The 116,467-nt window shown below is 39.0% G+C and overlaps 1 protein-coding gene across 2 annotated transcripts; it reads left to right on the top strand.

Moving 5' to 3' along the window:
* Positions 1-18,826: 18,826 nt before the first annotated feature.
* Positions 18,827-112,652, top strand: hdac7a (histone deacetylase 7a). Of its 2 annotated transcripts, none has more exons than XM_056270711.1 (26): positions 18,827-19,142; positions 43,125-43,193; positions 70,843-71,021; positions 71,493-71,580; positions 76,915-77,035; positions 77,114-77,217; positions 80,352-80,474; positions 81,371-81,480; positions 83,213-83,314; positions 84,687-84,849; positions 87,036-87,208; positions 88,301-88,483; positions 89,595-89,811; positions 89,899-90,032; positions 94,139-94,259; positions 94,490-94,539; positions 99,500-99,607; positions 101,461-101,516; positions 103,102-103,189; positions 104,048-104,167; positions 104,416-104,513; positions 108,314-108,432; positions 108,527-108,660; positions 108,871-108,952; positions 110,392-110,530; positions 111,793-112,652. In XM_056270711.1, the coding sequence occupies exons 1-26, from the start codon at positions 19,124-19,126 to the stop codon at positions 111,836-111,838; spliced, it is 2,946 nt and encodes a 981-aa protein (XP_056126686.1). In that variant the 5' UTR covers positions 18,827-19,123; the 3' UTR covers positions 111,839-112,652. The 2 variants fall into 2 exon arrangements, with proteins under 2 accessions (XP_056126686.1, XP_056126687.1); XM_056270712.1 differs by lacking the exon at positions 18,827-19,142 and adding an exon at positions 42,214-42,414.
* The last annotated feature ends 3,815 nt before the right edge of the window (positions 112,653-116,467 follow it).

Raw genomic sequence — 116,467 nt, 5'->3', positions numbered from 1 at the left:
TAGTAAACTACTTTTATCATTTGTAACAACAGATACAACAGATATCTTGGATGTCTGTTGCGCAACTTTGTTAATGTTACAGCATTTTTTTAAGATGCTAGCTGTGTGTGTGTGTGTGTGTGTGTGTGTGTGTGTGTGTGTGTGTGTGTGTGTGTGTGTGTGTGTGTGTGTGTGTGTGTGTGTGTGTGTGTGTGTGTGTGTGTGTGTGTGTGTGTGTGTGTGTGTGTGTGTGTGTGTGTGTGTGTGTGTGTGTGGTTTGTACACACAGGTGTGCAGCATTGCTCTCTGCTGTTTGCAGGCGACATGAAAGTGTGTATGATCACTTTGATAAACAGCCAAAAAGATTCTTTGTGCAAATCATACTTTATTTACACACAAACAGCTTTCAGCTGTTGTTAAATAAATTGGGTTACACTTTATTTTAAGGTGTCATTGTTACAGTGTAATTAAACAAATAAGTACTCTGAAATATTAATTAACATGTAATTACGATATGACTAGGGTTAGTTGCCTGTAACCTGTAATTAGTGTTACCTGTAATTGTTTAAAATGAAAAATTCCCTACAATGTACTTTTTTGTTGTATTGTATAACACTTGTGCTGCTATTGAGGTGGGATACAGGTAAGGTTCAGAATAAGAATCAGCTCATTTAAGTCAGTTTTTTTTTTTAAGTCAGTAATTTAAGTTAAAATGACTTAAACATACAAACTGATTGTACTTAAAAATTTAAGACAGCAACTTTCTTTAGTGTGTAATGTTGCTGTTTGAGCATGAAAAAGCTCTGCAAAGTTACAAAGTCCCTCCAGTGGGAGTTATTCTCTATATCAGTCTCAGTGTTTCTGAACTCCCTGAAACGCCTCCATTGTAGTCTTGAGTTTTCTTCCGCGAACGAACATGTCACAATATTCCTCATTTAAATAATTCCCGCCAAAGGCAAACGCAAAATAAAGGGGGTGGGGCCTGATTGAGTTATTTAGTAGTGTGTTGAAACTCACAGTTATGGTAAGGGGCGGGACATTCCTCAGCGGTTGACCAATCGCAACACACTGATCCAGCCGACCAATCAGAGCACAGTGTGCTTTTCAGAAGGAGGGGCTTCATAGAGACAGGAACTAAACAGAGTGATACATATAGACATAATAAATACATAGACGCCCTATTGGCCACTTTGGAACGTTGCTGTGATACGTCAACGGGTCCGCCATTTTGCAGAGGGCAAGACTGCGCTGTAACAAAGAGTATAGAAGAATATACGTTCTTTGACTGTAATCAAATGTAAGTAAACGGGTGAGCTGCGTTTTTTCTGAATAAAAACAAACTGTTTTTACATTTATCAACCGATTTCAGTGGTTTGTATGTGGTGTACAAAAAGTTCCATCTCTAGTTATTTAAAATCTCGATAGTTAGACTTGTAAAATATGTTTTTTTTAATAAAGAATGGTCAAAGCTCAGGCTTGTCATGTATTTGGCTTTTTATTCTTGGATAAGAATGGTGAAGACCCCCATACTGAGATATAATTTAAGTTTTCTTATTGTGGAAAAAGCATTTTCTGTGATTGATCAGATTTTAGCAATAACAAAGATAACTGATGGATCCTGTATGATAATATGTTACGGTACAACTATAGTGCAATGCAAATAGTAAATATAACATAGTGAGAAGTAATAATAAATAGTTTAGTCAATAAAATAAACAAATAGTATACAGCAAATAAAATAGTAATAGTAATAGTAAAAATAGCCTAAATATAAAGTTATGAAACTTCACTTTGCCCTCAGCCAAAACGATTTACCAGGGAACCATTTATAGATTAATGAGACCAAAGATCGCCCGTTAGATATACACAAGACGAATTATATCTCATGTTTAACCACTAGACTACAGACATCCGAGTCACTTCAGAAGCACTGGCCGAGGTTCGGCTGTTCCAGGCGGGGTGGACGAGCGCTGAGCGCATCTTACAACTCCGAAAGCGTCAGCTCAAATTTTTAAATAGGCGCTATCTTTATAAACAAACCACAGATTTGAGCTTTAAACAACTACATTGTCGACTGAAAAACTATTAAAACTACATTTCGTGACACAATAACAGTAGTATTTTTAAATGTAACTTCTGAACGTTACTATTACTAATTAAATCATGACCAAATACAACCAAAAACAAACGTTCAGTCTTGCTTGTGAAAGGTAATTCCTCGAAAGCTGTTTTCAATTGTGTGGCGATGTGTACAGCCCCAAACAGCGCACAAAACATGCATTTTTCTCAATTCCCGGTATGAGAGGTATGGGAAAGTTGCCATCCCCAACATGGCGGCGCCGTTGACGTACGCTCCAGCGGCCAATAGGGCGTCTATGTGTTTATTATGTCTATGGTGATACTGACAGACTGGGAAGAGAGGAGCTGCAACAATGACAAATCTATGAAAAATAATAATTTTTGAACATTCAAGCATGAAAACCTATTCTAGTAAAGTCCAAAAACAAAATCAAGACTTTGTAAAAGGGCATAACATGGCCTCTTTAAAAAAAATATATATATATATATATATATATATATATATATATAATATATATATATATATATATATATAACGAATCAGCATGCAAAACGTGTGGTTAATACAAAGATTTCATAAAAGGTAAAAAAAAAAATTGACTTCATGCCTAAAAAAGCTTGAATGTAACTCTACACCCCTTGCCTCATTTAGTATACGCGGTTCTATGAATATGCAAATGAGCCCCGCCTCCACTCACTCACACCAGCTCAGAGATCCACTCGTTGACGATCACACGTAGTTTGTGACGTCAGAAACACCAGCAATTTCAAACCGTGTTTTTGAGACTGTCTTTGGTTCACTGCAGTTTTAAGGAGAAAATATTCAGCAATGCTGTCGACTAATGAATTTGCACATGGTTTGTCTTAAAGCATATTAAAAACACCACATAGACATAAACTACATTAAAAGCTGGATTTTCACCACAGGGGGACTTTAAAAAAAAATTCTAAAGATTACTCGTCACCTTCAAGTTTCCGGGTTCTCGGGAGGCACGCCGAGACCAGACGAGGGTGAACTGAAGAGTGAATGCTTATATGTGTGTCTTGAGGAGGTGATAGTCAGTGGCAGGTGTGATGATGGCTGACTGAGTGCAGGGGGACCAGAAGGGATGCTGGGAAATGCAGTTCTGTGGCGACTGGGCTGGTGACTACTGACAAAGTTTCTCCATTATTTACTGATAAATGAGACTCTCAACTTCTGACATTTCTTTTCAACCCAGTCATTCTAAAGCAGTTCTAAAGATTGTAAAGTTGTACATACATATACATGTTTGTGTTTAGCTGGTGTCAGCACCTTCATAAATGTTTCATTGTTTATTTATACAACACTAATGAGGTTGACCAGACAGTTGATGTTTTTCTAGTCCTTTTGGTTTGGACAGGTTTGAGGCTTCAAGTTAATTTTAGACTGGGCTCTTCCATCTTTATTTATGAGGACAGGGGGCAGTTGTCAAAGTGCACATGTGCTTCTCTCTCGTGTGTTTGGGACTAAAAATAGAGAGGGATAAAAAAGAAGTATAAAGAAACAAGGGCCCCAGAGAGGAAAGGGACAAATGTTGTAAGAGGGAGAAAGAAATGATGCCTGTGTTTTGAGGAGGGAATGTGTTCACACAGCTGTTGCACGTCCAACGGTTCTGACACGAGAAGGGAAAGTGGAGAGTGTGTTGATGTGTCCTGACTGTGATTCTGCAGCACAAACACACTCCATACAGATATACAGGTCCTTCTAAAAAAAATTGGATATTGTGATAAAGTTAATTATTTTCCATAATGTAATGATAAAAATTAAACTTTCATATATTTTAGATTCATTGCACACCAACTGAAATATTTCAGGTCTTTTATTTTTTAATACTGATGATTTTGGCATACAGCTCATGAAAACCCCAAATTCCTGTCTCAAAAAATTAGCATATTTCATCCGACCAATAAAATAAGTGTTATAATAAAAAAATAATACAAAAAGTTTTTAAAAAAAAAACTTTCTTTCTTTTTTAAGAAAGTTTCCCTTTCTTTATTTCCAAGTTTAATGTGATTTTGAATACCAGTGGTGAGTTGTATGAACATAGCCGCTAATTCAAAACCGTGGCTTGTTCAAGAACTAGTCTGACCAATGATTAGTTAGGGCTCAGTTCTACTTTTCAGATTCAAACTACACCAAACTACCTTTTTATGTAACTAACTTAAAGTAATGACTAATCTGTTAATTTCAACATTTACTAATATATTAAAATCTTGTTAGCATTATTAGCACATGTTGCACTGTGAACTAACATGAACAAACAACGAACAGCTGTATTTATATTAACTAACATTAACAAAGATAAACAAATACAGTACCACACGTATTGCTCATGGTTAGATCATGCTAGTTAATACATTAATGTTAACTAATGAACCTTATTGTAAAGTGTTGCCAGAAAAACATTAGATGACTAACTTGTAAGACTAGGAGCAGTTCGTGCAACCGGACGCAGATGTTTAATGGTCTAAGAATTTTGTCATATGTGTTATGTTTAGGTTTTTTTCATAGAAATGTTTCCTTGGCAACTAGCTGACATAAAAGTAGAGTTACAATATAAGATTCAATTTGTTAACATTTATTAATTACATTAGTTAAAATGAACTATTAAAAATAAAATGTATTAATCTTAGTTAATGCTAATGTCAACATTTACTATTATTAAAATCAAAAGCTGTTCATGTTTTTAATGGACCTGAGCAAACATGAACTAAAAATGTTTGAACTAAAAACCATTACTGTAACAAATGTGTTCATCAGAATTAGTCAAAGCATTAAGTAACGTTAACTAATGGGATTATAATGTAAAGTGTTACTGTTTATTTTATTTCAAGCAACAAAAATAATAACAACTAAATAATAACTTTAATAACCCTGATTTCAATTTCAATTTAAGCAATTATCCATTATTATCCTCATTGCAGCTCTTTGGGCTTCAATAAACACAAGATACAGAAACGTTGCATTTGCTTAATTATTTAAACAAGGGACAACATATCATATGTACTAACTCTATTTAGAAAAAAGAAAAAACACTTTAAAACAAGGTATCATTTGTAAACAATGCATTAGCTAACCTGAAGTAATAATGAGCAATTTATCTCTAAAAGCATTTATTAATCTTATTAGAATACAGGCCTATATGTGACATGAAGGAAAATCCAAAAATACACACACAGATAGTCAGTAGTTGGCGGACAGTCAGTGTAAATTTATTTTTTTGGGGTTCATTATGAGTAATTATGAGGGAGAATCTCTCTCAAACGCACACATCCCATCGTATTCACACTACACACCCTCACAGATGAAGAGAGAAGGAGAAAGAAAAGCAAACATATGAGTGAGGGTGAGTGAAAAGAGGCATGGTGGAGAAAGAGAGAGAGAGAGAGAGAGAGAGAGAGAGAGAGAGAGAGAGAGAGAGAGAGAGAGAGAGAGAGAGAGAGAGAGAGAGAGAGAGAGAGAGAGAGAGAGAGAGAGAGAGAGAGAGAGAGAAACTTTGGCAAAGCAGGTTTTGAGAGGAATTTAAGAACATGAGTAAGAGAAGCAGCTGCAGAAGTCTGACAGGATGAGAGAGTGTGTGTGTGTGTGTGTGTGTGTGTGTGTGTGTGTGTGTGTGTGTGTGTGTGTGTGTTCATTTAAGTATTGAGTGTGTATTAAGGACCCTCCACAAGAGGATGTTTATTTGTGTGTGGGTGTGTGTGTGTGTGGTGGGGGGGCAAATCCTTGTCACTTTGTGGTCCCCATCAAGAAAACAGCTTATAAATCATACTAAGTGATGTTTTTAGAAAATGTGAAAGTGCTGAAAGTTTTGGTGTGCTGTGATGGGTATGTTTAGGGGTAGAGTTAGTGTAAGGGGAGTTTATACAGTATACAAATCATTATGTCTATGGAAAGTCCCCATAAAACATGACAACAAGCATTCATCACTGTGTAACTCCATGTTGTTCTGGAAGATTTTCACATTTACTGCAAGTTTGAGGCATGTTTAGGTTTAGGACCATCAAGATGTTTTACTCCCATTAATCTCAATGGTTTTTTTAATAAGATGCTTGTTAATGTTTTACTATAACTACGTACTTCATTGCTAACAAATATAATATGTAAATGTAATATTTTAATAAATTAATTTATTTTATTAAATACACATTTTTTATGCAGTGGATATTAAAACAGTTGCCTTTTGTGATGTAAATAAACTGAAACAAACATAAATCATATCAGAACTTTTGCACAATTAATGTAAAAATTACAACCTATGCAATGCCACTGAAACCCAATTAGTGGGTCACCTGAGTCACATTTCAGACAGATTAATGTTTATATTCACTGTATATGTTTAAAAATAGTACACACACACACACACACTGTATATATATACTGTAATGAGAATGTTTGGAGGATTTGGAGGAAAGATGTCTTTAATTATCATGAAAACATTTATCTATATATTTTATTTAAGTAAAATAAATTATATTTGTTGTTGTTTTCTTATAATGTTGGGCTGAAATATGTCCAATGGTGTATGTTATTGCAGGTTTTGTGATGTTCACCTTATTACAGACTTATAAGGCATAGGCCTACAAGAAACTCAATGAAGACATATTACACAGGCATATGAGAGCGTGTGTGTGTGTGTGTGTGTCAGAGAGAGAGAGAGAGAGAGAGAGAGGGTTAGCATGTGGTGTAGTTTAGTAGTACTCAGAGGAGAATAAAGCAACATGACCTCTGTGCTGCTCTGCTCAGGTCAAAGTCAGTACTCGACCTCTGAGACCAGCCAATAGGGAACCATTCATCAGAGACAGAACGAGTGACCCCGAGAGAGAGAGAGAGAGAGAGAGAGAGAGAGAGAGAGAGAGAGAGAGAGAGAGAGAGAGAGAGAGAGAGAGAGAGAGAGAGAGAGAGAGAGAGAGAGAGAGAGAGAGAGAGAGAGAGAGAGAGACTAAAAAATCATTTGAGTGGCTATTCATGGTTGAAAGTTTCCAAAAACAGAACAAACTCTTCTGGATCTGGAAAAGTGCCATACAAGAAGTGTGATATGCTGTGTCAAGAGTTTTCAAAGAAATAGTTCACTCTGACATTATTTACTCATCTTCATATTGTTACAAACCCATTTGACTTACTTTTTTTCTGTGAAACTCAAACAGAGAGTGAGTAAAAAAGTTTTATTTTGGGGGTGAACCATTTCTTAATGTGTGGTGTGTTCAGCCTCGGCGTGGATTGAAACGTCTGAACGCATTGAGCTAAAAAAGGTCAACATGAGTTCTTCAGTCTGTCCTGCAGAGTTTAAATAGCCTGGCCCTTGAAGACAAAGAAAACATCATCAGAGGGCACCACTTCCGTTCAGTCATCCATATTAAGCAAGGAAATATTTAGAGAGCTTGCAGCACCGATAAACATCCTGAAGCAATAAGTACCTGGAGAGTAATGAGGAAATGAAGGTATGTGTGGCTTCCAGCTGAAACCAGTGACAGACCCGTGTCTGAAGCCGAGCGTGAGAATTAGAAACACTCTCACCACTTCCTCCGTTAGTTAGCCCCTAATTAGTTCCCTATTTACAAATGACGGCGTATGTTTATTTACCATGGATTCCCCATAGTCAAATGAGCTCATTTCCATTGGTCGGGTTAAACGCAGAGCTCTAATTGGCCGTCCTTCTGATTGGGAATGTGTTCAGAATGAAACACTGCGTACTTTGTATACTGCATACTAATTTATACAAAATAGGACGTGAAACCAAATGCCATATTTAGTGCAACACTTGGCATGAGTAACATAAGTAAAAATCCCATTAGTTTCTTCTCAGGGAAATTGATTTTTACTAGTAACTTATAAACCTTTAAAGACAAATCTTCTTTGATCTACAGGATTGTTAATCAATAGCATATGCTTTTGTCGAAGCCATTAGCCCACATTATTTAAAAATATAATTTTTTTTGATATAATTGAGTTTAATAGCAGAATTCCTGGTGAAAAACTACATTACCCATGATGCTGTGATTCAGCAGATAAATTTCCACCAATTAGAGAATTTCAACAAGTGGCAATCATGCCAAAACAACTCTCAGCAACCGCACACTTCCATGAAGTACTGCGATACTTACATAATAGATTATATAGTTAATCTTTTCCTCATTGAATATATGTTCTTTCCCTCATTAAAGATGCAGAGTGCTATACATCTCTGCAGAGATTACTTTGTGCATCCGCCATTGTCCCCGCATATTAAAGTTCAATATTACTCTTTTTCAAGAAATCGTGGAAGGCTAAACGCGAAAGGGGGAAAAGGAAGATTTACATCAGATCTACATCTGAAGAGTCACCTGAGGCTTCCCGTTTCCAGGACACACATGTCATCACTGGACTGTAGTGAGACTCACACGACACACATCGACACAATGCCAAATGTCCAGCCCGTTCTCATCCTTTGGCTTCATATAGGTGACGCCATATGACATTTCGTCGAAATCCGACACACATGGCATCCTTTAGCGTCAATATGAGACGCAGAACCCAAGGCGTCATAACCGTACCCCTACCCCCCCCAGACCTAAACCTACCCATAGCAGTGCGTGTTATATTGACGCTAAAGGATGCCATGTGCGTAAGATTTCACCTAAATGACGCCAAAGGATGAGAATGTGTTGAAATGTCTCATTATAACAGCAGAAACTACTTAAAATACTAAAATACTAAATACATACAGATAAGAGCAAGACATTTGATTCAGGATGCCGCTTTCCGCCGTCCCGGTTCCCTTTCCGTGAAGTTTGTGGAGCGCGTCACAAATATGAATCTAAACTCGGCGTATCGGCTACTAGCAAGCTCTTGAGTGCATCTGAACTCTTGCTTTGGGTCGGTGCGTAGATCGTCTCTTCTTCTGCTGCTCTTTTTCGGGTTGTGGCGGTTAGCGAACAGCGTTGCATTACCGTGAGCGCCCCCTTCTGGACTGGAGTGTGTATCGCCTGTGACTCTATTCATCGTCTGACTGAACGCACCGAACCATGAAGTCCGTACCGTGACGGTACGGTACCAATACATGTACCGTTACACCCCTATACTTTAATAAGATATTCTGAGCAGCCACATTGAAGAAAAAAAATTGGTGGGGGGGCGGTGTAGTAAACTTTACTTAAATTACTGTATACATTCAATTTATTTGTCCAATTTGTACATTTCAGTTGACACAATTAAAAAAGTCATTTGCAAGCTTTTCTTTAGAAGTAAGTAAAACTCAAAAAAGCCCTTGCAAAAAAGAAAAAAGAAATCAAAGTTGAGTATTGTGTCCTGATTAGGAAATGGCCTACTCCTACTAGCATTTTTACATATTCTAAAAATGCACAAAATAAAAATAATAAATACACACGAGTACTGCGCTGCAGGAGAGCTTCTGAAGAGACGGGGTGGACGCTGACACGATAGGAGGCAGTACTTTAGTCACATGACACATTTCCCCATTGATAAGTGACATCTGTGCAAAAGCAGCAGCTGTTATCAATACATGGAAACCTACAGGATAAAACAGTCCTGTAAGTGTGTATCACAGATTCGCTGGTGCTCGCTGCGAGAAAACAGCCCAGAATGCAACAAAAGGTGTGTCTTTATTTAAAATAGGTCACAACGAAAAACATTTCCGTAAAGTACATGACGTAATGGTGACCTACAAAAAAACAAAAAAAAAACAGACTTGTTTAACTTGGGTTCTCAATGAGCTGCATGTTCCCTGCAGACGCCCACTGCGCGCAAACTCACACTGTCAAAGATTTCTGCTTCTTCTCTCCAGTTTATTTATTTTTGCTCCGTGGCCCTGCCAAAACTGGGTGGGGGAATGGGTTCTCCATATATTCCCAATCTGCAATACGGTTAGATGATGATACAGGAATATGTGACCAATCACAGCCCCTCTTTTCCTTTCTTTATATGAACATTAGCTAGAAAGCTGCGGTTGAACACCCTGGTTCAGTGTGAAATTATTCTGGTTATTTGCTGATAGTTGTTTTAGCACTGGAAGGGTCAAAATAATATTTAAGGGTCAAGTCATTTGTATGCATGTTGTTTTGAAAAAAAAGTGTGTCCCAGAAGTCTCCACATCATCGTAGTTACCCAAACTCTGCAGCACAATGGAGGGAATTCATGAAAAATGAACTGCCCACACTGAAAGCATTGTTTATTTGGTGCAAATGTGCTCATAAAGTCAATGGTTCGAATGCAATATGAACGCAACACGGACCAAAGACATGTAAACAAACCAAAAACGGGACATGATGTCACAAGATGCGACCCTAAATGAATGAAAGAGTGCTCAATACCTGTTTATTCTCATCATAGTCGTGATGTTGGCCATCACAGTTCAGTACAGGACCAGAACCGCGTCTCACAGCAGATCTTCATGTGTGTGACGGAGGGATTCCTGACGCTGTTTTCACTCCTTTACACATTTGAGAAGCTCTTCACGAGTTCTCAGCGGGTCAAAACACCACCACATGTATCTACACACACACACAACGAGCGCATTTATCCCAGAACACAGCATAGTTTTGGATGTTCGGTAAGTTCCACCGCGAAATATATGCAATGAAAGCCGACCAAATTGGAGTTTTCCACGCAAAACAAAGACAAATCTAAATGTGAAATTTATTATAATGGGTTTATGTGATGATGGGTTTATTAAAACTTGTTAGAGGCTTAATATTGATCATGTTTATGATCTATGGCTTTCAAATATAATGCCTAATGGCTAAACGTTACATTGTAATTAATTTAAGAAAGAGGTACTGATATTATTATCAATATCAGTGATGCTGGCTTTGGAAATACTATCATGCTATTAAAAAAAGGTTTTATTTTTACCTCAATATAAAAAAAAAAAAAATTGGGGTCAGCAAGATTTTTCCATGCTGGCATTTATACGGTAATTTTTTTTTATGAAGTTGTAAATAAAACAAATATCACTATCACAAGAAAATAAGATGCGATTTTTTTTTTACTTAAAATTTTCACTTTTAATTCAATGCGTTACTTGTCATTTTTGGATCGAAAATACAATAGAAACAGTAATATTGTGAAATATTATTTCAATTTAAAATTGCTGTTTTCTATTGTAATATATTGTAAAATGTAATTTATTGCTGTCGTCAAAGCTGAATTTTCAGCATTATAAATGTCTTTATCATTTGATCTACTCAATATATCCGTGCTAAATAAAAGTGTACATTTCTTAAAAATTAAAAAAAAATTAAAAAATTATTGTAACCCCAAAATATTGACCGATACTGTAATTGCTTTATTTTGATTATAGATTAATTTGGGGACTCAGTGTGTAAATATTTTCAGTATTATTGCAGTTTATTTTATTATACGAGATCACTTATGATTATTTAGTAACTCTGTGGATCAAATGTTCATCTTAGGGTCCATTCACACGACACCGTTTTCAACTAAAAACAGAACACTTTTGATGTGTTTTGGACCGTTCATTTTACGGCCACAACGGTGTTTTGGGAATTTGTGCAAACGGTGAAGTCATGCGCATGTGTATTACGTGTTCAGTCTACAGGCGTGTAGTGTTTCTTTACAAAGTGACGTCGCCAACTACTGGCCTGGCATGAATAGTCCAACGATTTTAGTCGTTTTCGTGGATCCGTGTGAACGGGGATCATTTGACAACGTTTGTATGTGGAAAAACACACAGTTTTTGCTTCACCATTGTCGCGTAAACGTACCCCTGACCGAACACAAATTATTTAGCTATTCAGAAAATGGTGTCCATTATTAACTCCTTTGTTTTCCTTGATGTTTAGTAGTCCTGGTGGAAATAGTTGAAACGGAGCCCAGCTGAGCATCTGCACCGAGAGTCTCTGTCCTCCCCTGAGAGACGGCTGGCCGGCCACTTTGAGCATCTGCTTGTCTCTCTCATTGTGCCTGTGTGTGTGTGTGTGTGTTTAGTTGAAAGATTACGTTACAGTTGTGCTAGATCTGCCATTCAGCAGAACGGAGTCAGTTGCTTGTCAGAACTGCCCCAAAAACCGGACCACACAGACAGAGAGGCAGCTTGGGTCTCCAATGTTCATCCAATCTCTCTTTACTCTTTCTTGCCCTTTAGTTTGTGCTTCTTAGCATCACCTACCGTGTTAACCATTTTCACCACAAACACTAGAGACATTAAAAAAAACTAATGAAAAACCTTGTTTGAACGGGAACCTTCCTGTATTTTGCCAGACACTGTGATTACCATGGTAAATGTTTATAAGGGACGTAGTCTCTGATGTTGTGTATGAATTGCATTGTTTTTCTTCTATTCCTGACTGTCCGTTCATCTCTGTTCTCTCATTGTTGAACATGCTTGGATGAATTGTCGGAAAGGGAAGCATCTGAGATTATATACAAACAAAACAAAATGGGTATAAAACGGTTGGTCGTAGGATGCACATCGACCCAGAAAAAAGCCCCAGCATTGTTTGCATGCCGCTGCACTATTTTAACCTCTTGGCCACTTGTCCAAAAAGTTACAGGTATAGTTCACCCAAAAATTATAATTCCGTCATTATTTACACACTCTGATGTCGTTTCAATGATGTTCTTATTTATGCAATGCAATGAAATGAGTTTATTTCACGAGTTATTCTTAAATGCACAATGGAATAAGTTAGATATTGATGTAATTTTTTTCTTTTGGAGCACAGATCTTTTTCTTACAATGACAGTTTAGTGAATTTTGCTCATAAAGACAAAATCTGCACAATAAACATATATTCCATACGACTTGTGACCAGAGCTTGACATTAACACCCGCCAAAAGCGTGTGTATTTCAGTGTTTGCTCCGTGTTACGCACACTGTAAAAAATAAAATGCCATTTTTACGGTAAAATACTGGCAGCTGTGGTTGCCAGAACTTTACCGTCAAAAATATGGTACAGACATTTTTGGTTTTACAGACTTAACTTAAAATTTACAGTAATAAACCGTATTTCATTATCTGATATAATGTTAATTTACCAACCTATTTATGTATTAATATCTGTTTTGTACCATTGTAATATACTGACAACCATCAATCATCACAGCAGAGATGAAAGTCACATGATAAATCAAAGCTCATCACAAGCAGTCTTCCACAAGAAAGCTAATACTAATATATAGAAGCTGCACAGTGTCATTCGCACAAACACTAAACAGCATCATGGTAACACATGAAATTTTAAAAATGCAATAAACATTAATTTAACAACATTAAATGTAACATAAAACTCTACTGTACATAACTGATAAGAAAAGAACTAAGAAAACTAAGAAACATAGTTATTTCATAGTAAGTGTCACGCAGGGAATTGTGGGAATGTCAATTTACGGTTTTTCACTGTAAATTATACAATGAGTTGTTCTTTTTCACTTTCAAAAACTGTAAATTTAATGGTATTTTACAGTAAAATTACATTAAATGTACCGTTAGATCTTTCACAGTTATTTACCGTATATAGTAAGGAAACTTTCTGTTAACCAATTAACAGTTTTTTACTGTAGCATTTTTGCAGTCTTTTACCGTGAAAATCACGATAATTTTTTACATGGCGGGTTGAATTTTTGTAGTCTTTTCTGAAATGTTTCCACAGAATAGATACCGGAGACCAGCAGCTCTCTCTATCTCTCTCTTCTCTCCGGCAGCGAGTGACACACAAACCCGCCTCCACTCACTCACTCGTTTTATTTGATCCGGATGAATATTGCTGATGTTACAGGGCTTGAATTTCGGTGTGGGATTGCAAATTTTTTACATAATTTTACTCATTCCCGCAGATTTTGCACTCACACCCGAACTGTGGCACATAAAGCCGCCTCTCAGCACTAAATTGAGTTGTTGTTTTTTTGCCGCTTAAACAGTCAAATACACACAAAATAATGTCAAAATGCCCGTCTTTGCGAGTATTCATGTGTAAACATGTTTTAAGTGAACGTAAAGGAAAGAAAACTAATGTGTAACAGAATAATGGATCCGTGCGTCAGGTCTTAAAGTGACAGCAGCCTAATAAACCTGCTGACAAATTATGAGATAATATTAAAAATATCTATATGGCAGTTTTTCCCCATGGTATCGACGTCAAAACTTTGGACAACCACTAGACACAGTGGCTGGTGAGCAAAAAAAAAGCAGTGTGCATAACATAACATAAACGAGCAACAACCAAAGACTGAGATAATGAAATGATAACAAACAGGTGTGATGATTAGATGAGTGTGTGCAGGTGTGAGCCAAGAGGGATTATGGGAAATGTAGTGCGACATGACTGGTCTGGTGACTGAGATCGTGACACTTGTGACATATGATAGTCCTTTATAGTCATACAATAGTTTTGTGTGATGAACAGATCAAAATTTAAGCCAGTATTAATGTCAAATATTAAATATGTTTCGTAATAAGTACGTTTTCAAATTTGTGAATAAAACGAAGACGATTGGAGTATGTTTTACAAGACAATACTATTTCAGTCTTTCATTTCTTTATGATTATATGTGGAATTTAGCAATTTCTGAGTACCAAATATTTTTGAGAGCCTGTGCTCACCATTATAAAATTAATCTATCAATTCATGATGATTTAACAATATATTTCTATAAAAAGTTTCACACACACACTCACACACAAAAAAACTGTATTGAGGTCCAACATGATGGTGAGTGAATGTTATTAATGATTTTGGTTTGGTGATTGTTTTAAATGTTTGTCACCAGCGAGCTTGGGAACACGACCCAGATCTGAATTATTTGCGACAGTTAGCGCAAATACAGAACTGTAGTCGTTTTTAGTTACACCTTATTTTGATGGTCCACTTGAGACATTCTACAAATTATAAGTAACTTTGCAACTTCATGTCAACTAACTGTAACGTTTTAGGGGCGTTTTGTCCGTTCATTTTACACGACGATGGCGTTTGGGGAGCCTGAAAATGCAAACTTTTGAAAACGGGTTTTAAAGCGCATTTTTGAAAACGGTCTGTGTGTAAACAACAAAAAAAACGTGAATCTCTGAAGACAATGACGCCATACACATGCGTATTACATGTTCAGTCTACAGTGTTTCATCGCCATCTAATGGCCTGGCAGCAGAATACAGCGCTTTTAGTCGTTTTCTCAGATCCGTGTGAATGGGGATCGTTTTGACAATAGTGTCGTCTGTACGCGGAAGACTAAAAGGAAAAACGTATCCGCTTTAAGCATATCGTTGTTGTGTAAACGTACCCTAAGATCAGGAGTAAAAAATTCATGGGACTTGTTTTGATAATGGTGTGGTCTGACCGTCCGTACACAGGAGACTATAAACTGTCAACGTACCCTTAGGTTTGTTTTCACTCTGTTTGCTCTGTTCCCGTTCTCCTTCGTTCCCTAGTTAGTCTCCTTGTCTGTTAATTAGTTCTATCACACGTTCTGTTTCACGCTAATTACTCCCCAGGTATTTAAGCCCTGACTTTTCCTTAGTTTTTTGTTCGTTATCGTTTGTGTTGGAAATGGTTGTGCTTGATTCGTGTTGATTTTGGATTTATGAAGGATTGCGTTTTGTTCCTACTCCAACTCTCATTGGAGAACTAGTAGACTGTAGTAGACTGTTAGGGTTCAGGTTAGTAGAATAAGTGGACATGTAGTTGCAAAGTTACCTATAGTGATTAGAATGTCAAAAGTGGACCATCGAAATAAAGTAAAAACCTAGTTGTTGTTGTTTTTTTTACATTTGAAACGTTGGATTTAAACACTGTTATTTGAATTGAGGCCTAGTGGTTAGTACATGTGCTTCAGACACATTGAGCTGCTTATGGTGATAATGCAGGAGAATGAGAAAGTTTTTCCTGCAATGTGTTTTGCTTCAGATCATCAGATGCATTTAGAGCATAACCAAATTGCAAATATTATTTAATATGGCATAAAAATGTGTTATGTAAAAGCATTGTAATGAGGAAAGGGTTGTTAGATTTGTAAAACTGATTTCAGACTGTGATATGGATGTTTTCACTGATCTAACTGCATTGCATTGTAATCAAAGCATTGTGTGTATGATATCAGCGAATATCATAACAGCAAGACTCTCTAATACACTTAGGGGAAGCATCTAAAAAATGTCCACCTCAAAACGTGTGTGTAAGTATCTGTCTGTCCTCTTTTTGTGGCTTCGTGTGAGTGTATGTGTGTATCCTGTCCTCTGGAGGACACTCATCTATGTGTTTAGTCATTTTAATGATAACCACATTCTCTCTGCTTGCCATGCTGTTCATAATGACGCATGTTGTTGTTTTCAATGACCAAAATGAAACTCATATGCTTTCTGAGGCCCCCCTTGAATTTATACAATATTTAACAGCTGTGCGTTCAGATAAACCTCTTTTAAAACTCCCCATGGACTCATGTGTGTTGACATGACTATTAATCGTGTTATTGCAATGTAATAAATGCATTTATAACAACACATGGAACAATTCTGTCTATATAACGTTAATTATAGAATAACTGCATCAGTGTTACAAGATAAACGTGACACGATATATCTAGATTCCTGCATATGTAGTCTATTACCCTATTTCATCAAAGGTCACAGTTATCTCTGTGACTGTCTATGACTAATGTTTGTGTCAGATGTTTAATTTTTTTTTTATTAAAAGCAGGAGCATTTGAATGATTAAAAGCTACAGAAATATCTAAATATAAACAAGAATTCTTGGTATTTTTAAAAGAAAATGTATCTGCAACCTTCTTACAAGTATAATTGAAGCAGAAGTTAGTGGCCGTACTGTATAGACAGTCTGTTGAAAATCTAGGTTAACTGGGTTAAATAAGTAAAACAAGATTATGGATATATTTAATGTTATTAGCCTAATCACTGAAATGAAACTTAAGGGATCACCTAGCAATCATTAGTAAAAAATATGGCAGAACTTTTCCATATAATTTTCCAATCATGTACTTTTTCCTTTCCATCTCTGTGAAAGCATCAGTTGAGTCCCAATGTATTCACACAGAAATTGAATTAAGAGTGGTAAAATCCGTCTCGATGTGTGTGCAATCAGACCGCTTTATAATGACATCTTTTGTAGTGTAATGCTCTGACCGAAAGACCTCATTACAGGGAAGTTTGCCTTTATTGTTATTGTGTGTGTACAGAAACATGCACAGATACAAAATGAACAGACAGAGATGCACATTCTTCGTTGGTAAAATATTTGTCGTTCTGGAATAGCTCACAGTGAACTAAATCTAATCAACATTAACTGAACAAAATTTGTGCTGTACAAGCATTATGTTGGACTAAATGCCTATTTACACCATGTTCATGTCAATCCAAAATGATCCCACTGTAACACTGTTTTTGGTTCACTGCAGTTTTAAGGAGAAAAGCAATAGTGTTGACTTATTTTACACATGGTTTGTCTTAAAGCTGCCGTCGGCAACATTTTTTTGATCATATTCAGTGAAATCGACACTACAATCTGACAGAACAACATAAATAAAGTGGTTTTAGAAAAAACCCGAGCTTCTAACTCCACCTGGAGCGTGTTATTTGTTTTGCAAAAATCCACAGCTCCCGGATCATCGGGTCCAATCAGCGCAGGTGGGTGTGAGATCTGACTGTCAATCACAGATCGGGCACACGCCACCCCTCGCGCACGTTACAATCACATGCACACGCCTGAAGTTTGTGCAGTAACGAAGAGTGATGGCGGAAAATCAAGTAAGCTCATTTAGAGTATAAATGACGTTAGCAATTGCAATCTATCGGTAGATTAGCCAGGACAGCATACCTCCAAATACTCCATGGTGTTGATGGATGCGGATGAGACGGGCGCGTTCACAGATAACCTGGTGCACACGCACTGACGAGCACGAACTGGGTGGGAGGGTATCCGTTTAAAGTGGGGGAGGGGCATGAGAGTTGTAAACATTCAAAATTTTGCCTAAATCCACTCAATCTGCCAGACTTGCCGACTGCAGCTTTAAAGCATATTAAAAACACCACATAGACATATAAACTACATTAAAAGCTGGATTTTCACCACAGGGGGATTTTAAGGTAAATCCTGATATAAACTTCCATATAAACTGAAATACACGTGCATCATTACAAAATGTATGACCAAAATTTTGCTGATAAAATTTCATACTGATGCAAGTTTGGGTCGTGTGCGGGATTTATACGTTTTTTGTTGTTGTTTATTTGGACTTTTATCCGTCGCACCTATGAATGATTTGTGTGTGAGAGGCACTATATTTTCTAAGTCTTCTGAAGTGAAATGGTGCTGAAATTTAAGTCATTAGGAAACTTTCCCTTCCACTGCAGCTCTCCAACAAAAACTGTTTACGACGCTAGCAAGAACACATGCAGCTTTGCCATCAAAGTCACATGTCACAATTATGAATGAGAAATCAGAGCTTCAGCTGTAAATTATATTCTTTGGAAAAATTCTATTTTATTTCATTTTATTTTCGTCCTTTTGGGGGGCTTTCAATGTAAAAAAAAAATCCTTTAACTCTAAAAGGGGTTTCAATGTCTAAATCTCCCAAAACAAGTGCAAAAACAACATTCGTTCTGTTGTTATTTCATTGCTTATTGTTGTTATTAGTACTTTCGAATAATCGCACTGGTGCTTTTTAGCGTCTGATGTTCATTTTCCTGCTATTGTCTGGCATAGATGGCCCCGGCCTCCTTAGAGTGCGTCCCTCCCACCTCCCCAAACCCCCCAGCCCTCCCTTCAGCACCAAACACACACACACACACTCTCTCTTTCCTCTCCTTTTCGTCCACCGCTTGCAGCTTCAGACATTTGGGGAATCCTGAAACGAGTTGTTCCCGCAAAGAGGCATTGCCAACTTAGTGTAGGTTCAATCTGAATGAACAGAGGAAACAGAAAGAGGCAGTTTCACTAAGAGCGCTGATATTCCTGCCCTCCCGCGTTCGCTCCTTCATGTCTTTTGTTGTGGACACTGGCTGCGCTGGTTGGACACCGTGAGACCCTCTCAGAGGCTTCTTGATTATGGACATAGAGACACTGTAGAGCCCTTTACACTGCATGTACTCTCGACTTGCTGGTAAGTGTCTGTTTTAAGATCTCTCTCTCTCTCTTTCTCCTTCTCTTTATCTTCAGCTGCTGTTTAATTTGACAGAAAGCCTCATCAAGAGCTCGCCTCAGGTCTCTAGAACTTTTCCCCCCAAGTTTCGTCAAGTTTTGTGACATCTCAGTCCCGTGCAAGCCTTTCCTGTCAGGGTTTCTCAGGCTTCTTCTTCCCCCGCTCCCTGGGATCTTTCGGAGTGCCTCGACTCGGATTACTGGCTTCCTCCTGTTGTTTGCGGGTGCAGGTTTTCTCCTCCGAGCTCCGGCTCCGCGCTCCCACGCTCTAGCGCAGAGGGGAAGGAAAGCGCTGATAAGAGTTTCGGAGTCTCAGGGAGAGTGGCTTTTGTTAGCTGCCTCGATGTGTGTGTGTGCGTGCATCTTTATAAGGAGGGGAACTTTTAGCGGTGTGCGAGCCGTTTTCTTCACTTGTTTTGTTGTTTTTGGAGGTAACTTCTATTTTTATGGGTGGAGGGGTGCGAAAATTGGAAACAGACCCACCCAGAGCCGAAGTGAGTCAGACGGCATATGTGCATCTGTGTCAGTCTAGGGCAAATAACAACCCCACGACTTAGAAAAGGGAAAACGAGAGATGTTTCTTAATCTTAGGCAAGGCAATTCTCTGGAGATTTTAAAGGGCTTGGACTTGATGGAGCACATGGTTTTGCATTCGGGAAGAGGAAAGGGGGGAAGAAGTGATGGGGAGGGATGGTGCGTGTGTGTTCTGGGTGGGTGGAATAAGATTAGATGTCTGCTGCCTTGTAGATTCTTAAAAATAAAGGTTCTTCCTTAGTTTCTTCTTATCAAGGATTATTTCTCAAGGGTCCTTGAGTTGACTGTAAGGGTCATTACAGGTTCTTCAGATGGGTGTATTGGTTTTTGGTTTCTTTAGCACCAGTAGAAGTTTTCTGAAGTCAAAGTAGAACTTTTAAAAAAGGTATTCAATGTGATTAGGCTGTTTAGCCAGGGTTTACCTACCAAAAGGGAACTAAACTGGAATGAGTGATTGAATAGTCAAAATTTGCCATAGTAGTTTTGCCTTGTCACGGACTTGGTAACAAGAAGTTTCTTCTCTGAAACTGAAAGATGGATTCATTGAGAGTTGTCTCAAGGATTTGATAGTTTTGTGGACAAGGCAAGGCTAATGTCGGAGACTTGAGAGGAAATGCCCTCTTCTCACATCCATGAGGAAGTGGCCTTGTGGCCAGCCTTGTGATGCATTAATCCCACAGACTGATGCAGACGTCGGTTTCCCCAAAATCTCATGGCTGCTCGCTTTTGTCAAGTGATATGCCCATTTTAACATCGAAATTGGGAAGTAAACATGTAATATGTTGAAGTATTTAGTTTTGAACTTTAAAGAGAGAAGCTCTGGTTATTCATACTGCCGTTTAAAAAAATATAATAATAATTTGCTGAAGTAGTCAATGAAGAACATGTCATAAGCCCTGAAGACCATTGTGAGATAGCCAGTAGCTTTTGAACTAATATGAAACTCAAGTCAGATTTTCTCTTTGTCCGGTCTGTTTTTTTAGAGCATTCAAGCTTCTCTCGAGAGGCCTGAGATTCCCAGTTTTGAGGGGTATTCATTTACACAGGGATTTAAAACCTTCTTCCTCTCATTATCCGCTCTCTGCTGCACGCCTGTCTCCCAGGAGCGCCTGTGCTATTAGTGATAAGGCTGTGTAGCGGTAGCTTTTCCTGTCCTGAGCAGGAAGAGTCACTCTCTGTTCAGCCACTGACTTGTCCTGTATCCATCCTCTCATCCACTGGGAATATCACTGTACTCTTGAGGGCTGCCCTCGGATCATCCAGCTGCTGGCAACTGCCAGTCCATCTGGACCTCCACATGCTGCAAACTGATATCGCCCCTGTTATTGACCTATCAAAGATACATTCAGCTTATATGTTCATGGCGGGTTACTTTTAAAAACTATAAAGTGGCTCCAAACTGTTTATTTTGGAATACCTTCCATAAAATGTCCCCACTTCCTGACAGAAACTGTATTCTGTAAACAGCAAAAAAGTATCTGACATACACGTTAGCCAATCAGAAAACTCAGAGGCGGTTAAGTTTGAGGGTGGGACTACCGGTTTGTGCAAACAATAATAAACAATGATTTTTAAGGTATTCTGTGTGAGTGCTGGTGGGTTGCTAGTTGCTAGAGTATTCTAAGTGGTTTTCAAGTCATTGCTAAGGGGTTGCTAAGGTGTTCAGGATGGTTTATAGTGTGTTGCTAAGTGGTTGTCAGGATGTTAAGATGTTGCTAGGGGTTATGGGTTGTTAGGACATTGCTAAGTGGTTGTTAGGGCATTTCTGAGTGATGCTAGGCTCTTGATAAATGGTTACATTGCTTTTCTAGATGTTTGCTAGGTGCTCTGTTTGGATACTAAGGTGTTGCTAAATGGTTTCTGTGGTTTTCTGGGTGGTTACTTTGTTTTTGGCAAATGGTTGGTAGGCAGTTCAGGGTTGCTAAGGCATTGTGAAGAGTTGCTAGGTGGTTGATAGAGTGTTGCTAAGCAGTTGGTAACTAGCTGTTTGGCTGTTTTAGACGTTTGCTAAAGTGTTCATGGTGGTTGCTAGAATGTTCCGGGTGGTTGAACAGTGTTTATGGGTGGTTGTTAAGGCATTGATAACTAGTTGCTATGAAGTTAAGAGTGGGTGCCATGTTTTCTAGTTGGATGCTAAAATTTTGCCAAGTGGTCACTAGGGTATTGCCAAGTGGTTGCTAGTGCATTTTTAAGTGGTTGCTAGGGTATTTCTAACTGGCTGCTAGGCAGTTCTAGATGCTTGCTAGGTGTTCTGGGTATTTTCTATGGTGTTACTAAGTGGTTATTAGAGTGTTTTTGGTGGCTTTAAGTGGTTGTTAGTGTGTTCTTAGTGGTTGCTAGGGGGTCTAGGTGGGTTTTACAGATGCTTGCTTTGGCAAGAGCACTAATTAATATGGTCAACCCTGGAAATGTGTGACAGGAAATCTGATCTCCAAGCAGCACTCAGCAACATGTTCTCCCAGAGGTCTGCGGTCAAGAGGGGTGAAGGGGTCGCCTCACTGCACATCCCTTCGGACAAAGATTGATCTTTAAACCTCTCCATTCCCAGACACGCCACATGTCCACACCATCAGAGTTAACAGCCCAGAAGATCCTGCCTGCATGATCCTATAAACAAATATTTGAAGAGTCTTGAAGTGGACTGATACTATTTTCTTGCAATGTCAGATGGGATTTTATTTCATGAAGCCATTTATATGGAATGTAAAGGCATCAGTAGGTGGCACAGAAAAGTGTGTAACGTTTTAGAGCGCTTGGAATCCATCAGCTGTAATCACTTACACAAGCTGCTTGAGACGTGGAAAATATCTTCCATGCATGGCATGATAGTGCAGCTCCATACTGAGCAGGATATGAGAAAACTATTTTTGTCCTCAACAATTTTGGGATTATCCACATGAGTACTTTGTTTATAGAGTCGCAGCGAAGGTTCCTCTCAGATGTGGTCATGTGTTTGATGCCCTCCTCTGGTGACTTCAGTGTATTGAATAAATAGGAAATGTCTATAATAAGTGGATGGAAAAGCCTCTTGCATGTGTTATGCTTTCAAACCACAAAATCAGACACTCCGTTTACATGAAATACGTGTCAAGTATGTGGTGGTTTGCCTTCGATCAGTTTCCTGTTGAGAATTAGGTATACGTTTCCATTTTATCTTTCAGAATATATTGTCACCACAGGAAGTATGCTAAATAATTATGTGTATTATGATTGTCGGTTTATCCAGTGACCTTTTGTGATGCATTAGTGTTGTTTTATTCTTTATATAGTGTGCACATGGCTTACATATCAATGTATTTGTTATGTTATGCATGTATTTCTCCTCTTGATTTCCCAAGATATCAAAACAAAAGTCAATATGAATATGAATAATTTCAATAAAGTCAAAACAGTTTCAAAGCACTGTATTTGAGTTGTATACTTGATATGTTAAATTCTTCTAAGGACATTTTGGAGAAGCATTTGAAACGATGTATTATCTAGATCTCAGAAGCAATTACATTTCTCATAAGCGCAAACAAGCTTGTCCAGTAAACATCTCGGTTGTCAACATCATCTCGCTCGCTATCTCTCAATTAGAGGAGGTTATTATGTTTTGCGCTTCCTTATCAGTCGCTAAACAAATGTCTATTAAAGTAGGGGAAAACCTGCTGATGGCAGTCCAAACATTTCCTGGAAAAACACATAGAATGGCCAGTTATTAATATATTATTTCCAGTGAACTCCTTACTGTAGCTGATTCATGTTTGCAGCTAAACATGCATTTGTTGCACCAACAGTTTTGTAACGTTCAAGCTATAAGCTTGTTTGGGGTTAATAAAAAAATATGAATACTTTTTTATAAATACTAAACAAATGACCTTTTTTTAACAGAACTGTGAGGATTTGTGCTTCAGGGTCACTGGCTGGAGAATCAAGGAAGTGAACAAAGTGAATGCTTTAGGTTTGGACCTCTATCACTTGCCTCACACCATTTCTGCTTCTTCTGGTCCACTGGTAGTATTAATGAATTTGACCTGTCCATGTGTTTAGCTGTTATTGTTTATCATTGATCTCTGTGTTGGAGGGCTGTTTCCATACGTTCCTGGATGTGACTCAGAGTATGACAGGAACTCTCTTGCGTTACTCATGCACTTCGAGGGTCTTCAGCGTTTCATCACTGTCTCGCACAAAAAACTACTGAAACTGACGTGTAAAGCCATCGAGGTTTCCATGGTGTCACATCTTGACCGCTGTTTTCCATGTTGGTCGATCTGCATTCAACTGCACGTCTCTATTTCTTCTGCATCCTCATGCGTAAAGACATCATGAGAGTATTTTCATGTTGGAAAACATTCAATACTGGACTGAAAGTCCCCTGACATACTTTTGCAAAAAAAAGAAGTAAAACGTATGAAAAGCTTTCACATGCCTGGTGGTAAATAGTTGTAGTAGCTACATAATCACATATCTTCACTGTCGGGCGGAAACCTTTATATTTCGTCTTTTATTTTCATAAATCATTATTGGTCACCCTTTACGAAATATTTCACCAATGAAAAGTTTTAAAAAGAGTTTGTGACTTATCCTCATAACTCCATTGGCTCCTTAAACTGTCACAGTTTGGACCGTCTCTGCTTGTTTGCAATGCAAGGGTAAATAAAGAACTGGTTATTTACATAAGTACAGCATTTTCTTTACTCAAGGAACACTATATATTTAAAGGCTATGCGATATGTATTTTAAGAGCGGAGTAGAGTGTCTTAGCATTTGTCATCGAGTCATAGCCAGTACTGCCTAAAATAGCCTGAGGTAGCACTTCATCTTCAATAACATCAGATTTGGGCCAAATGACAGAAAAAAATACTAACATACATATAGTAAAGCCGCGTGTCCACCAAAGCGTTTTTTAGCCAGCTGAAAACGCTAGACTGTTTGCGCTTGAGAGCGTCTTGTTTTTTGTCTTCAGTTGAGACACTTTGCTTGCTATGATGCGGAATATATACGCGTTACTAGTATCTCATTTTACAGATAGTTTGTTTCTGTATTGACGAAAAAATGTAAAGTATTTGCTCTGGCTCTTGTTTTAAATCATTTTGTTCCGTCATTATGCTTCTTGTTGGTATCATCTGTTTACGTTGTACAAGCAGAATGTGACGGTGGTATCTGTCCCACCCCTCCTCCTCTCTGATTGGACGGCTGGATAAAAAGTGTCAGTTGCGCTGCGTTTTACCCTGAGGCCGTGTGTCCACCAAAGCGTTTTTCCACCCGCCTGGCATATGTTTTCAATTGTTTTCAATGGGAGCGCCGCGATTTTTAAACACCATGAGCGTAACAAGGCGCTGAGCGTTTTTTTCACGCTGAAGCACCCGGCATTTTTTACTGGTCGCCGAGAGTTGCAAAATTTTCAACTTTGGGTAAAACGCAGCGCTCCTCACTGTCACTTTTTACCCAGCCGTCCAATCACAGTGGAGGAGGGGCGGGACTAATACCACACGACCAACTGTCACAACATTCTTTCTGTACAACGACATCAACCAGCAGAGCTAACCGAACAAAATGGATGAAAAAAATTTTTTTTGTATGAAACTAATTATCTGCGAAATCAGTTACAAGTAAACTGTGCTACGGATATTCTGTATCATAGCAACGAAACGTCTCACCGGAAAAAACGCTGCGCTGCCAAAACGCTCTCATGCGCCCACAGGCGTTTTCAGCAGAGCGTCTAGCATTTTCAGCTGGCTAAAAACGCTTTGGTGGACACACAGCCTAAGACTGTAGAATAACATAAGACTCGTCACTCATATTGTTTTCAATGGGGAAAAGTACAACACTCCATATGGCGGAATAAGTCCCACCTTTTAAATAAGAGCCAATCACCAATTGGTAAAGTCGTCGTGTCACTGCAGCCGTTAGAAGCTCCGGTTCCCATAGAAACAGTCAGACACACTTCCACTGCGCATTAGCATTAGCTTGATCCAGCCTGAAAAATGTCGTTTTCTGTCATGATTAGAGCGTTTAGAAACAAAATTTCTGAGACAGTTGTTGTCCGATTTCATTGGTGATTTCAAATATGATATTTAATCGTAAGCTCGGCGAACAGTTCTGGAGAATTTTATGTTTACCCATTCAAAGAGACAGGAGCTGCACTTGCTGCCCGAGAGGCGTTTCAAAGATGGCCGCCGAGTGAAATGACTGGTCTTAAAGGGACTTTGGTTTTACCCAAAGTTGAACATTCTTCAACTCTTGGCGACCGGTAAAAACGCAGAGCACTCAGCGTGAAAAATAGATGCTCAGCGCCTCGTTACACTCATGACATTTTACAAACACAGCGCTCCAATTGAAAACAATTTAAAAAATACGCAAGCCACGGGGAAAAACACTTTGGTGGACACACGGCATAAACTTTAGAACCTGTAAGTTGATGAAAACGTAACGTTACTGCCTCAGATGTGGCCGTGCTAATGACGGACAAAACACAGCCTATGTCCGACTCTATGTTCAAAATTCGCTGGTAAAAAACTTTGTAACTTGATTTTCGGTAAAATGTTAATTATATAATGTCACATCACATGCAAGTGTCTGCCCATATATAATGCCATTAAATAAACTTTGACAGCGTGTTTACTTATTTAAAAAATACAGTGTTTTCTTATTCCATTTCCTGAAAAGTAATACGTGCTGAAATTACAATATGTCAATATGCTCTCAGTTCTGTTTCACTCAACGGAAGTCAAATGGGTCACTTAACTTTTAAAATAAAAAAATAAAGATTACAGTTAAAACACATTAGGTTTTTACTGTCAGGGGCCGTCGGAGAAAGCTGTTAAGTTCTACAAACAGTTATTGTCTAATTAAAAATCCTCTATGTCCAGCAAAATATCAGTAACTAAAACAATAAGAAAATGTGTTCATTACTTTAAATAAACATGAACTGAAATAAAATATAAATAATCTCAGCTAGCTGCTAAGGCAACATTTTCAAGCCATTTAGTACTAAAATAAACGAAATGTCCTGGTTTCACATACAGGGCTTAAGGGCGACCTTTGACTGATCTTTTGTTGTTTGTTGGGCTTGACTAATGAATTCAAGCTTGGTCTCTCAGTGCAGCAGCTATAGGTGTTTTCCTGGGTGTGACAGATTTTAGTAGTGAAATACGACAGGGACGACTTCACACAGTCTAACCACTGAAAGGAACGGGTGAACGTTAGCGAGAGAGGACGAACGAGAGCGAAGACGAGTAGAGACACAGCCCGGGTTTATTTTTAGCACCTTCCACTCTTCCACCCACCTTTTCAGGATTGTTGTTGTTGAAAAAGGTGGGCCCGCTGTCAATTGATGCCGAATGTTGTCAGTGGCGGTACATCACGTCCACCTCAAAGCTTGCTGGGAATTACCCAGTGTCGATTTGAGCTCTTTCGCCGTCCATATCGCTCTGCAAACTGAAATCTCATTACAGTTTCCACTCAGGAAATTCTGTGCCTCATATAACCATATGAATGCGTTTATGGTGGCAATTTTTTTCCATCATACTTGCTTTTATTTGACCAGTTTTATTAGGGCGAAAAGTGAATTATACCTGTGTCGTCTTTCAGTGTGTTTTCATATTCCAATGATTTATGGACTCGTTTTGCTGTAAATCCAGTTACCACACTTTATTTAAGAAAATCACTGTCGTTTCCCTGAATTTGGTCTTTTTGTGGAGTTCCTCATTCTAACCTACTGTAGAGGTTCCTATATTTATATCTGTCTCAAAGCTTTCTGTAAATCTGTCTAGAGATGATTTTAGGGAATTAAAGAAGCTGCATCAAAGAAAGAAATAATACTTCTTTACTTCCTCAAACCATATCTGGCAGTTAGAAATGAACATAGAAATGTCCAGGGTTCAATACAAGTTAAGTGCAAGTATTATTGGTTTTAAAGTCTTTTGGTTATAATTGCCAAAGTGAGTGTATTTTAACATGTGTGTTGGTTCATTGATCCAATTCCTTATAGACTTTCATTTTAATTCCATTACTGTGAATGTTTTTTTTTTTTTTACACGGACGATTAACCCTGTAAACCTGCAATCCTTATCTTAAAGAGCTATTTCTAACTGATTTAACCCATAAAAATGAGTATTGTTGTAAACTAATGCACGTATACAGGTGGGTTCAGTGATGTTAAATATTTGTATAATATATGTAACAATGTATGATATTAAAACTATAATAAATCAAATATTAAAAACGTAATATAACATAAACTTCAACATTAAACTCCGTAGACAACATACACCATACTTCACAAGCTTGTGATTCGATCCAGATTCAATTCGATTTCGATTAGCCTATTTTGTATGAGGTACAGTACATGGCAAATTTTCTCAAGGAAAAAAATCTCTCAATGCTGTAAACTATAGGCTGCATGGGAGTCTATAGCCTATTGATGGTTAAAATAACTGATTAGTATACAAACACTTAACTTAAATTAAAATAAAACATTTTAGAAAAATATAATTCACAATTTTTGAAATATAAACATTTAAATGGTGGCTGTCAACTTGACAGATTTAGCTATTCAAACATGCAAGTATAGGCTATATGAAGAACATTTAAAAAAAAATATTACTAGGCTATATGTAATATGGTGCATATATTTAGCAAAATGCTCCTCTCTAAAATTCATTTTTCTAGCTGACTAAAGGAGTTTATGGTCACTTATGGACACGTTTTTTTTGTTAGTTTTTTTAGTTAAATGTATTAATACGTGACATTGTTTACCAGCTGTTTTAATGACGTCTTTACGCTTTTGAAACACGGATTGAGTGATTAGACATGATACAGATTTCGGTAAGTTGTAGGCCCTACTGTGTCTTTTAACATACCTTCAGATGTTCATTCATGATTATTTGTTGCTGTAACTGGTATTAAAGCGATCAGTTCAGGCGCTAATGCTTCTCTTGGACTGAGATCTATCACGCCACATTAAACGGCGCCAAAACGGTATTGATTTCTTTTTATTTTCGTAGTTAAACGGACAGAATCAGCTTCCACGCACGTCTTTCAAAATAAAAGTCCCGTTACACAAAACAAAACAAAACGTTGTTTGACTGCAAACTCAAAGAAACACTGAGAAACACTGATTTAGACAACTTTACTGCTCAAGTAACACATTTTTGCGAAAAGTGTAATATAAACACTTTAACACAATTTGCTTTAAAGCCCCCATGAATTCAAAATTGACCATACTTACTTTGTTTGCCTAAATTGATCGTTTTGTGGTGAACAATTAAGTCAATCCACACAAAAAAAATTTTTGGCTTCGTAATCTTTAATCAAAATCTGAAATTTCCTCTCCCCTCTGCATTGGAGGACCTTCCCTGATGATGTAGGTTTGACGGTTTGGGTGTCTGCTTAACATCCGTAACCACGCCCCTCCAACTGACAGTAGACCGGCTGAATCATAGACATAATAAATACATAGACGCCCTATTGGCCGCTGGAGCGTACGTCAACGGCGCCGCCATGTTGGGGATGGCAACTTTCCCATACCTCTCATACCGGGAATTGAGAAAAATGCATGTTTTGTGCGCTGTTTGGGGCTGTACACATCGCCACACAATTGAAAACAGCTTTCGAGGAATTACCTTTCACAAGCAAGACTGAACGTTTGTTTTTGGTTGTATTTGGTCATGATTTAATTAGTAATAGTAACGTTCAGAGGATGCATTTAAAAATACTACTGTTATTGTGTCACGAAATGTAGTTTAAATAGTTTTTCAGTCGACAATGTAGTTGTTTAAAGCTCAAATATGTGGTTTGTTTATAAAGATAGCGCCTATTTAAAATTTTGATCTGACGTTTTCGGAGTTGTAAGATGCGCTCAGCGCTCGTCTACCCCGCCTGGAACAGCCGTCCCTCGGCCAGTGCTTCTGAAGTTTTGCCGCTGACTCGGATGTCTGTAGTCTAGTGGTTAAACATGAGATATAATTCGTCTTGTGTATATCTAACGGGCGATCTTTGGTCTCATTAATCTATAAATGGTTCCCTGGAAAATCGTTTTGGCTGAGGGCAAAGTGAAGTTTCATAACTTTATATTTAGGCTATTTTAACTTTGTATCCTGCTGTATGTTTGACTGAAGCTACTTCTGTTATACTGATCAATAAAACTGAAATTTAACAAAAAGAGTTAAATATTAAAGTCACTATTTAACTTATTTTTTATTGTGTATAATCTGTAATTGATATTTCTTATTCTATTGCTATTATTATAGTATTATTAATAAACTGCTATTATCAATATTTTTATGATTGTATTATTGTACTTTTATTATATAATTATACTAATCATTACTATTTTATTTGCTGTATACTATTTGTTTATTTTATTGACTAAACTATTTACTATTACTTCTCACTTTATGTTATATTTACTATTTGCATTGCACTGTAGTTGTACCATAACGTATTATTATAAAGGATCCATCAGTTATCTTTGTTATTGCTAAAATCTGGTCAATAACAGAAAATGCTTTTTCCACAATAAGAAAACTTAAATTATATCTCAGTATGGGGACTCTTCACCATTCTTATCCAAGAATAAAAAGCCAGATACATGACAAGCCTGAGCTTAATTGACCATTCTTTATTAAAAAAAATATTTTACAAGTCTAACTATCGAGATTTTAAATAACTAGAGATGGAACTTTTTGTACACCACATACAAACCACTGAAATCGGTTGATAAATGTAAAAACAGTTTGTTTTTATCCAGGAAAAAACGCAGCTCCCCGTTTACTTACATTTGTTCACAGCGCAGACTTGCCCTCCGCAAAATGGCGGACCCGTTGACGTATCGCAGCAACGTTCCAAAGCGGCCAATAGGGCGTCTATGTATTTATTATGTCTATGGGCTGAATGACAACACCTACTTTTCTAGATCCAATCAGGTGCTAGTTCGGGGGAAAAGCCACGCCCACTATTTAGTATTCCGTTTCTCTCGGAAATACGTCACAACACTGGAGAAAAGTCGTTTGCAACTTCCGGTTCACGGGGACTTTAACACATTTTAAATAAGTTTTTAAACCCTCTGGAAGGACTTTCCCCATAGACTTCCAATGTAGTGCATTATTGTGAATACCAGTATCTTAACAGCATTTTGGTTGGACTGTTTGAGTGTATTTTTCTTGAAAGCCCCTCGCCCGTCCCCACTATGCTTTTTTTCCATGCTGTAATTGAGTAAAGACTGGTGTATTGATGTGCAGGGGGTCTCTGATGTATGTGATCGTCTCATATGAAACGGTTTCCAGCAGCAGTAACTGAACTCTCAGCACTGCACCGGTACGCTTTGAGCTGCCTACACTTACCCACATACCCAAAAACACTGGAAAGAGAGCGTGGAAACACTTCATATGTCTCTCTTCTCACCTCATCTTCCTGCTGTTTTTATGCATTGTGCATTATTGTTTATTTAAAGAGAGCGAGAGAGACTGTTGGCCATCATTTCCAGCAGCAGAAACCCAGTGCAGTGACCTGTGCGTCACTGATAAGTGCATCATGTGTGTGTTTAAGTGTACACTACGTTGTGCAACTGTACTCATTAGCTTCAGTATTTGAGTTAAAGGATTATAATGTGATAACAGCTTGTTTGAGGATCATTAGGGGGGAAAAGCAGCCACAGAGTGACATTCAAACTGTTTTAGCACTTTACCAGTCAGTGTTCACTCATTTAACACATATTAACACAATAAACACCATCTCACCATCATGAATTGCATGTACAGTAACATATTAGTAATATGGATGGATTGAGAGATTAATGGACGGATAGATAGATAGATAGATAGATAGATAGATAGATAGATAGATAGATAGATAGATAGATAGATAGATAGATAGATAGATAGATAGATAGATAGATAGATAGATAGATAGATAGATAGATACAAAAGATCAGACATAATACAAAACAGGGTGTGAAATTAAACCACTCCTGGATATTTAAAGACACTGTTGCTGCCAAGAAGACAGAGCCAAATACATTTATTTTGAAGCTTTTAAAGAGATAGTTCACCAGAAATCTTTCTCTTTCTTTTTTCATTGAACACAAAATTAGATATTCAGAGTAATGTTCACGTTGCTCTTTCACATATGAATGCAAAAGGTGTTGTCAAGCTCCAGAAAGAACAAAAGGCACTAAAGATAGAATAGTATTCTGAAGTCACTCAATCGATACGTGTAGAACAGAGTCAGGCTGCATTTTGTATTGTTGTTCACTGAAAATCTCATTCACATTTCCACTGTGATCACTATGAAGCGTCATTGTGAGGACAAGAGCAGAATGAAGATTATGATATGATATGGATTCGAAATGACACAAGAGTGAGGAAACGATGGCAGAAGTTTCCTTTTAGTGTAAACTATCGCTTTAATAACTGAATCCAAGAGTTTAATTTTTGATGTGCTACGAGGTGTAATTCTATCGGCAGAACCAGGGAGATTTGCTCTTGTGTAAAATGCACACGACAGCGGTAAAACCGCGTCACGTGGCTCCTCATGGTGAGTGGTGTCCATGTGAGTCACCGCTGCAGTCATTGTGAATGAAAAGATTCCCCAACTCAATGTTTAACCTTTACCACTTCTGCCATGCATGTGTTTGTTTTTTTTTTTTTTTCAGGGCTTGCAACTACAAAAAATAACGTCTTCAGGTTTCAATGCAACTGAAGAAAAACCAATAAAGCAGAAATCAGTCCCAAATCCTCCAATTCAAAGAGCTTGAATCGCTTCCAAGATTCTTGGAATACTGCACCTCCCACGAGGCTTTTGTACAATTTTTAAACTCCTGACATGGGATTTTTAATTAGCGGCTGGAGGCCAGTCTCAGCCTGAAGCCAAAGTAAACTGTCAGACACAATGTGCTGGAGTTTGTGTTAGCTTTGCCTTGCTTTAGTCATGTATGAGTCACATTATCTGAAGTGTAACGCCACTCCACACCCCACCCTGAAATACTCCTCCCTAATAATCCCCATTCCCATCACACACACTCTCCTTTTCTCTCCACACCCTCTCTTTTCTCTTTTCCTTGCACTCTATCTCCTTTCCTTCAGTTCCATCTGTTTTTTCTCTGTGTTTTCAATGCCTCTCCCACTTGGAGCTCCCTGGCCCCATTGCCCTCTGTCTCTCAGGACTCTCTCTCCTTATCCAGCATTCCTCAAATTCCGCCCGGCTTCTTAAGGGACAGACCCTTCTGGCAAACCGTAACACCCCACCCCTCTCCCTCTCTCTCTCTCTCTCTCTCTGACCCAATTCAATTTCAATTTAGTATCCTTATTGGCACGAGGAAAATGTAGCACAAGTAGTAAAATAAAATAAATAGTATTTCATATTAAACTAATTAAAAATAAATAAATAATAATAATAAAATAATTTTTGAATTTATTTTTAAAAGATACTGAAGCCACATTATTTAATAGTATTAAATGTATTTAATTATAAATGTAAGGCCTCTTCTCTCATATAAAAGAAAAACATCATAATCTCTTACATCACACACCCCAAAAAATGTATTGCCTTTTTTCCCCTATCACATATTTTGTTAATCATCATAAATTAGGTATCGGAAGCTTACACCACCAGTATCCATCCTGTGAAAATTGTTTTGAAATCAGACATTGTGTTAATATGTAAACGTTACTGTAAACCTTTTAGCCGGCTGTTCACATGACCCGCTGTCATTACAAAACTTACTGCACTATTTTAGAATCAAATCTTGTTCAAACCTGACAAAACGCATATCGTTGGAAAGGTCTGAGAGTCGAGGTTCCATATTTGGTGACTGAAGTGATATTGTGAGATAAATCTATTATTTTGTGAAAGGAGAATGCCAAAAAAAAAAAGAAAAAGAAAAGAAAACCGGTTTTGTCACCCGGTTTCTATTTTTGGTTTAGTGCCTAAACAAAATCTCATAGGAATCTCAGTTTTTTTGTGATATCACCTTCACATGTGGAACACAACTTGGCTAGACAAATTGCTTTGAGTCCAAAAGATTTAGTAAAATATGTATTTTGTATCAAATAGAAAATGTTTAGTACAGTACATATGCTTTACAGTGCATTGAAACTTAAACATTTGTACACTTTTAGGTCTGTATTCCAAAGCATTCATGAATTGCAGCCATTTAAAGTCCCCCTGTAGTCAATCATTTTATCCCTTAAAACGCATCTTTGATCATCAAAATGAAAGAAAAAAAATCATCATGCCTTAAAATAGTTTGAATGTAACTCTACACCCTTGCCTCATTTAGTGTACTCGGTTCTATGAATATGCAAATGAGCCCTGCCTCCACTCACTCACTCAGCTCAGAGATCCACTGGTTGACGATCATACGTTGATCTGATTGGTTACAAGGTAGTTTGTGACGTCAGAAACACCAGCGATTTCAAGCCGTGTTTTTGAGACTGTCTTTGGTTCACTGCAGTTTTAAGGAGAAAATACTCAGGAATGGCGTCTTATGAATCTGCACATGGTTTGTCTTAAAGCGTATTAAAAACACCACACAGACATCAACATTAAAAGCTTGATTTAGACCACAGGGTGACTTTAAGTTTGAATAGTGCATTTTCATGTCTAAATGCTCAAAAAGGGAGGTGACCTTTAAGGTCTTTACTAATCGGTTTGATAGAACACTTAAACATTTGATCGGAATTGAAAACTGAAACCGGAAAGTTCTGCGCTTGTGCAATTACACATGACGCACGGAACGAGAGGCTGTCTTTGAATGAAGTGTCATTAAAGGGATACTCCACTTTTTTTGGAAATAGGCTCATTTTACAACTCCCCCAGAGTTAAACTGTTGAGTTTTACCGTTTTTGAATCCATTCAGCCGATCTCCGGTTCTGGCGATACCACTTTTAGCATAGCTTAGCATACATCATTGAAGTGGACAAGACCATTTGCATTTCTCAAAAATAAATGACAGCAGCGCCTGAAAATAGGCCACCTTCCGTCAACACAACGGAACTATTTTCAGGCGCTGCGTCATATCATTACGCCTGCTGCACTCATGGTACGGCAGTAAAGTTTCTTGATTATTACGCAGGAATGGGAGTATAGTTCCTAGCCATATCAGCCTAGACAATCGCAACTTTACATTTTCCGTCGGTCTTAGTGCACGATGTAACTACAGAAGAGTCAAGTTTTAAATAGGAAAAATATCGAAACTCTTTGGTCATTTTTTTTTTAGAAATGCTAATGGTCTTGTCCACTTCAATGATGTATGCTAAGCTATGCTAAAAGTGGTACCGCCAGAACCGGAGATCGGCTGAATGGATTCAAAAACGGTAAAACTCAACAGTTTAACTCTGGGGGAGTTGTAAAATGGGCCTATTTCCAAAAAAAGGGGAGTATCCCTTTAATGGCAGTTGCGTCATTCTAAAATTCTCCTTCCACTCATCGTCTGTGAAGTGGAGCAGGAGAATGTCGTCCCACCAGTCCATGCTTCAGACTCCACAGACGCCTTGTTTTGGGCGTGGGAAGGGGTGTTTTCACTGCTTGATGAATATAAGCAGCACGCCACAAAGATGCATGTGCTCGTCGTCTCCTAATTAGGACCCGAAATTGTACTAAGTCTGTTTTTTTACAACAAAGAAAAGAAGCAATGATTGGAGGATGGCAAGTATGCGCCAACAGCAGGAATCTGTATATTCGTGTGAAGAACTGAGCGGGTAAACCTCACTTTCCCTGGCCTCAAGAGGCGCACTAGCGAGTAGTGTCATAATAAGATCAGTAGGCTACATTTTGAAGCTTGTGACATATAAACAGGCACATAATAATAATAATAATTTGTTACATTTATATAGTGCTTCTGGGTCCTCTAAGCACTTTACATATGGAAGGGGGCGCGTTTACCGAAAGCATCGTTATCCAACTCTGGTCGCAAGTTCTGTCGTTATTAGCAGTTCAGCGAGTCTGTGTTTCCCGAAACCAGCGTTCCAACGAACATTCGCAACATTGTGTGGTTGGAACGACAGCTCTCTTGTGGTTAGAATCAGTTTCTTGTTTGCATGACATGTGAACTTAATAAATCCTTATCTTGAGCCAAATAAGCAAGCTGACATTCAGTATAATCTGTATCTTTTGTTTAGAATATATACAAGAGATTTAAAGCGTTGTTTTTGAAGAGTGATGTGCTGTAGAACGTAAGAACGAGCCTATGATTGAAACTGGAAATGAAGCAAAATAACTGAGAAAAATGAGAAAGAGTCCTCCTCAGATGCCATGTCCGTAATTTATAGCAAAACATCTAGCGTTAATTCGATCTCAAACAGATTTATTGAAGTAGTTATTACTCCACCACCTGCGTGACATCATTAACCAACGTGGTTGAACGACTAATTTGCGACAATTCGGTTTCGGGAAACAGTCGTGACTACAGTAGCTAGTTGATTTCTTCAACGATGCATCGTCCTATGGTAGTGAAGCAGCGAGTTACTGTACGTCGTTGTACGGGAAACACACCCCTGGATGATGTGACGGCAGACATATTGCGCCAGAACGTCCATCACACACTTATGGAGAGGAGACAGTGTTGAAGCCTTTCAGTATATATGGAGATGATTAGGAGGCCATGATGGACAGAGGCCAAAGGGAACATTTGGCCAGGATGCCGGGGTTACACCCCTACTCTTTTTCCGAAGGACATCCTGGGATTTTTATGACCACAGAGAGTCAGGACTCAGTTTAACGTCTCATCCGAAGGACGGTGCTCTTTGACGGTATAGTGTCCCCGTCACTATACTAGGGCGTTAGGACCCACACAGAGCACAGGGTGAGCGCCCCCTGCTGGCCTCACTAACACCTCTTCCAGCAAAAACCTGGTTTCCCAGGAGTCTCCCATCCAGGTACTGACCAGGCTCAGCCCTGCTTAATTCAGTGGCCAACCAGTCTTGGGCTTTATATAGTGTTCATGTAAACACTATGTTCAGATTCATCAGTCTTAATGAATTCATTCTGTTTGAAACTAATTGTGTCCATGTAAACGTATAGCTACAGTTGCTACAAATTGCATATTTTCTCAAACAGTAAAGCAATAAAGTAAGGTTCGGGTTTGATTCCCAAGGAATGCAGACCTGACAAAATGTGTACCTTGTATGCAATTAAGTCATTTAGGATAAAAGCGTCTGCCAAATTCATAAATGTAAATATTCATCAGTATCAGCGCATTGGGCTGATGTTATACTCAGGCATTAAAGGGTAAAGGGAGGTTGAGAGTTGAACAGAGCCGTCGTAACTGCTGACATTTCCACACAACAGACTCCGGGCCTGTGCATGACTCTTTTACTGTCTATCCAAATGCCACAGAGAATCCGATTAAAGCTTATCAATGGCTGCTATTATAATGCCACCCATCCCAATCAAACCTGCCACATTAGCAGAGGAACACTGCCATGCTTTCATTGAATGTGTGTGTGTGTGGTTATTTTAGAGGAAGGTAGTGTAGCTGAAATTGAAAGAGCACATTGAGGCCAGAGATGTAATCAAATCTGGTTGATTCATATGACTAGTTTGCTGGCATTCCCAGCCATCAGTTTCCCAAATACTGCGTTGTCTCAGAAATAGAAAGAGAAAGAAGGAAAAAGAAAGGGAGAATACGGTTTCTGTATGAAGCAAGGGGAACAAACCTTGTTCTCTTGGATCTCCCAAATTTATTAATTATGACAGTGTGGAGCTGGGTTATAATTTTTTTTTTTACTTTGACCTTTCTGTATGAATATTTTAAATTAAAGAATATCTTACTGAGATTTTGAGAAAATTTGAGTGTTGCTTGTTCATGCAGCACCATCATGATGCTAGGGTGTTGCTCTTATTAAGCAGTTCTGAATGGTTGTTATGTTGCAATGCCGTTGCTAGGATATTCTGGGTGGTTAATGGTTGCTAAGCAGCCATTAAACTGGTCCAAGTGATTGTTAACCCATGCTATATGGTTACTAGGGTGTTCTGGGTGGTTGCCAGGACATCATTATATGCAGTCACTAAGGCATTCCAAGTGATTTTTAGCACATTGCTATACGGTTTCTAGGGTGTACTGGGTGGTTGCCAGGGTGTTGCTATAAACAGTCTGTAAAGCATTCCAAATGATTGTTAACACATTCATGTAAGGTTTCTAGAGTGTTCTGGGTGGTTGCCATGGCGTTGCTATATACAGAAAAGCATTCAGAGTCATTGTTAGCACATTGGTACATGGTTCCTAGAGTGTTCTAGGTGGTTGTCAGGGTGTTGCTATATACAGTCAGTAAAGCATTCCAAATGATTGTTAGCACATTACTATACAGTTTCTAGAGTGTTCTGGGTGGTTGCCAGGGTGTTGATATATACAGTAAAAAGCATTATAAATGATTATTAGTATTCTCACCTGACGGGACAGCCATGGAAATCAGGGAAACTCAACATGCAGAGAGGAACTGCTCTAAGTCAAATTGCCTCAAACTATCACTTTATTTTTTTTTTCACTAAAATGTTTTTCTCCCAAGATGTAAACCACGAGCACAGCATCCCGTGTGAATTTGGACTGACATTTTTATGGTCGGATGTTTTTTTTCCTTCATTATTTGGCTGAAGGGACACACCATGTTCATGATTAACTACGGTGTTGGCCGATTAGAGAGGATCTCATTAGTGTAAAACATGTTTAACTTTGTGTTTGTCCGCGAGAGGATTGAGAAAAGTGAATAATGTCTTCGAAACACTATTAAGCCGGTCGTATGTTTTCAACATTGATAATAATCAGAAATGTTTCTTGAGCATCAAATCATAATATCAGAGTGATTTCTGAAGGATCATGAGACACTGAATCCTGGAGCAATGATGCTGAAAATCCAGATTTGATCACATGAATAAAGTACATTTTACAATATATTACAATAGAAAACCGTTCTTTTAAATTCTAATAATATTTCACAATAGTACTGTATGATCAAATTAAAGCAGCCTTGGTGAGCAGAAGAGACAAAAGACAAACACTTACTGAGCTCAAACTTGTAAATGGTAATGTATATTACACACCTTTGCCTGCTTATTAAAGAAACAGTTTTATTTCTGTCATCATTTACTCCTCCTCCAAACACATGAGTTAATAGTCAGAACCCACACATTTTGATTTCTCGTGCATAAAGAGAGGAGCGCTATGTACACCTGTGTCTGTTCGGTGGAAGTGTGTGACTGAGGCTGAGCACTTCCTGTCTACCGAACACATTCTCTCTTTATCTTTCGCTAACTGGTATTTAACGAAAGAATGTTATCATACGTGTAAAAAACAACAGTGTGTTTCATTTATAGTACATGATGCAAAGATGAATGTTGATCAGACGTTTAAGCTTCTGCATGCATGTTTAGCTTAAGTCTGAGACCACCTAAAATACCTTTTCTATTTTAAAACCACAATTATTTATAACAAACACTCTTAAAAATAAAGGTGCCAATTGCCAAATGCAGTTTTTTGGTTCCCCTAAAACCCTTCCAGTGAACAATTCTTAAAATAACCATTTTTTATAGTCTTTTTTATAGTAAAAATGTAAAACATCTTCTCCACTATAAAGGACCTTATTGTAGAATGGAACATGGATGTTAAAGGTTCTTCATGAAAGCATGCGTGCCAATAAAGAACATTTATTTTTAAGAGTATTTTCCCATTTCTGCTTTCAGATATAACAGAATATGATTGTTAGAGCAGTATGTCTGTTCCATTGTGTTCTGTTCCCTTTGCTCGTTTGTTGCCATAGATTCTGACGAGTTACGCACCTGTTTCTGTTCCAGTTTATTAGCTCACTCGCCCTCGCCAAATCGCCCTCTATACCCTTCAATAGGTCATTATTTAATGGGACAGACATTTTTAGTTGCGTCTGAAACCATAGCGGACGTTATCAAGTGCACTCATTCAATCCCACAATGCACCGCAATAAGGAGTGTACAACCGATGTACACACAACGGCTGTCCGGATTCGCTCACACGTTTTCGTTCACTCCTTCAAGTGAACTGTATGGGCTAACGTAGGGGATAGTGAACGAGGGTTAAGGGGGCGATTTCGGATTCAGCCTCTGTGTATTAAAGCCCGTATTCCCTTGGTTCTTGAAGTTGTTGAAGTGGTTGTGCTGTTCTGTTTCCCAAGTGATCTCCTGTGTGTTACGTTTTTGGACTTATTCGTTAAAGACTGTTTTTTTTTGTTGATATCTCCTTCGTCGTCATGAGCTTTAGGCTACCTACCACATGTTACAATGATACACTCTTTTAAAAATAAATGTTCCAAAAGTTTTTTTTGTGTTTTTGTTTTTTTGTTTTTTTTTGTGCAGCAATTCCATAGAAGAACCATTGTTGCTTCCCCAAAGAACCTTCCAGTAAACAGTTCTTAAATTAACCATTTTTTTTCTTAGTGTGAAGAATATTTAAAAAAAGAAGCTTTTGTGCAATGGAAAGGTTCTGTGGAGGTTTGTTCTTCATGAAACCATCAATGCCAATGAAGAAACTTTCATTCTTAAGTGTGTAGATGCTGAAAGACTAAATATGCTAAAAGTCAAGTGTTTGTGATGCTTTGATGTGTGTGTGTGTGTGTGTGTGTGTGTGTGTGTGTGTGTGTGTGTGTGTGTGTGTGTGTGTGTGTGTGTGTGTGTGTGTGTGTGTGTGTGTGTGTGTCGTCTGTTCCCCTACTGAGCTGCTTCACTGTCAGATCGTGGTCTTGTTATTTTCAGCTTCTGCCGGATATGATTCAGACTGAAGGACTGTGTAATTATAACACACACACACACACACACACACACACACACACACACACACACACACACACACACAGATGAGGGTTTCTGGTATGACTGTGGGATCCCCCGGTTGGAGGAGCATTAGGTGCAGCATAACACTGCTTAGTTTCATTACATTTTAGCAGTGTGTGTGTGTGTGTGTGTGTGTGTGTGGACATGGTGGTATATGTTTGTTTCCTCTGCCCTAGAAATTATTTTAGTAAGTAGCCTATTTAAATAGCATCGAGATTATAATTACCGTCCGCGGAACCCCCTTACCTGTAAAACATGTATTAATAAACCTGCACATTCTTTGTGTTTGTACCTTCTTTATAACAAACTGAACTTTCTTAAATATTTAAATATTATTCATACTGTAGCTGACAGCATGATCATAATAAAAGCATGCGGTCCCAAAAAGTGTTTTATATAATGAGCAAAAAGGTCCGCAGTTCCACGCCGGTGTCGAGAAGTGAGCGAGTGCGCCTCAGAGGAAACCAGAAGCCACCGGAGGAGAGACCGGCTGTGTGTCCTGCTTTCTGAGAAACGGGTCATAGTGGTTTCAACAGCGCGTGTGCGGGGCGTGAATGCTGACCGGCTCTGTTTTACCGAGGAAGGAAGGAAGAAAGAAAGACATGCATTGAAAGTACACACAAATGCAGATACTGTACATTTACATCATGCACGGATGTCCTGCTGCCATATATGCACTGCGTGTTATCTTTGGTGGAGATCGTAAAAGGTTTCATTATTGGATAAGGGGATTTTAAGCATGTGACCTGAAGATGAACAGAGATGCCATATTAAACTTGAGTTAAAACAATTTTAGCGAACGCGTAAAAATGTGCAATATCTGAAGAATGCAATGAATGTACTAGCCTAGTCACTCATTTATTTACAAATTGCATGAATGAATTGTCTTGGATATCAACAGATATTTATAAAGAAACCACAAACAGACGTTTCAAGCAAAACATTTCATTACAAGATGTTTTGTTGAGTTTTTTTTATTAGTTTTATTAAAAATTATTAGTGTGACTTGTGTTTATAGTTATGTATATGTTTATAGTTAATGTGAACTACAGTAGTTAGTAGCTCTGCGCCTGTGTGAACTTGAGGGGAACAACATATATATATATATAGCCTATGTGATTTATTACATTTTAATGCTTTTGACGCACGTCTATTTAATGAAAAATACAGTAAAAACAGCAATATTATGAAATGTTATTTCTATTTAAAATAACTGTTTTGTATTATAATATATTTTTACATTTAATTTGATTTATTCCTGTGATGCAAAGCTGAATTTTCAGCAGCATCATTACTCCTTCAGAAATCATTCTAATACGCAGATGTAATGAATAAATATGACAAATTTTGATTGGTGCTCAGTTAGCCTATTAATAATGTTTTTTTTTTTTTTTTTTTTTTTTTTGGACGGGTATATTAATATTATTATTATAATTAAAAAAAAAATTAATCTCTTCTGTTGTTCATTTATATCCACACCAGCACCTGCTATACTGAAATATGCCGTGGTTTAAACGAGTAGTTCCAGGATTGTGAAGAACTCTAGTCTAGAGTGCAGTGTGGATGTGGCCACAGCCTCAGCCAATCAAATCACAGAGAAGGAAACAATGCGAGAATGCAAGCGTGAGACGTCACACGCTATTTTTGGAGAGCTCCGCCCACATTTCTATTTTCGTCCGCCTCGGGGGCGGGGCTTACTGAGAGATACTTGTAATAACTCACTTTCTCCCTCTCGTACCACTGCCGAACATCGCGGCTGCTCTTTTTAATGGATGTCAGACTACTAACTGAGGATTAACACAAGCTTTAACAGGGGAAGCATTTGGACATTAAAACCAGGCTTAAAGACTTCTGCAAAAAAGAAGAAGGAGTTTCAAACAAGGGAATAACGACCTGTTGCATGATTTTATCTTTCACATAAGGTACAGGCTGTCTTTCATATTATAAACGCGTCCTGTTTTGCTTTAAGGAAGTCAGTTTGCTTGGCATTTCCAGTGTGCCTTATGAAAGCTTTGCATTGTGATCTGTCAATCTATTTTGCGTTTTTTTTAGTGTTGTCGTTTAATTAATTATTTTTGTTGTCAAGCATGGCTTTCAAACGACATAATCATTAGGCCGATACAAATGATGTGGATATGTGCATTACGTTGGTGAAATTGATGCATATAAGGAATAAGTTTAGAAACAAAGTGGAAATGAAACCCAAACAGACTAGCAGAGAAACAAATGAAGTCCTCTGTCTGAAATAGCCCGTGAGAAACTGTGTAGTTCTCTATGCTGACTCGAGTCTTGAAATGCATCTTCAACTTAAAAAACTTTCAGTTTGCGTGCAATTTCTTTCAAAATCTTAAGCAACTGACTGTTTAGCGGTTTAAAGGCGGCAGTGATGGTGAAAACTGTCTAGGTAAGCAGGCACTCACTGTTTGAGTCACAGCTTTATTACACAGCCTTGTGTTTTTAAATTAATTCATTTTTAAGTTCTTTTTTTTCAGTCAGTGGTTGCTATAACTAACTCAGTTTTATCGTGTAGATTTTGTCTGATACCATGCTTACCGTGGTAAAGGTTTGCATAGGTGTGCGCAGCAGAGAATGAAACATCTCACAAACATCTCCACTTCTTCTCATTCCACAGATGGAAGTTGTGCGGCGGGACTGATCGTCGAGTCAGATCAACGGGACATTCACTACTGGGGAGTGGCAGGTATGTTGATGTTCCCTTCATTTCAGAGGAGTTTCAACTGTGAGGAACCTTCTCGAGAAGACTGCGACATTCCCGTGTTCGCCTATATGAGCGAATGGATAAGCCATACAAACAGAATCTATTTCCTTCATGGACATTCATGGAGTTATATACGCAGACAGCAACATAGTGTCGGCCCAGATCCGGCCCACATCTGGGCTACGCGTGGAATCCACATGTACCAGATGTGGCCCGGATCTGGGCCGACACTATGTTGCTGTATAGACCAGTGGACCCCAGAAGTATTATAACGTTTGAATGTTATTGTATTAAATAACAAAATGGCAAAGTTAGTGGCACCTGCAAGGAAATGCTGCAAGTTTTCTCAGAAGAAACTTTGTGTGTGTGTGTGTGTGTGTGTGTGTGTGTGTGTGTGTGTGTAATTCTAACAAACAGGGTGATTTCTGGTGTTTGAATGACATCAGTTGTAAAGTTCACACAGGTGCGCTAGCCGAGTAACCGCAGGTGGACAGAATCACATTAACTATCAATATGTTTCACGTTTGACATCCACAAAGTGTGCATATTCCTTTTGTCGCCGTTTTTTTATCAGTCCTTTACTTTTTGGAGCCACTTTATATACACTACAGTTCAAAAGTTTGGGGTCATGATAAAAAAAAAAAAAAAAAAACTTTTATTCAGCGAGGATGCATAAAATCTGATTACAATTGACAGTAAAAATTTACGGTTTCCACACAAACATGAAACGGCACATCTTTTAGTGTTTTCAAGATTGATATTAATAATAATTAGTAGCCCAATGTTTCTTGATCATCAAATCAGAGTGATTTCTGAAGGATCATGTGACACTGAAGACTGGAGTATGATGCTGAAAAAATTCAGCTTTGATCACAGGAATAAATTACATTTTAATATCACTTAGATCACAGAAAACACTTCTTTTAAATCGTAATATTACTTCACAATATTACTGTTTATACTGTATTTTTGATCAAACAAATCCAGCCTTGGTGAGTATAAGAGACTTCTTGCAAAAACATTAAAAAGACCCCAAACTTTTGAATGGTAGTGTATAATAGTAATCAGATTATAGTCAGATACTAAATGCTTTTCATAATCTTACTAATTATAAACATAAAGTTAAACTTGAAACTCGTATCATGTTTACGGGACCCCCGTAAAGTAAATCTCAACAGAACATGATCATTAATTATTAATTCATGCCAATGACTGAGACATTTAACCCAACACACTGATATCTCCAACTAATAAATAATTAAATAAATTGATCACGTTCACTGAACAGATTTACCATTATGTCATATTGTAGGCTAATAAGCCACTGTCTGGCACATTTGTTACAATCACTATCTTACATGTATAACTAGTTGTGACTCAGCGGATGGTAGTGTAAACAAACATAAATGCTCTGTGCACTTGATATTGCTTGGCGTCAGATATTGCTGGAAGCGCTAGAGTCCTGTAGCGCGCGCTCGGCTCGAGTTGCGCGCGCCACAGCGGGCCGAGCGTTTGCGGGGGGAAACAACACGATGAGGTCATGGCCGGCGGCGCGGGGGTAAAGTTTCAGGGATCCGACACCGCTCATGCTCTTTTGTTCATGTGTAACCGGGCCCCACGGAGCCGCTCGTCAAGCCCGCAGAACGCTCTGTTGTAGAAGTGCCGGGCCTTTTTGTCTTTCCCTCCATTTATGTCGTTCGTGAGACCCGATATAGTTCCGTCATAGTTTATGTTACAGATGATTTTGGGGAATGCGACTGAGCTAGTGTGCCTAATCACATTGCGTTCAGTAACTAAACCACAGTTTGTGTAAACTACCTAGTAAATTCCTCTAGAGCGGGTTTTGAAGACATCAGTGGTTTTGACATGTACATACAACTTCCCCTAAAGCTTTAGTGCATCTTAATGCCTTAGACATTCTCTCACACTCACAGTCATGTAATAACCATATAACATAATTGCTGCATGCACTTAAAGCACTAAACCAGCGTCATATGTATTGGTTACTTGCGTTTATTGAATTTTAACTGCTGGTTAACAAATACAACCTTTGATTTTAATAATGTAAATGTTGAAATTAGTTAACTTTTAATAAATGCTGAAGTAGAAGTATTGTTCATTCTTAGTTCATGTTAACTAATGTAGTTAACTAATGTTAACTAAAAAACCTTATTGTAAAGTGTTACCAAAATGATGATCAAGTTACCGTATAACAACATATGTTTTGCATTGCTTTAACCCGTCAAAATAAGTTCAGCAACTCAAACTTTTCGTTTTTTAAGTCAGTTTAATGCAATTTAAGTTGAAATGACTTAAACAATCCAAGTTGGTTGTACTTAAATTTTGAGTTTTGTTTAATATGACTAAATCAACCTGACTATGTAAGGTCATACCAACAAAAATCACTGTCAGGTATAACTATCTCCTAGGGTAACAACTGCATGTTTGCAAAAAAAAATTTTTTACAGTGTACCATTGTGATTTTTTTTGCAATTGAAAACAACTTTTTTTCCAAGTTCATTGAAATGGATTTACCTGTGGGGCAACATAAATGGACAGGGTTATGTGTTAGCCGACAGGAGTGATGGGAAGATGTTCGTTGTGAGGTGTTTTGTGCATCCCTCCCCCGTGAGGGGCAGAGGGACAGGAGAGTCGAGCTGACAATAGCGAGATTGTTTTTCAGGGAGCTGCAGTAAAGATCACATTTCCTGTTACTGGCTGAAAGCGGGGTCAGCTGACACCAGCCTCCTTCACCGCTGCGGCTGTCATCACCGCTCAACGAGGGGGAAAAAAGACACTAACAGCTTCAAGGCGCAAGTTAACTCTTAACATGTACAGATATCACTCACACGGCCAGGGTCCAGGCGAAAGCAGTGTTATAGTGGAGCTGACATTGAAGTGATGTGATGCATCGAGAAGCAAGGTTGCTTTCGTACCTGTAAATCTGAGCCCTTTGTGATTCATCCAGGATGTCACTGCGCCGGCTTCTGAAACATCTTTGATTTTGAGTGTGATTTTTCAGTTCTTCTAAGTGAGGTTACTCTTACCGTGGACTATCTACTCACCAATATCAAAGATTCGAAGGTTGTTGTGTTGTTTCCCAATTGCTGGTGTAGACGACATAGTGTCGGCCCAGATCCGGGCCACATGTGGATTCCAGCAGTACCAGATCTGGGCCGTCACATGTTCTGTCTGGGTAGTTTCTGCTTAATTCCATCCATATGTAGATAAGTGGAGATTTTGCAAACTAGTAGACTATACAGTTACTCAATGCTTACGTGTTGATTAGTCATGGATTACATAATTGCATTTTTACTAGTTCTGTATGACAACAGCTAGAAGTTTTTTGGTTCGTAAATTCACGAACAGTTTCATGTTTTGAGCCACCATGACTAGTTTGGGACCATGTGATGTAACTGTGTTTGCTCTATATTGGGAGGGAAATTGAGTTTCCTGTTTAGTAGGGTTTGTGCTGACTAGTTCACAATCTGATTAGTTTCACCACTATTTGGTGTTGTAGACCTGTATTGACTAGTCATGCACCACATGATGTTTTGAGCCAGCGTTGACTATCTGTAAATCTCCTGTTGCATTTGTTCTATATGGCGGCAGCTGGAAGAAATTTCAGTTTTTGATTAGTAAACTGTTGCACCGACTAGTTAAGTAATTGAATTGTAGTTATATCACCATTTAATGCTTTAGACCTGTATTGACTAGTCATGCACCACATGACTTCTTTTGTCCTTGTTCTATATGGCGACAGCTGATAGAAAATGCATTTTTGTTTGTTTGTAAATTGTTGCACTGACTTATTAACCAATCTATTAGTTCTGCAACTATTAGCTGTTTTGGGCCTGTGTTGATTAGCTGTAGTTCACTTGACTCAAGTTGCGTTTATTCTATATGGTGGCAGCTGGAAGAAATTCAAGTTTTTGGTTAGTAAATTGTTGCACGAACAGTTTCATGTTTTGAGCCAGCGTTGACTAGTTTGGGACCATGTGGCGTAACTGTGTTTGCTCTATATTGGGAGGAAAATTGAGATTCCTGTTTAGTAGGGTTGCGCTGACTAGTTCACACTCTGATTAGTTCTACCACTATTTGATGTTGTAGACCTAGTCATGCGCCACATGACGTCTTTGTTCTATATGGCGATAGAAAATGCATTTTTGTTTGTTTGTAAATTGTTGCACTGACTAATTAACTAATCTGTTAGTTCTGCAACTATTGGGCCTTTTTCGACTAGCAGTGGATCACTTGACAACTGTTGCATTTGTTCTTGATGACAGCAACTGGAAGACATTTAAGTTTTTTTGGTTATAGCAAATAGTTGCACTGGCTAGTTAACTAATCAGTCAGTTTGAGGTTTGAGCTTGTGTTGACTAGTTGTGCACCATGTGACCTTAACTGCACAGCAAATGTATTGCTTAGTAAAGGATTGCTCCTCCAACTTGTCAATTAGTTGTACCACTATTTGAGGTTTGAGCTTGTGTTGACTACTTGTGCACCACAGCAGGAGGATTGCTCCTCCAACTTGTCAATTAGTTGTACCACTATTGATTGCTATGTGACCAGTTAAAGATAACAAGAGAATCTGAAAATAAAAGTGAAACTGAGACACAGAATGGGACGTGTTCTTCTACTGGCCGTCAGACCATCAGGGAACTAGTCGATAACTTTTCTGGTGCACTTAGTCGTCATACAAGCCCTACTGGTTATTATCTACAATATAAGAACTGTGTTGGCTGAAGCCGGCGTTCAGGAGTCGCTGGGAATGAACTAATCCTGTTTTCCCAGAGCAGCCCACACCGGCCTGCTGTTTTTAGAAGCAAGTTCAACCGAGGTCTGCGAGGATCAGAACGTTGTGTTTGACCCCCTGAATGTTTGGAGACAAGGAAGTGTTCGGACACAAAGGTGCTCATTTGTTAGAGCGCACAGCACAAAAAGAGCTCAGTGAGCCAGTGTGAGTCGGTTTTTGTGTGTGTGTATTTGAGGTTACAGGGAATGTTAATGTCCTCCTTCATTGTCGGAGGCTCAGACAGAAGTTCGTGAGGCTGCATATGTATGAGATGTGTTCCTGGCGAATGCTTTCCCAGAATGGTTGTTAAATAAAAAAGAATCCATGGAAAGGGAACGGATAGCCGAGGAAGGGCGAGAGGGAGTGAAGGGCTGAGAGGAAAGAGGGAAATCTGCGCGGAGAGGTGTCATTATGTGCATTTTTGTGTCCACTTGAGAGTTGTTGGAGTTCAAACACTGAATTACACTGTTGAGTGGCGCCATTTTGAGTGTGCAGTAAATTGCGGGTAGACGTAACCTCCTCCGTGCCTGTCTCTCTCAAAAATGATTTGCACTGTGACAATACCAAGAGCAGAAGTACAATCTAATGCTGTAATGCACCGAACACACTTACGTAGGTCAGATTAAAATGCGAACGTGAATGATTGGTCAACGTATCATTGCGGCAGTAACAAGCCTCCATACTCTAGGGGGCGCCCTATACAGTCACCTTTAACTGTCTGTAACTCAATGGTACGTCCATGTGAGATATTTCCGAGTGAAACAGGAAAGACATTTTTTTTTAATGAAAATTAAGTTGGCTTGGTGATGTCAACTGAAGAAAAAGCCATTTCAAAGCTGTCGCAGGTTATTCAATTTTGATTATCGTTCGTTGAACTGTTCTGATAACGACAGAACTTGCGACCAGAGTTGGCTAACGATGCATTTGGGAAACACACCCCTGGTCAACTATATTAAGGAAATAAAAATGATTATTTTACGTTAACTTTGAGCAAGATGTGTCATTACAGCGCTCCTTGTGGCAACTCTGAGAATGCAACGCGTACTTGTGCCGCCGCACTATGAATTGTTTTTCTTTTCTAGAAATGTAAAATCGAGCTTAACTAGAATTGCTATTCAGGGACAGCTATAAACATTGAGCTTGCGTAGCCAGAAGCGTTTATATTCACACACTTTTTTTTAAGGCTGTAGTATTCTCTTCATTAGTGGGACATACCTTTCAAACCATCTTGCACACACAGATGTGACCCCACCCCGAGGCAACGCTCCTTTACTCCTGCCCTTTCTCCTCTATCATGCTATCTTTTCAACTTCAGACACATTCCTCTCATTGCCCTGGTAAGGCAGTTACTCTTTCTGATAAAATGCAGTAGCTCGCTGAAACACACACACACGCATGTGTATTCGCATCATCTGATCTGACTGGCATGACTCCACAATCTGCTTATGTCTTTTTAGTCATGTTGTAACACACTTTGGGTTAGAAGCCACACAGAGTAACAAGAAGTCAGCAGTCTTTATAGAGAACTGAAAAATAATAATAAAAAACATTTATTTTGAATTATCTTAAACTGTGAATGAGAGCTGTGTGACTGCATGCAAACGCTTTTATGGGCTAATATATGTATTTCCTGCCCACAGCTGTGTAATTTTTAGTATTTTATTATTTATAATTTATAAATAATATATAGTTTATACATTTGATTATTTATAGTATTAATATTATTGATAAACTATAATAATATGTATCATTATTATGCATAAGCTTTTATTTTTTTATTTTTAGTAATTCTGTTTTGTGCTTTTGCCATTTTTTGGTTGATTATTTAAATATCTCTATTTATTTAATTTATTCTATTTAATTTATTTTAGTTAAAATTTTAGTTTCTGTAATTTTAGTAAATCAATTTGAACTTATTTATTTCAATTAGTTGCCCATAGCAAGCAACATTTCATATTTTCATTAGTTTTTTTTTTGTGTGTGTAAGTTTTAATAAATATATTTGTATTTGTATTTGATTTCAGCTTCATTCAATTAACAAACATGATTTTTAATAGATGTAGTTTTAATTACAGAATAATCTGGATGATAATACGAACAGATTTAGAATGAATAAGATCTACTTAATATACGTTGTTTCTCATAGACCGCGACGAGATCAAACGTCACCTGTTCCCCAGATGTTTCTGAGAACAAAATCTCACACGTTTCAGAAGACGACAAATGATCTGATCCAACTAAACCATATACATTTTATAGCATTATTTTTGCTAAAATAGACTTAAATTAATTATTTTTGCTAATTTTTTTTGTCTATTTTAGGAATATCTGACAAAATCTGAGACAAATTGGATACTTTTTTTTTTAAATAATCAATTGTCTGAATCTTAAAATGGTTCCTCCAGCCGAAACCTTCTGAGCACAAACCCTTACACGTTCACCCGACCAATGACAGACAGCCTTTAATATCAACGTCACACACCGTTTTGTTGTTTCACATTTGTTTTGAGTTGAGTTAATCTGAGTTAAAATTACGTGTGGACTGGCCGTCATCCCAGAATAACACACTGGCATTGGTAAAAGTCTGGGATTGAGTGGAAACCTTCTCCGCTACTGAAAGCGAATCACTGAGCTTGGATAATCCATCCACTCTTCCTCCCGTACAAGCCATCATCGTCTTGTTGACAGGAATACACATGCCTTGTGTATCTGCAGATGCTCAAGTATTTGTGACCAGCTATAAATTTAAGAATAGCACACACACACACACACACAAACACACACACACACAGCTGCCGCGGAAGCAACGGGTCTGAATAGCTCAGACAGCTGTGGACTCTGCAGGAACACTCAGGATGAAAACACACCGTATGAATCTCTATATTAGTTGATGCTTAAACATAATCCATTACGCCTCCTGATCTATGAAAGAGCAGAATAGTATCCTATATTCAGCTGACCATTTAAAATACATTATTACTAAATAGAGGAAGATATATTGTTTTGCTTTGTTCCAAAATGTGAGCTGGTGTCTGTATATAGGCAGTGTTTTAAGACTTCATAAGCAACCCCTGTGAAAAATAAGCATACTCTTAAAAAGAGTACTTATTATGGAAATAATATACTTAGAAAGAACTGACTACAGTTTGATCTGAATGCAATGTTTTCAGACACTGATTGCATGATATTTGCATTTAAATGAAAGTTTATGATATACTATTAAAATCCCACTTTAATAGGACTTAAGTATATTTAATTTCTACTTCTATTGTATTTTAAATGTCTTTAAAATTACTGCTGAATGTACTGACAAGCATTTATGGTAAACTACAATATACTTTAATGTCACTTCTGTTGAAACGTGTATGTCATGTGTTTGTTATTACACATTTATAATGGTGAAGTTGCAATTTATATGTACTTTATATATAATATTGAATAACACCCTACAGTTAAAATTACTTCACATGTGCTTTAGTATTTGTTAGTCAACACATAAATACAAAAGATTAATAATTTAAAATGTACTTTAACATAAAACCTTTAATTTGACATTATAACAAAGTGCACTTTTTAGAAGTGGACTTAAATGTGTTACGCAACAGTCATGAAAGTGTCTCTCTAAGTGTACAGCTTTCACAAAAATATGTTTTGTTAAGATTCACATCAAACTGCACATTCAATACGATTAAGCGCACTTCTTTTTCACAAGGGTTTTTTTCGCATAATGCTAGAATATTGATAATGAATGCATCTAACGAAAAATACACTCTAAAAATGCTGGGTTGTTTCAACCCATGTTTGGGTCAAATGTGGACAAACCCAACCAATGAGTTGGTTTAAATCATTTATATTAATATTTAACCCAAACATGGGTTGAAACAACCCAGCGTTGACTGTTTTGCCCGATATTTATGTGTGGGTTTTTATTGCTTATTAGAATGCCGAGTTGTTATTTTAGTAACTTGCTAAAGTTCAACTCTATTATAATCAATAGTGAGTGCTATTTGTGCACAAAGTTGCAGATTTTAAAAGAGAGCCTATGTGTGTGTGAAAAAAAAAAGAGATAAACATACTGTATATAGAGAGAGCGAGGATGGACTGTAAAGGTTTGAATCATGTCACATTAGGCTTCTCTGAGCAGGAGGAATGGGAAATATCAGGACAGGAGTGATAGATAGCGAGATAAAGAAAGGAAAGCAGATGGTGAGATTAGGAGCGAGCGAAGAACGCAGCAAGAGGGTGTATGTGAATGCGGTCAAATGTTTCTAAAATTGGAGATCCTGTCTTGCACAAGGTCGATTTAGCAATAGAGAGCGAGAACGAGAGGCCTATTTAAACGTGTCAGCTTGTCTCACAGCCACTTTGGAGAGTTTATTCACTTTGCCTTCGAATGCAAGGAACGAGGAAAACTGAAGATTAGGCTTCTGCAGAATGACTAGGATGCTAAACCTGATACGCACGTACACATTATCAATAGTAGATATGGCAAAAGTCCACAATGAAAATCTAGTATTGAACCTCTTATGACAAATGCAGAGCTTTGACTGGTGGTCTCAGACTTTTGCATGTTATCAGAGGTTTGGGAGCTCGGCATGAACGGAAAAACAGACCTTCATGGGTTTCATGCTTAACTAGTTTTTCCATCTCTACTCCCTGATTAGGGTCTAAACCCTCAGGGCTAATCAGACGCTAGGCTAAGTTAGCCATTATGCGACTGTGAACTCTTCGCACCATGGGGCTTTTGCGACATATCGAAGGCTTTGTTTTCTGAACGGCCACATGAGGCGGACAGAAATAGCCCTTCCATTTGTCTTGCTTCGCTTTGTTGAAAAGAGTCCAGTTATAAGCTTAGCTTCTTTGCTCACTGAATGTTTGTTTATAGCTATAGCTAGCTTGCTATAACAGATTTGTTTTACAATGCTTGCCTATTCTCTGAACAAACACTTGGAGGAAATCTAGGAAAAACGTTTGAAACGCGCTTTGTGTGTGTTTGCAACAGAGCAAAGCTGTTATTTTGAAGGTAGGCTAGCACGTAGCTATGCTAACATGTAGCTTTGTGAGCATTTCGGCCTTGAAACATGAACTGTTTTCTTCTACCTCAATAGAAACTGGCAGCAACAAAAATAGCCGCACACAAGAAGTCACGAACAGGAAACGAAGAGAGCAAACAGGAAGAGTCTCGCTCACTCTTTTTGTCTCTCCTCTGTTGTTCGTTTTGCACTCGTAACCAACACCTCACTCGCTCTCATTGTTGCACTTTTATACAGCTTCCATGTACACAGAAAGGTCTCTATGGTAACTAGCAGCTCTAACTCTCTCTCTCTCTCTCTCTCTCTCTCTCTCTCTGTCTGTGTGTGTGTGTGTGTGTGTGTGTGTGTTTATGGGATGGCCCCGAGCACCCTTGTCTTCGAAACCAACGCAATGTTAAACGTGTAAGAGCCAGAATGAAAGAGCATGACACAAACGGGGGTAATATGTGAAAGAGGATGTTGTTGCTGACCAAATGCGACCACTGGGAGCAACAGTACTGACTAATTTTAGTTCAGAGAAAGAAAGAGAACGAAAAAAGAGAGAGAAGTGTTGCTTAAGAGTGCAACAAACGGACTTCATCCTCTGGCTATTTATATAAAACTGCAGATTGTTTTTGAGGTAGCCATGGCTGGAGCTGTAATCACCAGTGTTTCCTCAGTCGAACAGGAAACCAAACAATCCAGGCCCTATCGCCAGCGTGCCCAGGGGAGTCAGTGTGTGTGTGTGTGTGTGGCTAATTAAAATGGCTGTTGTTGATTAAACCTCCCCTTGTTCTGTGTGTTGTTGGCCTCTGGGGCCTCTGGCACTTATGTGCAGCTCTTGTAGTGTGGGTAGTTATTAGACAAGCAGACAGAAAACTCAAAAAAAGAGAGATATAGTCCCCAGATGAACTACCAGACTCCAGAGTGCATTCTTAAAGTCCTCCTGTAGTCAATCATTTTATCCCTTAAAACTCATCTTTGATCATCAAAATGACATATTTATAATTAAAAAAAAATCTTGAAAAAAAAATGTCTTCATGCCTTAAAATAGCTTGACTGTAACTCGACACCCTTTCCTCATTTAGTATACGTGGTTCTATGAATATGTAAATGAGCCCCGCCTCCACTCACTCACTCAGCTCAGAGATCCACTGGTTGACAATCACACGTTGATCTGATTGGTTACAACTGGGTTGTTTGTGACGTCAGAAACACCAGCGATTTCAAGCCGTGTTTTTGAGACTGTCTTTGGTTCACTGCAGTTTTAAGGAGAAAATATTCAGCAATGCTGTCGACTTATGAATCTGCACATGGTTTGTCTTAAAGCAAATTAAAAACGCCACATATAAGCAACATTACAAGCTTGATTTTCACCACAGGGGGACTTTTCTAAATAAAGGTCCTCTATAACATCAATGGGACCTTTCTATCCCACAAAAGGTCATTATGGGTGCGTTCACACTTGTAGTTCGGTTCTCTTGGTTCTTTTGGTCCGGACCAAAAAAGAAAATGATGCATTTAGTCCTGGTTCGCTTTAGCGTTTCGCATTGTCATTTTTAACAGCGAACCTACAGATACAAAAAAAAGTTTTTTATGATGTATATTTTGCGATGGAAATTGTCGAACATCCAAAACAAAGCTGTGCTGGGCTAAATCCACTCGTATGCGCGCTACATATGATGGAGCTGAGACCTCGTGAGGAGCTTCTCAAATGTGTAAAGGAGTGAAAACAGCGTCAGGAATCCCTCCGTCACACACATGAAGATCTGCTGTGAGACGCGGTTCTGGTCCTGTACTGAACTGTGATGGCCAACATCACGACTATGATGAGAATAAACAGGTATTGAGCACTCTTTCATTCATTTAGGGTCGCATCTTGTGACATCATGTCATGTTTTTGGTTCGTTTAAATGTCTTTAGTCCGTGTTGTTCATATTTCAGTCGAACCACACCAGAGTTGGTTTGGAAGCGGATCGAGACTCATCTTTTCAGCGTCTCGGTCCGCTTGTTTGGTGTTCACCAGGGTTCAGATGGCAGCGTTCACACTTATTCAAATGAACCACACTAACAGAGCGATCGCACCAGAGTTCGTTTTAATCGATTCATTTTAACTCTGATGAGCCTAAAAAGGACCGAATGCTCAAGCATGCTTGTTTTTTCCTCATCATAGTCGTGATGTTGCTCTTCACAGTTCAGGACAGGACCAGAACCGCGTCTCACAGCAGATCTGAACCAAACCTGTGAACACACCCCAAAATATCCTTCACGCTGAGGAAAGGACTCTTCACTAACAGGTTCTGTGGGAAGCCAGAATGTTTCTATGGCATTGGTGCAAATTTTTGTATTATTTTTAAGAGTGTAAAAGCAAATGCATCTTTTAAGAATGTGTGTTCTGCATTCCACGCATGCCTTCGTTAATTACAGCCATGACACTTTTTTTTTTTTTTTTGATCAATCCTCCCTGTTTGTGCATCTGGTGCATCTGTTCAGAGCTGCCCGAAAGTGCATGCGTGAGGCGTCTGAAACACCCCGTGAGGACTGTCTGTTCCTCCTCCACTGGATTACCATATTTCTTATTCACTGCATGATGACCAGGCCGTGCAAAGTTTGTATTAGTATGCCTTGGACTTACATAAACCCTGTCTGGACACTTTACACCTATTGTTTTTATATGTTTTTGTATGCTGCATCTTGGCCAGGTCTCTCTTGTAAAAGAGATTTTAATCTCAATGAGTTTTCACCTGGTTAAATAAAGGTAAAAAAAAAAAAAAAGAGTTTTTTTTTTTTTTTACACTGACTCATACTATTTGTATTTTTCTTCCTTTTTATCACTGTAACTTGTTGCGAAGCATGAGCTTCCTACAGATTGCAATTCAGTTCGCGCAAAAGCTTTTTTCAAAATTATTTCATATTTTAAAAGTTATTTTTTTGGACATTTTACGGAAAGCTTGTTTCCGCCACGGAATAAGAAAAATACAAAAGGCAATTGGGACTTTTCTATTTTTCTTGAACTTCTTTTTTCTCATAATTGTGAGATATAAACTTGCAATTGCAAGAAAAAAAAAGCTTATTTTTATCTCAGAATTGTGATTGCGAGTTATAAAGTGACTAAGTGACTAAAATTGTGACTAAGAAGTCACAATTACTTTTTTTTTTTTTTTTTTTATAAAGTAGCAGAAACAAGCTTCAATAAAAGGCAGTATATTTTTGCCCTTATTTGAAAGAAAAGCACAATACAGACTGGAAGTGAGGAGAGAAGCAGTGTTCAACAAACCAAGATGAAGCTGAAATGTTAATTATAAACGTATTTTAAAGACATTTACCTCAATATGTCATGCAATACTTAGAAGTGTCAGCAAAAAGTAATACAAATCAATTTTTTTCTAACATCTGTGCTTATTAAAATATCACACCGCTAGCTTAGCAACATGCTAGCGCCAAGTTCTAGTGGAATCCAGTGTAAGTTGCGTCTCTCAGTGTGAGTATCTCTGTTTTGTGCAAAGTGTTTCAGATCCGTCGATAAGCAGTAAATGTGCTTCGGTCGATAAATGAGTATCGATTAACAATTAGTAATCAGGAAACATCCACAGAACGCGTTTTCGTGTTTTAAAATATGAGACGCGAGCAGTGGAATTGATTTTTTTTCTTTCGAAAAGTCTCAAAATGCGCGAAAAAAAAAAAGTCACTTTTTTTATTGACCGCCATGTTTTTAGAAAGCCGCGTCATGATCGCAAGGCTGCGAAAGACGCGGGACACGAGTGTAACGATCAAAGACATCCGTTTAACGCACGTTTAGATAGGAAAACAATGGAAAATCAGTGCAGGTGTAATGCAAGAAAGAAAGAAAGAAAGAAAAACACGTTTTGGCGAGTGACGTGACGAAACTAGAACACTAGAGCTACTGTGTGTTTGCCTTTCCTTGATTATAACGCTAGCGTTTTAGTTTTTGACACACCTTGTCAGCATAGATGGGACGTAATGTTCTTGTTGTGGTATCTAAAGAGCTGTCTGATAGGACTTCAAGCATGAACGATTCAGTGAATATGAATGAGTCGAGTTGTTAATTGTTATGGTTCTGGCTGAGCGAAACGGCAGAGAAGCAGGTCTTTTGCGCTGAGGTGTTTGGAAGCTCGTGTTGCTGATGAATGTTTAAGTAGGGGTGCTCAGGGGTCACCGGACAGAGAACATGAGCAGTTTTGGAAACTTGGGTCGGGACAGTGTGGGAATATTATACTCAGGATGCATTATACATCAGCTTATGTTCCACACCTGACTCTCTCACACACACACACACACACACACACACACAGACTTCAATGCAATGCTTTTCATACTGAGATATTTACTAAAGCCTACCCATAAATCTACCCTCACACAAACCTGTTGACATTATTAGATTTGAAGCTAAATCTAATAAAGCATTTCAAATACTGAGGACCAAATGTCCTCACATGTTGATTTTTGTGTCAGACACTCAAACAAGCAACTGTAGTGCAACAAATTCATACATAAAGTGTGTTTTCACACAGTTAAATAAAATCTGTGCCAACTCTTGCACATCCAGTGTCAATAAACTATATATACATATATGACATATTTTTTTGACACCTTCAGAAAACAGGTTTATGAACATACCGAAGTATTTGCATAGTCCTGAACACGCAGAGTATTTTAAAGCACACACATTCACATTACATATTGTGTGTGTGTGTGCACAAACTCTGAGCTGTGTCGTTGTCAGGTAACTTTGAGCGTCTCGTCCTGTGTTTCTCTCTAAGTCTTGCTTGTTCTGTATTTCCATTCTATAGTCCTATGGTTACACCTGCAGCGAATGAATCTCAGGCCTGCAACGTGTGCTCAGGTCAAGTACATGAAAGTTAACGCAAGTCTTATTGTGGTGCATGTTCATTCTCAGTCTTACCACAAGGGGCGCTATATTAGAATATATCTTCTTCTTTTACTCTACTATTACGGTCAGTTTTCTCTTTCAAGTCAGTTGTGGTCATGGCGGAGCAAGCGACTGCAGAGTCTTGCTGAGCAATTTGCTGAAGTAATAGCTAACGGTCTGTTTATTACGGGTGATTCTGAATCTTATTCTTATGGTCTGAGGTTTGATCTTGAATGATAATTGATTGTAAGGTTGAGGTCATGTGAGAGCAGTGGTGGAATGTAACGAAGTACAAATACTTCGTTACTTTACTTAAGTACATTTTTCACGTATCTGTACTTTACTTAAGTAGAATAAATAGTGCATACTTTTTACTTTTACTTTGTTACATTTTGCAACAATTATTATACTTTCTATTTCTACTCCACTACATTTCTACAAAGTTCCGTTACATTTTCGTTAAATTTTCTGATCAGTTTTCCCCTGCCAAAACGTCATCCTGACCATCCGTTCATCGCACGTTTGTATCACCAGTGAAGTTTGATTGCCATAGATATATCAGCCCGGTCACACTAAATGTGTCTCTATAGCACGCAGTGTGTTTATCGTGCAATTTATACGCGAAAATTCGTTTTTACATGCATAGGAAACGCATTGGTAGGTTTAGTAGTGATGTGGGGTGCGTGTGTATTATACGTTTGGTTAGAATTAGTACTATGGCAAGCCAAGAGGTTCAGAATTACGCCATAAATGAATCACGTTTACAGCAAACGTCGTCATATACGGCGTTTTAACATAATATGTGTTTATATATATATATATACCATATATAGTAAGGGTATAGTAAGCTTGATGTGTAGGCTATATTGCCTAATTGCAAGCTTGTTCAGAAATGGTGACAAAAACTTAAAATATAACTGCTTTTCCATCATATTGAACATCATTATATGAGTATTAGGTTGAATGAGTTAGAATTAACTGTTTTATTAATCATTAGAATATAGACATTAAGAGAATAAATTGTTATGCAAGTACTTTTACTTTTAATACTTAAAGTACATTTAAAATCAGGTACTTTTTACTTAAGTAGGGTTGTCATTGTGGTACTTCTACTTTTACTAAAGTAAATATGTCTCTGGTTATTTGTACTTTTACTTAAGTACTGAGATTCAGTACTTCCTCCACCACTGTGTGAGAGTCTGAATTCCCAACACACATTTCCATTGCGCTCCAAACATTTTAAAGGCATCTTACTATGTGTTACTATAAACAGACCTGCGTTGGCGATTAAGCAAATCAGTGTCATGGACGTGTGCGTGTAAATGAAAGGAAATGAACTTGTTTGTGTGTATGTCTGTGAAAATCTAAAATGGCATCCCAGTTCAGGAACCAGTGGTGTAGTTCAACACAACAAAGACCCACTCTGCCAACTGTTAAATGAACTTCATTGCGCATAAACTAACACACACCCTCGTTCGACGCGAGGTATGCGTTCGCCCTCTCGGACGGTTCTTGCTCCATTGGCGGCTGACCGGAGTCCTCTTGAGTTACTTTCTCAGGAGTGTCAGGTTTTCAGATCAGCTCCCCACTCCCATACCCCCCAGCTCTCTCTGAACCTCCAAACACACACACACACACACACTGAGAAAGCTTTCATCTCCGGGATCTGAGGAGATATGGATGGCATAACAGAGGTCAGAGCTATAGATATTCACAGGCACTTTTCTCAGGCAGTTTATCCAATAAATGTTCTGTTAAACACTCGAGTCGTCATCTGTGACCCACGGACCGTTACCTCAGACAATAATGTCGTTGATTCTTTTGTAAAAACAAAACACTTACATTATCTAAGCATCATTTCTTAACAAAGTATTGTTTCATTTGAGTTGTTGTTTCTAATGTCGCAACTTGGTTTGACACTTTTTGGATATTTCACTGATAAACAACTGCCTTGCGATTCATGTGCATGTAACACCAAATTACAATATTATTACACACATTTTCCTGAAATATGTGTGTAAAACAAGCCTCATAATCCTGCTAAAGGCCTCTAGAACACTGTTGCAGACCGAGGAACGGGTCAACATGGTTGTCTGGGGTTATTTAAAAACATTATTGTAAAAAATTAATTAGAAAATAATGATTGTTTTAAACAGGTTTTCAACAGTGTTGTATTGTGATCTAAAACTAAGACTGTGAAAAATAGTTTTCATTCATTTCAAAAATGTAAATGAAAACTAGTAATGTTGCCTACACAAATAACTGAAATACAATAAGTTAAAGATTAATAGAAATGTCAAAAAAAATCATTCTAATGAGTCTAGCTAAACAAAATTACTAAAACTTCTTCAAAACTGAAAAAAGTGTTAGTATAAAAGTGTGTGTAAATAATTATAAATAATATCCCCCATTTGACAGACACTTGATTTCCTTCTTGATGAATTACAGTAAATACTGTATATTGGTTACACTTTATGTATGATACAAACATTATAATATCAATGTATTCATAATGTTCGTTGTAATGCATTATATCTTTTCATAAAAAAATTGGAACCAAAGTTAAAATGCTTTATAATATTTGCAGATTCCTTACATCTGAAATTGTTTGTTGGACAATGAACAGATAAATATATTATTTGTGGTTACAAATGATATTTCATGACCCCAAAATGCATTATAATGTCCATTACAAGGTATAGTCAATGCATAAAAAATACGTTTATATAATGCATTATATAAGTGATTTAAGTAAAGTGTTACCAATATATTTTCAAGATTGTTGGTTTTTGGTTGCTGCTCATTTTAAAACCAAATGAAAGTCAAGAGTCATTACTACCACACAATTGTATTTACTGGCTGCTGGTTAACCAGCATTTTCTTATAGCTAAATAAGCATTTGAGTAATTTAAGTTGAACTGATTAACTCATATTAGTGCTTTAAATGAGGTTTAAATGGCATGTTGGCTGCAAGTCATCAGTGTGCAGTTTAGTGAAGAAGGAACACTTAGAGTTTAATCTCCACTGATAATGAACATACAACCTGAAAGCTTTGGAGATATCTCTAGAGGCCCATAACTCAGCTGTGTGTGTGTGTGTGTGTGTGTGTCTGTGTGTGGTTACTCAACACACTCCTAGGCTGATGATAGACTACATAGCAGTCAGATCTCTTTGAAGTGCACACACTCCACAGATGCTCTGACAGGTCAGGTTTTTCGTAAGGTTTTAAACACACACACACACACACACACACACACACACACACACACACACACACACACACACACACACACACACACACACACACACACACACACACACACAAAGAGAGCCGGATTAACGCAAAGGCAAACTAGGCACGTGCCTAGGGCCGGATTGGCGGGATGGGGCCCAGACAGAGGGACAAAAATAAAACATTATTATTATTATTTTTTTTTTACAAATGTCCTATCTACAATTTATTTCAACATTTATTAATCAACTAAAAATAGTGTCGATGTTTATCTTAACCATAACAGACTGTTACATTACGTCACATTAACGCAAGCCCATCAGGTGCTGCGAAGCAAAAGCCTAAATAGGCACGCAGAGAAGCACAGCTCGTAATGCAGGTGTGTGCGTTGTCGTCATCTATTTTGGAGTGATCGCAATTCTAAATATAAACTCGTACTGTAGATCAGCGAGCGTCATTAACGTGCCCAGACGCGACGCTTTGAATTTGCGCGTACAATGAATAACATCGCGTCCGGAGCTGACTAAAAACGCTACAAAAGTAAAAGACAAGAGGTTTGTTTTCAAAGTTAAAAAGCCAACACACTATCGCGATCTTGTCTTTCTCTTCCACTTGATTTGTGTACTATAGCATATTTAAGCTAGCAATGCATAATATCATATTACTTATATTAATAATATGACAATATCTGATTCTGCAGTCAATATTGATTAAATGGGAGGGGAAATCCTGCCCATACCGCAGCTATGAAAAAAATGATAAAAGCATATATCATTGAAGTGGTATTCTGGAACTGTGAATATATTGAATAAAACAGCAAAATAACAACAATAACAATAACATCTTCATTAAACAAAAAAGAGATTACTTTAGATGAAATTTGATTAATATGTACATAGCCTACTGGTAAAAGTCTGGACCATACTATTTTTAATGTTTTTTTTATTATTTTTTATTTTTTATTATGCTCAAGCCTGCATTTATTTGATCAAAAACAGGAATATTCAGCAAGGATGTGTTAAATATATAAAAAGTGAAAGTGAAGACTTTTTTAAAACAACTTTTTAATAATCAAAAAAATCCTGAAAAAAAGTATCACAGGTTATAAAATAAATATTAAGCACCATTTCTAACATTTGAGAATAAATCAGAATATTATAAAAGTTTTCTGAAGGATCACGTGACGCTAAATTCAGCTTTGCATCACAGAAATATATTTTAAAGTATAGTAAAATAGGAAAACCATTATTTTAAATTTTAATAATATTTCACTATATTATTTTTCTGTATTTTTGATCAAATACATCCAGGCTTGATGAGCATAAGAGACTTCTTTCAAAAACATAAAAAATAGTAATGTGTCCAAACTTATGTACTGTGTAAGTAAAAATATACAACATTTAAAATTAAATTAAATAAATTAAAAGGTTAGGAATCATATTTGTTTCAAGAGTTTTTTATTGGTGGTGGGGGGGCCTCCAACATGAATAATGCCTAGGGCCTCCAAATGTCTAGAACCGGCCCTGAACACACACACACACACACACACACACCACAACCCTTTCACACACAAAACTGATGCCATGGATGAAGTAGCCAACACATACACATCAAACGATGACCACTTTCACTTCTATGAACCAAGTCAACTACCATATCAAATCAGACCCTTCAAGAATCCAACGTTCCCCTTGTTTCCGGAGGAAACCCCTCTCTTCTCGAACTCTTGCCTGCCCTGAGGAAGTGCGTGGCACATTTCACCCCCTCCTCTGCTGTCGGATGAGCGTAACAAACAAAAGTGGGCATTGAAGATCGGAGCTAAAAAAGAAGCACACCAAAATACATGCCAATTACGCAGCCTAACATCAACATCTCACGTCGGTTGGGGGGGGTTGACCCCGTACAAGCAGATGTCACTCGTTCTGCACTTCCTGTTTTGCTGGCTGGTGTTATTTTCAGATCAGCACACACACTCACAAACACACAAACCGGCTCTTTTTCTAGGCTCCCAGATTTACAGCGACAGCTTGCCTCCTATTGTTCTCCATTTCCCATTCTGCTGTGACTCAGGCGACATCGCTGGCCAACAGCAGTGTGTGTGTTGTTGTGTAGTTCACACTCGTCCTGACCGTGCAGCTGGTGTTCTTGGACCGGACTCGTTCGTGAAGGTCAAGTGGTGTCTCAGCAGCACTGACTGACAAGCCAACATTATCCCACTTTACCACAATCCGGCTAAAGGGCCGTTCACACCACAGACGAGGACTATAATAATCACTATGATGTTTAAAGGTAGGGTAGGTGTTTATTATAAACACTTTTTGTTATTCTGGTTCAAACACTCTTCACATCCTGACAGCAATCAATAATAGAAGTGGTCTAAATATTAAAACATGTACATATATCTTCTGTGTAGGTCTTAGGACCACAAAATGTTCGTCCAATCATTGCATGCGGTCCGAACGCTGTGGTTGGGTGTCTCGCCTGCCTGTATTCACGCGTCATCAGCGCATTCATGCTGTGCAGAGTTAGACAGGCAGCCAGGTATAATATTTATACTGTTCATTTATAGCAATTTATAGTGTTAATAGTAATTAGTAAGTCCACGAATGGCATGGGTACGCAGAGCATTCGCAGCTTGTTTGGAAATGTGATTTTACGAATCTATTTCGAGATTCCTTCATTTCTGGTTTGAAATCATTCATCTCTGGTTTGATATCATTCATTTCTGGTTTGAAATCATTCATTTCTGGGAACCCGTTTCAGTCTGACCGCTCTGATCGTATTTCTCGTGGTTTATGTCACTTTCTCATGCCATGTAATGCGTAAACGTCAGACGTTGTCATTGTGGTTGTGTTGCTGCAAAGTGCTAGCCTGGTTAAAACCAGACCATTCTCAGTTGTAACTGAGTTATGGTCTGGCAAAGCGTCATAGACAAATCATTTCCAGAGGGGCGTCACCAACGGACGTCGCGGGTAGACCTAAACCCAATCAGAGCGATGAAGGAGATGGCGTATGCAGAGCGGCGGAGACACATCTCCGAGTGTTGTTCTTTGCTCGGTTTTTAACTAAAAGGAAACGTTCAAATCGCTTAAAACAGACGCGATAGCTGATTCGAACGAATGATGTTCGACGGCGGCATCCATCTCTGTAATGTAGGCTACAAAATCTGCTTCAAAATCCCAGCGCTGTCGTCATCGTGTAAAGCCCGCCCCAACGTTTCTGATTGGTGCCGCGATTTCGGCGGATTGGAAATGGGTTTGAATGAGCTCTTTGCCAGACTAACTTTCAGAGCAAATCTAAATTTGCCGGAAGTTGTCTGGGTTTTCCCAGGCTAGCAAAGTGCGGGACGAGCAGAAAATGGCGCTATAACGGAGACGTTACGGCTACACATCGACTAATAAGACAACATCCAGCCCGTTCTCATCCTTTGGCGTCACACATGTGACGCTTTGCACATTTCGTTGAGATCTTACGCACATGGCATCCTCTAGCATCAATATGAGACGCAGAACCCAAGGCGTCATAACCGTACCCCTACCCCAGACCTAAACCTACCCATAGCAGTGCGTGTTATATTGGCGCTAAAGGATGCCATGTGCGTAAGATTTCGACCAAATGTCATATGGCGTCACCTATATGACGCCAAAGGATGAGAATGCGTTGAAACATCTGTGTTGCAAACCCCTTCCATGTTTTTGGCGCATACCAACACTATGTCATCGCCACAGAAGCCAATGCAGATTTTCTGGAAAACTTAAGAGCAACATGGACACACAAATCAGATCTGAAGAGTTGCGATACACAGTGCGGACAGACAATAATAATTCAATCATTTTAGATTGGATTCCAGTCAGATAATCCGATCTGGACTGAGTGTGAACAGAGCCTTTTATCACATTGCGTTATGGCACAGTGCTGTATCTACTTTAAAAATGATTCATTGTTTTTTTTTATTAATGTTTTTGTTACAATAAATTAGTTGGGTTCCACTTTATTTTAAGGTGTTGTTGTTACAATGTAATCATACATTTGAGTAATATTAATTAACTACATGTACTTACTTTAGAGTTGGGGTAGGATTAGGATTTGGTTGAGGGTTAGTTGCATGTAATTATGCATAATTTATGTTATTACTATGGTAAGTACATAACATGGACACTGTAAAATAAAGTGTTTTTATTTATATAGTATTTTGGCTGAAACTATGGTTTCCACTTTGTAAGGCTATTCCATATCGCATAGAGGCCGGTCTCATTTTGGTGACTATATACGGACTAAAAGAGAATTTTTATGAAATGAAAGGTGAATAACTCATCCATCTTCATTGCTTATATAAGAGAATTTGCCGTATTAATGAGTCATTTAGTCATGCTTTTAAATTCAAAACAACAAGTAAAGAGACAAAGACAGGAATCGAGAGAAGAACAGAAGCCAATGATTGATGTGTGATTACGAGATTGAGTTCCTCTATAGAGCAAGTCACACTTGATTTCACCTGTAAGCGTTATTTATGATCCACAGAGGTTCAGAAGTTAGTCAGCATCTGATTATAACACCACAAACACACACACACACACACACACACACAGCTTGTCGTATAGTGAGTGCGTGTTGAGAGAGAGGCCTTTTAAACTGGTTGTGCTGGCCGAACAGGTCGGGGTGTGAGAGCGCTGGAAGTGGGAGTGTGTTACACACTGGAACTTGTGTTTTTTTTCTGTCGGAAATAAATGTCTGCTGTGACAATACACCCAGTTAAGCATTTATTACTTGTCTCACACCATTTCTTTTGAGGAGAGACTGGTCAAAATCCAGGAGACTTGCATTGAAAAGGACCATGAGCCAGACTTGGTTTGCTCTTTTGACTTGAGCCAGTAAATAACCACCTAGTGATCTCTCATAGCAACTGCCTAGCATAGCTATGCGCTTTAAACACCTTAGCAACTGCCTGACAACACCCTGGCATCACAGTGGCATGTTTCACACAGGCAAACACCATTTTTCAGTTCAACACAGAACTTTAAGCAAGGACTTTTAAGAGCTAGTTCTTTAGAAAACTTGTTTGATCAACCCAAACAATGCATTGAACTGAAGACTAATGTAACATCTAGAACGTCTTTAATTGTCAACGCTCTCTATAATCAATCCAAGAAGCCTGTACAGTAAACAAGCAAAGGGGTTATCTGGTCGAATGATGCTGAAGAGAACCGCTGAAACACTATTTAAGAGTGGCAACTGGCAACAACTCCTTCACACGTTATGCTCTGCATACACTCCATGAACTAGTGAGATATTACACACCAAAAATCTAAAATTATCTCTGATGTGCCAGCGTTTCTTCCTCACTGCATAATGAGTTGGCAACTACAGGAAGTTATCAAGTACAGTCAGATAGTTAGTTTAAATAGTAGTTTAAATAGTGCCTTGTCCTAAAAATGGTTATTTTAAAGTAGCCTACCACATTTACTAATAACATTACTATTAGTATTACTATTGCGCAAGCATATGACGCGACTTATTCCTTTATAAACTATCAGATTTACAATTTGAACCTGTTAGATAATAAAACCGATAAAAAAATGCCCTTTGAGGAGGGACACGAGCCATATACAGAAACCAGGATATCATAGAGACCTGCTTTTATTTCAAGAAATTAAATACTTGTCCATTAATTACCCTTAATATCATGGTGCTTTAATATTCCAAGATGTTTTAGAGAATATATGGCATTACCATGGTACACTGAAATCAGTAAGATTTATTTGATCAAAAATACAACTTAAAATAACTTTTTTTTTCTTCTATTTGAACATATTTTAAAATGTAATTTATTCCTGTGATCATTCAGTGTCACATGATCCTTCAGAAATCAGTCTAATAGGATGATTTGATGCTCAAGGAATTCTTTGGTAAATATAGAAAGTTAAAAAGAACAGCATTTATTTCAAATATAAATCATTATAAATGTCTTTACTGTCATTTTTGATCAATTTATTGTATTTTTGCTGAATAAACATATTCATTTATTTAAAAAAAGACTAAATCTGTCTGGCCCCATACTATATTGATGCATAAACTCAAGTATTTGTTGCAGATTTACCATTTTACAAGTAATTTCTTGCATTTGACAACCAGTTTCGTTTGCAGTCAGTCTTACGCTTATGTTCACCAACTCACAGTTTCCTTAGAAGCAGATTCATACTTACACATATTTTCCTGCAGACACACAGTCGCACAGCTTTGAAGGAAGATGTCCCTCACACACACACACACACACACACACACACACACACACACACACACACACATATTGTTGTGTGCATTCCACTGCACATCTGCTTGTCTGTCACTTCTATTAGTGTATCTGTTTCTGTCGAGTTGGCTCAGACACTATTGTTTGGCTTTCTGTGTAGGAGTACCAAAAAATGCTTGCACACACACACACACACATTTGTTCCTGCATTATTTATGTTACATACACAGTTCAGTCATGAAACTCTTCCAAACAGCTGATTGGTTCTCTTAAAGCCAGCTGAATTGGCCACTTGATCAGGGGCGTGTTTCCCAATAGCAAAATCCCAAAATCCATTGACCTCTATAGGTAACGACGGGACTTGCGACCATAGTTGGCTTTTGGGAAACACACCCCTGTTTGTTCAATCTACGTAACCGATTTATTTCCATCCTGAACTGGCTCAACTCAATGCAGCGCTGTGTGTGATTGGTCCTAGCCCTCCACCTTCCCCAGCACCACCTGCCTAGATCTGCTCGGGATTCTCCCGGCTTTCCTTGCAGCAGCTTGCATGCTATTCCTTGTATTTATGTGCATGTTTTGACAGTAGCCCTCACTCAAGCCAGCCGTAGCAGATCTAGTCCGCCAAGACAACGCCTTTGTACATTCCACTCTTATCAACAAATGCTGTTTAATTCACTTCCGAGAGTTGTCATGATTGAACTGTATATAGTGTACTATAAATGACCATAACAAGTATTTGGTACTGAATGATTACCATATTCATATACTATAGTATTGCTTCAAAGAGTACCATGATCGTAGTATAGTACTAAGAGTATTCATAGCACTCTAAAGGTCGGAAAACACCATATTGCTCAATTCTGTCTCATTTCCCTCTGGGAGTTTGAGTTCCTTTCCTGGATCTGTCAGCGTTGGGCCGACAGGTCATTTCTCCAAATGCCATGCGATGCTGAAAGCTGGAATAATCCAGGGTGGAATATAGAAAATGTTCTGTTATCAGGGAAGGGAATGCCGAGGGGGGGGGGATGTGGGAGTCGTGTTATTTCCTGGAATACAGTAGAGCTCTGCGGATCTTGTGCACGTCTGGGTGGGAATATGTTGAGAGCTCAGAGAAGCAAGAACCAAAAACATGTTTGGCATCCAGGGCTGCGGTGCCAAGTTGTTCCTCTTCTCCATTTCAAGATCCTAAAAAGGGGCTGAGGAGATCCTGGACTGTGTCAGAACATGTCAGGACATCCCTCCTCATGTAAACAACTCCAGCGGGTCACTTCTGGCCGTTCTCACGGCACTCCTGTTTTCCCGTCTTAACTAGTAGTAAGCCGAGATTGTTTTTCTGACGGCTGGTGCCGATATCTTAGAGAGCAGGGTGGCCGATGGAACATTATACTGTATATACTTCTTCAGAGCAAGATGGCGGTGTACCTTCTCTTTATTACCAACACAAAAATACAGCAAGGGTTTTAAACTCTACTTCCAGAAAATTCAGAACTATAAATATTGTGCCATGTTCTCCCTTGCACGCCTCAAACGCGTAAACATCGGGGCTTAAATAAAACCCTGAGCTTCCCACTCGTATTTACAACTTTGTGGTGGTGTTCATGCGCGTTCAACTCTTAAATACGATCTTTTCTTTATACGACTTGAACGCACCAATAGAGCATCATAGCTTGAAATCAAGGACTACAAACTGTGCTGTCAAAATAAAAGTCCCGCTTCCGTCACATCAGCCAAACAGAAAAACGAATCAAATTAAAAAATGCCAAATATCTGCTGATATATCATCTCTTTTGATCACATTTCTCATTCTGTTTCTCAGATTCTTCCTCTTGCATAACACAGCAGCTCAGAGGTACATATTGTTCCTCACCGGTTGAAGTCATCCGTGAGTCATTTTCCACGCTGCTCATTGGTCTGCTGTAGAAAGCCTTTTTGTTCGGAGATTTGTGTCAGAAGAAAGGTGACAAAGCAGTCACAATTCACAGGAACACAATAATAAATGTGCTATGGGGCGGCAAAAGGGCATGAGTCACAATTTCTGAGGCACTAGATCTTGCAAGTGTGGGAAACACAGCTATTTTTGGGAGTCGTTATTGGAAATAAGTGGGAAAGTGTTGGGAAATACTGAAAACTCTACGGTTGAAGTGCTTGTTTAACTCTTCAGATCAGAGACCTGTCGAGCGCATTCATAAACGTGCGCTGGTTTTACCTGGGCAATGTGCCAGGGCTGCATGAGTGACATCAGTGCTGTGGTAGCCCAGATATGCAGAAACCTACATGGTTTCTGTGAGTGTGCTTGTGATTTTCCTGTCTGCTCTCTGTAAGAGATGTAAGGGTGAGGCAGTGCGTCCCATTGAGTCACTGGTACCATGCAAATATTCTTAAAGCTGCATGCAAAAGTTATGGAAATCAGACCGACTTTATATCTCTGTGGAATGAGCCGTAAGGGGAACATGCACTTACACTAACACTCTCTCTCTCTCTCTCTCTCTCTCTCTCTCTCTCTCTCTCTCTCTCTCTCTCTCTCTCTCTCTCTCTCTCTCTCTCTCTCTCTCTCTCTCTCTCTCTCTCTCTCTTCTCCTTTTCTGCATTTTCATCTTTTTCCCTCTCCCACCAATGGAAATGTCCTGTCATTGTTTTGATAGAGCATGAATTATTATTACTTTAATTAAATCAAAATGATGGAGGGCTAGTTATGATGCAAGGACTACATTTTATGAAATCTGTGAAAAACATTTAACAAAAAGAGGCTTGTTTTAAAAACATGTAAATTGTTGCATTGTGTGACATTTATTATCATATAATTAGAACACTAAACCATTGTATTATTGATAAATATATGTGTGTTACTTTATTTTGTTTTGCCTTAATGTCATGAAAATATGAAAATAATTGAATGAGAATTACAGTGAATTAGAAGACTCGCATGCTAAAAAAGTATAAAAAACTAAAAGCAAAATGATGGTAATGAGAAGTTTGTGTGGTGTGCTTAATTGTCATGAAAATATTGTCACGATGCAAATAATACTAAAATATACTTCATCAAGGATGCATTAAACTGACAATAAAGACATTTATAATGTTTCCAAAAGTGTCTGTTTTACATAAATACTGTTCTTTTGAACTTTTCAAAGTATCTTGAAAAATCCCTTATAGTTTACACAAAAACATTAATCAGCACAAATATTTTCAACACTGATAATAACCAGAAATGATTCCAGAAAAATCATCAAATCCTCATATTAGAGTGATTTCTGGAGGATCATGTGACACTGAAGACTGGAGTAATGATGCTGAAAATTCAGATTTGATCACAGGAATAAATATAATTTTACAACATACCTATTTTAAATTGTAATAATATTGATCTTATGTTTCTCCTATTCATGTAGGTCTTTTGTCATAATAGTACGTTTTTATAATGAATGTGTGTGTGTTTCTGTCCATCCAGAAGAGTTGCTGTCTCCTCGCACGGGCCCCGTCCCCATGGACCTGCGTGTGGGCGAGCGTCTGGTGCGTCCAGGTTCGGACACGGCCTTCCTGTCCCCTCTGCACCCGCCTCTGCTGATCGGGCCCTTCAGCGCGCAGCACTGTTCCCAGTACAGCCAGTCGCAGCTGCAGCACATACAGGTACAGCGCATGTGACGCAAGATACCTCTGAGACCACTGCCGCACAATGCCTTCAATTCAATCCAGTCGTACACGGATTTAAACAGCGCCTCCCTTAATGTGATTTAGCCTATTAGCACACACTCCCGTCACAACCGACATCCTTGTTGGTGCTGGAACGGCATTATCATCAACCAGTCATTTCATGCTAAACAGCAACACCACAAACTAAAGAAAGTTAAACATGTAAAAAGGCATAGAAGTTACCCTTTAAAGCAGAATATGATGCTTTCTAAAATATTTACTCTTGTACCTTTTTTCACAAAACAGAAAACAATTAATTTCTGTATAAATAGTAGCTGAAACTATTGACAATTCATATGCGAATAGATGAATTACTCTAATTTGAATGAGTCCCACTGTATATGCTTACTGGCCACTAAGCTAGTTAGCATTGTTATGTATAATTATGATGTTCTTCTCTTTTTGTAGCAGTATAATATGGAGCAGCATCTACGAGACCAGGAACAAGCGAAACAACAGCTACAGCAACTCAAACACAAGGACAAGAGTCAACAGAGTGAGTGACACACACAGACTTAATGTCTACACAGAGAGACTGCACACATTATGCTAGGCTAGGGTTGGGGTTACGTTGATTAGTATGATAGAAAGTGTTCTTCTAGAAGAAGAGTTTTTGAAGTTCATGTCATTTCATGAATGAGATGCCTTTAAAATGAAGCTCTTAGACTATTGATCACTCAAATGTGACTAATGTGCATCTTTAGCCTCAAGAAAGTGTTCAGGTTCAAAAAGCAGACAATTGTACAGAATCGATCGCATGAACGGAATGTACCAAACAATGGCAAGTGAGAAGTGACTGGATGATGTGGAGGTTGAACAACAGTTTAGAGATATTCAGTTTTGATTTGAGAAATGTATCAAGGTCACTGAGAAATGCTGTATTATGTTACGCCAATGCCCTCTTTAATAATACTTCAACTAAAACAGGGCCACGGCTTTTTCAGGAAATGACTCTGAGAGTAAAAACAAAACTTTGTGGTTGAAAACACATGGGAGGAGTTTCGTCTCCTCTGAACATGGGAACCCTGTTGTTCTATAAAGGTGATTTACTGTCACACTGCTGCTGGTGACCTGCCAGTTACAGCAGTTACAGATCCTGCGATACCATCCAGTACCAGACCATACCATCCAGTACCAGACCATACCATCCAGTACCAGACCATACCATCCAGTACCAGACCATACCATCCAGTACCAGACCATACCATCCAGTACCAGACCATGCCATCCAGTGCCAGACCATGCCATCCAGTACCAGACCATACCATCCAGTACCAGACCATACCATCCAGTACCAGACCATGCCATCCAGTACCAGACCATACCATCCAGTACCAGACCATACCATCCAGTACCAGACCATACCATCCAGTACCAGACCATGCCATCCAGTACCAGACCATGCCATCCAGTACCAGACCATGCCATCCAGTACCAGACCATGCCATCCAGTACCAGACCATGCCATCCAGTACCAGACCATGCCATCCAGTACCAGACCATACCATCCAGTACCAGACCATGCCATCCAGTACCAGACCATACCATCCAGTACCAGACCATGCCATCCAGTACCAGACCATGCCATCCAGTACCAGACCATGCCATCCAGTACCAGACCATGCCATCCAGTACCAGACCATGCCATCCAGTACCAGACCATGCCATCCAGTACCAGACCATGCCATCCAGTACCAGACCATACCATCCAGTACCAGACCATGCCATCCAGTACCAGACCATGCCATCCAGTACCAGACCATACCATCCAGTACCAGACCACACCATCCAGTACCAGACCACACCATCCAGTACCAGACCATACCATCCAGTACCAGACCATACCATCCAGTACCAGATCATATCATACAGTACCAGACCATGCCATCCAGTACCAGACCATACCATCCAGTACCAGACCATGCCATCCAGTACCAGACCATACCATCCAGTACCAGACCATACCATCCAGTACCAGACCATACCATCCAGTACCAGACCATACCATCCAGTACCAGATCATATCATACAGTACCAGACCATGCCATCCAGTACCAGACCATGCCATCCAGTACCAGACCATGCCATCCAGTACCAGTTCCAGTACCAGTACCAGACCATGCCATCCAGTACCAGACCATGCCATCCAGTACCAGACCATGCCATCCAGTACCAGACCATGCCATCCAGTACCAGTTCCAGTACCAGTACCAGAACATACCATCCAGTACCATCCAGTACCAGACCATACCATCCAGTACCAGACCATGCCATCCAGTACCAGACCATGCCATCCAGTACCAGACCATGCCATCCAGTTCCAGACCATACCATCCAGTACCAGACCATACCATCCAGTACCAGACCATACCATCCAGTACCAGTACCAGACCATGCCATCCAGTACCAGACCATACCATCCAGTACCAGACCATGCCATACAGTACCAGACCATACCATCCAGTACCAGACCATGCCATCCAGTACCAGACCATACCATCCAGTACCAGACCATGCCATCCAGTACCAGACCATGCCATCCAGTACCAGACCATACCATCCAGTACCAGACCATGCCATCCAGTACCAGACCATGCCATCCAGTACCAGACCATGCCATCCAGTACCAGACCATGCCATCCAGTACCAGACCATGCCATCCAGTACCAGACCATGCCATCCAGTACCAGACCATGCCATCCAGTACCAGACCATGCCATCCAGTACCAGACCATGCCATCCAGTACCAGACCATGCCATCCAGTACCAGACCATACCATCCAGTACCAGACCATACCATCCAGTACCAGATCATATCATACAGTACCAGACCATGCCATCCAGTACCAGACCATGCCATCCAGTACCAGACCATGCCATCCAGTACCAGTTCCAGTACCAGTACCAGACCATACCATCCAGTACCATCCAGTACCAGACCATACCATCCAGTACCAGACCATGCCATCCAGTACCAGACCATGCCATCCAGTACCAGACCATGCCATCCAGTTCCAGACCATACCATCCAGTACCAGACCATACCATCCAGTACCAGACCATACCATCCAGTACCAGTACCAGACCATACCATCCAGCACCAGTACCAGACCATACCATCCAGTACCAGACCATGCCATCCAGTACCAGACCATACCATCCAGTGCCAGATTATATCATCCAGTACCAGACCATGCCATCCAGTACCAGACCATACCATCCAGTACCAGACCATGCCATCCAGTACCAGACCATGCCATCCAGTACCAGACCATACCATCCAGTACAAGACCATACCATCCAGTACCAGACCATGCCATCCAGTACCAGACCATACCATCCAGTACCAGACCATGCCATCCAGTACCAGACCATGCCATCCAGTACCAGACTATACCATCCAGTACCAGACCATGCCATCCAGTACCAGACCATGCCATCCAGTACCAGACCATACCATCCAGTACCAGACCATGCCATCCAGTACCAGACCATACCATACAGTACCAGACCATGCCATCCAGTACCAGACCATGCCATCCAGTACCAGACCATACCATACAGTACCAGACCATGCCATCCAGTACCAGACCATGCCATCCAGTACCAGACCATACCATCCAGTACCAGACCATACCATCCAGTACCAGACCATGCCATCCAGTACCAGACCATACCATCCAGTACCAGACCATGCCATCCAGTACCAGACCATACCATCCAGTTCCAGTATCAGACCATACCATCCAGTACCAGACCATACCATCCAGTACCAGACCATGCCATCCAGTACCAGACCATGCCATCCAGTACCAGACCATACCATCCAGTACCAGACCATGCCATCCAGTACCAGACCATACCATCCAGTACCAGACCATACCATCCAGTACCAGACCATACCATCCAGTACCAGACATGCCATCCAGTACCAGACCATGCCATCCAGTACCAGACCATACCATCCAGTACCAGACCATGCCATCCAGTACCAGACCATGCCATCCAGTACCAGACCATGCCATCCAGTACCAGACCATACCATCCAGTTCCAGTATCAGACCATACCATCCAGTACCAGACCATACCATCCAGTACCAGACCATACCATCCAGTACCAGACCATCCAGTACCAGACCATGCAGTACCAGACCATGCCATCCAGTACCAGACCATGCCATCCAGTACCAGACCATGCCATCCAGTGGCAGAAAGAGAGACAGACAAACGGAGAGACAGATAGATAGATAGATGAATAATGGATGGATGGATGGATGGATGGATAGATGGATAGATAGACAGACAGACAGATGCATGAATAGATGGATGGATAGGTGGATGTGGAGGGTGTGTGTGGTAGAATTACTCTATTGTGATCATGACGGTCTCGTCATTCCAGAGCTGTGTCATGCTTCAGTGCTTGGTCACGCAGGCAAAACATTAAGACCACTTTTGTTGTTTATTTTTCATTGAACGAGAGCATGAATTTTCCTTTTGAGTCACGTTACACTGTTAGAGTTAAACAACATCTAGAGTGTGAAACCTACTACTACTAGGTTTTCTGATAAATTGTATTAAGCAGAGAATGATTTTTTGTAACACCCAATACCGACCGTTCTTGTTAAGTCTAATCAAATGTCTCTCAAAAGCACGTTTCTGCATATCCTGCAGTCGGTCTCAGTCAGAGGTGTGTAGGCGTCACACAGGTGTCTCTCGCTGATGATAAATCACTGCAGCTGGAGGCTTTTATCACAGTTGATAAGATTGTTGTGAGAGAAAGTAGCCGCAGAGAAGTAAAATTAAATTGAGTTGTGCAAACAGTAACCGTGTCAATATTGACCTTATTGGTTAGAGCCACTATGACGTGTCCGCCCTGGAAGGACAGGGAGGCACTGAGTCAACACACAGTTTCCTTCCCTCGACCCCAGAGCAACCTCGGACACAAAGCTGAACCACGCTCACAGAAGCAGCGCTGGCAGGTTTATGTGGGACAAAACTGGCATTTTAAAACGGTTCAGTGACTAGTTTTGACTTATTTAAAACATATTAATATTAATAATAATGTCCTAGTCCAGAGCCAACTAAACTAAATAAAATAAAATAGAAATAAAGAAATAAAGTACAATAAAATTAAATTAAATTAAATTAAATAAAAAAAAAAATAAAAAAAATCAAGATTCATTAATTAATTAATGCAGAGAAAAGCGCTATATAAATGCAATGAATTATTATTATAATTAATTATTACTATTAAAAAAATAATTGAAATGCATTTAAGCAATACAATCGATTAAAATAGTATTTCTGGGAGTTTGGGATTATTTAATTGGCTTGATTGAGGGCAACATTCTCTAAAAATATTAAATATTAGTAAAAAAGAAATGTCCTTTAGTTACATAAAATGACCTAGACCAGGGAAAACTAAACTAAACTAAACCAAAATACTAACTAACTAAAGGAATAGAATAAAATAAAATAAAGACTTATTTAAAAAAATAAAGACAAAAAAATAAAATACATTTAAACAAGTATACCTGAGACTCATAAACAGACTTTTTTTTCTTTTCTTTTTTTTGCCACTTTAAAAAAAAAAGTGGTTTGGCATGATTTCATTGGCTGGTTGTATTGATTGAGGGATAAACTCTCTAAAAGTATTAAACTAAATTATATTTCAATAATAATATTAAAAAAAATGTAAGTAAATAAACACGTGACAAATGTCTGACACTCAAAATCTTTTTTTTTTTTTTTTTTGTAATGCAATGCAGCTTTGTTTAAACCAATTGAGTGAAACATTGTCATTTCATTGGCTGTTTGTATTGATTGACAGGTGCTGTGGCCAGTGCGTTGGTGAAGCAGAAACTGGCGCAAGTGATTCTGAAGAAACAGAAGCAAGCGGTCCTGGAGAGGACGAACTCCAACCCCCTGAGCCCCGCATCGGTGGCCTACCGGTTAGAAGCGACTCTCGCTGTTGAAGTGCACATGTGCACAGATCCATGTGCTTATTTTCATCTTTTGTGTTCTGACAGGGAGTTGGTTCCCGATCCCAGCGCTCCCCTACAGTCGCTCCTGCCCTCCACCAAACCAACCCTCATAGAAGGATGCGACGAACCGACGAACCTGAGACGAGCACGTACGTCACCCTCCAACATACACATACACATGAGAGCTCATTCATCACTGCATGACATCACCATCTACAGATCACACACACACACACCTGAGAGCAGGAGGCAGGGCTGGTCGTTCAGCAGGTGTGTGTGTGTGGAAGCATTCCAGCGCCGCTGCCTTGATCAAACACACTCCCAGCGCCTCGCTCTGCCTAAACAAGGCCTTGCTTAACCTTCTCATTTACCCCTGAAGACGAGCACACTCCCCTGTCAGCCAGTCATTATGTCATAATAACTATGACTGGACGTCCTGTAAAGCCCAAAGTATACTTGTTTGTTTACGCATACTCTAGCCTATCATATGCTCCACACTCCATTGATAGCGTGCACGAACGCATGCTCTCTAGAGAGTTTCATCTTTGACCAGTGTCTTCGCTATTTTTCTCCAGAAGTTATGACTGATAAAAATGTCTCTATTCTTATAAACTAAAGTTGCGGCTCTCCCCCTCACACAAGCGCTTGTCAATGTGGACGTCTGTTGCGGTCTCTGGTATTTTGTTGTTGTTGTTGTTTGTAAGTGTCGTTTTCTACTGTGAAACAACGGCCCGGGCCAGTGTTGCCATCTTGTGGAACTGAATTACTGAAAAAACAAATTCAATGCACATGTGCGACCACCAGTGTGTACAAAGTATGTGCGGTTACAAAAATTGTCACTTAAAGATTTTTCTGAAGAGCATTTTTGAAGCCTAAAGTGGGCGGAGCGGGCGGTCGCCATCTTGGCAGCGCGTCACTCCCGGATAACCGGGAACGGGCAAAGAGGCGGATTAGCTGAGGTGACGTGACGCTAACAGACAGCAGACAAACGGCTAGTAGTGACAGCAGAGCAATCCACCTGTCAATCAAGTGGCCACGCCCTTATTTATGCAGAACTTTAAGGCTTAATATAATTTTAACGGATGAGTTATAAAAAGATCCACCCCCCTCACAGTTGTCATGAAGGGCAAAATTACCTATATAGACCAAAACCACTTTTTGCGCCAGGCTGTAAACATATTTTGTTCTGCTGTAAAGTTGGGCGTATTAACATGAGGGGTTTATGTGATCGACTGTCTCTAGTGGCCGGTCGATGAATTGCAGTTTAAGACACTTCCGTGTTGGATTCGAGAGAGAGACCGGAAGGTTGGCGCTTGGTAAAAACTGAAGAATACTTTGGGCTTTATACTCAAAAGTCTTTGTTCTGCAATTTTTTTTAATTTTTGGTTTAGATTTAGTTTTTTTTTACTTGTTTATTAGTGCTAAAACAATCATCACTGTAATAATTGCTCATTCTTAGGTTTAAGGATTTGCTCTAAACCCATAACTGTAAAAGGCCTGTTCACACCAACACAAATTGAATCTGGTTTTTGTATGTGAATTGTCTGTCCAAATCGATGCGTAATAAAACGGAAGACGGTCTGAAAGAAAATGCAAACTCACTCCGTGACAGTAGGTGGCGCTTGTGGAAAAGCAGAAATATCTGGATTCTTCCTCGCTTTAGCAAAATAGTCTATTGACTTTCATAAACTAGGCGTAGTTTTATCTAACAGCAGCAGCTCTGGGCATGTGACCAAAAGCTTGAATCTCATTGGCTGGCCAATTTTCTTCACAGTGCGATGGAATATAACACCTCTAAAAAAAATATGTCGCATTGACAGCATAACAATGTGTGTGTCGGTCTGAACAGAAGCATTATCTGCTGTTATTAAAAGTTTTGCACTGAATATTCGTCTTGTTGTGAACAGGCCTGAGGTATTACACTCAGAACACGTTAGTAACCGCATTGCATCACCTGGCAACCAATCACAACAGCCTTCCACTGGCAAACACCACTCACAATTTCTTTAGAAAATATCAAAGTTATATTGTGACTATCATTCAGTCTTCAGTGTAGAACAGAACATTTTGCAGAAGTTTTCAAGTAGTCCTTGAGAGAGTTTCCAAACACTTGACCTGTCCACTTCATATCAGTTGGGTGCCGTCTGTCAGGATCACTCTGTGCTCGATAGTCAAACATTTAACATGATAACCACAAGATGCTGCGGAGAACAGTGTCATTTACTGGTGAAGTTGAGTAAGTCCAGCTGTGGAGTTACGGTTTTCAACATGTCCTCTCCCAGAACTTAAGGCTGATGGTGTAAGTGTGTTTTTAAAAGGACTAAAACAATTAGTAGGAAGTAGAGAAGAGATTTCTGAACCTTTGTCTTTTCTGAACCAGCGACAAAAGCGTTGAGCTGTGCCTGTGCGATCAAAGGAAGGAGATGCTTCATTTGCATATAATAGTTATAGGTCAATAGGGATGTGCAAAACTACCTCTAAATCGAAAATCAACCAATCGGTGGGTCATTTGAATGAGTGGTGGACTAGTTGGTCTTAAAGGGATAGTTCACCCAAATAAAGATCTTTCTAATGAAATCTGAAAGATTTCTGTTCCTACATTTATGACGTCTATCCCTCTAAAACTGACTCTTCAAAAAGTCCATGAAGAGATCGCAAGTAATCCATACCAATCAAGCGGGTCTTCTGAAGAGACACAGATTTAGTTTAGGCGTAAACCAAAGGGTCATTGTGCTTGCTTGACGCGTCAGTAGAAATCTGACGATTAAAGTCCTGAGACGGTTCATGAGATATACAGATGCTAACTGACGCAGCTATAGCATCATGCTATACTCGCTAGTCGGTTGTTGCGCAACTAGTTACCCAACCTGACCCGTGCTAAATGTCAAGTTTTCTTATTTGGCGTATTTGTGTCGACTCTCAAACAATCTACTCTAAATCTCAGGTGTTGCCAGGCCGTTATTATAACCCACAGGTTTTCTGTGAACACATTGCTGGTTGTTTGTCGTGGTTTTCGTAGCTTTATTTGACGGCGCTGTGTATGCTCATGTATTCGCTGGGATGCTATTTGTCGTCATAAATTGCTACTTTTAAACGGCGCAGTGATGACAACACATCGTCCCTCAAAGTAAAAGAAAAATCATGTTTATTGAACAAACAAACCACAACTGACCCTGCAGAAGTACAGTAGATGAGCTAGCTGACAGACTACTATACGACCCAAAGTTTGTCATCCTTTTTGGTAATGCTATTGTTTTTTTTGTTTTTGTTTTCTTGTTCGCAGGGTCAGAGCCCAACCTGAAGGTGAAGCACAAGTTAAAGAAGCACCTGAACACCCGGAAGAGTCCGCTGACCCGCAAAGAGAGCGCGCCGCCCACCGTCAAGCACCGCGGTCCTGACGCGCTGGGTAACTAAACCGCCATGTTGAAGTAACACTGACGCATAGTTATATTTAGGTTTATTCACCAGGACCAGGACATATTCCTCAGTCACTTGTTCACAACTCTTCACACAGTTCTTACAGCTTGGCGCAGCAGTTCGTTTCACATTCAAAATGCAGTAAAACTACCAAAACACTTCATTCATGTCTCAAATCAACTCATTCTTCCATAAAGGTTTTCACCCAACATACACAGTTTTGCAGCTGACCTTATTTCATATGCGTTTGTCGGAGTTTCCCTTTCAGACGCAAAATGTGAGTGAAGAGCATTTAAAGTCTCCCTGTTGTGAAAATCAAGGTTTTAATGGTGTTTATATGTGGTATTTTTAATATGATTTAAGATAAACCATGTGTAAATTCATAAGTCGACAGCATTGCTGAGTATTTTCTGCTTAAAACTGCAGTGAACCAAAGACAGTCTCAGATCCACATGAGTGAGTGGAGGCGGGGCTCATTTGCATATTCATAGATCCGCGTATACTAAATGAGGGTGTGGAGTTACATTCAAGCTATTTTTAGGCATGAAGAAGGAAAAAACTTTTAAATAATGTCATTTTGGTGATCAAAGATGAGTTTTAAGGGATAAAATGGCTGACTGCAGGGGAACTTTAAATGAATTAAGTACACAGTAGTGAATTTTTTCACTAATATTTACAGTCCCAAAAAGCACATCTTCACCCATTTTGCGCTTGACATGACTGGATTTGCGCATCGTCAGTAGATCACGCGCAGACCTTTTCAGCGCTTTTATGGGATTGACCTCTCACGCTAATTTGCCCTGTTTAGTAAATCTGGCCCTTAGACTGCAGTGTGTGACGAGTTTTGAAAAAGTGACTGAAGTAAAACTTGTGTGTTCCTCTCAGACTCGTCGCCCAGCAGCAGCAGCACTCCAGTGTCGGGCTGCAGCTCCCCGAACGACAGCCTGCCCAATGAGAACGGAGCGCTGCCCGCGGCCGCCAGCCTGTGCCATGAGGTAACGGTCCTCACACTCCCCAAACACACTCCTCAGCGGAGCTTCTCAGGTGCGTCTCGGCTCCCTTATAATGGGACTCATGCTAATGCAATTCCACATCCAAACAATTATGGAAAATGACTCATTATGTAATAATGCAGTCAGTTTATGTGAAGTTAGCTTCTCCCTGTTTTCAAAAATACAATCTGTTGCAGAGAGGACAAACTCCCAGCCGAACACACACACACACCCACGCACACCGAGGCATGATGGGACAGTTCTTTAATATTGCTGTGGTGGGAGTTGTTTGTGCTCGACAAGGCTTGTTTCAGGAGGTTTGCGCCGCCCTTTGGCATAATGACATGTTTTAAACAAAGACACTGGAGAAGGACAGCTGCAGGCAGCTGCCAGGACACCCAATCTCCCGTCTCCATCCACAGCCTCCTCCTCGCTTTATTACTCTACGCTCCTCCATTTTTGGGCTTGCATAAATGCAGGAGTCTCTGATGGGTCGCACACGGGAACCCCGTCCGCTCGCACGCGAGAGCTGATCACGCTCAGACCGACACGCAGAGCTGCTGTTAGGGGACCGTATTTGCCCAATGGAAATGTTTTAGCTTTATGACGGCATTTTTCAACTAAGTATCATTAATACTTAATTCATTGAAAAACATTCTCAAGGGAAATTTCATTTATGGCTGATAATTATAAAACAAATCAACATCAAATATAAAGGTAGCTGTAATTTATATGCACAAACAATGCTTTAAAAATATATCAAAAAATAAATATAGAAAAATGTATATTATAAAACATGCACGGAAAATCCTTTGCTGCAATAAATTACAAAATATATAATAAAATAAATATATAAAAAAATATATTATAAAATGTTATATGCACAAATAATGCTTTGATCAAATAAATTAAAAAATATATGATGAAATAAATATGTGACAATATATATATTATAAAACATGATGCACGCAGCACGAATAATGGTTTGCTACATAAAAAATATATATATATGATAAAAGAAATGTATGAAAATATATTATAAAACATGATATGCATGAATGATGCTTTGCTATATTACATGTGTATATGTATAATAAAATAAATATATAAAAATATATATTATAAAACATTATATGGATGAATAATGCTTTGCTACAATAAATGTAAAAATATATGCATGAATAATGCTTCACTACAATACATTTAAAAATATATAACAAAATAAATATATAGTAAATTATATTATAAACATATGGATGAATAATGCTTTGCTACAATACATGTAAACATATATAATAAAATAAAAATATATATTCTAAAACACATGCACGAATAATGCTTTGCTAGAATAAATGAAAAAAATATATTATAAAACAAATATATAAAAATGTTTAATAATGATTGAATACAAAAATATGTTAGATTATACAAATATCACTTCTAGATTTCCAACATACTTCTACTACTAGATTTGAATGAAATCACTGATCCAAGTGTTTGAGTTTGCATTAAGTGTGTTCATAGACGATTTTAGGTTTATTTTTTTCATAACATAAACCAACACATTAGCAGCTTTGGGTCCTGAGACGTGTGACGGGTCACTATGGTGTCTGTCCATCACTAGATCTAAAAGAGAATATATCGCATGGCAGACAACATGAAATATCAGTTAATGATGTGTTATTCTCCTCCCTGATAGCGGTTTAATCTCTCTGTGTGTGTGTGTGTGTTTCAGGCTCAGAGGCTGCTGTTGCAGGACGGGTCTCTCGCTCACTTCACAGTGCAGAATCCGTCCAGTCTGCCCACCATCACGCTAGGCCTCCCCGCCAACACCAAGGTATCGCAGTCGCCATCATTCAACCCTGAACCCGCCCTGAAAGTGCACCTTTTACCTTTCATTTCATTACAAATATAGATTTGAAGTTCACCACAAGTGCACATTCAACACAATCAAGCACACTTTTTTTTTTTCACAAGAATTTAATACCCAAATTACATGTTTGAAAAACACAACATGTATTACTTTCCTGCTTATAAAACGATTTTAATATGTATAATTTCAATATTAGATGGTTATAAGTCAATATAGCATTCCAGCCTTGTTGAATATGAAACAATATGGGATCGGATTGAAAAATTGCAATGCGATGACAAAACTACATTGCTCCCATTATAACCAACAAAGCTGTCAACACTGCTAGCTGCACAACATCTGTACAGGGGTGTAGGCTAGCGGTCATGCTAACAGCGCCAGGGAAAACTCACGTCAACATTACAAACAACACTTTCAAGTTTAAAGTCGCCCACAAATGAGCGTGAGCCTCAGCCAACCAACATGAGAGCAAGTGAAATAAAAGTAACAAACGTGTTGCTTTCCATATAAAAGAAATGAATTAACGCATTTAGCTTCGACATCATGTTTTTACACAACACAGTGCCAAAATTGTTTATTGAACGCAATTTAATTCTGATGGTTTCATGCTCTTGGCACCCACCTAAAACTCATATTTAATGTATTCTGGTTCTTATTTTCTTATGAATGACTCGCATTTAGTATTTTTTTCTCCTTATGCCAGAACAGACCCGAGACCCTTTCAGAACCACTGTAATGTCGTTAAATATACAGTCAAACCAACGTTTATTCAGACACCTTCAACATTTCTCACATTATCACAGTTTATTCGCTATCGTTTAGAAAATGGTGATAAAATATGACAATAACTCATAGTTCTGATGAAGTCAGTGGATATTTCACTGATGTTGTCCGTCCTTCTGTTAGACTCTCACAGATGAATTATGATGAATATCTGTCAACTGTTAAATTTAACTACACAATTATACCAATTTAGCTCAAACAATCACCAAGCAATGCTTCATTGTGTTCAGTCTGTGTGTAAAACAGGGTCAGGTCAAAGTGTCTGAATAATTTTTGGTCCCAAATTTTTAATAATTTTACTGATAGCCACTGTCTGAAGATTTTTTGGGTGTACATGTCCCAGTTTACTTTATTTTGCTCTCCTCACTTACATAAATGAACTATAGTGTCCTGCACCCACTAGTAAAACAATATCAAAAATGATTTTTGGTGTCTGAATAATGTTTGGTTTGACTGTAACAGTAGTTCCTCATGCATGCTAGTGTCATCAGCTGTTCTGAGGCTGAACTCAGAGCTCGTGTCGTGTTGTAAAGCGCTGGCCGTGTGTCTGCAGGCGGAGAGCGAGTTGGGCTCACTGAAGCTGGGTCGTGTGCCGGTGGGACCGGGCGCTTCTCCGCTGCTGGTTCCTCTGGGTGTGGAGGAGCAGACGGGACAGCTCATGCAGCCCGTGCTCATCCTGGAGCCCTCTGGACTCGTGCACGCCCCGATGCTGGCCGGTAAGATCTGCAGGATAAGCCTGAGGAAATGCCGCTCCAGAACCAGGAGCTTGATGTGTGCGCCATCTAGTGGCCACTCCGTCACATGACAGGGATTAGCTGTTGGGAATAATATGCCAGTTACAAAATATTTTTAGAATATAAATGACTAAGATTTTTTTGTTATTTAAAAAATAAAGTATTTTTTAGATAGGATTTATTGTATATGTATAATTATTATTTATATTGATAGTGAGACGTTATTATTATTTATTTTATTTTATTTTATTTATTTGGTGCATTAGCAACCAAGCACTGGACATGCATTAATTCAGCAAGAATACATTAAATTGGTCAAATATGACAACACATGCATTTATAATGTTACAAAAGATTTCTATTTCAAATAAATACTGTTCTTTTGATCCATTTATCCAAGAATCCTGAAAAAGTATCACGTTTTCCACAAAAATATGAAGCAGCACAACTGCTTTCAACATTGATAATAATAATAATAATGAATGTTTCTTGAGCATCAAACTCATATCAGACTGATTTATGAGGGATCATGTGACACTGAAGACTGGAGTAATGATGCTGAATATTTGATAGATAGATAGATAGATAGATAGATAGATAGATAGATAGATAGATAGATAGATAGATAGATAGATAGATAGATAGATAGATAGATAGATAGATAGATAGATAGATAGATAGATAGACGGACAGATAGATAGATAGATAGATAGATAGATAGATAGATAGATAGATAGATAGATAGATAGATAGATAGATAGATAGATAGATAGATAGATAGATAGATAGATAGATGGATGGACGGATAGATAGATAGATAGATAGATAGATAGATAGATAGATAGATAGATAGATAGATAGATAGATAGATAGATAGATAGACGGACGGACGGACGGACGGACGGACGGACGGACGGACGGACGGACGGACGGACGGATGGACAGATAGATAGATAGATAGATAGATAGATAGATAGATAGATAGATAGATAGATAGATAGATAGATAGATAGATAGATGGACGGACAGATAGACGGACAGATAGATAGATAGATAGATAGATAGATAGATAGATAGATAGATAGATAGATAGATAGATAGACAGACGGACGGACGGACGGACGGACGGACGGACGGACGGACGGACGGACGGACGGACGGACGGATAGATAGATAGATGGATGAATAGACGGACAGATAGATAGATAGATAGATAGATAGATAGATAGATAGATAGATAGATAGATAGATAGATAGATAGATAGATAGATAGATAGATAGATAGATAGACAGATAGACGGACAGATAGATAGATAGATAGATAGATAGATAGATAGATAGATAGATAGATAGATAGATAGATAGATAGATAGATAGATAGATAGATAGATAGATAGATAGATGGATAGATAGATGGACAGATAGACGGACAGATAAATAGATAGATAGATAGATAGATAGATAGATAGATAGATAGATAGATAGATAGATAGATAGATAGATAGATAGATAGATAGATAGATAGATAGATAGATAGATAGATAGATAGATGGATGGATGGACGGACGGATGGATGGACGGATAGATAGATAGATAGACAGACAGACAGACAGACAGACAGACAGACCATTTATTAATCCCCATTGGGATTCAGCTTCGATCACAGGAATAAATGACATGTTAATATATATTCACATAGAAAAGTTATTTTCAATTGTTATAATATTTCACACATCAAAATATTACTGTATTTACTGTATTAATGCAGTTTTAGTGAGCATAAGATACTTCAGTCAAAACCATGAAAAAATCTTACCAACCCCAAACTTTTGATTGGTAGTGTATATTATAATAATATTTTTTAATAGATTATTATATTAATATGGATTTAATAATCTTAGTTATTTCTTATTTTTAAGTAAACAAAAAATGCGACCATAAAAAATATAAACATGTATTACAAATCTGTATTTTTTGTGTTTATAATTCAACCGCCGTGTTCACAGAGTTCATGACGATATGCTAAAATTGTTACATTTAAGCCATCGTGGATCGTTTAATGTGTTTATTGTCTACTTTCGTGTGATCTGTGGCATGATATTTTGACATCTAGCTTGAATATTATGCTTTCATCTGCTGGAATTGTAAGCAGATTTGCCTGTGATCAGTTCCAGGTCTGGGTCCGGTTCCTCTGCAGTTCAGCGCGTCTGGTCCTCATAAGCCTCTGAGCCGCACGCGCTCGGAGCCGCTGCCCCAGAGTCCCCGGGCCCTCCACCCGCACCTGCTCCAGCACAGCGCTCTGGTCCTCGAGAGGCTCAAACAGCAGACGCACCTGGGCAAGGTACTGACCTCGAGACACGTCTCTCTCAAATCACAGTTATCTTCTACGGTTACACGTTATTTCGATGGTCCACTTTAGACATTCTGCTAATTATAAGTTATATTGCAACTACATGCTAACTAACTCCCATTAGAGTATCAGTAGACTGTTAGGATTCAGGTTAGTAGAATAAGTACTTAACTAATGTTAAAGACATCGGGCCCTATCACACACCTGTCGTAATGCGGCGCCAGGCCCGACGCAAGTGTGTTTTGCTAGTTTCAGCCTGACGCAATTATCATTTTCACGTCCTGCGCCACATTGTTTAAATAGCGAATCCATTTGCACACTGTTGGTGCGTTGCTATTTTGAGGAACTGAAATAGACTTAAAAATTAAATAACAAAAAAAAATATTGCGGCATTGACTTTAGGATCAGGTTTCAGTTGGTCAATGGCGCAGTATTTTTTTTGTTATTTAAAGAGCGTGTCAGTAATGTGAGCCTATAGGCGGGTGCACAACATACGTACACTCTGCTTATTACACACACTGCGCAACAGCACACAAACGAGCCAAATATTAAAAATAAAAGGATTACAATGTAAAAGATGAATATTGTGTACATAAAGATATGGTGAATCCGGCTTGTCCCGTAGCTGTTCTGCTTGTGCTTTAACCTCGCGCACGAGCAGAGCCATCTCCTTTCTGAAGAAGCGTTCAGTCTTTCCGCTTACAAATCCCGCCATGGAAATAGCGAATCCGCCAAGGCGCGAGCGCAACTGGCTTTTAAAGGGAGTGGGGTATGAGACTCTGATTGGTTTATTGCACGTTACGCCCAAAGCCCACCCATTACTCATTAAGAGAATAGGAACAACCCTTTTAGACCATGCGCCTGGAGCGCCGACCATTTTCCCCGTCGTTAAACTAGCAAAAGTGGATTCGGACGCGCTTTAAGTGCACTTGCGCCGTGCGCTTTAGACCATGCGCTTAGATCGTTAAAATAGGGCCTATTAACCTTATTGCAAAGTGTTACCAGAAGAAGTACACCGTTTTAGTACAGTATACTACAGCATACTATAGTAATTGACATCAAAAGGATGTGTGTGTCCTCCAGCTCATGTCGAAGTCCAGCGAGAAGCCTCGTCTGCGGCAGATCCCGTCGGAGGACATGGACTCGGAGGAGGGGGGGCCGTCAGCGGGGGACCCGCACCAGGGCCGGATCAGGGCCGAGTCACATCGAGAGATGGAGAACCAGGAGGAGCACATCAACCTGCAGCACACACTCATCCTCAACCAGGTCAGAGCAAGAATACGCCACGCTAGCTCTGTTCAACAACAAAACGTTATTGCAAAATAACTCGTGTTACGGGTGAGGGGGAAGCCAAAAATGTAAAATTTAAGAAAATTTAGGAAATATTCCAATGATTGTTTATGGGTGAATTTCACAAAAACACGATCTGAGTAAAAAAGTTTTTTAAATACGTCTCTTATGCTCACCAAGACTTATTTTAACAATATTATGAAATATTATAAAAAATTTACATTTTAAAATAACTGTTTTCTATGTGAATATATTGTAAAATGTAATGTATTCCTGTGATCAAATCTGAATTTTCAGCATCATTACTCCAGTCTTCAGTGTCACATGATCCTTCAGAAATCACTCTGATATGATCTGATGCTCAAGAAACATTTTTTATTATTATTATTAATGTTAAAAAAGTTGTGCTGCTTCATATTTTTGTAGAAACCATGATAAAAAAATTCAGGATTCTCTGATGAATAGAAAAAGTTAGAAAAAAATATAAATCTTCTGTAATGTTATAATGTCTTCACGCTGCATTTATTGCATCCTTGCTGAATAACAGTATTCATTTCTTTAAAAAATAAATCTTGAATAACTCCAAACTGTTCTGAAAATCAAAAAAAAAAGTTGTTTCCTTGAATAAAGAAAAGCCATTCTTATTTGTAACCTTAAGATTGTTTTAACACCATACATTTACATTTATGTTTATATTTTAAATAATTATTTTCCATATATTTGCTGACTTGAGGGCAATCCAGATGTGTTTTGTGTTTCTTAATATAACTTCAAAACGTACAAAAAGAAAGAAAAAGAAAAAAAAAGATTGTTTTAACACTGACATTATTTTTGTCAATTAAGCACATTTTTTCTCCCCATCTCTCAATCACTGTAGTGTTTCAATGTTTAATTTTTGAGTTTGTATGATATTCTCATTATTATCCATAACATCATCATTACTGTGATACAATAAAAAAAATATTAAGTTATAGCTACTTCTTTTTAAATTTACATTTAAATTTACACCGTCTATTACAGACATTTATCTCAGATCTTCCCAGTAGTGCATGCAAACATGTTTTGATTCAAACGCTTTGTTTTGCAGTCACGTCTGTGGGAAACGCAGAAACAACTCCAGCAACTGCGCAGACAGACGGCCCACATGGAGACGCTGACGGTACCCATGATGCTCGGCGGCATGCACCGGCCGCTGTCCCGCACGCAGTCGTCTCCCGCCTCCACCTCGCTGACGCTGCCGGACAAAACCTTGCCTCTGTCCTCGACCACGGAGCCGTCCCAGAGCCAACCGCGCTTCACCACGGGTACAGCGACTGCGCCAAACACCCCTCACGCCTCACTCTTCAGCCCTCACTGACTTAATGTGTGTGTGTGTGTGTGTGTGTGTGCAGGTCTGGTGTACGACTCCCAGATGCTGAAGCACCAGTGCACGTGCGGAGACAACAGCAGCCACCCCGAGCATGCTGGGAGAATCCAGAGCATCTGGTCCCGCCTGCAGGAGAGGGGCCTCAGGGGCCAGTGCGAGGTATTCACAGTTCCTCTCCTTTCCTGAAGGGGGCGCTGAGTAATCCCTCCAATCATTCTAACATGATATTTGCTTCAACTCATCCACATTAAAGGGACAAAATGAACAGTCTCTCATCATTCCTTCACCCTCCTGTGGTTCTTTTCTTCTGGAGGACACTAGAGACACATTTATAGACCTCTTCAATATTCTGTAAAGCACCATAAAAGTAGCCCATGTGACGCATCCTAGCCTTCTGGAGCTACATGACTGATTCATGTGAGGAACAGACTGAAGTTTAAGCTGCTATTCGGGGGAACTGGTCTGAATGATTCGTTCACTAATCGGATGGATCGAGTGTCATGAGAAATCCAGTCCTCCCTTGAAATCGGCTCCCCAAGCCAAGCGATCCGATTGGCTCGGTGAACTGGTTTCACAGACCAGGTTTAGATTAAGCCAGGAGGAGCTCAATTAGGCCATTTAAGTAGCCTTTATTAACATGCCTTAGAAAAAAACATTACCTGTGTGCATCTTGAGACAAAACAACGGCACTAACATATTTTAAGATATCTCATATTTCAGTTAAAACAGCTCAAACATGCATTTCAGTCTGGGACTAGACTTAAGCCTCGTCTGTGAAACCAGGGGAAAAGTATTTGAATTCGTGAAAAGAATGTATTTAGAAATCATTGAATAACCTCAGAAAGTTACGACCCCCTCCAACTTGTCTTAAAGGGATACTCCACTTTTTTTTGTAAATAGGCTCATTTTACAACTCCCCCAGAGTTAAACTGTTGAGTTTTACCGTTTTTGAATCCATTCAGCCGATCTCCGGTTCTGGCGGTACCACTTTTAGCATAGCTTAGCATACATCATTGAAGTGGACAAGACCATTAGCAGTTCTCAACAAAAAAATGACCAAAGAGTTTCGATATTTTTCCTGTTTAAAACTTGACTCTTCTGTAGTTACATCGTGCACTAAGACCGACGGAAAATGTAAAGTTGTGATTTTCTAGGCTGATATGGCTAGGAACTATACTCTCATTCCTGCGTAATAATCAAGAAACTTCACTGCCGTACCATGAGTGCAGCAGGCACAGGCACTTAGTCCCGGTCATGTTGGAAGTTACAGAGCTGGGAACAAGGGGGTAATCCATCGACCGGAAGTTGAAGCCGGCCGGGTGCCGCCATGTTGTAGCAGAACTTCACTTGCGTTAGCATTTCCATTGACTCCCATTCATTTTGGCGTCACTTTGACAGCGAATAACTTTACATCTTAGGCGTTTAAAGACTCCATTTGTCCATTATTTATTTCTAAAGAAACACGACAATGTATAAAGGGCTCCATTACCTTCTATGTTACATTATGGCCCCGTAGAAATAGATTTAGTAAAAATAGGCTAACGATTGCGTCATAACCACTCGACTCTCTGTCGCGCTGTACAGAAATTACCGTACAGACAGGAGGAGAAGCTCGCAGGCGATCGGGGGGACGTCCCGTCAAGGGAGAAGCCCATAGATAATGAGTCCATAAAAGCAACGAAATACTTACTCCTGCTCACTCACGCCAAAGAACTCTTTGCTCAAGTTCCCCGTCTCTGCAAGATTAACGTTGACAATTTTCACGCACAGCTACTAGAAGATTCACGTCTGTCAGACAGATTGCTCACGTCATCAAGCTTAGTTTGAGTCGGTTTGAGTCTGCGCGTCAGGAACGGAAGTGCTCAGAAATCGCTAAAAATGGGCTTCAACTGTCTCAACTGAGTTCCAATGAGATGGCTCTGTCCACTTCTTATACTGTCTATGGCTGGGAACTATTTTCAGGCGCTGCGTCATATCATTACGCCTGCTGCTCTCATGGTACGGCAGTGAAGTTTCTTGATTATTACACAGGAATGGGAGTATAGTTCCTAGCCATATCAGCCTAGAAAATCGCAACTTTACATTTTCCGTCGGTCTTGGTGCACGATGTAACTACAGAAGAGTCAAGTTTTAAACAGGAAAAATATCGAAACTCTTTGGTCATTTATTTTTTGAGAAATGCTAATGGTCTTGTCCACTTCAATGATGTATGCTAAGCTATGCTAAAAGTGGTACCGCCAGAACTGGAGATCGGCTGAATGGATTCAAAACAGGCGTGCCGCACAAGCCCTCAAAAGTGAAGCCAAAACGTCTCGATCGCCCCCCGGTGACCGGTCCTAGTATAGCTCATAAGCTATAAGCCATGTTATTCAACGGGGCGTGAGACCAACAAAAATAATTAAATTACACTTCACATATCTTTTTTCTAAAGATAGTTTCTGTCATTTACTGTTGTTTCTATCACGTTGATGTAATTTCAAGTGTTTGTTTTTAAAATAAATTAGTTTTTAGTTAGTTATTTGATGCTATAAAAACGGTGCTGTGACATCATGATTGACAGCTGTGATTGACAGCTTCTCTGTGCGAAGTAGTCACTGAAGCACCAACGGACTTTTTTTCATAATGTTGACTATGTGGTTAGTAGTTGTATTTACCTTATTTTAACGAGGTACTGCAATCAGCAGACATCATTGGAGAGGAACGGAGCAGACAAGGCCACTTAAGAAAAGTGCAGGGCGTGTGCTTGCGATTGATTCAACGAGCGCGAGGGCGGGGCCTTGATTTCGCGGCTTTACTTCCTGCTCACGACTGCGCATGACTGGTCCCGAAAACGCTACTGCGCAGACTCAAGTTCCAATATGTCAGCGCCATATCGGGACTCTGGCGGCTTCAGTTCTCTCCAAGGGGGTAATCCATCGACCGGAAGTTGAAGCCGGCCGGGTGCCGCCATGTTGTAGCAGAACTTCACTTGCGTTAGCATTTCCATTGACTCCCATTCATTTTGGCGTCACTTTGACAGCGAATAACTTTACATCTGAGGCGTTTAAAGACTCCATTTGTCCATTATTTATTTCTAAAGAAACACGACAATGTATAAAGGGCTCCATTACCTTCTATGTTACATTATGGCCCCGTAGAAACAGATTTAGTAAAAATAGGCTAACGATTGCGTCATAACCACTCGACTCTCTGTCGCGCTGTACAGAAATTACCGTACAGACAGGAGGAGAAGCTCGCAGGCGATCGGGGGGACGTCCCGTCAAGGGAGAAGCCCATAGATAATGAGTCCATAAAAGCAACTGAATACTTACTCCTGCTCACTCACGCCAATGAACTCTTTGCTCAAGTTCCCTGTCTCTGCAAGATTAACGTTGGCAGTTTTCACGCACAGCTACTAGAAGATTCACGTCTGTCAGACAGGTTGCTCACGTCATCAAGCTTAGTTTGAGTCGGTCTGAGTCTGCGCGTCAGGAACGGAAGTGCTCAAAAATCGCTAAAAATGGGCTTCAACTGTCTCAACTGAGTTCCAATGAGATGGCTCTGTCCATTTCTTTTACTGTCTATGGTTCTCTCCAATGGAAAAGAGCGAAGGGGCGTCGTCCATCTTTTTTACAGTCTATGATTCAAAAACGGTAAAACTCAACAGTTTAACTCTGGGGGAGTTGTAAAATGAGCCTATTTCCATAAAAAAAGTTTTCCTTTAAAAGTCGTTTCAAGAGTTTGTTGGGCAGTTTCAAATATCAAGCAGTATAACTGAACACTTCAAATCACACTGTGCATTAAAAAAGCGGCGCTATGAAAATACTTTGATATTTATTATGGTAAACTGTAGTGTTTTTTGTGTTTTGATCAGCGAGCCTTTGCAAGAACCTCCATACAATCAGATCAAACCAAAGCATGTCGTTTACTTCGTAAGAAAATAATAAGATGATCGTAAGAAAATATTTGTGAACTCAAATCTTTTCTCAAGAAAAGATTTCGTGAATGCAAAGAGCTCAACATTTTCACTAAATAACGGCTTTTCCTCAGACAGAACCTTTGAATGACTTTTGACCACACTTTTGTGTCCTTTTCGAGGCGTCAGTCCTCATCCACATTCATTATACTGGTAAGAGTTTGCAAGAATTGAAAAAAAGGAGGGAAATTCGCCAAAACATCCAGAAACCGCCCTACTTTTAATAACTCCAGTGTCACGACTGCTGACACCATGTTTGCAGCATGACAGTATTTCATCTCGCTCCTCATCGTGTTTGCTTCCTCCTCAGAGTATTCGAGGAAGAAAAGCCACCCTAGAAGAGTTGCAGTCCGTCCACACGGAGCGACACGTCCTGCTGTACGGCACCAATCCACTCAACCGCCTCAAACTGGACAATCGCAAACTGGCCGGTAACACATCATCATCATCATCACACACACATGACTCAGATCTGATAGACATGATTCAGCTGCAGTTTGGCCAGCGCAACACCCCATTTTTCAAAGCAAAGACACACAGGCACGCCGTCGCCAACACACGAATATGAGCGACTTTTCAAAATTACTAAAGGGTTGGAAATGTCAAACGTCGATTGCGAGAATGACAGTTAATCTGCTTGACGTCACTCTGTGTCCAACAGGCATACTGTCACAGCGGATGTTCGTCATGCTGCCCTGCGGGGGAGTCGGGGTAAGTGAAAACACACACACACACACACTTCAACTTGCTCATAAACCTTCAAGAAACGTGTTCGATCGTAAATTAAGTAGAGATGCGTGATATGTTGCTGGCCATTGTATAATTTGTTGGTAACTGGGAAAATTAAATGACTATTATTGATATGGAAAGTGGAGAATCTTACAGTACATATATTTTTGGCATATACAGTCAGACAGTTTTTGTGTACATAAAAGTATGACCCTGAAAAATATGATGTTTTTAGCCAAGTTAGCATGTCATGTTGCTCTTTGAGGGTTATTTAAAGGTCCACGTGTCATTGCACGCTGTGTTTGGGCTCGTTGTAATCAGAATCATCTGCTGTAAGTGAACATTTTTCAGTAACACTTTATTTCGACGGTCCACTTTAGACATTTTTCTAACTACAAGTAACTTTTGCAACTACATGTCAACTAGCAGTCATTAGAGTATTAGTGTCTGCTTAATATACACTTTATTGTGATGCTCCTCCAACAGACAATCTACTGACTATAAGTGACTTTGCAACTACATGTCAACTTATTCTACTAACCCTTATTCTAAATTATGTGTTTACTAGTTTCTATTACATCATTATCAACCTTGTTATCAACCTATTTCACAAATTGAAAGGGTTATAATGCAAAAACACTGTTTGTTAGCGGATATCGTTATCTATTTCTAGTATGGGGAACACATATTCACTATTAACTATGACTTTTGCCTCAATAAACTCCTAATTTACTGCTTATTGATAGTTAGTACGGTAGTTTTTGGAGCGTTTAAGTTTGGGTATTGGGTGATTAAGGGATGTAGAATATGGTCGTGCAGAATAAGACATTAATATGTGATTAATAAGTAACAATAAACAGCCAATATCATAGTAATATGCATGCGAATGGGCTTAGTGAGCCCTAAAATAAAGTGTTACCTTTCTATTCCCCTAAAATTAAAGGGTTTGTTCACCCAAAAATTAAAAGTCTGTCATGGTTTACTCACCCTCGTGTCAGTTTACACCAATACTACTTTTTTATTTTCTGGAAGACAAATGAAGATATTTGGTCACACTTTAATTTAGGGTCCGATTCTCTCTATTAACAAACTATTAACTATGATTTTTGCCTTAATAAACTTCTGATTACTGCTTATTAATAGTTAGTTAGGCAGTTGTTAAGTTTAGATATTGGGTGGATTAAGGGATGTAGAATATGATCATGCAGAATAAGGCATTCATACGTGCTTTATAAGTACTAATAAACAACCAATATCCTAGTAATATGCATGCTAATTGCAACTTGTTAATAGTGAAAATTTGACCCTAAACTAAAGTGTTACCAGATGTTTGCAATATCGTCTTATCATTTTTATCCATCTATTAAAAGTCCACACAACCAAAGCTTTAACGAATCAAAAAGTACCAAAAGACATTGCAAAAGTAATCCTTGCGACTCAAACAGTTTAATCCAAGGCTTTTATTCACATTGATCAACGCACATCAAATATGGTAGACAGTCCCTAATGCATGGGAACTAACCTCATTGGTTTTAGCATGTCAAGCAAAGCACGTTTGAGCTGCCGTTGTCAAGTTGATCAATGTTTAAATGTGAATAAAAGCCTGAATTCAATCTGTTCATCAGATACATGGAATCTGTCTCTTCAGAAGACTTGGATTAAACCACTCAACTCATGTGGATCACTTTTTCGGCCTCTTTATGAGCGTCCGTTTTGGTGGAATGGATTATGTTAATGGAGGGACAGAAACCTCAGAGCTTTCATTAAAAATATCTTCATTTGTGTTTGGAAGATGAACAAGTCTTATGGGTTTGAGGGTGAGTAAATGATGACAGAATTATTTTTTTTACATTTTTTGGTGAAGTCCAGGGTGTCCAAACTCGGTCCTGGAGGGCCACTGTCCTGCAGAGTTTAGCTTCAACTTTTCTCAACACACCAGCCTGGAAGTTTCCAGTACGCTGAGTAAGACCTTGATTAACTGGCTCAGGTGTGTTTAATTGGGGTTGGAGCTGAACTCTGCAGGACTGTGGCCCTCCCGGAGCAGGATTGGACACCCTTGCCCTAGAGTGATTTGAAATATTAGGTTTACACGCAGTGCTCATGACGAGTGCCACCATTCCCTCGATGCAGACTTCTGCCGAGCCCCCAGTGACGCCTGCTCCACAGAAACCACTGGCCGACAGTCTATACGGCATGTGTGGACTTTGCATATGAGGTCCTGCCAGTCCATTTAACTATACAAGCCAGAGAGCACTGATCCCAGCACAGTCGACACGGGCAGCACCCCTGCTGAAAATTTGGAGAAAATGTTGAAAACTTCACTCCGACGATCAAGCCCAGAGCAGGTCCATGTGGATTGATTGGAACAATATGTGCCATGAAGGATAAAAGAAATTCCAGCCCTCTCATTGTTCACAGTGCCAAACCACAAGCAATGCAAGAAAAAAAAAAAGGATGAGGGAAAATGAAAGAGAAAAGAGAGAAGGAAGATGTGGGGAGCAGGGCAACAAACAAAAGGGAGAGAGGGGAATGTATAACCTCATTCTTTCTTCTCATGGCCACCCCGTACTCTCATGCCCCTTATGAATGTGGTTTTATATTAATTTAATGATGGTCTGTTTACCGAAGCAAACATCACTATTACTACCACTCGTACTGTTCAGAGCAACGTTTATGCTACGGACATGAATTATACTGTACCTTCAATTGATCAGAATTTATGATTTTCACTTGGACAATAAAATCAAATGGCTTCAGTTCAGATAGTGCCGTCTCATTGGTGTGTGCAAACCTGTGGAGCATGTGGTTTCCCGTTTAGATTATAAACAGGCTGAGTGACTACGAGGAAGGGTTATAATTAGTGGTCGACCGATAATCGGCTTGACCGATATCATCAGCTGATATTTCAATCTTTTTTTTGTCGATACATTTTGTGAGCGGGACTTGTGGCTGTCAGTCGGGACACAACTATGCTGCACTGTATCCTGTTGGTCGCTTTGTCATATTCATGTCTTATTCACTGTGTACTGCATGTGAAGTTAGTGCTACCTGGTCTTTATTTAAGAAAATATGACTCCCAGTGGACGCAGATTACTGTTGCTTCTGTTTATTTGTGTTCGTCAGCAATTTATTTATTTGTGAAAAACACTATATGGTTACAGAATGAAGAAGTTTAAATGTGTTTACAATGCAGAAGTCAATTGATTGTCTATGGAAGCTTCTTTCCGCCACAGAATAAAAAATAAAAAAGGTGATTGCGACTTTTTATCTCACATGTCTGACCTTTTTTCTCGCAATTGCGAGTTTATAAAGTCAGATTTGTGGGGGGAAAAGTCTGAATTTTGAGTTATAAAGACAGAATTATGAGATATAAACTTGCAATTCTGTGAAAAAAGTCAGTCTTTTTCCTCCAGAATTGGACTTTATTACTCGCAATTGCGACTTTTTATCTCACAATTCTGACCTTTTTTCTCGCAATTGCGAGGTTATAATGCAATTGCGAGTTATATATCAGATTTGTGCGGAAAAAAGTTTGAATTTTGAGTTATAAAGACAGAATTATGAGATATAAACTTGCAATTCTGTGAAAAAAAGTCAGTCTTTTTCCTCCAGAATTGGACTTTATTACTCGCAATTGCGACTTTTTATCTCACAATTCTGACCTTTTTTTCTCGCAATTGCATTCCAAACTCTGAATCTTAATGAAAATCTTATGAAGTCCAAATTGTGGGGAAAAAAAGTCTGAATTTTGAGTTATAAAGACAGAATTGTGAGATATAAACTCGCAATTGCGAGAAAAAAAGTCAAAATTATCGTATAAATTGTTTTATTCCGTGGCAGAAACAAGCTTAGCTGTCAGTTGATTCATTTATCAAATTTATTTCTAATTATTTTAGTAAATATTAGGTAAAATAAAACGTGTGTCTGGGCGTTTTGCACAGACAAGAACTAGCTGAACGACTATGGTTGATCTGGCTCAAAATATCACATTTTAGGCATTTTTCATCCTCCAATATGATAATGCGTGTAATCTGCAAGCCGGCGCAGTGATGAGAGACCGTGTTTATGGCAATATGGAGACCACACAAAGAATATTTAAACATGCCATTAATATGACACATAACAGGAAATCTATTTATAGTGTCGGTCATTCTAGCCGCTTTCCTTTAGTGTATTCTTGAAATGTAGTTTACGTTCTGTAATTTGTAACACACACTACGCCTTGTGGATGCTTACAACAAAAATAAGCATCTAAATACTTTTGCGAGCATGAGTGATCTTTATACAAATATGGTTGGGTAAACATATTTCGTCATAAATCTCCAGCGTTCACATCTGTGTGAAAGCACACAGCTGGTTATTCGTTCATCTGTTATTTGAATAGGATTAGGGTCAGTTTATTGATAGGTTTAAATTGTGAGTTAAGGAGAATTAAAGATGAGATCATTCAAATGAAGTTCAGTCTTGTTGTCTGCAGATGTTGTTGACGAACACGTCTCTGTTTCGTCAGTTTAACGAGGGGACGTTTGCCGTATAAGTGCCCGGCGTGTGACGCTGGCATGGTGCAGACGTGCCCTCCGCTTGAACCGCTGTTTGCGGCTTTGCAGATTTATGAACGCTGATCACGGCTGTCATAATGATAAATGTGCTCGTGTACGCCAAGACAATTCAGCTACATCATTTTATTCTGGCAGAATGGGTGACTGACATAGATTATGTGTCATGTACGCGGCGCTGAGGGATTACGTGAGCCAGGGCTTGGGTGGAGGCGCAAACTGTGAAACCGTCTCAAAATCAAGTGTTAACTTCGGGTTTACATGCACATAAATCACTGAGCCAAGCGGTTCTGTTTATGAACGGAGTGGTTACTCCTAAGTGGGGTAAATAAGTGAATCAACAGGTTTTTAGCCCTCACCAGAGCTCTTTGCTTGTGTTTGGACAGGTGGACAACGACACCATCTGGAACGAGATGCACACCTCCACAGCGTCCCGCATGGCGGCCGGGAGCGTGACCGAGCTGGCCTTCCGAGTGGCCAAAGGAGAGCTCAAGGTCTGTTCAGGACAATATACAAACATTCAAACTGTTGATTTTAGACGCGTGTTTAGTTTGTAGGTCAGCCACATTTTACAGTGTGTACCAACATCTTTACACCACTGGTTAGATATCCGGCCTTGTAACGCAGTCACTCCTATAGCCACTTTGGCGGCTTGAATTGTATCTATAATATATACATTTTTCAATTGTAGTATTTTAAAAAGGCATCTGAAATAATAAACTAGGTGAAATGTAGTGTTGTCAAAAATATAGATTTTTCGGTAACATATCGATACTGAAATATCTGAAACGTTTCCAATACTTATTTTGCACAGAATAGACACACGCTCTCTCTCTTCTCTCCGACAGCGAGTGACACACAAACCCGCCTCCACTCACTCACTCGTTTCATTCGCTCTGGATGAATATTGCTGATTTTACAGGGCTTGAATTTAGCCGTGGGATTGCACATATTGCACATAATTTTACTCATTCCCGCAGATTTTGCACTCACACCCGAGCTGTGACACATAAAGCCGCCTCTCAGCACTAAATGTAGTTATTTTTTGCTGCTTTTTGCTGCTACTTAAACAGTCAAACACACAAAATAATGTAAAAATGGTCTTGGTCAGTATTCACGTAAACAGTGAGTTATGTTTTAAGTGAATGTAAACAGTTGAGAGAGAAAACGCATGTGTAACATTATAATGGATCCGTGCGTCAGGTCTTAAAGTGACAGCAGCCTAATAAACCTGCTGACAAATTATGAGATCATGTTAAAAATATCTATATGGCAGTTATCAATGTCAAATCTGTGGCCAGTGGAAATGCTGAGTGGCTCGTAACTTTGGAAAACATGTTTTTAACAGGATTCTTTGATGAATAGAAAGCATTTATTTGAAATAGAAACCTTTTGAATCATTATAAATGTCTTTATTGTCTCTTTTGATCAATTTAATGCATCCTGCGATGGATCATCACGGTTAATACCGTTTCCTTGATAAATAAAAGTATTATTTCTTTAAAAAAAAATCTTACTGAGGCAAACTTTTGAACATTAGTGTATAAAACTGATTCAGTAACATGATTCAGACGTACTGTATGAGACAGGAGAGTGAGTGTTGGATTATTGCCCCAGCTTGCTCTGCTGTAAAGCTCAATGAGAAATCCAGTGTGATAAATACAATGATTAAGCTTTTTTTTCCCCCACTACACTGCAACTTGCTAGGAAAAGTAGCTTGTTAATATTTTGATTCACTACTTTGAATAAAGTTCTCGTTGCATCCGGGTTGTCATCTTGTAATTATGGTACTTCTGAGATTATGCTCTGAGATACTCACTTCCTTAAAGCTCCACGGTGAAACACTTCACATTAATGAACCTCTCACAAAGTATTGAAGAACAAAGAAATCACACCAAGTAACACTGGCTATAATCAACAGAAATGTGTGTAAAGTGTAAAAACTTTAACTTCGCTACTGGCATTTTTGTAAAAGATTACATGAAATTTCATCTCGTGTTCAATTCCGACATGACGTGAATGCATCTTCAGTCGACGCTCTTGGATCGTGTGTCAACCAATCAGAATCAAGTCCTCGTTTCCTTTCAGAGAGCCTTTGCAATTACCGTCGCTTCAAATAAAAATGAACCAAGTAGCAAACCGAACTGATTAAGACGTGGAAAACTGTAACGAACATGAGGGAACGGTTCAATCACTCGAGTCCCCGGCTGGTAATTAAACTTAATGAAGGTTATAGGGGATGTTTCAGGGAAATGGCTTTATTGCTTTAACTGAAAGTGGTGACCCGTTTGTGAAAGCATCGTTTGGTAAATGCACAGTTAATGACATGTTGGTTTCAATGTTTCAGAACGGCTTTGCTGTGGTTAGGCCACCGGGACATCACGCAGACCCGTCAAACCCCATGTGAGTCTGGCTGTTACATACAGAAACCTCTCTGTCTGCATTGCTTGAGTTTGTTTAAAGTCGGTATGAAACGGAAGTTGCGATATTTTGTGACATATATGCAAGTGAAAAGGATGCACCGTTAAGAACAAATGTAGGGCGGGGCTTGATTTTGTCCGTGGGGAATTGATTGGATGGTTGTGGTTTGCTATTGGTGGATCTCATGTGAGTGACAGGTTATAGTCCCGCCCTCATCATCAGAGAAGAGATGTCGCTGCAAGAGGGAGGGGAAGTTATTCTGATTAAATATTACATGTGCACATGAATTAAAAAAATAATTTGCACTAATGAATCGTCTATAATAGTGCTGGCCAACGATTAATCGCGATTAATCGCATCCAAAATAAAAGTTTGTGCTTACATAATATGTGTGTGTGTGTGTGTGTGTGTGTGTGTGTTTGTACTGTGTATAATTATTTTTGTATTTATAAAAACACGCATGCATTTATATATTTAAGAAAAATGTGTTATTTATATATAACATATTTATATTTACTATAAATTATGTATAATTATGTATATACAGGCAAATATTTCTTAAATATATACATGCATGTGTGTATTTATACATACAAAATAATTATACACAGTACACACACACATATATTATGTAAGCACAAACTTTTATTTTGGATGCGATTAATCGCGATTAATCGTTGCCCAGCACAAATACTGCTATATCCCATTAAAACAATACGAATGGTCAGTTTTGATTTAATGTGTGCATATGGCCTGTGCCGTTTTTTCCTCGTCTGCTTTCCACTGTCTTACTATATAAAGTTCTTCACATGCATATTAATAATAATAAGTATACTCGTGCAGTATGTGGTGCACGTGAGTCTGGGTTTGTTTACTGTGGTCATGAGTGAAATGCTTCTTCCTGTACATGTGTGTTGATGGCATGTTTGGACTGTTGTGTTTGTCTGTCGTGGGCGTTGTGTTCGCACATGTGCACTCTGTCACCTCGCGTTCGCCGTGTGTGTTGCAGCGTCAGCACGCCTGTCTGTGTGTGTGTGTGTATATTTATGGCTTGATAATGAAGCTTTGGAGGGAGCGGGAGGAAAGACGCTGATTTATTTCAGCAGTTATTAGCATGCTGAGTTCGCTCTTTCACAAACTTCTCAGCGTTTCACCTCGCTCCCTTACTTCCCAGTGCATATCTAATCAACTGCTTGAAGTTTCCACGTTTATTATTTGTGTATATGTGCATATTTAAATGCTTTTAGATTACCTATTGCCTCTCAATGGTTTTTCTGTTATGATAAAACTTAAGAGTTCAGTTGCGTGAGGAAATTTTTTTGCGTATTACTACAGTTTTGTTGTTGCGTTTCCAATAATGGTTGGCATTTAATGTGGGAGACCTCACTTTCTCTCTCTCTCTCTCTCTCTCTCTCTCTCTCTCTCTCTCTCTCTCTCTCTCTCTCTCTCTCTCTCTCTCTCTCTCTCTCTCTCTCTCTCTCTCTCTCTCTCTCTCTCTCTCTCTCTCTCTCTCTCTCTCTCTCTCTCTCTCTCTCTCTCTCTCTCTCTCTCTCTCTCTCTCTCTCAGGGGTTTTTGTTTCTTCAACTCTGTGGCGATCGCTGCCAAGCAGCTCCAGCAGAAACTCAGTGCCAGTAAAATCCTCATCGTTGACTGGGTGAGAGCTCATTCAGCCAATGCTAATTATTATATTCATGTTAGGTCATATAACTGATATGATGGCTGATATTGGAAATCTATAGTATCCCTATTATACGAATTAAAGCAATAAGAGTTTGTTAGTAAGTTCAGGCATCACAACAGTGTAATGTACAGGATGAAAAATAAAGAACAATTTATTTCAATTAAATATCGACCTTAAATACAGTACACAACATCGGATAAACAAAAAATATGATATTAAAAAAAATAAAGAAATTACATGATCAATAAGTTATGACAACATATGTTTTTACATGACTTTAACCCATCAAAATAAGTTAAGCAATTTTTATAAGTTATACAAGATTCAACTCATTTTTTTAAAGTCAGTTTAATGTAATGTAAGTGGAAATGACTTAATAAACATCCAAGTTTGTTGTACTTTAAAAAATGTAGGGCAGCAACTTTTTTTTTTTTTACAGTGAGGGTTATCAGCGCTAGTTTATTACTGCAGAAATTCTACAATTATTCTGGGATATTTGAATGAAGCCTAATTGAAAATATTGTTTTCGAATGGATCATATGAACTGATTTGCACCTGATTCAAACTTTTAAACAATGTAGTTGAACTGTATTGGTTAACAGATAGAATGAGTTGAGTTTATCAATCTGTCAATGAAACCACTTCGAGATTTTGGTATTTTTTGAGGCCAAAACAAAGGTACCGCTAATGTTAAATGAACAGCAACCAAAATACAAATGAAAGAAAATAAAATGCTAACTAATAAAAGACAATGTCAAAGTGTTTACTCGTTGTATTGCGCTGAATTTAAACGTTTGTTATCCCGATTATTTTTCGTCATCAATCGTTCAGGACGTTCACCATGGCAACGGCACCCAGGAAATCTTCTACAATGACCCCAGCGTCCTCTACATCTCCCTCCATCGCTACGACAATGGAAACTTCTTCCCCGGAAGTGGTGGGCCGGCAGAGGTCAGTACACAAAGATCACTGATTACCATAACAGCAAATACACATCCAACAGCGAATATTCTGGTCGATATTCTTATGTATTGCTGTGATTCACTATAGGCTCACAGAACCTTCATTGACTCAATTGCGTCACAATTGTGTTCCAAAGCAGAAATAGTTGCATCATGGCCTTTAGCACACAAGGATCAGAGTGAATGGAGCGTTTTCAGTGTTTAACAGCAGTGCTGTCTGTGTTTGATTGGTCCCAGGTGGGTTCTGGTGCCGGTGAGGGTTTCAACGTTAATGTGGCGTGGACCGGTGGACTGGATCCTCCCATGGGCGACGCAGAGTACCTGGCTGCCTTCAGGTGATACTTTCACTTCATTATTTTATATTCTCAGGGGAATACCTCAACAAGGACAGTATTCCCTGGAGATATGTTTATTCAAAGTCCCCCTGTGGCGAAAATCAAGCTTATAATGTAGTTTATATGTCTATGTGGTGTTTTTAATATGATTTAAGACAAACCATGTGCACAAGAGTATTTTCTCCTTAAAACTGAACCAAAGACAGTCTCAAAAATGTGGTTTGAAATCGCTGGTGTTTCTGACGTCACAAACGGCCTTGTAACCAATCAGATCAACGTGTGATCGTCAACCAGTGGATCTCTGAGCTGAGTGAGTGAGTGGAGGTGGGGCTCATTTGCATATTCATAGAACCGCACATACTTAATGAGGCAAGGGTTTCGAGTTACATTCAAGCTATTTTAAGGCATGAAGAATTTTTTGTCAAGGGAAAAAAACTTTTAAATATGTCATTTTGATGATCAAAGATGAGTTTTAGGGGATAAAATTATTGACTACAGGGGGACTTTAAACCATGCCATATTTGAAATTATGGATCAGTTTTCATATAATTAAATTCATTTGGACATTGGAAGACACCATGATTATTTAATGTGATATATCTCCTGACCTCAGGGTTAGGGGACGAAGCTGTAGCAACATACAAAATTAGTGAAAAATATTTGATTAAACGGCAAACATTTTATTTCTGTTTTTGGCCAAAATATGATGTTTAATTAGCACAATTTTGACCACATCTGCATCGATTTCGTGCACACAATGTGGATACAATACAACAGGTAAACATGTCAGCAGTGTGAACGCACGTCGAATACTTCCCTTGTGTATAGTATGTGAAAAACAGTAGGCGGAAATTACCCGTATCACCTACGACTTCCGGCGAGATTCTGAAGTGTGCATACGATGGACACTTTACTGTCCCATGAGGCCACGGGAGAGGATTTGTGAATGAAAGTGAAATGACGTACTGATGCTCTAAGTCACATGACAATGACAACATGGAGAATGCAGTACGTCTGGATTACATTCATACAATATAGAACATAGTTTTTTAATGACCACACAGTAAGTTCATATTCAAATGTAGTACCTACTCAGTATGCGATTTTCCAACTGCAAGTGTTTAGTGTTGTGTGAAGAGTGCAGTGGTGTTGGGGGATCCAGCAACTTTTCTATTCTTGGATCGGCCGTGGTCCAGAAGTTCAACCACAACCACTCCACCATCCACTTTGTATGTCTTGTTAAGCCTTTACATGGTCCGTTCACCATCAGGTCAGAGTTCAGGAAGAAGCGTTTGACCTTCCATCATCAGTTTTGCCAAGAACCAGGTGCTCTTCCTATGGGCGTCACATCGGTTTGTCCACTTTGTTCATGTGCACTAGTATTTGCAATGAGATCTTTGAGATTTCATCAAGAGGACGGATCATGTTGTGGACACTTTAAACAGGACTGTCCCCTTCTTTGCAACTGCCAACCTGTATCAGTCAAGGTGTTTATTGTAGTCTGAAACACTTGCAGGCCTTTAGATGATTCCCAGCTTTTTCATTGCGTTGGGATCAAACTCAAGCTTGGCCACTTCCACATGCAACTTAATTGCCGCCGGTGGGTGGTTTTATTAAAAGTTTGTAGCATTTTTGAAGGAAGCCTGCTTCAGGTTTTTGGTTTTAGTCCAGGGAGGCATTGCTAACCACACGCTAACCAGGATCCCTGCGTGAAAGTGGGTGGGCGTCTCAAAAGACCTTTAAGATCTTCAGGACTGAATGCTATGCCTCTAACCAGCCCGTCTCTCCTTGACTTCCTGTGTCTTGTACACTCTTTCTCGTCCTTTTATTGGTCTTTAATGAATGCTGCGCTCTCTCTCTCTTTCCCTCCACCCAAACTAAAATTGTTCCTCTCCACACAGGGGAGCGTGGGTAGTTTTATTGGTCTAGAGGGGAGGCGGAGTTGGTAACAACGGTGAGGGTAGGCGGAGGGGGGGGGGGGGGAGTAGTGGAGGATCCTGGGTAATTAAGGCAAATGGCTCCCAGATGCCGGGCTGTCAGTGACGTGAGGAGAACGACAAGCTTCAAATGGGAACCAGATGCAGCGGCGGTCGCTTTGAACTCGCCGGTGATGCGCTCAAGAGGCGAAATCGCTGGCAGGGCTGGCGTCCTCCGAGCGCAAGAAAGAGGGAGACGAGGAAAACGAGGAAGGAAGAGAGAGCGAGGCGGTTATTAACAAAACCTAATTCAAACACTTTAGTCATTGGGATTGTCACGCTGTGCTTCGGCCAGCTTATTTTTTTTTTTTTGTAGGATTTGTCAACTATAACAGGAACGCCACTGGACTTTTTTTCTTCTTTTCAGTCTTTTGGGCAAATAGTTTCTCATGTGAAGCATATTTCTGTAAAGGCTTTGATGAGAACTGACAAATACACCCAAAAGAATAAATAAATAAGAATAAAAGTAATCTGCTGATTATTAATAATAAATGTGCCTATTTATTGAGCATTCGTGTCTTTTGTGATATTCACATCGCCAGCGTTTCATTAAAAATATAATATTTGTCTTGCCTCAGAAGAGCCCTCCAAGGAATACTTCACCCAAAAGAAATGAAAATGCTCATTAATTCACTCTCCCCCATGACTTTCTTTTGTGGAACGAAAAAGGAGATGTTTTGAAGGATGTAGTTGGTTGCTCTTCCATGTAACTACAATGACTGGCCACCGAAGCTTTCAAGCTTCAAGTAAGACCCAAGCGCATCATAAAAGCACTATATTCCAAGTCTTCTGAAGCCATGAACGCCCTTCATTTGTTATTCACTGACAATCTTGACATCTGCCCTAACTTTCGTTGCCATGTTCATGAGACTTCAAGAGTGAAGAACGTGATTGTAATCATTCTTTTGAGGTGGATCTTTAAATGAATCGGTTGATCCAGGTTCACAAAAGCAGTCTGAATGATTTGTTTATGATTCGGTTTCGTTTAAGGGGAGAAGATTATGTAAGGGTTAATGCCCGACGAGGTGTCCATTGTCAGGACGGTTGCCTCCGCCGAAGTCCATTAATACCTAGACAATGGACAACTCGAAGGACGTTAACCCGCTTATACCATGGTCACTTGCCAAATAAAACATTAGTTTATATTTTAATTAGTTTTATAATCGAAATCTAAAGTTTTTACAAACAATAACTTGGTTTCCCTGGTTACGCCTGACGGTTTATTTAGCAACCGGAGATATGTAGAGTCCGCTCAGCTCGTAGAACCCTTCAGTTTAGCTAACTTACGAGCCAGAAAGTTTACATATTTTTTTTCATGTAAGTTAGGCTTGTCTAGCCATGGGCGTTACACTTTCGTTTTTTTTTTTTTACCTATAATTAAAACGAACAGTTATAACGGCTAACTAGATGTTTGTTTTGATACAATAAATTGTAACCGGATACTTTGACTGCCTGTTGCTATGGTTACTCACAGCTGATGTAGCCAGGGCATTTGTTTATCAATTTCGAACGGTAAACGGTCAGTTTCACCAGAACTACTTTACTAGGTGTCCTCTAGCACTTTTTAATGGACACCCTGCAGCCAATCAGAATCGAGTATTCACCCAGACCATGGTATAAACGTTAATAATAACTTCTATTTCACTGGAGACGGATAGTCGTTTGGGTTTGGAATGACACCAGTATGAGTGAATGGTAAACTAACTTGGGTGAACTAACCATTTTACGGTTTGAAATTGTCCTCGCATAAAGATACTAGTGCAGTCTTACCTATAATAAGATGTAATATTAACTGAACAATGTCTGTGTGGTTATGATGTTAAGGACGGTGGTGATGCCCATTGCTCAGGAGTTTTCCCCAGACGTGGTGTTGGTCTCTTCAGGGTTTGATGCCGCAGAAGGACATCCCGCTCCTTTAGGAGGATACAAAGTCACTGCGAAATGTAGGCAATTTCTGTCCTTGATATATTATCCTTATCCTTATGATGTCCTTGTGTTCGGACTGTGACGGTAACGCTGTTATTGGTCTCCCCGCAGGTTTTGGGATTTTGACTCGGCAGCTGATGACGTTAGCAGGAGGACGCGTGGTTCTAGCATTAGAGGGAGGTCACGACCTCACGGCCATATGCGATGCGTCTGAGGCCTGTGTCAGCGCCCTGCTGGGCCTGGAGGTCAGATTTCATGCATTCCCCAGGCCAAATACTCTATAACAAATGTATTATACCTTAATAACCCTGTTATAGCATTGCCGTTAACAAATACTGAGGGATCTTGTTATGTAAGGGTGTTAACATGACTTTTCTGGCTAAGTCTTGTATGACGTGATCTTTGTTTTAAAGGAAAAACAAAAAAACACAGTTTTTCATCTGGTTTTCTGTTAGGATTCTCTTCCCGAGTCGACTCTAGTGCAGACGCCCAATGCCAACGGAGTGCTTTCACTGCAGAGAGTCCTGCAAATACAGAGTGAGTGTCTCTCGTCCCGGTCTGCCTCTAATTATCCTGAAATGCACTGGCTTCCTGGTAGCACACATTTGTTTAATTCTTCGTAATTAATTATAATCATGATCAGCGTTGTTTCACCACATGGTTCCCGCTCTGCCAAAATATTCCAATAAAAACAACGGTATGGGACGCACTACGTGGCGTACACCACCTCTCACGCTTTCTGCGCGCTACTGCCATTATCTGCCTGCAGTCAACAGTCTGTTGTCATTCACATTTAAAGACTTTCTCTCTTCAGTTCAACACAATGGAAATCGTTTGCAGAATGTCTGAGCATGAAAGTGTACTGTGATTCAGACAAAGTCTAACAAGCACCAACATCATTTTAAATGTAGTCTATATCAGTATTGGGTGTAATTCATTACTAAGTAATTAAGTAATATCATTTATGTATATAATTTATAGGGATTACTCTGTAATTTAATTACAGTTACTTCTGATGTAATTGCATTAGACCATAGAACAATTCTATATAAACAATAGTGGATTAAAAATCAAATGTTAAAATATAGTTTTTTAATGTAACCTCTCCCTTTGAATACTTTGGTCAATTTAAGAATAATTTAAGCAAATTATTTATTTGAAAGATTAAGAGTCGTTTCATGTTGTGTTGTTTAACTGGTCGATATTTATAAGCGATTTAGAAAGTAAAGCAATACTTTTTAGAGAGAGTAATTAGTACAGTAATCTGTACTATTAAAGATGTAATAAGTAATTACTTTTCAGAGTAACTTACCTAACACTGGTCTATGTGGGTCTATAGTGTGTATTCTGAGGTCATATAATATCTTTGTTTGAGGAACCGACCAAAAAAGTTGTCATTAATGTTCTCTAATGTCCCTGAGGCTCACCTGTACTTGATGCGCTAGAACAAACCTGCAAGTCAAGCATGTTTGAACTTCTGCTTACTATATTTGATGTGCTCTATGTATGTGTGTTTAGCAATGTTTCTATGTGACTAAAAGCCTAAATTAAAATATCAAAGTTTTGGTGGAGGGACAGAAATCTCTCAGGTTTCATTTAAAATATCTTCATCTGAGTTTTGAAGATGAACAACAAGTCCTATATGTTTGGAATGAAATTAGTGTGAGTAAATGATGACAGCATTTTAATGTTTGGGTGAACTATCCCTTTAAATTCTAGTCTTTTCGTCACATAAACAACTACTGTTTCGCAGTTACTTTTTTTGGAGTTTCTGGAGTTTCATTTTATGGAAATGAGCAGCTTTGAGATTCTGCAAAAGATCTTTTTTGTGATTCACTTGGTAAAGAAAGTCATACAGGTTTGGAATGACATAATGGCCGAAGTGATATTTCTGAGTGAACTATTCCTTTAATTGTTTGCTGCCAGTATGCCTGTAGTCCTGTCTGTTAACAGCGAAGTCTCGTCCTCTGTCTCAGGTCAGTATTGGTCGTCACTCAAGCCGTTGGTGGGCACAGTGGGTATGTCGTTTCTGGGTGCCCAGAGGAAAGACTGTGAGGAAACAGACACCGTCAATGCGATGGCGTCCCTCTCTGTGGGGGTCTTGACCAGCAAAAGGTGCGTCATGATGAAGACATTTTGCTAAATGTGATTAATACAATTTGTCATTCCTCTATCGTGCTCAATCCTCTTCTGAACACAATGTGTTTGGTAATTTACAGTGTAACCAGGGATATTATCATTATCTAAAACTATAAAAAAAACTATAAAGTTGAATAAAGCTATTGAAATAAAGCTGAGTAATAGTAATATTTAAATAAAAACATAATAAAATTACTAAAATTAAAGTTATATATATATATTAGGGCTGTCAGTTAAACGCGTTATTAACGGCGTTCATTTTTTTATCGCGCGATTAACGGTCTTTTTGGCCTAGCAAACTTTGTAGTTTTTTTCACATGCTTTTGCAACAGGACGTTTTGAAAGTGCAAGCGAATCTAGCTAGACCGGAAACAAAGCAACAGGCACGCTTTGAAAAGTTGCCAAATGGTTCCATTGACGAGACCAAAGTGATCTGTGTGTTGTGTCGTTGTACACTGAGCTATCATCATCGCAGTCCAGTCTGAAATACCACTTGATGATGGCCAAGCACACACACACACACACACAGCTGATGCGAATTCTCCGCCCCCTTGTCAATATCAGGACCTCGTCAGTATTTCTTTCACCCTTTTATTGATGGACAGTGTTACATTGTGTGAGAGACTGTTTGCTCCAAGTGAGAATGTTTTAGTGTGAAATTGAACACAGTATATGTCAATGTTGTTTTCAATTAAAAAAACATTTGCACAAAGCAAGCCGATCCACTTTTCCATGTTGATAAGAGCATTAAAATGAGAAAAAAGAATGGGACAAAAAGAAATCAAGAGACATTTAGAATAGATAAAAATGTGCGATTAATTGTGATTAATCGCAAGTTAACTATGACATTAATGCGATTAATCGCGATTAAATATTTTAATCGTTTGACAGCACTAATATATATATATATAAACTGAATAAGCTAATTCAAAATATTAATAAAAAACTACAATAGTATATAAATACTACTAAAATAGCATAGGGATTTACAACACATTCTTCAACTGAGTTTACTCACCAAAAATATTCAGCCAAATTATCCCACAGGATTTTGTTTTTGCAGAAAGAGGCAAATCTGTAATCCAAACTAATTCATGCCAATGTTTTCATAGGTGCCCAATTCCCATCTAGTCTATTGTGTGCTTCACTGCTGTGGAAATTATGCTTTTGACGCATTCTTAGGCATAACAACCGCATGGTAATTGTTTGATGCTAAACACAGACCTCATTTTTTACAGCCTTGCTGATGAACCCATGGAGCACGACGACGACGACTCCCTTTAAACCAGGTCTTTACTCGTCTGAAAAACTGTCCAGTACCAAATGGCGCTCCACATGACGTGAACGAGCCGTGCCTCAGACCAGCAGTGCCTCAGGGGGCGTGGCTTCCTCATCATGGCCCCTCCCCCAAGACGCCACCTCAACACTGACCACCAGCGCAGCGCGGCTAAGCTAACAACACAGCTACAGTTCGGCTGGGGCTCTGGGATCCACTTCATCGTCTCCATTCAAGAACCATGCAAACAATCACACTAGAATGCATGAGGCCTCTTCGTGCGTTAGTGTGTTTTTAACGTTCACTAAAAGGACGCACTCGCGAACTCGCAGATATTCACCTCTGGTGCCTCAAAAGAGACTATTTACTTTAGCTGGAGATGCGAAACCAGATTTGTGGGAACGGTTGAGGATTATTTAACCTTTTTTTTAAAGGCAGCCCACTTTACTACCCCTGACAAGCGAACTATTGAAGTGCTGAGAGAAAATAAGGGGTTTCCTTGCACCTGGCAACCGCAAAGTGGCTCCACTCTATGATGTCATTACTATTAACCAATTTAACCACTAAAGACGGAGAAGAAGAAATAACGATCTCGACAACTGTGGGTTTTAGAAATCTTAATTTTTTTTGCACTGTGCATTCCATAATGTGAACCGTGAAATTTTCCAAACCTCTGGGAAAAGAAAGATCTAATTCTGTATCTAGTTTGACGCTTAACGTTCTTTTAAAGTGAAGCAAAAAACAGTTGCATTCTTGTCAAGTTCAGTTACATTCGACCTGCATTCCCAGCATGAAGGCTGTAAACCTGAAAACTTCAAGATACTTCTTTGTACTGATTCTGTGCATCTGATTTAATGTCACGCCTCATGTTTTTAAAGGCCAGAGGGACAAACCAGCTATTAGCAAGTTTATTGCACACACACACCCACCCAAAACACACATATATGTCCATATTTCTGTGCACGCAAGCACACGTCGCATCCAAATGACCACTGTACATTTAATATCGTGGACACAGGAAGTGCTTACACTTTCCCTAGACTAACTATAACGCAAAGTAGATCAGTCTCTCTTTAGACCAAACTAATATGAGTATGATTTGTATATGTGTGTGTCCATGTGTATCTATCAGTCATATATTTAGTCTGTTCTGTATTTACAACCAAACCTCAATTGACCACAAGCAAAAAAAAAAACGCAAAACGACAATTGAATGGGCTCTCGAAGCCACTTTAACGTTAAATCAATTCTCTGTATTTTTCATTGATCTTTGTTATTTTTGACAAGGGAAATATCCAGCCTTTTAACCTGTGGAGGAGACGTTTCTAAAGTGTCTGTGCATTTAAATGATTTTACTTCATTGCTGTGCACTTCTTTTTTTTTTCTTTTTTTTTTCTTTTTTTTTTCTCTTCTTTTTTTTTTTTTTTACGAGGGATGCATTGTTTTTGGATGGCGTTCTGTTTTCCACAGCCTGCACATAGATGTATAATTCACACCAGTTGTGTGGATGAACTTTTATAGTGATATTAAATATGTCTCTCGGCCGCTGGGATTCACATTTACGCCATCTTCAATGAACCCAAATTAACATCACACCAACCGTTGACCGAAATGGACAGACTCTTCGAATGCTGTGCCACTCATCAGCACATTTGGTTTATCACTTATTTAGCCTTTCTAAACAAATGTTAAGCCCAAAATATTGGCGTCAACCACCGAGAATAATGCGCTGGAAGTTATCATCCACATGCTGTATCAATATCTCACGGTTAAAGTCTGGATGCTCGGCTATCGGGACTGGCAGAACAGTTCATGGTGCTTGTTTGACTTTTGCGTTGTGCGTTTGGGTTGATGAACGCCCCTTCGACTTGATTTCAAGTGTCGGATTTGCTCCGTTATTCAGCGTGACTTGGATGACAATGACCAAATCTTATCTTTTTTGAGTCTGCACAACCCTTTACCTCTGTATTTACAACCAAAATACAGCGTTAACATGCTTTCTTGCGTTCACTACAAGAAACAATCGTGACCTGACAAATTGCTGTTATTGTGTAATATAATAGAGGCATTCCTATACAGATTTCTGTAATGCTGCAGCTGCACCTGCCCGACCAACGAGTCTTTACTTCCTCCCTCTTTTGCCTCGTACCAAACCACTGTGGATAGTTATGCGCTTGTATGATTCCATGTATATAGCACCATCCTCCCATTTATCGATGTTTTGTGTTCATATGGCTGTTTTCATGAAGACCCTGGGTAGCCTTTGCCCATCAGACCCCCATGAAGACTGTTGTAAAATAGAGCGTAATGAAGTCATAGCTAATCTCTAAACTAGCGGCGATCTTGCTGCATATTTATAGTACTTCAAACGGTGCACTTGCGTTTCACCATCAACAAAACACACCTGTTCACCTTCAACGTTTAATAAAAACCAGAAATCGCCTTGGTTAGCGACTTAATTCGACAGCACGCACTTAGTGACCGTTTCGCCGGGCCGCTTCGGACCGCGAATACAAACAGATCTTGACATTCCCTGGCAGTTCGGACACTGCTATGCGTCTTATATACAGTTATATTCCAGTGGTGTATTTTTACAATAGCTTTGTGCATTTTTACTGTTTCGATATACCTCTCAAAGCGTTTGTATTCTCTCGTCTCTCCGAACCCTTAATGAAGTAAAATGGAGAGCGTGTGCTGTTGTCTTCACTCCTGTAAAAGCAAACCAGCGCCGTCTTAATTCCTCTCTCATTTATTTCCCTTCGCCTTGTTGTATGGACGATGTAAATAGTTCCCAGTACCACCAGAGAGACTTCACCGACGTGCCTTGAAGTACTTCACCTGTCGACCCCACTAACTGGATCTGTTTAACAAAGAATAACAGAAATTATGTTTTCGAATCTTCCTGTGCTTAACGATTCCCTTGTTAATTTCCGACTTCTTTTATTTCTCTGTGTATAGAAAAGAATGTCTATTTTGTACTGTTTCTATCTTCCTAATTAAAATGAAAGCATTTTTTTTTTTTTTTGCCTGAATTTCGTTCGGCTTTGTCATTTTTATTTGTTCATTCTGGTGCTCTGAACATCAAATACCAGTGAACTGAATCAAATGTGTCACATGTGGACATCCATCTGTTTTCTATTATTTGTCAAAAATTCACTCAGATCTACAGCTTGATCTTTTTATTATTTGAACGTAGCATTGCCATTACAAAAATATACTATGGTAACTACAATACCTGCATTCTCCACTAAAATGAAATGTTGTTACTACATTGTAAAAAAATTAAATGATCAATAAGTTATGACAAAATATGTTTTTACATTGCTTTAACTCACCAAAATAAGTTATACAAGATTCAACTAATTTATTTAAGTCAGTTTAAGTTGAAATGACTTAGGTGATTGTACTTAAAATTTTAATTTGGTCATCCAAAAAAAAAAAAAAACTTGCATTGAAAACATCTTAAACTATGTATGAAATGAATCAAATGTGTCACATGTGCACATTCATCTGTTTTCTATTATTTGTCAAAAATTCACTCATATCTACAGCTTTATCTTTTTGTTATTTCAACAAAGCATTGCCATCACAAAATATACTATGGTAGCTATAATGCCCGCATTCTCCACCAAAATACAGCTGTTGTTACTAATGTAAATCTGGTAATTTGGTAATTTAGTCATCCAAAAAAAAAATAAACTTACACTGAAATCCTCTTACACTATTTAAAGGAGATGGCATATTATTATTATTTTTTTGTCTTTTAATATTAACTGTTGCCATGATCAATTTTGATAAAAGAATGAACCAGTATTGCACACGCACACAACCAAAGAAATGTGAAATACTTGTTCACTGACGAGCGCGGGACGCCTGAAGCCACTGGATCGTCATCTGGTCACCGGCTCCTTCTACTGTAACACGTTTGGGCTTCTGCTTTAGTTTGGGCCACTATGGCAGTGTGTTTTGCAGTGATCTTCAAACATACATCTTGTAATTGCCTTACCTAATTTACACATTGTAAACAGCAGAACATGGCACTTTTGTGGTGAGGCGGTCTGTCTTATTTCTTGCCAACCAGACATATATTCATTGAAGCCTCAAACTAAAAAGGATAATGCCACGTTTATGTGCAGACCACGTTTAGCCAGCATTTTATTCTAATAAAGTAATTAGCAGTGTCTGTCTGGCTGGATCCTAAAGAAATCGTCCTAGCAGAACATCAACAACTTTCTCAGGGTCCCCCCCCCCCCCCCCCCCCCCCCGGATCAAAATCCTTCAAAATAGTTTTTGGCAGTTTTTATTGTGCTGAAAGGCAGTAACATACTCATAAAGTAACTGTCGGATAACTTACTTTTATGCCAGTCGTCATATTGTAGAATTAATCTTGCAGCTTTATTTATTTTTTTAAATGCGTAACAACCTTTATACATTTAGACAAATGTGGTATATATACCATGACAAAATTGTTACACTGTCACAAAAGCAATAACGTTGGCTAATATACAGCATAAATGGCAAGCGCGACAACTCTGAAATGATCGGATCTGTATATCAGAGAATATAGTGAGTCTACGTAGCATTTTTCCTTCAGGCTAAGGTTATCTATACAAGTAGAGTCCTTATGACAGTCAATG

The sequence above is a fragment of the Rhinichthys klamathensis genome, unplaced genomic scaffold (genome assembly GCF_029890125.1).
Source record: "Rhinichthys klamathensis goyatoka isolate OS25496 unplaced genomic scaffold, OSU_Roscu_1.1 h1tg000305l_1, whole genome shotgun sequence".
NCBI lineage: Eukaryota > Metazoa > Chordata > Actinopteri > Cypriniformes > Leuciscidae > Rhinichthys > Rhinichthys klamathensis.
The sequence above is the reverse complement of the archived record's forward strand: the minus strand, read 5'-3'. Positions and strand labels throughout refer to the sequence as shown.

Excerpts from the sequence above, each read along its gene's own strand:
- hdac7a (XM_056270711.1), top strand. Across the intron at positions 43,194-70,842 it reads TCACTACTGGGGAGTGGCAG|AAGAGTTGCTGTCTCCTCGC; the intron begins GTATGTTGATGT and ends CTGTCCATCCAG. Across the intron at positions 101,517-103,101 it reads GCAGACCCGTCAAACCCCAT|GGGTTTTTGTTTCTTCAACT; the intron begins GTGAGTCTGGCT and ends TCTCTCTCTCAG.